The 144,179-nt window shown below is 34.6% G+C and overlaps 2 protein-coding genes across 9 annotated transcripts; one reads left to right on the top strand and one right to left on the bottom strand.

Annotated features, from left to right (window-relative positions):
* Positions 1-9,271: 9,271 nt before the first annotated feature.
* On the top strand, positions 9,272-34,137 carry LOC143226592 (sodium/calcium exchanger 1-like). Its single transcript, XM_076457775.1, has 6 exons — positions 9,272-9,359; positions 9,558-9,706; positions 17,308-17,407; positions 21,896-22,018; positions 24,670-24,828; positions 32,360-34,137. The coding sequence occupies exons 1-6, from the start codon at positions 9,278-9,280 to the stop codon at positions 32,734-32,736; spliced, it is 990 nt and encodes a 329-aa protein (XP_076313890.1). The 5' UTR covers positions 9,272-9,277; the 3' UTR covers positions 32,737-34,137.
* Positions 34,138-63,813: 29,676 nt separating this feature from the next.
* Positions 63,814-141,731, bottom strand: LOC143226591 (uncharacterized). Of its 8 annotated transcripts, none has more exons than XM_076457766.1 (23): positions 140,192-141,730; positions 105,005-105,150; positions 103,700-103,805; positions 99,828-100,031; positions 97,811-97,980; positions 95,577-95,712; positions 92,396-92,635; positions 91,233-91,406; positions 89,038-89,163; positions 87,048-87,806; positions 86,186-86,440; positions 84,954-85,313; positions 83,317-83,565; positions 81,214-81,498; positions 79,536-79,775; positions 78,684-78,926; positions 75,094-75,342; positions 73,506-73,820; positions 72,281-72,640; positions 70,424-70,634; positions 69,216-69,340; positions 68,444-68,655; positions 63,814-66,198 (listed from the first exon to the last, which is right to left on the bottom strand). In XM_076457766.1, exons 1-23 carry the CDS (start codon positions 141,396-141,398, stop codon positions 66,148-66,150), a joined length of 6,423 nt encoding a protein of 2,140 aa, XP_076313881.1. In that variant the 5' UTR covers positions 141,399-141,730; the 3' UTR covers positions 63,814-66,147. The 8 variants fall into 8 exon arrangements, with proteins under 8 accessions (XP_076313881.1, XP_076313883.1, XP_076313882.1 ...); XM_076457768.1 differs by having other exon boundaries at positions 87,054-87,806; XM_076457767.1 differs by having other exon boundaries at positions 91,233-91,403.
* Positions 141,732-144,179: the final 2,448 nt, after the last annotated feature.

The following is a 144,179-nucleotide window of genomic DNA, read 5'->3' as shown; positions in this document are numbered from 1 at the left end:
AAGCAGAAGTGTATTGAACACATGTTTAAAAAGAAAGTCCTAGTTGTATAAAAGACTTGATTCTAGGTCAAAATACTTTCGCAAACCTACTTCCGACGTGTTCAGATACTTGAATCCGCAATTTGTGTCTCTTAAGTGGAAAAAATAGTAATTGTGACATAAATAGAACGGAAAAAATTTTCGGTTATAGCAATAATTTAGGTCATCGTTAAGTTTTAAGATTATTTTATTACATAAATTTACTACTATTAATTCACATCACAGTAGTTCCCTGGAAGATCAGCATTGTAAACCTAAAATTCCAGGTTTGATTTCCCGCAACGTACAAAGTGCAGATAGCCTATTGGGTAGTTTCGCACTAAATAACACCAACTGGCAAGTGTAAAAAAAATAAAAAAATAAACGTACCGCAAAAAAAAAATTATAATTTTCTTTTCAATATAATAGACACAAATACCATTTCATTTTTATTATGATCTAGTGTTTCATTATACACAAATCGATGTAGTGATGTCATTGCAAAAGTGTACAGAAACAAGATTTGGATGAAAACGTAAAACCGTAAGGAAATCATTACATAAGTTATGAAATATTTCCAAAAAACAAACAAAAAATTATCTATAACAGATGTTTTCATTTACTAATTATCCTGTTTCTTACTGGAACAGTAATAAATATATGGATTTACAACGCTAAAAACAGGTGTTCGATTCCCCTCGGTGGACACAGCAGATTGCTCGATGTGATTTTGTTATAAAAAATACAAACAGATCGAATGTCTTCTGCCATAGATGCGTGTTTTAGGATTTTAACAGAAAGCTATACCAGCGGCTATTTGGGCAAAGTTTCCCTTAGTAACGAGTTAATCTTGTCTAACAGAATATTAACCTTCACTCTTAACGCGAACTCACTGTCCAAAAGTGTGAAGTGTGTTTATGTGGCAATGAGACGCGAATAAAGAATTCTTCAAATTTACAGTTCAGACACGCCAGCTAACAGGGGTCACTTGTCAAAAAGCCCGGAATGGGCAGGTGGTTAAGGTACTCGAGTCGTAATTCGATGATCGCGGGTTCGAATCCCATCATACCAAACATGCTCCTCCTTCCAACCGTGGGGGCATTATAATGTGACAGTCAATCTCATTATTCGTTAGTAAAATCGTAGCCCAAGAGTTGGTGGTGGGTGGTGATGACTAGTTGCCTTCCCTCTAGTCTCGCTAATTAGAGACGGCTATCGCAGATAGCCCTCATGTAACTTTGCGCGAAATTCAAAACAAACCAAACCACTTGTCAAAACTGAATGCCATTCGAGCAAAATTTGTGCTACAAATACTAAACACGTTATGCAACTTTGAGACTCTGTAAAATGTATAACAATAAACTGGAGAGACAACAATGACAAAAACAAACAACCCTTATGACGAGTATTGTCAATCGTTCTATTAAATGTTGTTTAGAAATTAATTATCTCTACTCTCAGAACTGTTACGCACGCTTTCCTAGTATCAATACCACACCTGTTAGAGAAATGCGTTGTTAACCAATCAGTGTAGGGTTAAATTCAATGCGTAAAGCTTATCGAAAACCATGAACATTCGAATACCACGAGTGTGATAAGTTTTCCAACATATAACGGGATCTAGAATATTCGCCAGCGCGCGCGTGTCAGTTGGAGATATTCCAAAGTCCTGAAGGCTTTCATTTCTGCTTTGCGACAATCAAGCTTGAAGTAATTCCAAGAACAAGGTCTTTTATTCGTATGAAGTGTTTTTCTATCTTAAATGTTTATGCAGAAAAAAAGTTAAACTATTGAATCAGACATTAACATTTGGAATAAAAACACGACCTTGCCCAAGGGTAGCATATTTAATTGGCAATAACCCGCATAATAGTATTTTTTTCTTACCTGTGGAAGATCCATAAAACCATATTTATAAATTATTTATCAATATTTAAATCCGCAAATCAAAGAGTAAAAGTATTCGAAACATTTTTTTCTTCTTAAAGAGGAATTTAGGATTACCATTTTTTTAAACTAAAATTTACTGAAAATTTTCGAATAGAATTAAAGTAGACAATGAACTGTTTTTAGTCGGTGTTTGTATAGGTTCTACTGGTCTATTCTAATATTTGTGCTTGTTTTGTAATGCGCAAGTTTTGACTAGTTATGGATTAATTTTATTTGTAATCCTTGTTAAGGCATATAAAGAGTGGGTGGTCTAGTGTTTGTATTTGGTTTACCACATGGGTTTTAAAAACAAAAAATATTGGAACAAACAAAGAGTGGTGAAGATTCACACGTACACGATAAGTGTTCTATACCACTGTACGAGACTGAGAACTTTTCTTGTTTGTAACCTTGTCCTGTAATTTGCCCATTTAAAAAACAAACTTATATTTAGAACGTGTATAAGTGAAAACGTATTATTATCTGACAATTTTCTCAACAACTGTGACCCAATGTCAACGAGTCCAGCTTAGAATGTTAATATTTTCGTTTGAATAGACACAGCAGTCAACACACTTTTGTTGCTTTTGTTTTAGTAGACTTTTGATTGGAGGACAAGAGAGGACAATATACTGGTTAGCCTAACTACTGCCTAAGCTACTAACGGATATACTACTTGTTTCTTGCACCAATTGCAGAGGATCTCAGCTTCGTTGTTATGGTAATAAAAAATTGTGATTAAAGAGCGCACATAATTAGTTGTAAATACAGCGTAAGTATGTAGAATAAAATTGGCCTTTACAGATAGCATTTGGGCGGAATTTCCAGTAGTTTGGAGTTCTGGTCTACTGAGGAAAAGGAATTAGGGTTTCGTCTTGCCGCTTTCTCCCGTGTGTAAGTATTCTCTGATCGTTACCACAGTAACCCATCTATGAATGACTTATAATTATCCCTGTACAAGTCGAAGATAATTTCTCGACTTTAACATCAATACCAGCCATCTTGAGAATACATTTTTACTTCAAGTGGGTTTCTCGTCATCATGAAATAGTCAGGCTATTGGATTATAGATTTTACGTCAATGGTCGTTTTGAAAAGCATTCGTCTTCAAGATAGCCCTACAGCATAGTTTCCATTGTAAAGGGGCGGTAGTAGAGTTATCATGCCAAAAGCACACCACTCTTTTATTACTACATTCCATAAGTTTTCTAGTGTAAGAGAGTTACAGTTTCTATGCGTCCGTTTCAACATTTAGATTGCAAAGAAACCCATAGACGCTGTGTGCGACAACTTTATATGGAATAGCACAAGTAACCGTTTCATTTTACAGCTGCTTAAGGTATGCGATGATTAGATAGATATATCGTGTACATTGTTTGTGTACACCTGATTTTGTTGCTTTTTGAGACAGAGACCCATTTATATTCAGCCTGACTCACCTGACACTGTACTTCGTGTTCATGGAATTCTCATCTCTTACAAGACACTGTAATTTGCTTTCTATGACTGGGGTACGACTTGTTGCAAGTCTCTTCCTGAATGTTCCTAGTGATCCACGTTGATTCGTACCTCTTTGGTTTATGTCACCAGGTGCAAAGGATGTCTCCCTTTAGTAAATTTTACATCCTTTATCTGAACACATCATTACGATCTGAGTTTGTAAGTAGTTTATGTAGGAAAGAATTGTTATATACTCTTTCCAAAATCCTTTGTTGCATGACACTACTTTCGCAACGTCAAACAATGTCAGGCCCGGCATGGCCGATGTGGCTTTGCTATAAGAAAACACACACACTAAAACAAGCTAATGTTTAATTACTACAGTTATTATCTTATATGTGGGTTAGGGCTAACTATACTTCAAGTGATTCCAAATATATATTTTATGGTTAACATTCAAGCCACTGTAAGTTATTCCTAGAGTTCAGGTTAGGCCTGAGCTATAGTGATCGTGTGAAAACGACAGGAATGGACAATATATGATTAATATCAGTAACCTGATGGAGGTGTTTTATAGCCTCCATAGCTATATTCCACTGTCATTTCAAATGTCGGAAGAGCAGCAGTTACCATTACACAAAGTTTGTAATCTATTTCAGTATTCTAGAAGCTGGTGTATGATTTTCTCTCCCCCCTTCCTTTATGGAGGACACGTCACATAGACCATACAAATAATGTCTGGCCACAAATGGTCACATTAAATACGGTTCCCTGAGTACTAATATGTCTCAAAGAATATTTTTGGCACATTTTATTGATAAGGGAACGTATACCAAGCTCCTAAAGCGCTTTTCTAGCCCTAAATTATTTTATATGTTCTTTTACTCCATTCCCTCAAGGTGCATGGGCGTGGCATGGCCAGGTGGTTAGGGCGTTCCTCTCGTCATCTAAGGGTAGCAGATGCAAATCCCTGTCACACCAGACATACTATTTGTTGGTAAAAGAGTAGCCAAAAAGTTGGCGGTGGATGGTGGTGAATAGCTACCTTCCCTCTGTTCTTACATTCGTAAATTAGGGACGGCTAGTGCAGATAGCCCTCGTATAGCGTTGCCCAAAATTCAAAACAAACAAAAAGGTGCATGCTGGGTAGTAACGTTATGCGTTCAAGGAGTGTCGGGGCGTTTCATGTGAGCCAGTGTGTATGATGCAGATTTTTAAATTCGTAAGTTTTTATGAGCTTACTAGCTTCTCATAAATGGTTCCTTCTTTTTTCTCAGCGCATTATTTTTATAGGATTAATACCCTTTAACCTAATGTTTACAGAGTTGTCATGATTTAGAAACAAAACGTTTATTCATAGTTAGAGTGTTTGCGTTATTTGGGTTAATTGAACGTGATGAGATTGAAGGTGTGTCTGATTAAGGCTTCTCAATACCAAGGTCGTTTGTGGATGTGAATCATTGTGTTATAATAGTGGCTACATTCTGATATCTATCGAAATGTTAACTCATTCTAAAGGTAAAAACAGACAAATAAAACTGTAACCACTCATACATCGAAAAAGTAACTAAAACAAATTAAAATTGCAAACCCTGTAAATAAAGTAAATCTGCAACCACATATAAATAATAAAAATTCTGTAAAACAAAATAAAATTGTAACCGATCATACATTGTTAGAACTAACTATACTATTGTAAAGACATACAATATTTAAGATGTACTTCTTGTATTACTTTACGTTTTTACTCACAATACTTTCATATTATACTTCGGATAATTTCCTTGTTTGTTTGTTTTGAATTTTGCGCAAATCTACGCGAGGGCTATCTGCGCTAGCAGTCCCTAATTTAGCAGTGAAAGACTAGAGGAAAACAACTAGTCATCACCACCGACCGCCAACGTTTGGGCTACTCTTTTGCGAACGAATAGTTGGATTGGCCGTCACATTATAACGTCCCCACGACTGAAAAGGCAAGCGTGTTTGGTGTGACGGGGATTCGAACCCGCGATACTCGGGTTATGAATCGAGTACCTTAACCATTTGGCCATGCTGGGCCCACTTGGTATAAAACTTGATACATTTTTTGATCAAAGTACCAATGAACTGATTTTGTCTCATGATCATTTTATACACAAATATATATGTACAAACAAATCACAAAGGGAAAGAATTCCTTTACAAACGACAATTACTTTAAGCGCTTTCTAATCACAGGAACAATGACTTTCAGTTTACGATTTTTTCTGTCTCATGAAAAGAAACTGTTGCTTTTGTTATGCACAAAGCTACTTAATTGGCTTTTCGTTCTCAGCACGAGTGTCGAAACTCGAATTTTGGTGTTACAAGTTTTCAGTCTTATCGCTAAGCCAGTATGTGGTGCCTTTTGAAGAAGTAGCACTTGTCTGTTTCTTCTTCTCTCATATACAATAGTTGTTTTATAAATCTTCTAGCTTTATGTTACGAAGGTACACTAATAACTCCTTTATATTTTTATCGATAGAATTTTTGTGGACACGTCAGATCATTACTTTTAAGTTTTCAAGAGCTGGCTGGAGTACTTTTTTTCTTTCTAATTTACTAAGCGAAGTTAACGCTTACGATACATTCACCTGAGGATTTAATATTTGATACATTAACCCGAACAGAACTGGAACCCACACTCTGCACAACTGTATTGATGGTTCAATGCTCACTCCCAAAAGAGCAGAACTAAGGAAAACTGCTGTTCACTTTAGAATGTAGAATATACCAAACTAGTTTATGAAATACCTACTTCGACGCAGGAGAATTATTTTTTCGTAAGCTATTGATAGTGTTGTCATCTAAGCCTACTTGAAAGAGTTTAATGGCTAGCATGTATGGAATGGCTTGAACAAATCTTACACTGCAAAATCAGGGACGGCTAACGCAGATAGCCCGCGTGTAGCTTTGCGCGAAATAAAAAAACAAACAAGCAAGCTTTACACAACACTCGATTCACCTGACGTAATCTACAGGTTATTTCTCTGCTTTATGTTGACGAGTCTTAGCAGATTGGTTTTTAAGATACTAATAGATGGTGTTTTATACTTGAAGGTTGTTTCGTTTCTCCTGTTCAGACAAAGATACGTAATATTTTTACTTGACTGCGAGAAATGAACAGAGAAAAAAATTTAAAGGAATAAAAATTATTTTAGTGGTTAACATATACAGAGAATGTCATACTACACCTTGTTTCTTTGTCGAATTTCGGGAAAATGTACTCGTTCCTGATTTAGAAATGATAGACCAGATGGAATGTAACTAGTCAACACCATTCACTGTCAAACAGCGGGCTACATTTCTTCAGCATAATCGATCAATAAAATGAGGACATGTGACCATTCTAGACCATTAAGAAATTGAACAACAAACTTCTAAAGTGTTTTCGACATATATTAACATACACACTGCCGTATTCACTTCAGTAGCTACATAATTATAGAAAATCCTGTATTTTCTAGTCTAAAGAATGTAAACTAGACACATATTTTAGCAGTCCAGTGTTAAACCCTGGGAGTGAGTGATTATAGAGTACATACTAATGTTTGTAAACTTTAGCATATAAGCCTGCTAGCTAGTTTATTCTGCAGTGTCCCTTGGATAAACATACTAACCATGAGGTCCCAGTTCCGCAATGAACCTTGAATAAGCTTGGTAGCAATGATGTATTACTTCCATAATATCCTTTGGAGAAGCCTGATAACCATGAGGTACTATTCCTACTCACATAATGTCCCTTGGATAACCTTGCTAGTCACAAAATGCTATTCCTACAATGTCCTTTGGATACACTTGCTGGCTAGGAAGTGGTACCATAATGTACGCTGGTTATGTTTTTACCATATATCTCTCTTTCGCTGTTTTTGCAACGATCTTGAAGGTTTATTATGGCGTGTTTTCTTTGTTAAGAGTTAAGAGAAAATTAGAATGTCGAGAAAAACAACATTTCAACAATCACTTTTCTTTGCTTTAGTTCGAAGTAAATCGTAGTTACATTGTACCACAATCGTTATATTTTTAAGACTTTGTGGCCGTTAATGCCGTGTTAATATAAATGAGATAATACCACTAATTGTGCCTTCAAAGACTTCAGTAAAAAACGTTTGAGAAAAAAACAAACTGTACAAAATGCTTGCTGATGACAAGAAGTTGAAAGATCTTAAATCAAGACAAGTTGTCCTATATCTGAAAGATCTTAAGTCACAGCAAGGTGTCCAACATCTGAAAAATCTTAAGTCACAACAAGTTGTTCTATAGCTGAAAGTTCTTAAATCATAAGAAGTTGTTCTATATTTGAAAGTTCTTAAGTCACAACAAGTTGTTCTATATTTGAAAGATCTTAAGTCACAACAAGTTGTTCTATATTTGAAAGATCTTAAGTCACAACAAGTTGTTCTATATTTGAAAGATCTTAAGTCACAACAAGTTGTTCTATATTTGAAAGATCTTAAGTCACAACAAATCGGTGTGATGTCTTCGTAGTATTGAAGTGTAATATGGTAGCATAAAATACAATTGGTCCAGTGTTATTCAGGACGGACATAGCATGTCTCCGCACGTTATGTAAATATTATACTGTACATATGAAGTCAGAGCGTACAAAGGTGTATCGTACAAATCATATTTTATAGAATGTTATTCTCTTGGCGTCTCCAGTAGATCAGCCGTAAGTTACGTATTTACAACCCTAAATTCCAGGATCTATTCTCTTTCGTAGATAGAGTCTAGATAGCCTCCATTCACATAGTGTTTTACTTAACTGTAGACCATTCACATAGTGTTTTACCCTAACTGTAGACCATTCACATAATGTTTTACCCTAACTGTAGACCATTCACATAGTGTTTTACTTAACTGTAGACCATTCACATAGTGTTTTACTTAACTGTAGACCATTCACATAGTGTTTTACTTAACTGTAGACCATTCACATAGTGTTTTACCCTAACTGTAGACCATTCACATAGTGTTTTACCCTAACTGTAGACCATTCACATAGTGTTTTACCCTAACTGTAGACCATTCACATAGTGTTTTACTTAACTGTAGACCATTCACATAGTGTTTTATGAAACTGTAGACCATTCACATAGTGTTTTACCCTAAGTGTAGACCATTCACATAGTGTTTTACCCTAACTGTAGACCATTCACATAGTGTTTTATGTAACTGTAGACCATTCACATAGTGTTTTACTTTACTTTAAATCATTTACAGCATGCATTACTTAACTCTTAAACTACTTACATCATATCTCACTTAAGATTTAATGCATTCACACAATATATTACTGAATAGACAGACTTGAAGAGTGTTAATTAGTGCTTGTTTGTTTTGGAATTTTGCACAAAGCTACTTGAGGACTATCTGCGCTAGCCGTCCCTAATTTAGCAGTGTAAGACTAGAGGGAAGGCAGCTAGTCATCACCACCCACCGCCACATCTTGGGCTACTCTTTTACCAACGAATAGTGGGATTGAAAGTCACATTATAACGCCCCCACGGCTGGGAGGGCGAGCATGTTTGGCGCGACTCGGGCGCGCGACCCTCGGATTACGAGTCGCACGCCTTACGCGCTTGCCAGGCCTGTTACACACAGAAGAATGCCATAATGTTTACGTTTGTTACAAAGAGGGAAACGTAAGACAATAAAACACGAGCACGACGTTTAACTTTTGTTACGCTATTTAAATGGATTTGCAGATAGTAAAATAAAACACATTACAGAATCTCTCTTTTTCTTTGAACTTTATTTTTGACCTGTTTATTATCTATATGTGACTTTATAATGCCAAATTACTATTATACTTTCACTTATTTACTTACTAACGTCTACCTATGTGTCGATTGCTTTCAGAAAGGAAATCATGCTACATATTTATGACAACGAGAGCTATGAACAAGATATTTTGTTCTATGTTGAATTGGGAGACCCGAAATTGGAAGAAGGTAAGACGGTTAGGGACTAGAGTAATTCTGTATTATCAAAATCCTATTCTTAGTAATATCGAGGTTAAAGAATGTTCTTATAATCTTAATAAACTACAGCGACATGTCTGTCGCACTTGCTGTTTTAGTCTGCGAATACATGTGCTCTGTCTGTTTATATTTGGTTTATTGCTCGTCAGATTTCACGTTTCATCTTAGATGTTGAAGAGAACGCCAGGAAGAACGCCGACGAGAGTTCTGGAAACCCAGAGTTGACGGAAGCTGAAAAAATTGCGCTGCTAGGAAAACCTAGGCTGGGAGAAAACTACAAGGCTACCATACGTATTAAAGAGAGTAAGGAATTCAAGGTACGTAAAACAGTTCAATCACCTTGTTCCCAAAGAGGCTACGAAAATGTCAAAGGAAAGAAGGCAGGAAATGGATAATAACTAGGGTTCGTGACTTACTGAACGAGGTAACCGGGGGGGGGGGAATAAAACCACCGTGTAGATAGGTATGTAAAGTGTCTTGTTTCATTATTACGGGGGAATAGCTTTTAGCACAGAGTAAGTAATATGAATTGAGTTGCACAAGGAATTTTAATCGCACGTGTATAACAAGAGAGTTTCACACACACACACACACATTTTGCATATATTTTCTGCTTGAACTATTTTCTTGTTTGTCACATGGGAGTCTCCTGTAATATTTAACTCTTATGTGTCACACTTAGCTTATCTCCTTTTAGCGTTTTATCTACTTAATATTCTTTCTTTCTTTATTCGCTTATCTCTTTGTATTTCACAATGAACACACCCTCTTCCAACAACGTTTCTAATCTTAACTTTAATGTATTTCACCTCCACACTGAGTCGTTTTTAACATTTTTCTTTGATTGGCCTTCTTGTATATATATATGTTACACCGGGATTTTGCTTCTTTGCTTAAAAAAGAATATAAAGAAGTCAAGTGAGTAGAACACTACAACGACTTTAAGAGAAAATTGTAAGTGGTACAAAGAAGTCAAGTGAGTAGAACACTACAACGACTTTACGAGAAAATTGTAAGTGGTACAAAGAAGTCAAGTGAGTAGAACACTACAACGACTTTACGAGAAAATTGTAAGTGGTACAAAGAAGTCAAGTGAGTAGAACACTACAACGACTTTAAGAGAAAATTGTAAGTGGTACAAAGAAGTCAAGTGAGTAGAACACTACAACGACTTTAAGAGAAAATTGTAAGTGGTACAAAGAAGTCAAGTGAGTAGAACACTACAACGACTTTAAGAGAAAATTGTAAGTGGTACAAAGAAGTCAAGTGAGTAGAACACTACAACGACTTTAAGAGAAAATTGTAAGTGGTACAAAGAAGTCAAGTGAGTAGAACACTACAACGACTTTAAGAGAAAATTGTAAGTGGTACAAAGAAGTCAAGTGAGTAGAACACTACAACGACTTTAAGAGAAAATTGTAAGTGGTACAAAGAAGTCAAGTGAGTAGAACACTACAACGACTTTAAGAGAAAATTGTAAGTGGTACAAAGAAGTCAAGTGAGTAGAACACTACAACGACTTTAAGAGAAAATTGTAAGTGGTACAAAGAAGTCAAGTGAGTAGAATATTAAAACGATTTCAAGAACTAAACGCTAGTGGTACAGGTAAGTATAGCAACGAAACTGCTAAACTGAGAGAACCCTGCGTTAAGAACAGATAACTGGTACATCCAATTACGATTAAGTAGCAGCATAGCAAATTTAAATTAGAAATGTGCAAATGAAGATTATTTGTATTAAATCGAATATTGGGTTTACATTCTTTATAAAAAAAGAGAAACGTCGTAAAGAGAGTAAATTGTAAAGACTTTTGAATGAAAAGAAAAATGAACTCAGTAATAGATGTATAAAGACAATATTTGTAATAGTCTGCAGTAAATAAAAACGTACTAAAAACTATACACCTATTTCTAGCGTGACTGCCATAAATCAGTTTTTTTTAGAAGTTTGTTTGTTGAATTTCGCTCAGGGCTTCTGGAATACAATCTGCTGTAGACACTCCTACTTTTGAAGTGACAGACTAGAGTAAAGGCAGCTAGTCAACTCTACTAACTCGTTGGTCAACGAAAACTAGGATCTCTTTGCTTAAAGGGCGAGCATTTTCGGTGATAGAATTCGAACCCATGACCACCATATCGCGGACCGAACTCCATAACTACCCAGCCGTGTGAAGACTTGGCAGTTGGAGTCTTTTATTGGAATAAGATATCCGAGTTAAATGTTATTAACCAATATAAAACATCAAGATAGAAACAAACAAATATTTTACAAGTTTTTAAATAGTTGGTTCACATACCATATACAGTCTATTGTTCTAATCAGTTTCCTCAGTAAACAATACACCCTTCAACTCTTTTGATGGAGCTCTTAATCTCAATGCAGAATCTGCTACATGCGTTTGGGTAGAAATATTTATAGCATCTTATTATACAAAGTAATTACTTGTCACATACTATGTGACGTAGTACAACGTGTTTCGCGACTGGCTTCCAAATAAAGTCAAGCGTTGCTTATTTTGTCAGGCATGACTATCGTGCTGTCATTTGTGTCTGATGTCTTTGTCAAGAGATTATAACTCAGTGTAATTTTCCAAACGTGTTAATGATTTCAGAGAGACTGGATGTTTAATTGAGAAGGTGCCATATCGTAGTACGACTGATGTAGTCAAAACTGAGATACATGTATAAATTTATAAACATTAAAAAAATAATGTGTTTGTAAACGTTGTTTTAACCAGTGAATTTTTATTTTATTTTTTTGTAACACACCGCTTACAAAAAGAGTTACGAAACGTTAAATAATGAAAATGTAAAAGCTAATCAGAAAAATTAAAGTGCGCCCCATAGAAAAATAGTGATGTACTCCTGTAAGATTTTAGTTTCTCTTTATGACGTGCAGATAAGTACAGTATGTTATTTATCAACTTTTGAACATAAGTATTATGAAAGACCAGTTCCCAAGTGGCACAGCGGTATGTCTGCGGACTCACGCAGCTAAAAACCGGGTTTCGATACCCCTGGTGGGCAAAGCACATAAAGCTCATTGTGTTGCTTTGTGCTTAATTCTAAACAAACAAATAAAATACCTTCAACATATCAACAATTTTCTTTCTTTCCTTGGTCTAACATGACTGGGTGTCTAGGATCCCAGACTTGCAATCTGGTAATAATTAGTTATCTTCCTTCTGGTGTTTCACCACTAAATTATGGACAGACTAGTGCATGTATCTTCCAAAATGTCACATTATACTGAACAAAACTAACTATCCTTACTTGTGTGCGTAAGTGGAATGAAAACGTACTGCCAACAGATTACATGTCGACGGTGTTACAAAACACGTAAAAGGATTCATAGCTGTACTCTGAAATGCAACAGATTACATGTCGACGGTGTTACAAAACACGTAAAAGGATTCATAGCTGTACTCTGAAATGCAACAGATTACATGTCGACGGTGTTACAAAACACGTAAAAGGATTCATAGCTGTACTCTGAAATGCAACAGATTACATGTCGACGGTGTTACAAAACACGTAAAAGGATTCATAGCTGTACTCTGAAATGCAACAGATTACATGTCGACGGTGTTACAAAACACGTAAAAGGATTCATAGCTGTACTCTGAAATGCAACAGATTACATGTCGACGGTGTTACAAAACACGTAAAAGGATTCATAGCTGTACTCTGAAATGCAACAGATTACATGTCGACGGTGTTACAAAACACGTAAAGGATTCATAGCTGTACTCTGAAATGCAACAGATTACATGTCGACGGTGTTACAAAACACGTAAAGGATTCATAGCTGTACTCTGAAATGCAACAGATTACATGTCGACGGTGTTACAAAACACGTAAAAGGATTCATAGCTGTACTCTGAAATGCAACAGATTACATGTCGACGGTGTTACAAAACACGTAAAAGGATTCATAGCTGTACTCTGAAATGCAATATTCTCAAGGGAAAAAGCTACGTTTTCATAAACACTGGAATTGCTTGTGAGTTCGCTCTGACTGGGGTACCCACGCCCACCGTATATATATATATGCTCAGTTTTGTTATACATTATAAACATCAGCTATAATTTTCTACTGTGAGTGCAATATAAGAGTAACTGTCAGTTTCTTAACGGGATATGGTAGTGCTGTTGTCAAGCTGCCTCCTTCTGGCCAATAGTACAAAATTACGGAGAATTCTTCCAAATAGGTAAGTCAGATAATGACGTCGTAATATCGATGCCTACGTAACATGACTGTCAGAAGACAGTAGCGAAGTCAAGTTTTTAGATATCCATTGTTCAGCTTTCTAATTACGTATAGAAGGTTTATTTCATTACGATTCTTTAACCTTTGCCACACTCGCACGGGTTGATATATAACACATATTTATCTTCTTTAACCTTTGCCACACTCGCACGGGTTGATATATAACACATATTTATCTTCTTTAACCTTTGCCACACTCACACGGGTTGATATATAACACATATTTATCTTCTTTAACCTTTGCCACACTCGCACGGGTTGATATATAACACATATTTATCTTCTTAAACCTTTACCAAACTTGTACGGGGTGACATATAACCCACGATATTTTTCCAAAATATCTGATTATTTGGTAAGTTTCTCTTTTGCTACCAGTTTCTTTTAAAATTAAATCCTACGTTTATTAGGGACAAAAAATAGCTCAGGTCACAAGCTAGTTTGTCATTTACAATAAGTATTAATATTATTTCCTCCTACATTCGGAAAATGACAATATATTACCCACTTGAGGTGCAGGCAGGCCTACTTCAATTTCAAGTGTAGCCGATGGCTTGGAGGAAAGGTTGAATAAATAAATATAGAGGACGCTGTTATCGCATCCACGAAGAGTGTCATTTTACATTTTTAAAAAGGCATGCTTTATTTGAAAATATATAACATATAACTTACCTTATTTTTCAAACTCAAAATATCTGGTTTGGATTCAAAAAAGAGCAAACGATAAATATTGGACAACATAGTGTCTGTTTAAAGTATTATATTACTGCTATAATTTGTTCAACAGGTGTCACTGTCGTCGGTTTATATTGATTGTGGATGTCCGAAATTTTTTTTGTCGCAAACTTTGTCGGAGTTTAAAACTTTGTTTTCCGTCTTGTACCATTTTGTTTTCTTCTATATCTATTTTTTTTGTAACTCTACTTTATTTTTCATGCACGTGTTCTCTGTCACTTTCTGACAAAAATATTGAACTTCCAAAAGAGATTGCTTCAAAATACAGTAAAAAGGAACGCCTTCTACTTTCAATGAACGTTAACATCACGTTTCCTACATCTCTTCCAGTTTTAAATATTTTAATTCTACGTAGTTTTCTTATTAATTTATTTAATTGAGATGGATCACTAAGATACATAATATGTTACAACGACGGTCTGGCATGGCCAAGTGCGTAAGGCGTGCGACTCGTAATCCGAGGGTCGCGGGTTCGGGCCCGCGTTGCGCCAAACAGGCTTGCCCTCCCAGCCGTGGGGGCGTTATAATGTGACGGTCAATCCTACTATTCGTTGGTAAAAGAGTAGCCCAAGAGTTGGCGGTGGGTGGTGATGACTAGCTGCCTTCTCTCTAGTCTTACACTGCTAAATTAGGGACGGCTAGCACAGATAGCCCTCGAGTAGCTTTGTGCGAAATTCAAAAACAAACAAAGTTACGACGATATAAAACCAATAATGACAGAAAGAGTAAGCAAACACATGAATGAAACAATTATGAATTGGATTGTTCTATTTTTAATTATTTTTAAAAATAAATTTGGAATCAAACAAAATTTTAATAATCTGTTTTGTTACTGTTTCAATAAGTACGACAGTGAAGTTTTAGTTTGGTTAGATATAGGAAGAGGGCATTACCAGGTGGTTAAGGCGCTTGACTCGTAAATAGAGGGTCGCGGGTTCGAATCTCTGTCACACCAAACATGTTCGCCGTTTCAACTGTGGGGACTTTATAATGTGACGGTCAATCCCACTATTCGTTGATAAAATAGTAGCCCAAGAGTTGGCTGTGGTTGGTGATGACTAGCTGCCGTCCCAATAGTCTTACACTGCTAAATTAGGGACGGCTATCGCAGATAGCCCTCGTGTAACTTTGCGAGAAATTAAAAAAAAAAAAAAAACAGGAAGAGAGAAAAATGTTTATTATCATGTTTTCAATGATGGAAAAATACCAATGTAAAAATTATAACAGATATGACATATGGACAAGAACAGTTTTATAAAAACATGTTTCGCCATATTAGCTTTGTCAGAGGATCTCCCCAGTACAACCTAAAACTGGAAATGGGGGAAGGTATTTATTCGCAACGTTTTGCCACATTTACTGGCTGGTCATTCTGGAAGTGTGACTCACTATTGTAGCACGTAGGAAATATTGAATGAATAATTAAAATTATTTTCGTGAATAGTGTATTAAGTTCTACAACAACAATAGGAAAATATTATTTTTGTGGTATGGATAATCACTGTAGAAGACTTTGGTGGAAAAGTCAATTATTTTGTTGTTGTTTTTTCTTCCGATACTAAGCCTTTATATTAAAAAAATAACTATTGAAAGATATTTATAGAAAGAAGAAACAATACGTGGTTTCTATGCAACACAGACTGTAAACTTTAATTATAACGATAGTAAGTTTCTTGGCAGCACTAGAAGCAATACCACTTGTTTATAATTCAAAGTGAAAACTACATTTCGCAATTTAAATCAAATCGCTTCCGCACTCGAGTCTCCACTAACATATCGTCCTTAGGCTTTTATATAAGGTAGTAATACTTTTGTAACAACAACAACCATTTCACAATAATATCTTGACAAAATCGTTAGCGAGATCTGGAAGCTACAGGAGCTAAAGTGTTAGAGATACTTACTATCTTAGGAAGGCTGTTAAATATTTATACTATAAATCATGAGAAACTCATAGAACGCCCTCTACAAATGCTCAAATATTAAAAAATATGGCGATCTTAAAGTAATTCGAATACTTATTCAAGTTAAGATTGGAACAGATTGTATTTCAAAGATATCTATATTTTAACAAGTTTTTTAGAAGACTTATTTCCCTAGGGTAATTAAGTATTGCCACGTACTGGCAAAAGGCAAAGCTTGTTTTTTTGAATTTCGCACAAAGTTACTCGAGGGCTATCTGTGCTAGCCGTCCCTAATTTAGCAGTGTAAGACTAGAGGGAAGGTAGCTAGTCATCACCACCCAACGCCAACTCTTGGGCTACTCTTTTACCACCAAATAGTGGGATTGAGGGTTAGATTACAACGCCCCCACGGTTGGGAAGGCGAGCATATTTGGCGCGATGGCGATGCGAACCCGCGATCCTCAGATTACGAGTCGCACGCCTTAACACGCTTGGCCATGTCGGGCCTAAAGACAAACCATTACGATACATTTGTTGTCGCTACCTGTGTTGAGCTCTCCGAAGAGATTTAACCCAGAACTTTAGCGTTATACGTCCTGAAGTTAACCGCTGTGCCAACGGGAACAGGCACGGTACACACACACAGATAGACACACACATATATATAAATATATATTTGTTTGTGTAAACATAGAAATTTCTAAAAAAAAATAGAAATAAATACTTTTTTCTCTCCAGAGTTTGGTTCGAATTCTAGTCTCTTCTATTTTCACTTTTTCGCCATTTCAATTTATCTACAATGAAATATTTATTATATGGACTTACAGCAGTAAGACTCCATTTCTCTCTCTCACTCATCGGTTCCTGAGCGGAAAGGTTGAGGAATTATAGCAATTAATTGTAAAGAAAAACTAACAAAGAGAACAGAAGAAATATAATTTATGTTGTTTTTGTTTTTTATCATTGTTCTTTATCACTTTATATATATATATGCAATAATTTCTTTTCAGAATACAGTAGACAAACTGTTTCAGAAAGCTAATGTTTCACTGACAATTGGAACCTCTTCTTGGAAAGAACAATTTGTAGAAGCCATTACTGTCAGCGTAGGTAAGAGTCATTTGTCAAAGAATATAGTGTTTAAGAAAAATACTAGGCCTAATACTTAGGTTTTATGATTTGTATAATTGTAATCATTTATCGTTAGTTTATAAAAGGCGTACACACCGCAGACATATTTCCACTATTCTTAGAACTCTGAATTTCGGAAGCTGATGAATCTGGTTAGAATGTGAACGAAAACACAAAACATCCATACACCTTAATCTAAAGGTGCGTTATTATAGTGATAGTAAGTCCCTTTGTGTGGATGATGGGTGTTTGAACATTGTTTATTATTTGCCTCACCCTCTAACCAATAGTTATAAATTAGAGACGGCGACAGATAACGTAAGCATCCTTGCCATAAATACAAATAATTAGCCAACATAGAAAACTGTGGAGATTTTCAGTTAAATCAGCGTTTAGTTGTTTACTCTACACAGACCGTACTTTCACAACCTTCTATTTTTAAGTCCAACAGTTAAACCAGTGGTTTAACCTCTCACAATGTACTGTGTCACTTTACTTGTTAAACTGACCCGGCATGGCCAAGCGTGTTAAGGCGTTCGACTCGTAATTCTAGGGTCGCGGGTTCGAATCCCTGTCGCACCAAACATGCTCGCTTTCCCAGCCGTGGGGGCGTTATAATGTTACGGTCAATCTCACTATTCGTTGGTAAAAGAGTAGCCCAAGAGTTGGTGGTGGGTGGTGATGACTAGCTTCCTTCTCTCTCGTCTTACACTGCTAAATTAGGGACGGCTAGCGCAGATAGCCCTCGAGTAGCTTTGCGCGAAATTCAAAAACATTCTTGTTAAACTTTCTCATGACATGCGTTCTTGCTCATTGCGTACGTTTTATGTTTGCTGGAGCCATTTTATGAAACATTATATGCAAGAAGTCTCACTAAAAATATTAGACAAACAACGTACAAATGGACAAACAGCAATGTTTACGGTGCTGGATGTGGCCTAATGATTAGCAAGCCTGTTCTATTAATTAGAAGTATCATCAAATTTCATTTTATCTAACGAATTAAGCATTAAACACTAAGATATACCCAATAATTCACAGATACGTTCACAAAACCTTAACCAACAAGACACGCCCGAATATTATCGACATGTTTTCATTGTTGTAAATGCGAACTATCACAGACATATTTCTGTAGCTATAGCGTATATGGTGTGGTTGGAATACCATCTTTTTAGACTCTTTTAACTCTTGAAAATCCATAAGGAACTAGCTAGAGAATAAAATTGGTTAAAATATATCCTAGGCCTAACACTTAGGCCTTATGACAAGTGTAATTGTAATAATTTCCCGCCGGCTTATAAAAAGCATACACATCACAGTCACATTTCAGCTGTTGAAGACATCACGTGCTAACCTTTATTACAGCTGAAACAGTAAAAAAATAAATCACTGATTTTGCTCATACAGGATTTCTCTGATTTGAAATGTTAATGTAAAACAAAGCGCATAAAACTACATAAATATGTTATAATATTGTCTATAAATAATTTATGAGCAAAGATGTTTTTTTTCTCCATAACCATGGAGAATATTCACATCATGATAATTAACAAGATGATAAAAATATATAAAAATTTCATAATTGACTTCTGTTTATAATTTCAGAATTTTTCCCATCTTACGGTGATAGCAAAAACAATAGAGGCTGGTGTGGTTTTGGGAATCAGTTGATATAAATCAACACAGATGTTGTTTTTTCACTAAAATGGTTCATTGTCGTTGTGTCTTGCGTTTCTTGTTTTCTTCACAATGCTGGTGTTCGTGGCTGTTTATTTCTTTTCGCGGTAACATTGCCTCATTAAGCACTTCCTTATCAAAAAACGACAGTGAACATATCATTTTTTTTATATGTCAAACGAAATTTCTCTCCTAGATTTTTTCTAACATCATTAATCATTATTATTATAAATTTTCTTCTGTGGTTTATTAAATTCTCGACAGAAGTTCTGATTAATAAGTAAAATATAGGAATAGCAAAATAGGCTTAATACAATTTAGTTTTGTTTGTTTTAGTTAAATAAAAACCTAATAATAAACTGTTTGTGGTGTGCGAATGAAAAATATTGAAATCCAGTTTTTATAAACTGTGAAACGTTATCGCTTTACCGCTGGGAGATCATTTAATTTAAATTTCTAAATACGATTTGATATGAATAATTTAAGAATCCAAAAAAGACTTAATGTATATACAATTTAAGAGCCCCAAAATAATTAGCATACAATTTACAAATCCGAAAAAGATTTAAATATGCACTTTAAGAAGAAAAATACTTGTACATACAATGAACTAACCTTAAAAAAAGGTCTAAATAACTGGAAGTGAAGAACCCAAAAGACTAATATGTACATTATATTATTCCCAGGAAGACTTAATGTATATAGTTAAGAAACCCAAACAAAGGTATCATACGTACAAGTGAAAAATCCAACAAAAGATTTAGTATGTTAAATTTAAGAACCCAAGAAGAACTAATATATAATAAATCCAAAAGAATAGCTAATTTATTTTAAGGATCAAAAAATGTTTAATATATAGAATTAGTAATTAAAAAGGGTTTAATATGTACAAGCAAAGAATCTAAAATAAATTTAGCATACATAAGTAAAGAATACAAAAAATACATGGTATACGTATTTTAAGATTAAAACAGAGACTTAATATATATGATTGAAAAATCTATAAAAGAGATTTAAATGTACAAGTAGTGAATCCAATAAACTGTTTGATGTAAAAAATTGATTAATCTAGATAAAAATATTTAATGTGTAGAAGTGATGAATCCAATGCACAATTTAAGAATTGTTTTTTGTCTATTTGTTTTGAATTTCGAGCAGAGCTGCACGAGCTCTCTATACGCTATCCGTCCCTAATTTAGTAGTGTAAGACTAGAGGAAAGGCAGCTAGTCATCACCACCCCCCGCCAACTATTGGGCTACTCTTTTACCAACATATAGGGGCATTAAGCGTCATATTATAATACCTTCACGGCTGAAAGGGCGAGCATGCTTGGTTTGATAGGGACCTGAACTCGCGCCCCTCAGATTACGAGTCGAGTGTCTTAACCACCTAGCCATGCATTTAAGAACTAAAAAAAGAATTTATATATATATAATTAAAATTATAAAATGTACATGGTATAAGAATCGTAGCCGAATGATATTAGAAAGAAAATCTAATATTCTTAATCGTTCTTATAAAAACAGTGATGTATAACTGCAATTACTTTTTATTTAAAACTAATTTATTTATTAGTTAGTTATTAGTTATCACCATTAGATTCCATCAAGGAACATAGGGCCGCAATCGCTTGCGGATTGTTCAACAGGTATTTAAGTGAGTAGGTTTGTTAGCCCACTGCACCGAGCCGTCCCTAATTTAGTAGTGTAAGACTAGAGGGAAGGCAGCTAGTCATCACCACCCACCGCCAACTCTTGGGCTACTTTTGTACCAACGGATAATGGGATTGATCGTCACATTATAACGCCCCCACGGCTGGGAAGGCGAGCATGTTTGGCGCGACGCGGGCGCGAACCCGCGACCCTCAGATTACGAGTCGCATGCCTTACGCGCCAGGCCTAATTTATTTGTATAATTATTTAACTTTTGACTACAATTATAGGGGCTATATTTAAGTATGTGAATAAGTTTTTATGATTGTAACCAACACCTTGTGATTTACGAAAAATATAGATAAAAACATCATTTCTCCTATAATCCTTCCCACGTCAGGTGTTTGTACTAGTTCTTAATTGATGGATGTAAGTAAGAACAATACTAAATCAAACATTTATTTAAAAGCTTAGACTCACGAACACGAACAAAGATTTGTTTCAAAATTCAAAACATTGACAATAATAAACTTAAATACACAAACGTGTATACAACTTATAGAGCTACGTAGGATACTTACAAATACCTTCTCGACTCATTAACTATAAGCCTCGTTGTTCTTCCAATTAAATTTCATATATACACAGTATAGCGAAAGCGTTATCTTGTGGTAGTATGGATAATAAATAAGATAACAATAAATAAGGTAGCCAGTTATCACCACCCACTACCAACCTAGAATGCAAGTCAACCGCCCTAACCACCTGGCCAAATCCTATTTGTATAGATTTTGCGTAAAATTGTAAGTTAAACAACTGTTTAAAATCTTCAGATTTATTTATTATAACAGAATGTCTACGTTCTTATCAGAGTCTTAAGTTGGCAATGAGTGGTGATGCCTAGCTCCCTTCCCTCTAGTCTTACGCTGCTAAATTAGGGATGGCTATCACGGATAGTCACCTTGTAGTTTTGCACGAAATTCAAAAACAAAGAAACAAGTAAAAAATCGCAACATTTAAAGTTACCGAGCAACATTCTGTGACCATGTTACCATATCAGAAGCTGATTATTGGAGAAAATACAGAATTCTCAATGTTGAAATATGTTTTTAAATTACTTTTTTTTTGGTCCAGGTGATGGTGAAGATGAAGATGAAGGCAACGGTGACGAAGAAAAAATGCCGACTTGTTCCAATTATATTATGCATTTCTTTACACTTTTCTGGAAAATTATTTTTGCCTTTGTTCCACCGACAGGTATGTATCCGTGGGAGAATCAATAATGATGAAAGAATTTAATATAAATGAACTTACGGGTGACGTGGTCCTTCACGGATGTTCCTGAACATCTATATTATATTTTCAGGAGTTTTTCAATCGCCTCTTCCGTTTAAACTCTTATAAAGTTTCAACCTCCATTACTGCCAATGCCATTAAGTCAACCAGAATGTTGGAAAAATAAAAGTTTTAACTTGTCTTTGTTCTTCCAAATCTTAAAGTCTTGTCCTCTTATTTTTAGAATACAATACGAGGAAATTTTTAAAAAAATTTAAACATTACAAAAATTACTTCTTGCCTTCGTTATTTTCGTTTCTCAAGAGAAAATAAGTTAAGAAATTTTAGCCTATCCTCCTTAAGAAAACCATTTATCCATGTAATTCGTTGTCATTTCTTATTAAAGCACGCACGTCTCTTGCTGGATAACCTATCTCCTGGATACACGTTATATAAATTCATGATTAATGAAGCTGCTTTTCTTATGGGTAATTGTAAAGAACGCCCATAAAAACTGCAAGACACAAAATGTGAAACCGCGAATTTGCATGTATCTCCACATGGAACCAACAAATATCCATGCCAAATCTGGTGAAGATCCATCAACTGCAAAACTGTAAATTTGTATGTATTTTCCCATTAACCCAATGAATCTCCAAACTATACTTGGTAAAGATCCACCTAGAGCGGGTTAAGTAGTAACGAATTAACGCCAATAAAAACTGCAAAATGCAAAACGTAAAATTTACATGTACCTAAGCACGAACCTAATGAGCCTCCGTACCGACTTTGGAGAAAATCCATCCACACCCTGCAAATATTTACATGGACAAACAACAGACAGTACAATTATATTTATATAGATAAGTAATTACATGGACACACAACAGACAGTTGTATTATATTTATACAGATAAGTAATTACATGGACACACAACAGACAGTAGTATTATATTTATATAGATAAGTAATTACATTGACACACAACATACAGTAGTATTATATTTATATAGGTAAGTAATTACATGGACACACAACAGTCAGTAGTATTATATTTATACAGATAAGTAATTACATGAACACACAACAGACAGTAGTATTATATTTATATAGATAAGTAATTACATGGACACACAACAGACAGTAGTATTATATTTATATAGATAAGTAATTACATGGACACACAACAGACAGTAGTATTATATTTATATAGATGAGTAATTACATGGACACACAACAGACAGTACAATTATATTTATATAGATAAGTAATTACATGGACACACAACAGACAGTAGTATTATATTTATATAGATAAGTAATTACATGGACACACAACAGACAGTAGTATTATATTTATATAGATAAGTAATTACATGAACACCCAACGGACAGTAGTATTATATTTATATAGATAAGTAATTACATGGACACACAACAGACAGTAGTATTATATTTATATAGATAAGTAATTACATGGACACACAACAGACAGTAGTATTATATTTATATAGATAAGTAATTACATGGACACACAACAGACAGTAGTATTATATTTATATAGATAAGTAATTACATGGACACACAACAGACAGTACAATTATATTTATATAGATAAGTAATTACATGGACACACAACAGACAGTAGTATTATATTTATATAGATAAGTAATTACATGGACACACAACAGACAGTAGTATTATATTTATATAGATAAGTAATTACATGAACAATCCAACGGACAGTAGTATTATATTTATATAGATAAGTAATTACATGGACATACAACAGACAGTAGTATTATATTTATATAGATAAGTAATTACATGGACACACAATAGACAGCAGTATTATATTTATATAGATAAGTAATTACATGGACACACAACAGACAGTAGTATTATATTTATATAGATAAGTAATTACATGGACACACAACAGACAGTAGTATTATATTTATATAGATAAGTAATTACATGGACACACAACAGACAGTAGTATTATATTTATATAGATAAGTAATTACATGGACACACAACAGACAGTAGTATTATATTTATATAGATAAGTAATTACATGGACACCCAACGGACAGTAGTATTATATTTATATAGATAAGTAATTACATGGACACACAATAGACAGTAGTATTATATTTATATAGATAAGTAATTACATGGACACACAACAGACAGTAGTATTATATATATATAGATAAGTAATTACATGGACACACAACAGACAGTAGTATTATATTTATATAGATAAGTAATTACATGAACACCCAACGGACAGTAGTATTATATTTATATAGATAAGTAATTACATGGACACACAATAGACAGTAGTATTATATTTATACAGATAAAATAAGAATTTAATATTTATCTAATACTATTTGCACTTTCAGGAATAAATTGGAAGAACAGGCTAACATAAGATATGTATTTTTGCACAATATAAGATAATATAAAACTAACTAATCACCGAATATAAATAGATAAATAGACATGGTTTAAATACTGTATTTAGATTACACAGGTTTCTGCAGCATTATTAATTTAAACTTTCTAATTTTGTAAACATTATAACACTAAATCCTTATTTTTAAAATATTGTGTATGTTCTGACAGACTACGTGGATGGCTGGCTTTGCTTCGTTTTTTCAATTATTGTGATCGGCTTTCTTACCGCCATCATCGGTGACCTGGCTTCGCACTTCGGATGTACTCTCGGTATTAAGGACTCTGTGACTGCTATTGTTTTCGTTGCTTTGGGTACGAGCGTTCCAGGTAAGAAAATTTGTACTTCATTTTGCCATTAGTGGGCTCTCAGTCGCTTTGTTTATAAGTCTTCTTAACATCAGAAACTTTTATTCTGTGTTACGATTTAATGCGTGTCTTTTTTTTTTCTGTCATATTAACATCGATTACTGACACTGCATTATACGAAATGCAAAACATTAAAGCATGGTTACTCTCTAATTATATATATACATATATATGTTTAGCAGCGCAATACATTGAACTTGGTAATGTTTATCCGCTAAACATCGAATGCCACCATAAAACGAACACAAATAGCCATCTAATCTTCAACCTTACAACTTCAAGAATTCCAACTTATCCTAAACGACAGATTTCAAACAAAGATTATTTAAATTTCAACTCACAACATACGTTGAAAATGATCTAATCAACACAATGATTATAATATTAATAAAAACAACTTTATCATCCTAAGCATTAATTTTTTGCGCGTTAACAAATTTACGTGTTGAAATATTTTCCTCTAGTATCTCAGTGACTCAAGTTCTGTTCTTTCATAGACATTGTTTCACGTCATCAGTTTTCAGCCTTTCTTGTAAATGATGAACAAATCTCAAGAAACAAGTTAATGACGTTGTGGAATGAAATATTTAGAAGTTTATTTTCTGAACCTTAAAGTTTCTTTATTATGAATAATCGATTAGGCCCATAATATTAAACGTAACATCTCTCATTTTTCTTTACCTTATCGGCTCTGGATCAACTCATGAGAGTTTTAAAAATATTACCATCTTCCAAGAAGTAAAAAAAGTGTGCAAGTGTTTTAAAATTCATCTTCAGTCGTTGCTCATCCTCCAACAGAAACGTTAACTATCTTTTATTCTTTAGGCAAACACACAAACTTATATAAAATGTATTTATACGAATAAAATTCCATCCACTCTTATTACTTGTTCTTCGTTCTGAGGGAGCATGTTAAAGCGTGCGAGTCGTAATCTGAGGGTCGCGGGTTGGCATCCCCGTCGCGCCAAACATGCTCGCCCTTTCAGCCGTGGGGGCGTTATAAGTTACGGTCAATCCCACTATTCGTTGGTAAAATAGTAGCCCAAGAGTTGGCGGTGGGTGGTGATTACTAGCTGCCTTCCCTCTAGTCTTACACTGCTAAATTAGGGACGGCTAGCGCAGATAGCTCTCGAGTAGCTTTGTGCGAAATTCAAAAACAAACAAAAACAATCGTTCTGAGGGTTATGTTAAGTTAGGCCAACTCCGTGTGTTTATGTGTGAAGCCACATTAAAGTGGAACATACACGATAAAGTTCCCCTCATCACTTCGAAAATTTTGTATGAGCTTTACCACACATTCACAATAACTTTAAAGTCTTCTCTTGTTACTGTACAAATGTCAGTAAGAGCTGATCGACAGTCTTAAGCATATTTCGTTTTAAAGTCTTCCCTTGTAACTGTAAAAGATTATCAGAGATTAAAAATGTTTTTAGTGTAAAATATATCTGAAGATAAATTCTATAAACGTTAAATTTCTTTACTAGTTAATACAAAAATAAATCTGTAATCGTTTGCCAATTTATTTTTAATAAAGTGGCTGTTGAAGCAATTACTGAATATTTTTGCTCAATGTACATATTCATTAAGCGCCATCTGTTGACTTGGTGTACAATTATATGCTGAAATCAGGGAAACCTTGAGTATGGATTAAGAGTGTGAATTTGTCGAATTGTTTTAGAAGTATGCTATCTCTGGACATTTCACCGTTTTTGTTTTCGGATTTATTCGACTGTATTAACCTTCAAAATAGTGCTATGCTCATGTATCGTGTACCTTGTTCAAATTATAGATCAGAAAATGGTATAACATTCTCATTCCGCTATTAAACAAAGAAGGAACACAACATTTCACTGATTTAACTCAAAGTTTCGAAGTATAAAGAAAAAATAACCATTGTTATTGGTGCATTCTTCTCAGAAAGGTGAATATATATATATATAGTTATATAATTAATTAATAAAGAGAGAAGAAGATTACATTATTAGGAAGAACAGTGTGGATTTTATACATTGTATTCAAACCTTAGATGAAAAATAATTAATTCTAATATTATATATGAAAAAGCAAAAACGTAGCTACAACACAATCATGTCACACCTGGGCACACACCATAAGGTGGGTAGTTATGCAGTGTGTTCTGGTTTCTGATGGAAGTGACACACTAATTACGTTGGGTACACCGTCTATCCAGTTTAATCTCAGTTTCGCAAGTCTCACATTATTAACATAAATAAAAGAACACATGTGGAAGCTCTTGCCAACAATATTCCATATTTTTAACATCTTTCGATCTGTTCAGCCAGATGTGAGAAGGTGGTTGGTCAAAAAAAAAATTTAAAAAATCCAATAAGAAATAATTGGAATACAATACAACAATGGGTGAGATAGTAAAACTATCCTTGAAGCTGACATTCCAGTCGCCACAATAATGTTTGGATATAAACACTACAATGTCAAGACATTACTATATTAAGCCTAACCTAAAATGTTAGTATAGCTTCCATCCTCCACCCATCCATCCATGCTAATGCCAAGACCTTAAGGGCCTACAGGAATTACGTAGTAGCATGTCTTATATAGGGAAAGTCATACATCCACATTAAGCACCCATACAAGATACAGTCCAAATAGGTAATCCCAGTAATTTCCCGTACAAAAATTAAAAATATAATTTAATATGTTTATAATAATTTCGTGTATACTAGTATATTGAAATTTACGTACATATTTCGTATACTTATAACAATAATTTAAACTATTTAATTAAATTTATCTTATCAAATCCGTTAACTATCAGATTATTTATTAATACGTTAGTGTTGGATATTATGAACTGTTCATTGTTACAAACTCTAAAATATCTGTGTGGCTGTGAATGTATGATGTTTTGTATGGTATTATTTAGTACATTACTATGTGATAAAGAATGTCCAAAGATATGTAAAATCGTTTCTTTTATCACAAATTTTGAGATTATAAAAATATTACGTATTTTAATATCTAAATAATGTATTTTGATATTTGATGCAGAGGTGTTTTCGACTTATAGAATTGTAAGATAAATATTACTGATAAAATTATATATAATATATTATTAATTTTAATTAAATCATCAATATATGTATAAGTTACAAAAATAATAAATTTACCAATTTATTTTTATAATAACAAAGATATAAATAAGCAACACTGCTTGAATAATCGGCACCAGTCGGTATACCTACTGTTCGTTTATGAATATGTTTATTAAAATGAATATAGTTGATACATGTACCAAAACTGAACATATTTTTGAAGTTATTAGCAGTAACAGTTTAATTTCCTATAAGTATATCTATAAATTGATCTACCAAACGAATTAATCGTCATTACCAAGTGCTGTCATTGTAAATAAAGTAGTAAAATCATAAGTTCGTATTGGAACTGTTGAGTGTTTTTTATTTAAATTTCCTAATGTATTTAAGATCAATTCTTTGCTTGTAATTATACAGAACTCGTGTTTACTACTTGAGTTTTGTCGTAATTTAAGAAATAACTTATGCAGTAATTTATTTAATAAAACTGCAAGCTGTTCGAGTATAGTTTTTACTGAACTGGAAATAAAACGAAATTTAATAGGAGATTTATGTAGTTTCGGAAAGGATATAGATTCGATAACTCTGAATACTAACTTGCTTTAACATAATTTTTTACAGCTTTCAACAAATTGTTGTGTTGATATGTATCATCTTTAGACCTATGTTGTAATTGAAATGTTTGTGTTGTATCTATTTCATTAGTTACAAGTCGTGCATAAAAATGTTGTTTGATAAAACTAAAATTACAAATGTTTTTACCGATGGGTACGATAATATGTTTTCCTTGTATTTTCTATATTTTATTTTTAGACTGAGAAAATGTAATGTCTATTGAATGTTTTTAAAATCAAGTTATTTAAAGTTAATTATTAAAAAGCTAATTTATTTTTAATTTTATTAATCACATAATATCTCTATTCTAGAAACAGGTTGCATAGAATAATTAAGTGTGAGAATATAATAATCTATATTTTTCTTTATAAAAGTAATTACAGTGATAAACATTTAATATCAACAGAGCTAAAGCAAATGTTGTTATTTTTAAGTATTTGAAATTCCAATAGGACCTCTTGTATATATTTAAAGATATTTTTAAAATAATTAAACTATAGATAATGTTCAGAATTTACAGTGTGGTCTTCAACACACTTCTTTACAGTTCTGTTTCACCCATCAAGATACAAATAACGCGTATATTGTTTGATAACTTCTGCATCATGACAGAACAATACAACTGGTCAGATGTTTCGTAACAAATTTCTAATTTCTTATAAATGAGACACAAACACTAAAGACTTACATAGTCAACTTTTGAACAGCATACAATTAACATCTGATACTCAAGTTGGTGCATACAGCTGTCAGAGGAGCAGATGTAACACTTGTCCTGATATTGATCGTAGAACGTGTGTCAGAGGGCCTAAATCAACGTATTCTGTGAACAGCCATTTCACCTCTAGATCTAAATGTTTAGTTTATTGTGTTATTCGTAACAACTGTGACCAAATCTACAAAGAGGAGACCAGCTAAATGCTCACTGAACATACACGTAAACTCTTACGTAGCATCTTTCTTAAACATCAAGATAAACCAGTAGCTTGGCACTTTAACACAGCTGATCATTCTATTAAGCACTTTAAAGTACTTGCCCTACATCATGCCACCTCTAACACCAATAAAAATCCGCTATCGAAAAAGATAAAATTTTTGAATTGCTTTGTGCTACTGCCCTCTTGCCAGAGGTATCGTCTCTGTACAAAAGTAATTATTCATAATGCGTATAAAACAAAATTTCGCATGCTGCAGTTTAACCTTCAAATAATTTTACAAAATATTGTTAATTAGTAGCTACCAAGTAGCGGGAGGCATACTTACATACTTATATCACATTATAATCCAGTAATACAATAGATAACACTGTTTAGCAAATAAATTTCAATTAGTGAAAAGATATCAGACTTAAATAATTATAAATGTATAAAACAAATAAAACAAAACAATGAAACCATTTATTTTATTTTGAACAAAGTGGCAAGTACATTAACATATTGTGTAAAAAATACCAACCCTCCTTGTGAGGACATTGTCGGTCATGAATGACTGACTTAGGAACTCTCCAAAGGGTGGAAAGTACTCATACATATGTTATTTACCCATGTTTAAGCAAGATTGTCTGGTTATGCTCCACACAATACATTTCCTACACCTAGTTTGTATTCGCAAAACCATGGAGTCAATTACTAAAACATATTATTTCGTAATATGGTTTCACAATTAGTTATTTTTCTTTGTAAACCTTCCAACTCTTCTCAAAAATTGTGCCCCCGCTAGTACAGCGGTAACTCTACGGATTTACAACGCTGAAATCAGGGGTTCGATTCCCCTCGGTGGGCTCAGCAGATGCCCCTATGTGGCTTTGCTATAAAACAAACACTCAAACACTCTTCTCAAAAAACCTAGTTTACAATTTACAAAAGTACCTCAAGCACCTAGTTCTTAAGAATAAAATAACTTAAACACCAGACACAGCCCCTTCCTCAGTGGCACAGCGGTATGTCTGCGAACTCGGTTAGAAATCGGGTTTTGATACGCATGGTGGGCAGAACACAAATAGCCCATTGTGTAGCTTTGTGCTTAATTCCAAACAATCGACCAAACCAGACTTTTGCTTTTGGAAAATTAAAATAAATGGTCACAAACACCTATTTCACCTCTTCCGAGTAATGTCTGCCACATTGATTCACTTAGGCGACACTGTATCAAAAGTTCCATGACACTGGGAAAACCATTTCTAATGGCTTTACAAACACTTTCATTTAAATCTTAACCATTATATCTTCTTTTATCTTCTTTGGTTGATGTTTCTTTTTCTTCTTGCCTCTTCAAATGTGCTTTTTTTCTTCTTCTTTTAAAGCAACCGTTTCGTATTGGTGCCAATAAGCATCATCTCTTTCGCTGCTGTGCTGCAACATGGCTCCTCAAAAAAAAAAAAAATCTTAGCATAGGTGTGCATCGAAGTGCATCTTTAAGTATAGATATAATTGATTTTATAGCCAATTACTGAAGAGAACGTTTCGCTCCACGATTTAAACAACGTGAATATTTAATTGGAACACTGTTCTGAAAGCTATACGTCCATCATTAAGTAACATTTGTTAAAGAATGTTTCCAACAGTTGTTTAAACTTCATAAAATTTGGAAAATTTCACAAATATAATATAACAAAGCACTTAAGCCTAAGATTCTTCTAATTTCCTCTTCACTGGAGACTTTTTCTTTGATTTCACTCCTTGCATATGAGTGGGAAATTAAAGAAATATTGATTGCACAGCACTGTTTTGCCAGTTTCCCAATGCTGCATCTTCAAGTGGTTATTAAATAATTTTTCATAATTTACATGATGTTGTATGAAAAGCTTGAACCAATATGTTATTTAGCATTTTTATATTGACTTGTATAATGTTTATTGTACCAGGAAATATTGATTAATGCACGTATGTCATCATTATTATTTGATCAGTGAAAGTTGTCTCCAAACTATATCGCTTGTTACAAATTATTGCACAAATAACTTGGAAGAAAGGATGGTATACTAACTTCTACATTTATAATATATCTATAATTTAGATAGTAATGAAATAATGCATGAATCTATTATACACTACGTGTCTAAAACTTAATGCGGTGAATACTTAATTGAGTACAGTTCTCTCTATATATTTCTTTAATAAATGTTTATGTTGCAAAGGAAACCGAGAAGGAAAAAAAGATGTTTCCAAGTTCGAATTACTTCCGAAAAGAATATTGTTTCTTAATACAACAGAAATTGTAGCATTAACTACCTATGGTTACATGTATGTTGAAGATTAACATGTTAACAGAGCATTGTTTTTCCCAGCATTAACGATCGTGTTGTTTCTAAACTCACTAGTTAGGCCCACATTATCATACGTTCTGTCTTTACCTTTTACTTCTGTAGCAATACTTAATCTGCTGGAAATTTATTAAAATACATACCACTAAATGATTCACTTCAGTTTTAAAATATGTAAAATTCACAACACTTAGATGCCAAAGAAAATAGATCGATGTATCTTTCTTTTTAAGAAACGTTTGAGCATCCAAATGCACAACATTTATGTGGCAGTCTTACAGCACTTATACCTCCGACAAAATGGCGCACGACTGACACGCCCGTGAATGATAGCAATCTTCCCGGATTGCATTATAAAGTGCCACACTGAGTAAACCTAACAAACGTAGACTATACATTATCATGTATGAATGTTCGTATGGAGAACCATTCTCGTTATGTATTCATAATGAAATTGTTCCATTTTATTCTCTTGAATTATATATAGTATTTTTTATGCACTAAACTAAAATAACGGAATTTTTCTCTCCTTTTTCTCCAGATACTTTTGCTAGCAAAGTGGCAGCTGTCAACGACAAATACGCCGACTCCTCCATTGGAAATGTAACCGGTAGCAACGCTGTTAACGTGTTTCTTGGTATCGGAATCGCCTGGTCGGTAGCAGCAATTTACCATGCCATCAAGGGTACCTCTTTTTTAGTTAACCCTGGCAGTCTGGCATTTTCTGTAACACTCTTTTGTGTTTGTGCTTTTCTGACTGCGCTCACTCTCATGTTGAGGCGCCACAGAGCCGTCGGAGGTGAACTCGGAGGCACTAAGAAGTACAAATTACCGACTACACTGTTCTTCATTGGTCTGTGGCTCTTATACATTCTGATGTCGATTTTGGAGACTTATGGAATCATTGTCGGGTTCTAACAAACGTTTATCGGTTATTCTTTGTACAGGAACAGGAACAGGGAATCAGAAACTTTCGAAATATTTCAGACGAGGTTTCTGTGATGAATTGGAATAATTTTATTATTTAAAATGGAGAAGACAACGTAATTTCTCTTTAGTGTTTTGAAAAAGAATGTTGGAATGCCAAGGGTAATTTTTCGAGGAAAACAAATTGAATGGAATAAGTTGTTTCCTGAAAATGAAAGCCACTGGTCTTTAGTGAATTATTTTCAGAATACGTGAACCTGTGTTGATATTTATTGTGGTGTTGAAGGTTGGTTTCAAACGCTATCTGTCAACCACAGTTAGAAGTGTGGCAAAGATATTTATATTCACGTACGAAAAATGAAACGTTTCTTCAGGTTTAAATTAATTGTAAAACAAACACTAAATGTATGTCTGATTATTTAAACAATTCCGAAGAGAAAGTGGTTATAACAAATTACTTCTTCTCTGAGTTAAAAGACTCCAGGAGGAAGCAGAATACAACAAGGTACTTCATATCTGATGAGTTAAACGACTTCGAAAAAATAGGGCTATAACAAAGTCTTTTTCTCTGACACATTAAACGACTCAGAAGAAAAGAAAGTTATAGCATAGTTCTCATCTCTCATGAGTTAAAAACATTCAAAGAGAAGAGGGTTATAACACAATACTTCATCTTTGATGAGCTAAACAGATCCAAAGAGAAAAGGGTTATAGCAGAATGTTTAATCTGTGATGAGTTAAACAGATCCAAATAGAAGATTGCTATAGCACAATACTTCATCTTTGATGAGGTAAACAGATCCAAAGAGAAAAGGGTTATGACAAAATACTCATCTCTTATGAAGTAAACGATTCATAAATCAAGTAAGCCATTAGACAGTGCTTGAACAATACAAACAACTAACAGGTCAGTTCTGTACAGTCTTTAGCGTTCGTGTGTTGTATGAAATAATAACGTATTCTTTAGTGTCTTATCCATTGAAAACAAACTTTCAAAAGCTGTGTCAGGGTTAACAGTTGTCGTTAATTAACTTCCGCGTCACTATAAAGTGCCAGAAGGTAGGAAGGTTTCTTTCAACACTCTTCTATTGCTTCCAGTAATTGGCACTACTTTTTTCTCCTTTACTTCAATGGCAGTCCTCTGTGTTGGTATAGCGCCAAAATCGATTATGTCTTCTAGGAAATTGAGTGTAGAAGAGGGATATTGGATTACTGTTCTGAAAATCTTTCTAATTCTGTCTTTTGATGTTTGGCAAATGTTAAGAAGCATATCTGTAAAATATGTTGTTGTTTTCTCCTACCACTAAAGATATTTGCTGTTGTTTATTAAAAGAGAGAGAAAGAGCTTACTGAACTTTGAAGCACTTTGCCTTGTAAACTTATATTCTATTATAATGTTGTTTGTGTAATTTCTTCCCGTTGTATATTAACAAAAATATGTCGTGCCTAATATTTGTGTTTTTAACAGAGTTTTAAAATGGTTAGTAATAGAAATATTAAGCCTCATTTACAGTCATGGTACTACATAAAGAAACAAAACCTATACTTAAAATAGCAACGTATGAATATTATATTTGATCCTACATGTATCTAGTTAAGAAGATAAGTCAGAGAAAGGCTGAGATACTTGTTATTCATGAGATTTCAAATATATAGGACGCTGAAAACAAGGCACGTAGCACTTCTTTGTTAGTTTTCACTACTACTCTTATTCAACGTTATGTAAGACCATCCCAATCTGGATAAATCCTAATTATTATAAATCAACATTTTAATGATTTTGTAGAAACATGTAAGTACAGACAAATCTCTGCCGTATTCTTAAAGTAATCTGTTCAGTATTACTTTGGCAGATGTAAAAACCAGTTTGTTGATTAAATCAAAAAAATTCTCCAGTTTAAACTCAGGAAACTGGTTAATATGTTTAGACGAAAAATACACAAGGAAAATAAAGAATGAGAGAGAACACAACTCAAACAGTCATGTTTTTTAACACGTTAGTGTTCAAGTGGATATCCGCTTATAGGACAAACATGAATTGTGCTACATTCTTATTACCAGGGGCGTAGATCCTGGGGGGATACATCCAACTTCATTTTAGGTGTGGGGGGGTATGGTGCATACAATCATCCCCCCTACAGTTTGGTCTGTTGAATTGTTATATTGCATCACAGGCCTTCAAATGGTGTGTTTGTTATTGTGATTCTCGTGTTCTTACCAATCGAATTACACAATTAGGCCTAGATGTAGGCTTTTTCAGTAGCCGAAATGTACATCTTTAATATAGGCGTGCTTCTAAGCTTTTCGATCTAAGCGATAGTTCGTATCAGTCAGTAGGCCTAAGTATACATGCAAGTATCGTAGCAACAAGATTATTCTGTGACTGCATGTTTACAGCTTTCAGGTTCACGTAATCAGAGATTACCAATTTGCAAATTGAACAGTCCACATAAGTGGTTGCAAAAATCATCCCCCATCGGGTGTAAAACATCTACGCCCCTGCTTATTACTGTCATTTTATTTAGGAGTTAATCTTAACTGTCGATGGACAAAACATGGACTTTTGTTCCTTACTTTCTGATTACTTTCATTTCATATAATATTTCACTCTAACGCACGACCGACAAACCAAAGATCTACGTTCCTTACAGTTCTATTATATTTCTTTCACAACTTTAAGTCTTAGCACTTATGGCGGACAAAAAAACAACAACTCACGTTTCGCCAAAACCTGTAACACTTTCTTGTGAAATGTGTTTTAACTTAAAGAAGAGAATGAAACAATTATGTTAAAAACAATAATAATATTATATTAATCAATTTGTTTATCTATCTATGTGTCTCTACATCTGTCCATTCATCCATCTCTCTGTCTGTCTTCCATAGTGTGAGTTTTATTACCAAATAATTCATGGAGAGATTGTATTGTAACACTCTATTAAAAGAAACCTCAATTTCGTGTTCATAGAATGAGTAATACAGAGGTCGCAGAAATAAGACACTGACATCAATAAAACTTACAGTAATGCTTCATGAGCAGAAACTCAGATTGAAAGGATGTATTAGCGGATTTGGTGAATTGAAAGATTATGGAATTTCAAATTTTTTATTTGACTAAGTAAACTCTACTGGTAGAAGAGTATCAAAATGTCACATAATCCTTAAGGATTTGGAGATTTCTTATTCCGAGTTTTCTCAGGTTGCGAATTTTCATTTAATGAGCTTGAACTCTTCTTAGGGTTCGGCAAGGCCAGGTGGTTAAGGCACTAGACTCGTAATCCCAGGGTCAGGGGTTCGAATCCCCGTCACACCAAACATTCTCGACCTTTCAGCTGTGAGGGCGTTATAATGTGACGTTAAATCCCAATATTCGTTGGTAAGAGTAATTCTAAAGTTGGTGATGACCAGCTGCCTTCCCTCTAGTCTTACACTGCTAAATTAGGGACGGCTAGCGCAGATAGTCCTCGTGTAGTTTTGCACGAAATTCAAAAACAAACAAATACTTCTCAGACATTGACTTAAAGTGATTTTCACTGTCCTTACTATTTGTATCTTCATCTTTAATACCATACTTGATATCGTGAACTTACTGCTGTCACGTAACCAAAAACAAGAAATTACGTCTTTTAATATAGCTATAGGTAGAGAGGTATTACCCATAGTATACTCCGCCATATTTTACTGCAAATGCTCACCTTTGTCTTGGGTGAAAAACGTCAAATTTTGTCGTATAATGTTATATTATCTGATGCTTTATGTAACAATTTCGGTGACGTGTGTAAAGGGAGATATAATCGAGAAACTCGTAAAATTTCGTATATTTTGACAAAAGTAAAGTTCCTGTCATTTACCGCATCTTATATTGATATGGATTACTGTCGACTACTTGTTTGAACTCTAATATGATGGTGTTGAATGCAATAGGACATTCTGTAATGTCACGTGCAATGTCTTTGCGGCTGGCTCTATAATGTCTTTTTTTTTGTAACATAACGTAATCGTATACGATTTTCTAGGTTCTCATGATATAATAAAGTTTGGTCAAACTTGAATATGTATCTCTAATTCATAGACACTTCGTGCGATCAAACAGGAATAATCTGAGAAAGAAAATATGATTTTTTTTTAAATGGAATATTTCGTTAGTTCGTCGTAGGTATACGAAACAAACGGTCACCCAGTGATAAAAGTGGCCATAATTGAGAGTTCATAGCAATCGTTCGTCCAATATAGTTTGACTAGTGTTGGTGCTATTTGTTCTAGTAACCTGATCTTTAGTTAACTTTGATTATTTTTGCACTTCACAAAATGAAGCTTGAAAGTCGCCTTTGTTCTTATATAATAATTGTTACAACGAGTCTAACGACTCCTATTGGTTTCTTTGTTACTTTACAACCGCGGCTTCGCTACAAAAAATTAGGGCGAAACTCAGCACTTAACAAAAATTAAAGTTTTATACGGTACCATTGATTACATTTACGATGGTTTTGTCGTTTGCTTGGCGCATAACCACGAACCGGGTTGTCTGTGATGTGTATAAGGTGGAAAATCGAACCTTGGATTTTAGTATTGAAAGCCCATGAACTTCCCGCTTACTCAGCGAGAAGCATTTATGAATAGAGCATATTGCCAAACGTATGGATGTTATAAGAAACGAATGGTTATCTTCATATATAAGATAGTTAACTTATGATATAGTAGTTTTAACACAAATTCTTTGAATACGAATGAATATTGATAGTATGTTATAAATTATCTATCTACCAGCGTTACGAGGAAAATGAGAATCGAAAATATATTTATATATATATATAGTAGACACTCAAAATAATTTAATATGATTGTTTGATGTTTAAAAGTCGATAACTGAGTTCGTTACAGATTTAAATAAATTATTTTTTGTTGTTTCGTATCTGAAAGTTGCCAGTAGAAGAGCAGAAGCAAGAAGTAGTTAAACACTAAGCCACCTGAAACTGATATGTATCTGTTCAAAATAACCAGCAAATAACTGACAATTTCCATTTCTGTCCTCACTAACAAATACAATGTTGTCCATGCGAAATACAGAGTTTATCGATTTCTGAAAATCTTTCAACTTGTTTGCCCTTTCTATATTTATTATTCTGTAGAAAACTTTAAATATTCAAAGCTTTAACTAATCCATTGTTGCATTGTTACGATGCATTGTTTTCTATTCTAAATTATTCAATTTAATACATTTTTCAAGAAAGAAATATCCATTTTACAAAGATTGTTATAAGCTTAAGGTTACATTCTTGGCGAATTTCTTTAATTAATCCATAACTGTTGTACCTCAACATTTCATGTTGTTTTTTTTCGTTATTACTATTCATGTTGTGAATGTCGTAAAATTTTTAGTCCTGTTTTTTCAAATATTTGTTTTCATGCTGGACTTTCTGCTACTAAATAGTATGTCAATAAATGGTCTGTTTTATTCAAAGACTGTGTGTAAGCCATTTTTCCTTTCAGCTTGTCGTAGTCTACCTGTATCTCTGATTAGCATATATCAGTAACGTGAATGTAACGTACTAATTGCAGCATAGCCTAAAAGTATCTGAGTTGAAAGTTATGATTGGTTAATATTTTTTTTCTCCTCTGTTGATGCAAACTGACTATTAATTGTTTTTATAGAGCTTAAGAACACCTCATGACAATATAATAAATTTGTTATAAGGAAATAGTTCATTTCTGTGTATGTCCGATTAGCATTTATCTGTAACATGAAAGAAGAGTACTAATTGCTGGATAGCCTAAAAATATCTGTGTTGACAGTTGTGATTGGTTAATATTTTTCATTCTCTTTTTTGCTGATGCAAAATGATTAATAATTGTTTTTATGGTGTTTATAAAGACCTCATGACAATGTAATTAATTTGTTAGCAGGAAATAGTGATTATGTGTATTTTATTTCTGGTATAACTAATTTTTGACGTGTGTTAATTAGTAATCGAAATCTAGTCTCTGTCTAATATAAACATATGAAATCGAACAAAACGTCCCATGGAAAAATGTGTTGTTAGTTTTTCAGTTTTTATCGTAAATCCTTATTACTTATACATTTGTAATCACATTGTTATTCAACATACAAGTGTCATTTATTTAAATGACGAGAGATTTTTGAAATCTATAAAATATTTGATTTGTTGTTCAATTATTATTTTTTCACTACTTTATAGCTCTTACTAGGACTTGAAATAATATTTATTCTTTAATACGCTATCACTTGCATACTTATGTTACATACGACTAATTTACTTTAGCACAACTAGCCGATTACCCGTGGCGCCAGTGGATTAGATGCGAGTGTGACGTATTCATGACGTCATATCTGCAGCCTGAGAATGGAGAAAAATAAAGTTCTTTGTGACGGGAAACGGAAGTGAAACGGGAGAATTGTGACCTCTATTGCAAATCTACATGCACACAGGATAAAAATTTCACGAAGTTGGAGGTTACACATCGCATAGTAAAAACGTTTTTCTAGTATAATATAAGCAAGAGTTCCATTATAGTACAATACGTTTGACCTTTATAAGAGAGCCTTAACTGAAATAACCATATGACATTTTGTTTGTTTGTTCGCAGAATTTTCGAATAGCTGTTCAGAGTTGTTATCAATTTTGAGTTGACAGGCAAGAGGGAAGACAGTTATTCAACATCATCTACTGTTAAACCGAATAGTGAGGTTTGAAAGTTACTTTTATAGTGCATCCATGACCCCAAAGTGCGGAGAGTGTTTTTGTGGCAGCTGGCAACAAGTCCTCGGATTCACACTACGAACACGTTAACTGCGAAGTCACTCCACTTTGTTCATCGAAAGCTTGGTGTTTTAATAGAATCTCAGCTCTCATCATTATAACTTTCCTTTAGTTAACTTTAGAAAGATCTTTATAAGTACTTTACCAGCAAAGGCGACAGAAGAGCCATAAGTGTCAACAAGCACTTTTAAATCCAACCTGTTCCGCTTTCTGCCAGAAACAAGATGGTTATGCATCTGCTCGTCAACTACCTTTATGGCATTGGATACTGCTTTCAGAAAAATCAGGAAAGATTGTCAAAATATTAAACCATTAGATAATGTTTTATTACAAACTACTATTGCTACAGTAAGAAAAGTATATTTATGAAACAAAGTTTTTTTCCTTAAATCAAAACCTGTAATAAAATAATACTTGTAATCTGCATGTAAGCTCAAAACAAAACTATTAAGATTTCATACAATTCACAAAAAGTGCTGGAATAATAATCACGTTAATACATCATTGGATACTGTTCTCAGGAAGTTCTGGGATGATCATCATGTTACCTACATCATTGGATACTGTTCTCAGGAAGTTCTGGGATGATCACCATGCTACCTACACCATTGGATACTGTTCTCAGGAAGTTTTGGGATGATCACTATGTTACCTACACCATTGGATACTATTCTCAGGAAGTTCTAGGATGGTCACTTTATTACCTACACTATTGGATACAATTCTCAGGATGTTCTGGGATGGTCATTAAATTACCATTACATTGTCTTGTATTCTTAAAATTCCCTGAAGTGATTACCAAAGTACTACTTCTTTAGATGATGTCATATTATTAGATAACTTTTTCATAAAGTTCTAGATTGATCAATACGTCAATATCTCATTAAATACCATATTTACAGAACATTTTAGAATAATCACCAACTAATAACACTTGTCAGTTAATTCGTCAAATATTAGTCGGCACAGTGGTATGTCTTTGGACTTACAATGCTAGAAATTAAGTTTCGATACCCGTGGTGGGCAAAGCAGTGATTGTCCATTGTGTAGCCCTGTTATTAATTTCAAACAAATCTATCACAAGATACTATTTATACCGTGGTTGTACTTTAAGCTGTCCATATTGAAAAGTGGAATTAATCGAGTAATTTTGATAAAGATTAAAATTGTTATTTTGGTCTGGATTGCTTGTTATTTTCGTGTGGATTAACATTGTTATTTTAGTATGTACTAATATTGTTACCTTGGTCTAGATTAACGTAGTTGTTCTGATTTGCATTAACATCTTTATTCTAATCTAGATTAACATTGTTATTTTGGTGTGTTTTGGTATTATTATTATTTCGGTGTTTTTTGGTCTGGACTAACATTGTAATTTTGGTGTGTACAATGTTATATTATATCGTCTGATCTGATAAAAAACAAAACAAAACATGATTTGGTCACATAAAACGAACGACTTTCTTGCGTAAAATCTGTTATATTGCCTTTATTCAATATGAAAATAATAGAATTTTCTTTATTTCTATATTTATACTTAATATTAAAAGAGGAAATAGTATCACTAAAGTAAACGCTTTTCTTGGGAAGAGTACAATGCTGTCATATAGGTTTTTGCCAACGTGTTAGAATTTCTACGTAATTTTAGTAACCTAAAAATGTTAGAGCATCTAATAAAATCAGACAGGAAAGTCCCAACTTTCATTAACAACACTTTTTAATCACTGTTATACAGATCGAAAAACATGCTGGCTGGGTTTAGTTCATTTAGTTGTTTTGTTTCTAGAACAATCTGTTCAATCAAAGAAAGCAAAAGAAAACAAAACCTAATTAAGAGGAAAGAAGCAGATTATGGTCCACACATTTAATATAAAGAAAATATTAAATGTCAAGGCATCAATGTCATTCAGGGTACCATGCAGTAAAAACGTTGAGAAGCGAACAAATATTCTCGAGTGTACTTACAGTAAAGTAGGCTTAAACTTAGTCTTTTAATTGTAAAGTTTTATTTTACGAAATAAGGTAAGTATCTAGAGTTGAAGAGCCCTTGGAAAATGCAGTTACAGAATAAACTTTGGTGCAGTTTCCTCCTTCTAATTTCCACCTCCACAGAAGCAAACCTTTCTTTAGTGACCATTAACATAAACCCTTCAAAGATCTTAATATTATTTTATCAAGATTGGTCCTTTGGTTGATTTCCTGAGAGAACTGGAGTCTAACGTGAACGAAAAAAATTATGATTAAAGAAAAATAGAAAGCAATAAAGAAAAAAATAATATTAAAAAATCTGAACAAATGAGGCCTAGTGTGTTAAGGTGTGCGACTCGTAATCCGAGGGTCGCGGGTTCGCATCCCGGTTGCGCCAAGCATGCCTTTTTCAGCCGTGAGGCCGTTATAATGTGACGATCAATCCAACTACTCGTTGGTAAAAGAGTAGCCCAAGAGTTGGCGGTGGGTGGTGATGACTAGCTACCTTCCCTCTAGTCTTACACTGCTAAATTAGGGACGGCTAGCGCAGATAGCCCTTGAGTAGCTTTGCGCGAAATTCAAAATAAACCAAACAAACTGAAAAAATGAAAACTTTCTTAAAATGATAAAAACTTTACATAAAATCTTAAATCTAATTGTTTTTCTGACATCATGTTTTTTTTTTTAAATTATATTTAAAGCTAAATGTTTTGTCAACATATAATGTTTGAAGAAAGTATCGCCGCAGAAGTAGGCGTCTTGTTATTCATTTAAATAATTTCGAATAAACATATGTGAAAAATAGTTACTTAATTTCCTTTGGTTCAATTGGCAGAAAATTTCTTTCCGAATTTTAGTAACACACTGACGTAAATATTCGAAGATGAAGTCCACTATATATAATTCAAATTGAATTGCCATACGAATCGTGTGTTCGAGAATAATCGATATTACGCTAAATGATATATGAAGACAGATATTAAGAATGATAATTTGTCATCTTAAGCCAATGAAATACTACCAATACTCCTATAAGACTTAATATCTGTTCTCATATGTATCATCTGACGTGATATCGATTTTTAATCAAACACAAGGCTGTATACTTCACGTGATGAAAATACAGTGACGCTCATACTTCCAAATGATCGGAGATAGTTAAGAAGACACTAGTCTCTTTCCTATATATGGATAGTCTATAATGGTTTAATATCAGAATTACGGAAGTTGAGTAAGTTATATGTATATTATTTTCGAAGATCAAATACAACGTTTTCTTATGTTTTAGTCAGTTACTGCATCATTCTATCACTGTAGTACACTCGAGTGAAATCAAAATCAAAGGGTCGAAATAATCATAACATTAAAGACAACAATGGATCTATTGGTTGGTCTTAGTTGTCCCATCCTCTAAGTCAAATTAAAAGTATTAAATAAATAAAGAAATAAAAATTATTATTATTCATGTATATCTATCAAACTTTCTTTTAAACTCACTGAAATATACTGACTCAAGGACATTGGAAGGTAACTAATTCTATAAGCTAACCACCCTATTTGAAAAATAAAATTGTCTTAACTGAAGACGTCTTCTATTTTGCCTAAATCTATATTTGTGTTTCCTAGTTCTATGATACTCGCTGTTAAGTATGAAAAACGTTGATGCACCAACATTAACAATTCATTTTACAATATTAAACACTTCAGTCAGATCCCTCTAACTCCCTTTTTTTCAAGACAAAACAATTCTAAGGATGTTAATCCCTCCTCATATGACAAACCCTTCAACCCAGGTATCATTCTAGTAAAATACTACTTAACCCTTTCCAACAATTCAATGTCCTTACTAAGGTAAAGAACCAAAGACTGAACACAACACTTCAAATGTGGTAACCAGTGGCTTATACAATAAAATTACAACCTCTTTAGATAGATTTGTATTTAATATTTCAGTAGATAAAGGCTAAAATTATATTTACCCTACGACTAGCAACAGCACAGTGTTTGGATGACTTAAGAGACTAATCAACTATTATATCAGGATCATTTTTTTGCATGACAATCTTAAGGTTATTCCTATCCAAGTTATTTTTGCAATTCAAAATATGATAACCCCGTAATACATCTTGCATTCATCATAATTAAAACCCATTTGCTATTTAATTGTCAAACTCAATAAATGATGTGAACCCTTCTGTAAAGCAGCATCATCCGCTTCACGACCACAACATCCAATATCTTGACATCATGAGCACACTTAAGTAATTGATTGACCGTTCCTTCATCTCGTGTCACTCTTCAACCAAACTGGCTAACTTATGATGTTTCTTTACAAGCCTTTTATGTAGCGCTTAGTCGAATGCTTCTTGAAATTCGAGATGCACAAAACTCACACCTTTACTCTCGTCTACATATGCAGCCACATTTTCAAAATCTCTCAAAAGCGAAACTATTCAATAAAATTCTAGACTTTGTTAAATAACTTTGAAAAGTATCTTTTACAAGACTTTCAAAAAATGTCACCACAGTTGATATAAGACTAATAGGCCTATAATTACTGGGACAACTTCTATTACCTCTCTTTAAGATATGAGTGACATTGGCTAATTTCTAATCTGTTGCTACATATTTACTATTCAAGAATTTACAAACCATTGTGGTAAGTGACACACATATCTAGCCTAATTATTGACCTTCTTTAAAACCCTCTTATCCCAAGAAATTTATTATTCTTTAAAACTCCCAAATTTTATTTTAACAAGCTCAGAATTTATGTGACTGTCTAGTTAAACTTTGTTTAACATGTGGAATGCTACTTAAATCTTAATTAATAAAAATTGAATGAAAATAAGAATTTAATAACCTAGGAATTCATAGTCATCAGATACAAGCCTTCCTTTGTTATCTCTCAGTTGCCATATACCCATTCTAACATTTTGTTTATACCTATCTATTTTTAAAAAAAATCTTACTGTTAATTTTTATGCTCTAAAACAAATTGTTTTCGTTCATCCTTTTTGATGTTGGAATCTCCTGATTGACCAACTTTCTTGATTTTCTATACTTTTCTAAATCTTCTATAATACCAGACAATTTCAATACCTTCTAAAGAGAATCTCAAAAACGTCATCTATGAAATTTCGTGTTCCTACAACGATACATACATTGGAGAAATGGAAAGAAAACTAGAGACAAGAATAAAAGAACATAAAGATAATACAAGACTTATGAAAACACAAAATTCAGCCATTACAGAGCATGCCACGTCAACTGGACACAGAATAAACTAGGAGAAAACTAGAATCATCGACACAGACAAATACTGGAAGACAAGAAAAATCAAAGGATCATTTTATATTAACACTACTAAACCTTCACTAAACATAGATTCCAGATTAGAGGTGAGTAACCCGTGACTGCCATTGGTTGAATCTAAAGGAACTTTCTCCTCCAATCAAAAAGAGTGATAATCCAATCAATCATAACACGCTCTCTACAATCCACCAGAGCACTATAAAAGACCGACAACACCTGCACACACATTGACTTGAAGACGAAAGGCGGAAGACTTTCGAAACGTCGTCCTCTACACTTGTGTCTCCACAACAGACAGTTGCCGTCCATTCTACAAAGTTTCATCATGGATACTCTGCCTAAACAATTTATCAAAGAATATTTTGAACCTATTTTAGATGTCAATTATAGCAAAAAAAAATATTTTCAAAATTTATTTTTTCAGAAACTCAAACGTCATCAGTTTTATTGAATAATAAAAATCTCTGCTAAGTTAAAAATTATTTATTTACATCTTACTGCACTAAGAATTTCACATCATATATTTCTATCACGTTTTATTACAGTATTTTGCAATTTTTATCCCTTCCTAAAGATAATCAATGTTGATTGTTTTCCCATGTGGTGCCAAGATACAAATTTTTTTGCTGTCATCAACATTGGAGCAAGCGTCATGAAGCTGCTCACAAGTAAAGCATGGTCTTTGCAGTTTGAGACCAACAACCTGGAGTGATTTCCCTTGTGCCTTACGTCATTTCAAATCTGGGATGATTGGAATCCATGGAATGTAGACATCCTCTCCTATAGCATGATCAGTCATTATTTTAGCCTTAGTCACATGTGGCATCAGTTGATGGGTCCAGATACCTGAGAATTATGATGGATGCATCAATTTTGAGCTCCAAATTGCGTTGTGGTCAGGACTTTTATGAAACGGTACAAGCCAGTAAGGCACTATTTTCATGTTACAAAATGGAGGGAAAGGTGACAAAACTTGAAAGCGTAATATAAATGAATGTGTGGAGTTCCCTCTTTGGACAAACCTTTCACAAGAAGTAGAGAGAAACTCTAAACTAGAATGTTACAATTGACAGTTTAAAGGAGTGTGAAACATATTGTTTGTTTGATCATATATGTGTGATTATGTGATTTTCATTGCACCATGAAGTGTGAAGCATCAAGTAAGATATTAATTCGGAACATCAATAATCAACTGGTTTGAATTTTCAAGATGTGGCCACTATCAGTTGATGCATGGTAGTGGCCTTACTTTGATTGACAGGTTTCAATTTGGCAGTGGTAATTGAGAGCCGACCTTGGTGAATACAATACTGAATTTAAAGAGTCCACTTGGGACTGGAAAACAGGTGGCCATAAATCGAGTTAACGAGTAAGTAGGTCTTGACTGCACATTTGTTCAAATAAAATAAGTCACAAAATTGATAAAGATGACTAACATCACAGTACCTTCTCAGTCAAAATAAAAATATGCACATATATGTGACTTTTGTATATTAATTGTTCTGGTAAGACATGCTCAATCGAGGTGTTGGCCCCACTTTGTGCGAGCGTGTGTTTTTTCCACTGTGTTGTGATTCCATCGTGACCAAGAGTATTTGTCGTTTTTGTTGCATTTTTATAAAACACCCCAACGTAAATATCAAACGAATTACGAGTTGTCTTTCACCTTCTGTGAACAAGAATACTAGAATAAGTGAGGAAGTGACCCCACTAATTAACGAGGTCAGTGACAGTTTTTTAGCACATACGATGCCCAGGAGCTATGACAACGACTGGCCTAGCTGCTGGTCAGTAACGTTGTAAAAAAGTCTCAGGTATCAACAGATTTAAAGCATTTATTAATCAACTTTATGCTTTGTATTACGCATTTTCTTAACAAACCAGAGAATTGAGTGTGTACGAACTTGCTAGAGATTGAACGTTTAATAATTGGCCGAATTTTAGTCGATGGGTGACATATAGTTTTCAGTCAGTTTCAGCTATTTGGGAAAACTATGTAGCAATAGTGCAACATTTAAAACAAGCAAAACATGACTGAACAAAAGACAAAAAAGAGCAATGTCCATATGAAGGCTTACAGCCAAAAATTACAATCACAAACTTTCTATTGTATTTAAGATTGATGTTCGATGCTCTCCAAGAATTATTCGAATTGAATTTGGACTTACAAGAGCACAATATGAAATTTTACAAGGCAGATCAAACGGAGACGTTGTTGTATACATTTTTGAAGAAAGACGAACGATTCATGGCCCAAATATTCACTTCCAGGTTATTTCACTTCACAACAAAGAGTGCAAAATGTATCCTCTGATTAATCCTGAAGTTTTCAAAGAACTTTTAAAAAATGATCGAAAATAGGCTGATTGATAGTGAAGATGGTGACATAGCACAGTGTGCACGAGTGCTTCATAACAACATTAGCCTGAAACGTTGATGCTCACTTAATAGTCGACGTGACTGAGGTAGAAAATTATCAATAAGACTTCAGCTGAATGAAAGAAAAACGATTCGTGGAATTTATCAGTATTTGATGAAAAAGATGGTTCTGGAAAAAACTCCAACATTTGAAACATACTCTGAGTATTATTCTAATTTCTTCCAATCTATGTGAATAAGGGTTTTCGAGGATGAATTTTACTGTAACCACAACCAGAGTGTTATTAGTGACAAAAATACTGTTTCACCACATTTGTCTATTAAGCTTGTTGGACCGTCCCTTTCATGCTTTAACAACAAATAAAAAAAATACTTAGAGTCATGGTTGCTCAGAAAACGACACTAAGCAGTAAACAATAAAGGCAAGGAATAAAGTCTAAATATCGCATCAGATGAGGACGTGATGAAAATTTGTAATTTTTTATAGAAAGACAACTCGTTATGTTTAAATATCTTAGTTTCTTATACATATGAATACTGGCACCTTCAGTTTACAAAAACAACACTGGTAACTACAAATACGGTGGTTCAAGAGAATGGGGGAATTCTGTTTGGTAGCCTCACTAGCGTCTGGAACAGTGTCAAATCATTTATATTCTTTTTAACTAAGCCAGGCAATTAAAGGAGCTTTCTGGTAATGGTATTGACTGCATCATTCATTGGCGCCAAGACGACCCTTTCACACAATCACTTGTGAGTCAAGTCTAAAGAATAATACCCACATGAACACCCTTAGGATCTCTTTGGTATGTGTGCAAAGTTTCAGGTCTCTTGGTTCTTTCCTCTTCGTGCTATGGAAGTCACACACACACACACACACACACACACACACGGGGACAGACTCTTTTATTATTATACACTAGCGGAAGTATTCAACTTTTCTCGAGCTATTAGGTTAATATATTCTAGGTGACTGTTTCAGTGTGTGTGTTATCCATTATTACAGATAATTATAGATGCCACTATATGTCTTGTTATCTACTTATATAAAAGCCAATGTATTTCGCGTCACGTTAAGCTGAATTTCTCGAAAAAGTCGAATTATTCTATCTTGATAAATGCATTTTGGTTTTTATGCCTTCTCCCGTTTTTAGAAATCAAGCGTGATGCGACGCGATGCACATTGGCTTTTGTTATCGTAATGGACAGACAGTTTGTTTGTTTTTGTTTTTTTTAATTTCGCGCAAAGCTACTCGAGGGTTATCTGCGCTAGCTGTTCCTAATTTAGCAGTGTAAGACTAAAGGGAAGGCAGCTAGTTATCATCATCCACCGCCAACTCTTGGGCAACTCTTTTACCAACGTATAGTAGGATTGACCTTCATATTATAACGCCCCCACGGCTGAAAGGGCGGGCATGTTTGGTGCGATTGGGATTCGAACCCGCGACGCTCGGAATACGAGTCGAACGCCTTAACACGCTTGGCCATGCCGGGCCATGGACAGACAGTAATCGAAGTATTCTATCTGGACAAATATATTTTGACTTTTATAAATAACCTATATCATGTGTGTGTTTATATGAACATCATTGCTTCAAAAGGGAAAGAACCTAGAAACCTGATATTTTGTGCCCATAATAAGTGGACTTTCAGGGTGTGAACCTAGATTTCATTACTTATCTATCCACGTGCGCGCACATGTATATTTTTCTAATGAGGCAAGCTAGTGAAAAATCACATAGAAAAGAATTGTTCCTTACATTACAAATGGAAGTAACAGACAGATATGCCCCTTTATTATTATAGAGTAAGTTATAGGCAGTCAAAAGTGACGAGGCAAATACTACAGCCTGAAGTACAACTTCTAGTATATCAGTTATATTAATAGCCTCTAATTTATTTTATGTGGTGTTGTTTAGCAACAAAAGTATATCAAATATTGTTCTCAGTCTAGGTACGATTTAAGGCCCGGCATGGCCAAGCGTGTTAAGGCGTGCGAGTTGTAATCCGAGGGTTGCGGGTTCGCATCCCCGTCGCGCCAAACATGTTCGCCCTTTCAGCCGTGGGGGCGTTATAATGTGACGGTCAATCCCATTATTCGTTGGTAAAAGAATAGCCCAAGAGTTGGCGGTGGGTGGTGATGACTAGCTGCCTTCCCTCTAGTCTTACACTGCTAAATTAGGGACGGCTAGCACAGATAGCCCTCGAGTAGCTTTGTGCGAAATTCCTAAAACAAACAAAGGTACGATTTGTAGATTAAGATTTTAAAAGTGGATGCATGGAGGCCGTGAAAAGGGTTTCCGTGAAACCTTAGAAGTGTAGTGAATGTTTGTATGATTTAAATAAATTAATAAATAAGCTTAAACTAAAATTATGGTCTGAAATAACTTAGCCTAGAGCCAAGTGCACAAAACTTGTCATGAAAGTAAAAATAGCCATCGAATTTTTAACTTAAATCATTTCTGTATTAGGTATCTTCTGTTATATTACTAACGTTTTTAATAAAAACAAACCTCTTTAATTAATAGAGACGGAACTTAAGAAACTAACAAATATTTTTCCAGTTTTCTCGTTTATATATTTCGTTTTATTGTAGTAACAATGCTTTCCAACAATGGCTTTTATGTCATTTATTTAGTGACAAAAACATAACCTAATATTGTCTATGTACCGAAACTGACAATAATATTAGGTTATATTTTTGTTGCTAAGCAACATAATATAAAAGCCGTTGTTGAACTGTATTTTTTATCAAAATTCACTGACTTTTTTATATATTAGACGATGATAATTTAACTGATATACTACAGGGTCAACTATGGGGTGGTAATACTTGCCTAGTCTATAAAAGTAAAAGTGTTTCTGTGTATATGTTACAGCTCCAAAAGGAAAAAAAGTGGACCCTGAGAATTTGTATTTGGGTGTTGTTTACGTGCATATGCGCATGACCATGCAGATGTTTTTATGAAAAAACCATGTAGAAAGTAACGTGACCACCATGGCTTCAAGAGGAAAAATCCACTTATTTCCTATGTGGCTCTTCATTAGTTTGCCTCGTTAAAAGAATGCACATACGCGCACGTACGTGAATAAGATAAGTAGTAATACCCAGGTGCACACACTCAGGGTCCACTTAATTGGGGTGTAAAATTTTAGGTTTCTAGGTTTTTCTCTCTTGGAGCTATGACAGTCACATTTCTTTTCTGTGTGTTTTTATGAATTAGTTACCTGGTACAAATACAAGCGCCACTTTAGATTTAAAGCACATTTTTATAATTATTTTTGTATATGTTTAGAAACAGCTCTGAAAGACTGGACTTCGTTTTATGTAGAAACAATATGTTTTGCTATTTCAAGCAAAATATATAGCAAGTTGGATAATGTTTGATCAACTGGAATTACACCATGTAACACACATTTTGTTCCTGGATAGTATGTGTTATTTTTTAATTGCTTATGTTGCAAAAGTACAGAAAATGGCCATTATTCCCTTAAACTTTGCTTTTGTGACATGGATAATGAAATTTAGAAATTAACTTATTTTCTATGTAAAAACAGGCAAATTTGCACATTTTCATTTACATAAGGTCTGAATAAAACAACATATGAATCAAGATTTACATGTATTTATACTAAAATTATACAAAAATGAACAAAAATGTTTAGAAGTTAGTAGTTTTTTGAGACTTGCGACTGTAATGTAAATCACTTTCACGTATCAGTCTCCAAATATAGTCTCCCATCACGTTTTTGTCATACGCTCTTTCGTAGCGACGTTCAAAGTATATGTTGGTGGAAGCGCTCGCCTTGCTTCTCTGAGTATGCGTCCATATTCTCCTTGAATTTATCAAGACGAGCGTCAAGGATATAAATTTTCAGGGAAATCCTGCAGCCCATTTTGCCGTAGTTCTTCATCAGAGCCCCAACCAGTTTCACATAATTTTGGGCCTTGTGATTGCCCAAGAAGCCCCAAACCACTGTGACAAAGCTGCCCCAAGCTTTTCTTCCCTTCATACTGAGCTTCTTGGGGAATTCTATGCACTCCAGGATCTTCTTTATTTGTGGTCTAACGAAGACACCAGCTTTGATCTTTGCTTCAGACAACTTAGGGAAGGAGTCTCGAAGGTACTTCAAGATTGCAGACTCCTCATCAAGGGCTGTGGCAAATTGTTTCATAAGACCCAATTTTATGTGTAATGGTGGGTATAACACATTCTCAAGGTCCACTAGTGATTCACACTTGACATTGTGCCTACCCACAGAGAACTCGGTCAGTTGTAGCCAGTACTTCCTGTTGTAGTGCGCTGCGATGTCCCATCAGGAATGCTACCATTCTGAAGTCTCCAATAATCTCCCAGCCATATTCATCATACTTCAAGACTTCTAGCAAGGTCTTGACGCGGTTGTATTCCTCGTTGAGGTGCATCGAATGAACCAGGGGAACAAACGGATACTTATTTCCGTTATGAAGCAGCACAGCTTTGAGGCTTCTAAATGAGCTATCAATGAAGAGGCGCCACTCGTTCGGGTTACAGGCAATTCCAATTGCCTCGCACAGATGAGATACATTGTAATAGAATTAGAGCCCATTTTGACGAGTGAGGAAGCTTGAAAAATGTCGGTGACGCTTCCTCTGACTTGCGACTTACACACTTTCATCTAAAAAATTCCACTCCTTGGGTCTGGATGTCAAAAGCTCGGCGTTCGACTTTGTTAGAATAAGATATCTAATCAAGTCATTGAGGTCTCTTCGGTTGGGGTACTATGGGTTTCGCTCACCAGCTGCACCTCTGAAATTGTAATCTGGATCTTCAACGTCTACCTCCTCTTCTGATTTGCTGCTCTCTTCTGAGAATGGCTGCTTTCTCTTTGGCAGAGTGTGTACAGGGAGCTCAGAACAGTGTGGCACTGGCGCGATGGATGATGGAAGGCTCGAATACATGATAGCAGATGCATTCTTGCAAGTCCTTAATGTGGACCATGCAGAAGTAGCAATTGCTTGAGTGATCAGTGGGTTCACACCAAGTTCTTGGAATAACGAACTTCATGGCTCTCTTTTTTCCTCTGTACCATCTTGCAAAAGAGAAAAATAAAATTGTTATTATAAAGAATAAATTTATTTCATCCACAACTAATGTGTAAGAGTTTCTTGCAAAATATTTTATATGTGATATTTTTTCTATATTATTGGAAATTAAAAACATAAATTAAAATATATATAAATTTTAAAATGTCCAAAATTTATAAAATATAAATTTTACTATTCAAGCAGGCAAATATTGTCCGTCTTACCTTCTAGTGTTTTTTTGCAGTGCTCGCAGGTAAAACGAGGTGCTTAGGGTTTGTCTTGATCCCTGACAGGCATGCCGAAATATGTCTTGTAGGCTTCACACATTTTAGCAAACACTGTCATAAGTACTTTTTCGCTCTTGTCTTGATAAGTTGGCCACATACTTAGTAGAATGCGTATGGAGAATGCTTACAGCTTCTTGATGCCATCTCTGATAAAATCAGGTAGATCTGTGGCAGCTTAGGCAGCTAGAACTAAACTGATGTAGTGAGTGGTGAGCCCCTGTATATATATTACTATGGAAAGTTCTTGAAAATTCTTGTAAGTTCTACAACATTCCAGAAAGTATTTAAAAATTCTTTAAAGTTCGAAGAAATTCTCTATTAGCAACTTAGCACTGAATCGACCTGAAATGTTCTGGAAAAGGGGTAAATTTGAAAATTTCATTACCCAGGTCACAAAAGCAAAGTTTGAAGAGAACAACAGGTCTTTTCCATTTACTTTAGGCATAAGCAATTGAAAAATAACACTTTCTGCCCAGGAACAAGAAAAGTAAAAATATTTTGCTACACAGCGTTATAGGTGAAACATAAGCTCCGAGCCTACAACAAAAGGAACAAGTCCCACATACAGGATGGATACCTTTACCAATGGTATAACAAAATACATTCTATATTGTAGTTTATAAAATAATAGCTGTATAAGCATTACCAGTAAAGGTCAACAAAAGGCCTTTAATTGTCATTCATGGAATCAGATATTTTTCAAAGCAACCATTAAAGCTATGAACTATTACAAGTTACAAAAACGAATTGAAATAGAATGAGAGGTCATCAAATGTTATTTATAAAATACTTGGTATCGCAATTATATGTGTTTGCCATTTCCTTTTGGTTTTTTAATCGAACCCTGAATTTTAGAGGTATAAGCTCTTAACCTTATCATTTAGTTATCGGAGGAGCCAGAGATTTTGTGCCCTATCACTGCCATGGGTTGTTATCTATATTATCACATATTAACACATGGGTTGTTATCTGTATTATCACATATTAACACATGAGTTGTTATCTATATTATCACATATTAACACATTGGTTGTTATCTATATTATCACATATTAACACATGGGTTGTTATCTATGTTATCACTACACATAAATGTATAGTTAATGTTTGTTACCAATTAATAAATAATCAGTAGTGAAACGTTAGAAATACTGTTGTGTTATTAATTCTATCCGTAAAATGTGAGTTAAATAAAACTGATAGTAAATACAATTCACGTGCTAAATCAAGTTCACACGCAAACTTGTTGTTCACGAGAATTGATGATATTAATTATAAGTATTATATTGGGTGTTAGGCTTCGTCAATACTTAGTTCTAGAAAGTGTAGTGTGGATGACTAGTTATAACCTATTCTTTTTTTTTACTTTCACTTACAGGATCTTAGAAAACTAGTTTCTGTCTAATTCTTTTGGTTGTTAATACGGTTTCAGGTGAGTTCTGAGAAGGCTGATTTTTGTGAGCGTAATTACTGGGAAGTCAGTATCTACTCAACAGGAGTGTTCCCAATTAAAACGTGAATTAAATTACTGTTTGTCTGTCTTCTAAACAGGCATCTATAATATTTTATGCTGGGATATTATCATTTAGGTGAGGTAGTAAGGATATTTTGTTTGTATTTTTAGAATGCAATATCCTTTTAACACTATTCCAATTTATCAAATGTTCTTTTTTTTCCCCGACATGATGGGCGACATTTCCAAGTTTTGTTTATTTATTGAATTCTAACTTTTTGTCTCTTTATTTTTTCAGTGCATTTTACTTCATATTCACTGACGATGCTGCAAATGATGTTTTTCCCTCCTACTGGATCTTCAAGTAGTTTAGTGCCTACTTACGATCTTTCGAATACTGTTTTGATTTGGTGCTGTTTTCAGAAATAACAATTTACGTATTCAGTTTGCATAGGAACACGATACATGAGATCTCCTTTATATTACTTAATATTGTAATATCTGTTCGGCTGAGGCTTGGCTTGTGTTCAGTAAGATGTCTATCTCTTGAAGGCGAGTTCGAATCCCCGTCACACCAAACATGCCCGCCCTTTCAACCGTGGGGGCGTTATATAATGATGGTCAATCCTTCTATTCATTGGTAAAAGATTAGCCCAAGAGTTGTCGGTTGGTGGTGATGACTAGTTGCCCTTCCAATAGTCTTACACTACTAAATTAGGGACAGCTAGCGCAGATAGCCTTCGCAGATAGCCCTGATGTTAAAAACAAACAAATAAAAGTTCTTGAAGGTTTCTTCTCTTTACTAAACACAGGTTTTGTGTCTATAATAAAACTTGATCATTTTGTCGTAATCTCCAAATGTTAATGAAAACCCTATAGTAATGGATTTAGCAATTCAGCAGCACATCGGATAAATAAGTTATTATCTCACCATGGTAAAGAAAAAAATAATATGGGAATCGAGAACCCAGACAAACGTATTTAAAAAATAACAAAGAGCTAAGTAAAGAGACTTTAAAATCGTTGTCATCTTCTGGCTTTTATTAAAATAAACAACTTAAAACTGACGAAATGTTACTTCTTTATCAAACGATAACGTTCTTTTTTGTGACAGTAAGAAGTTCTAATTTTTAAGTTTATTTTATGGTAATTTCGTAGAAGAAAGTTTCCAAATACATTATCACGCATATTTTAAAAGAGTGCGAATCCACAGCTGTACCTATCTACACATTGATTATTACGAACATTTGTGGAATTTTGACCTTTGCTGTATCCTACATATTACATATTTTAACGTCTTTTAATCCATATTTACAGCTTTTGTAACATGGTAGCTTAAATTTGACACCTGTGAATGATCATTTTGAAGGCTACTCAAATGTTGACATCCTCTCAACATGCTTTGCAATCTAGTTGACCCGCCTTTGTTCGTGTTAGACTTATGAACTCATCATTTGCAATCTAGTTGACCCGCCTTTGTCCGTGTTAGACTTATGAACTCATCATTTGCAATCTAGTTGACCCGCCTTTGTTCGTGTTAGACTTATGAACTCATCATTTTCGAAAATTAAATATTTGTACTTTTAGTCCTAGATAGTTTGAGGGTTGTGGTATTTCAAAAAATAAGGCCGTTTTTTCATGTTCAGTTCTTTAACTATAGAGAAGTTGCAGGTGAAACAACTGCAACATTCACTTACGTAACTGAGTTAGCAACAGAAAAGCCTGACAAGAAACATTCAATGAATTCCCTCAGAAACACTATCCGTTCTAGTACCTAAAGTAAATGGTTCGTATGAACGATTTTTATAGAACAGTTGTTAAAATGAATGTCACCTACATCTTCGTTAAATCGTTTTAGTACATCAAGTATCGCGATTAATAGTGTTTAAGATGAAGAAATACGAAAAGAAAAACACAAGATATAAAATAGATGTGGAGACAGAGAAAGTCGAAGCAAAAAAATTTTAAACATATATATAGGGAAATACCAAGAGTTATTTTCACATTTGACAGAAGAGGAAGTAACTGGGAGTCTATAGCAAACTACAAGTCCATCTGATGTAAACAACTTTCCAGTGAAGAACTGTTAGAAACTAGTGTAAATAAAACAAGGACATGAAGAGAGAAACACACACACACACACATTGAGCTTACAAGAAGTCTGACTGTATTTCACACACACATTGAGCTTACAAAAAGTCTGACTGTATTTCAAACACACATTGAGCTTACAAGAAGTCTGACTGTATTTCACACACACATTGAGCTTACAAGAAGTCTGACTATTTCACACACACATTGAGCTTACAAGAAGTCTGACTGTATTTTAAGTACATTTTAATGCGGTATTTAATTACATTCAGTCATATGATGTTGAATATATTTTAATAAATATCTGAAGTACATTGTTTAGTAAACTACTTTTTATAATGCAATGTATTATTTAGTTATCCTGTCTAATATGGCATTTCATAACGTTGTTAAACTGTTCAAGCACATTGTTTGGCGTCTAACTAGCTTGCTCGAAAGAGCGTTAAGCTTTTAAGGTAACGATCCAGGATTCGAGTCCCTGTTTAGGCGTGTGTAATGTTTTGGCCCCCGCTAGTACAGCGGTATGTCTACGGATTTACAAGGCTAAAATCAGGGGTTTGATTCCCCTCGATGGGCTCAGCAGATAGCCTGATGTGGCTTTGCCATACATTGTTTGAAAAATTATACGAGTACAAAGATACAATGTATGACACATTGTTATATACTCCAACACTTATGATAACGTTTAACACATTTGTACTCAAAAGCGAATAGAAGAACGATATTATTCAAATGTGCACATTTTTTGTTAGGATAACGTTGGGGTAAATGCTGCCAATGTCGTAACACCGAATATTTATACTAGGCTGTAATTTACAATTTACAAATCATATGTAGTTTAACATCTATTGATTGTTATTTTAAAAAATGAGAAACAAGGCTAATTTCAGAACAGTTTTACGAAAGTATTTCCTTGGAAAATAATAATTTACATCGACTCCTGAAAATCTAAAAATTACGGTTAAAATTATAGAACCATAAAACATAATTATAAACATGAGGAATTTGTGTAATATTAGAGAAATACAGGAGTGCAAGGAAACACTGATATATATAAGTCAAAAAAGATATTTAATATAATATTTTATTTTTATTAGACCTTTAAAGAAATGTATCTTTTATGATCAAAATATTAAACTAATAAGCCCAACTACAGTTCGAGAGAAACTAAGTATCTTATTCAAAACGAAATGGTCAGTCGCGCGATAAGGAAGTTATTAGCTTCTAGTGGAGTGAAGTTACTCACATGTTCGTGATTTTTAATGGATGGTCGGAGCCAAAGTAGTGCTCATAAAGGTGGCGGAAGGCACTGATTTTAATTTCTCTCGAGGATTATATGAAGGTTGTGTAGTATGGACGATGAAGTTGCATTCATGAGGATATAAAAACCAAATGTTTCGTTTGTTTCAGCAAATACCCTTTCTATTCGTTCAAATATTCTTTGGGAAGCCTTTTACACTATGTGGTTACTTACAAAAAAAATGTAGAAAAGACACTCTCAATGTATCATAAAATAGGAGACAGTGGTTAGTTGTAAACATCACAATAATAATATTTTATGTGTACAAAACATGATCACAATTTATAAGAACGATATTTTAGGTCCCGTCCTCAGTCTAATGATCACTGATTACATATTATTGTTTGACATTGTAATTTCCAGTGCAAGGGGTTTCTACAAAAGACAGTGAGGTCAATCTTTGATTACATACATTGATATGCTTTTCGTGGAATTTATACCACGCTTAAGGATTTCACTGGTACAGACATCTATTGGAGTTGCATTGGTGGAAGTTTAAATAAAAAGTGTTGAATTAAATTATTGTGATTCTCGTTTATCCTTCTTCATTTATCACGGAAACAGAAGATACAAAAGCTTATAAGTATTCATTAGCTCCTAATCTGTGCTTATTTTATTGTTAACCACAAAGAGATATGTCCAGTTTTATCATATTGTCTTTTTTAGGAGGGGTCTGAGGGTTCTCTTTCACAACCGTTGCTTTCATTATACCATTGAAAACACTGCTTTTGTCTGGTTTGAGGTTTTCCCATATTATTCTTCAAAATATTATGTTCTTGATCCTAAGTCACTTAACAATCACGTTATATGGGTATCCTTCCTCGAAAAGGGCTGTGAAATATGCCTTCATGCCTATCCATGAATATACTGCATGAGATTAGCTGTGAATAAAACCATTCTTGTGCTAAGTATGTCGCCTGTGGCTAAATAGCTCGAATCTGTATAAAGTTTATTTAATGCTCTTTGCTTGTTCATTTTATGACACGAAAATAAATTACTTAAAAAGCTCATTCCTTCTACTTTAATGACCACCATTAAAATCTGTTTCATTTTAATAAGATGTACTTTCACACACTGACTAAAAATATATATAAATATTCTGTTACTGCTTTATCTGTCAAATAATAAGGCTACCTAGACTAGAGAATGTGTGCTTACTTGAATTATTCCCAGTTGTAAGCCTAACAAGAGTTCAGTTGAAACAAAGTTAACAACAAAACTACCAGCGATATATGATAACATTAATTTCGTATTTAGATAAAGAAATATCAAATAAAAAACCTTTGTTTGTTACAAAGAACAAAGAAAAATTTTAAATTTAGCACAAATTTAAACTTCTTAAATAACATTTACAATATACATATACAAGCATAAAAGTAGTCGCTAGTTATCGATTTTTGAACATTATATAGCACTACAGCACGTGACGGTTGATCACTGAGAGCATTCCAGAACATTTTTGTCCTTTATTTGATCTACATATCAAATAAGTCCACGATTGTAGACCGAAATGAGCTCAGTGAATCTTTTAACGACCTTATCTTTGGTCTGTTGAACACCAGAGACTAGCAAACTACAGATAAAATATACTTAAACGAGTGTAAGTATCGTATAAAGAGCTCGAGCTTGGTGTATACTGTTCTAGAAAAGAAGAGTAGTCTACTAGGAATCGCAGACGAAATGGGCTGCAGGATGTGTAAGGCCTAATCAAGTCTCCAGGTTTCTCTCTGTTTAGCGGAGTTTGTTTATAGGCGCAAACTAAAGTTTCTACACCTTCAAAGTAATGAATTCACTGTTTCGATACAGCAGAACGCCTGCTGTGCTCTAAAAGTGTCTGCGTTTGAGAATAAAATATTTTATATTGGTAGTAATTCCTAGACCTCCATGGCACAATCGCCTAGCGCGTTCGGCTATTAACCGAAAGCTTGGTGGTTCGAGCCCACCCGCGGGTGTTTAAGTTTCCCCCCCAGTGGCTCAACGGTATGTCTGCGGACTTACAATGCTAAAGCTGAGTTTCGATACCCGTGGTGGGCAGAGCACAGATAGCCCATTGTGTAGCTTTGTGCTCAATTAAAACAACAACAACAGTAATTCCTATGGGTTCAAAGAGAGATGCAACCACTGGTATCCTCGGCTTTCATGCCTTAAGTTAGAACACTTCTATAAATAAGTAACTGATAAAATTATTTAACCAAAAACTTTTCAATAAACTTTTTATTTTTATCCCATTCGACTAATTTTATATAAAGAATATCCTTACTCAGAAAGAACGTTTCACACGTACTACACCCCGGAGTTCGTCTGTATATTCCAGGAAATCCAGTTTTGATATTTTAAAGTTACGCTTCAAGATTTGTAGAACTAGTTCTAATGTGATTCCTTAAGTACTTTTCGATGTCTGTAGTAACATTTCATTCTTAGTTTTCTTGGTTATAGTCCCAGTTTCAACGCAAAATAAAATGTATTTCTCCAGTATTATGTCAGAAAGGAAACTATGTGTGAATACTTATCTTTTGTCTCAGTAACGGAGCTAAGAGTGAAAACTTATTTTCTATTAGTGTTAACTCAGTAATTGACTTAATTTGGAATACTTATCTTCCACTGTTATCTTATCAGTGATAAAGCAAAATGTAAAAAGCTTATCGACTACTAATATTGTCTCAATAATGGATCTGAGTGTGAATACTTATCGTCCACCTGTATTGTTTTAACAATAAATCTGTGTGTGAAAATATTGTCCTCTAGTATTGTCTCAATAATGGATCTGAGTGTGAATAATTACTGTCCATTCCTATTTTTGCATTAAAGCAAGCAAGTTTCTATTTTATTAGTGGCAAAAATAGATCAGTAAATAAATGTTTTCCGTGATGACGAGAAAACCCAATTGTAGAGAAAAATATATATGTAAAAATGGCTCGTTTGGGTTGAGAAAATATTTTACGAAGAGGAGCGAACAACATTTCGAACTTCTTTGGTCATCGTCAGGTTCACAAAGAAAGAAAGATGTAACTGACTAATAGCTGACCACATGTTTGAAGGCGGTTGTGTAACTTAGTGTAGGAATGTAGAGGGCGTGCTTAGATGTTTGATTGTATTTATTAATATAGGTATAAAGGTGTTCCTTTGTATTGGTTTATTTTGAGCTTGAGTTGTTGTATAAGTAAGGCTTCTTTAATTTTGCGTTTGTTTATGTTTGTTTCTTTATTTAGTATTTGGGTGTCTTTTTTATAATTACGTTGTGTTTATTTGACTTACAATGTTCGAAAACGTGTGAAGGTGACTTTTTGTGTTCTTTGAATCAGGTTTACATTTTTCTACTTGTTTCTCCAATATAGAAGTCGTGGCAGTTATCATATTAAATGTGAAAACTATTAAATGTTAAAAGTTTTTTTTTATTTTTGCTTTTCTTATTTTCGTCTTTCGAAGCTCTACTCAAATAAGTGGTTGAGTCTAACAAAGCAAAATGCATATTTTTTCTTTATGTTCATTGGCCTTAAGATTTTGGCCAGTAGCGTATGTATTTCCTATTTATATTTTAAAATAAATAAATCTGTTGTAGCAAATAAACAAAATATCTAATGTTATTTTTGTTGATGGTACACCGACATCAGAATACATTGGTATGTCTGCGGACTTACACCATTATAAATCGGGTTTCGATTCCCCTTTGTGATTAATAACGGCCGCCAGGAGGTTAGCGCGCTCGACTCGTAATCTGAGGGTCGCGGGTTCGAATACCCGTCAACCAAACTTGGTCACCCCCTTTTAGTCGTGGAAGCGTTATAATGTTACGATCAATCCCACTAATCGTTCGTAAAGGAGTAGCCCAAGAGTTGGCGGTGGGTGGTAATACCTACCTGCCTCCCCTCTAGTCTTACACTGCTAAATTAGGGACGGTTAACGCAGACAGTTCTCATGTAGCCTTGCGCGCAATTCAAACAAACATTCTTTTGCAACCTCACAGTCGTTTACTGCGTTCAAACCTATCTTGTGATGTTAAAAAAACACGTAGGTTCAAGAGATCTATTTAAAACAAAGATGCGAAACTCTGTACTCCGAACGCTTTCGAAAAGTGTACCTTTCTTCTTCTTCAGGGACAAAGAAGATTGTTCGCCTTTCGAAAGTGCTAGGCCTAAATGGTTTGTTTGTTTTTTGGATTTCGCGCAAAGCTACTCAAGGGCTATCTGCGCTAGCCTTCTCTAATTTAGCAGTGTAAGACTAGAGAGAAGACAGCTAGTCATCACCAACCACCGCCAACACTTGAGCTACTCTTTTATCAACAAATAGTAGGATTGACCGCCACATTATAACGCCCCCACGGCTGAAAGGGTGAGCATGTTTGGTGTGATGGGGATTCGAATCCGCGACCCTCAGATTACGAGTTGAGTGCCTTAACCACGTGGCCATGCCGGGCCCTAAACCAAAATGGTTTTTTTATATTTTGTGCTAAACCTACGTTCTGTTCAGTGTTGAATCGGGATAACTTGGAAGCAGTTTTACCAGTTAGAACATTGTTATATAAAACTATGTAGAAACTGGACCCATCAATTAGAATATGGTCAGAGTGAACAATATAGGAAGTGGTACCACTAGTTAAAAGATTCTTATAGTGAACCATCCAGAAATAACCTACATCAATTAAAAGATGGTCAAAGCGAACAATCTAGAAAAATTATTACATTGAGCCATAAAATAAACAGTATCTTCACTTATAGCATAGCTATGATTAATCACCTTATACTAATGAAAACGGTTAGGGCAGAAATTATTAGCAATATGGCTCGAACGTTTCCGAGCACAATTAATTCACTCGTAGCAGTGTACGAAAACAAATTTTTATCAAGTACAAACGATGTTTTTTGCAATCGATCTCGTTTTTAGCGCAAATCTATACAGTAAGCTATCTGCGTTCCAGCAGCGATTGCAACCACATATTTATCTTTGTTTTTATAATTAAGACTTCGCCTTTCTCTTTCTAAATCTGTTATTAATTGGTAGTCATAACGTAATATATAAAACATTCACTAGAAATAACTATAGGAAACTTCCCGTCTTATATATTGAAGAGCCTTTGTTCAATTCACAATTGCGTTGTTATTTCATGTCGTTGTTTTTCTAAAGCACTCGTATTTTTGTCATAACTGAAAAAAAAATTAGGCTTAATAATAGAATAAAACTTACACTCTATACAGCAATTTTCTTTATTCATAATTTCTATGAAATTGGCTTAAAAATAATATTTTAATTCTGTTTCTTTGTAACACGTTAGTATCCAGGAGGGCTTTCGTTTAATGACATAATTAGACAACTACATCGAACCTACTCTTTACATTATTAGTTTTAAAAGAAAAAAAAAAAAAGTCGGCAAAGCAATGAAACTAGGCCTTGATAAGTGTTAAATCATTACACACGTGTGTGGCTGTGTAGAGAGAACATACCTAAAATGTTTAGTACTTGTTTTCACACACAATTTCTTGAAACATATTCATAACATCCAGATAATTGAAATTTTCAGCCCATCCGTAATAAACTTTTGTATTATCCTAAACTTTTAAATATTCAATATTGTGGACTGGATTCTATGAATAAGGAGAGCATAACCCTAGTTCTATTTAAATGTGAATTATGCAACTTGCTTTAAATATGCGTTTTATTGTTGCTGTTTACATAAAACAAATGGTTTGATTTGGTTTGAATTTCGCGCAAAGCTACTCAAGGACTATCTGCGCTAGCCGTCCTTAATTTAGCAGTGTAAGACTAGAGGGATGGCAGCTCTTAATCACTACCAACCACCAACTCTTGGGCTACTCTTTTTACAAACGAATAGTGGGATTTACCGCCACATTATAACGCTCCCACGGCTTAAAGGGCGATCATGTTTGGTGAGATGGGGATTCGAACCCGCAACCCTCAGATTACGAGTCGAGTACCTTAACCACCTGGCCATGCCGAGCCCGTAACATAAATGAAGTTTATTTTTCGAGCATTTTTTTCATTTGAATTATTTTTTAAAATTACCCTACATCGCCATCTGTTGTGGTAAGAGAGTATTATAATTTAAATAATCGTTACCATTATATTGTGATTTCATGTCATATATTAAACTCCATCACTAAAATTTAGACATCAGATTACATTTTTCTGTCTGTTCGTAAGACAAGCGCAGATTTATTCATCCAAACTAAAGACTGTCTTAACGGCCATAGATGGCTTCTCTTCTTATACAATCTATATTCATTTTAAAATATTTTTTGTAAATATATTTATTTCTTTATCCAAACAACTCGTTTTGTTTTCAATACAACCCAATAAATAACAACAACACTTCGTGTTTTTTACTTGTTCCGAAAGTTTTATTTGTATGTTCTTTTTAATTCACTGTTTGTATTATATTTTAACGTCATGAACAGACACCAGACACTAACGCCGTAAGTTAAGTACATTTATTCTCATAACCTGATACTCTGTCCTGTACATACATGCAATTATCAATCATTTGAACTCAACATACTCGTATGGACCAAAGCACAAGAAGGAAGCATCTATATTATATTGTTCCGCGATACAATCATTGTGATCTCCGCTAATAATTGGCAGAAATATCAATACGCATGGTTAACGGAACACAATCAAAACCACCTTCCCTAATTTCTGGTAGAAATATCATTATTATTATTACGTAATCTCTACTGATTTCACACAGAAATGCCAATATTGTTACGTGATAACAATGAATCTAAAATTTCATAATTTTCTGCCACAGAAAGACAACGCAGGGCATCAGAGCTACTTGAAACACAAACCAATCTTCTTACTAAGAAAGTTCTGTTGAAGGTAGTAAAAACTAATTAGATTCAAGCTTTCCAGCACTGCATAATGGTAACTAAAATTTATTAAAAAAAAAAGATAAAAATAAACAAATAATGCACGTCGAACCAGCAGAGACCGTTTAATACTAACAAAAGTTTCATAGAGTCAATATTTATTTTATATATTTCTTACAAACAGATTAGATTAACTCGCATCTGAAAGGCTATCTCGTACAGCTTTTTCTGTAATCAAAATATTCAATACCAAAGTAATTACGTTATTGAAACTAAGCCTAAATTACGTTTCGACTGTAGGGTTATATAGTAGACTTTCAAACTCGCAAAACCAAATCTGGTTGAAGACTACCACCCATGGCTATAACTAAAAATAATACTATAAACACGTAGTTATATTCTATTATTCGAGGTGGATATATTTACGACAAAACTTTATTTCCCTTGTGAAAATGTTACAATGACAACAGAAACTTCTACATCCTTTTAACATGTTTAATTAACAAAACACGGTTAAATTAGGTTTGTCAATAACTGCGATTTCACACACGTTTTCAGAAGTGTTATATTTGTTACAGTACAATAATAATAATAAAAAACACTAATAATATTCATCGCTATAACATTTCGTAGTAAACTACCGAAAACAAAACTCAACCTCGACATCTGGTTGGAATAAAAAAAAAAAAAAAGACATGCGCAGATAGACTGGAAGTCATTCAAAGCACGTGGTTACAAATAAATAAAGCTTATAATATACAACACGTTGAATGTGAACAACTACAAATACATGTTTCGTTCTTTAATACTCGCTACAGTTTTCAAACGTTTGGAGTTAGAATTATGTACATCACTGTGGAGAATGCAACCTGGTTACTTTCTATCGATCATAAGATGAATGAATGGAAGAGCTGAAACCAGACATTCATTATTCATTCTCTCGCTCTTCATTTTTTTTGTTAAGAAGGGGGGGTATTGTCATTACTTCTCCTGAATTGTCAAAATCGGAAGTTCCGATTACTAAACATGGTTTTTCCAAATGAAACAAGTTTTAGAAGTTGCATCGTTCAAAATAATAGATTTTTGTTTACAGATTTTAAAGATTTTTGACAAATGTTCTATGAGTATACAATTAAAAAAAATGTTCTCTTCTTCTGAAATAAGGAACCTTGAAAGAAGCGTGGCATCTTTGTAAGTTACTGGAAAATTCAACGACATGATTACTGCAGCGAATTTAGGTTAAACTTTTGTCCGTAAAGATGCTCTTAGTTTGGGCTTGCTCAATAATGTTCAATTATTATGCTGTTCGATTTTAATAAAAACAAAAGGAAAAGTCCTTACAGTTTCTTATAGCAACAAACTGCTCGTCTAATTGTACAAATTAAAACAACAGCTGTTTGTTTATAGCATCCAGTCGGATTATTAACCGACGAACAAACGTACATATTACCATAATATTATACCAGACCTTTCATCTCCACTCTCTTACGCTTTCAGCACAAAACTGGTTATGAAAATAAACTAAAGTTAGATTACACAAATGATGTACATTGAACTCTTAGAGAATGAAGTGAAACATCCAACACCACATTCATCATAATAATCTATACAGTTAACAAACTAAAGATCTGAATGTTATAAAACACGCGGTTTTGACGTTCCATTTAGTAGTTTTTTTCACAAATTGTGCATTTATAAAAACACTTCTTTTAAATGCTTTATTTAGAAGACATAACGTTCATGGAACTATTTAAGCTGGAAATTTTGTAAGTAAAGTAACCACAGGATTTCATTGGCGAAATAAATCCTCTTTATAAACAGACTAACACTCAAGAATTTCATCGTTTGTACAGGTATTCATACACAATAGAAATATTCTACAAAACCAAATTTTGATGACTTTCAACTGGTTGATCTAACTGGTTGTTATGAAATTCATTAGGGTTGTACTGTGCCGTTCTTCTGTTCTGTATTGTCACCATCGTACGTCTAAATAAAAGTTAAAAACAAAATAAGAGAAATGAACAAAACCACTACTAATAACGAAATACTTTCCGTGAACATAGAAATCGACCTCGCTTATACTCATTGTCAAGTAAGTAAAAATCGAAAGCATCTATCAAGTACTAACATGAACAGTTATTTTAGTACATGTTTATAGCGTAATAAATCTATTAGAAGAGACAAATGCTACATTAGAATTAACTCTATTGTGGCGTAACACTTATTTATAGCGTGAAAATTAAAAGACCAATATTCTAATACTTGGCCTATACTTTGGTAGTCAGGGTAACGCAAAAATAATGCACCATCGTAATTTTTTCAGTCTACCCTTATAGCTGTTCGTAATGTCTACCACGTTATCACAGGAATAATTTAATAATTTTTTTTTTACAAAATTCTCTCGCCAAAAGTAAGAAATTATTAACACATTGGCTGACCCACCGGTGGGTTGTGATAGTATTCCAATAAGACCCACACGAACCACCGGTGAGCCGTACTCTATTTTCTTTTTAAAGGGCCACTTATTGGCTGGGACACAACGGCTACATATAAAATCTTCCTCGAAAAAGTAATTGTAAAATGACTAGTGGAACCCTAGCAGGTATCAGAAAAATAGACTTGGGAGCCAACATGTTAGAGAAACACAACTTTCGTAGTTAAAACTTGGTGGAACTAAGAACTGGCACTGTGTAAGAGACATTTGGCACCACACTATATCAAGTAAGCTACATTCATCAAAATATTAATACGAACGAAATGTTTTTTCAGTTTAAAAACAAAACGAATAAATAGAATAATAATAAACAGCGACATCTTCCGTGGTAAAAAAAAAGTTTCAAATTAATTCTTGAAAAGTAAAATATTCCAATCCTAAAAAGTAGAGACTCTGTAACATTGTTCACAATTCAAACCTTTCATAAATATTTTTAATCTCGTACACACTGGATCAATGAGGCAGATTAACCCTAAACTACTTAGAAGCAACTAAATTACAGTAAAAAAACCGGCGAGGTTGAAAAACTAGTACATTTTCTGCCACAACCTGCAATTTAACAGAGACGAACATCTAGATGTTAATTAATAGAGTTTTTAAGACAAATATTTTGCAAAATAAATAAGTGTACAGACCACTGATGTACTCATCACACTTCTTGTAGAAAACCTCCAGTAAGCTTTTATTTTATTGGTTTATTACAGTAGTTTGCGCAAACTGACACAAAAGCTATCTGCGCATAGCTGGCCCTAGTTTTAAATTCTAGATTTGGCAGGTAATCTCATCTCACGTCCATTTAAAGGACCTAAATACACTTGATTAGGAAAAATAGCATCCATCGTCAGATCTCGTGTGATCTACTAATGGGGTTTGACAATCGTTTTTATAGAGCACTAATTACCCCAATGTGTCGAAAGTGTTTTTGAGACAACGAGACGCGAAAAGTGAATTCTCAAAAGTTAAGCTACGGGCAGTTTATCAACATATAAGTAATAATTAATGGTCGTACTTTACTTTTAAATTTAGACTGTTTATCACTGTTACGTTACTCTTAAAAAATAATATGAAACAACTTTGACAATTACCTCTTTGTGTTAGAAGTTAAAAGCTTTAAAATACTGTAACTTGCGCTTTATCGGAGCTCTCAGCTACTTACTGATGATGCACCCTATTGGCAAAATACTGAACCAATTTCCACTGAAGTAAGAAATCGCAATTCTTTCAGTTACTGGTTTGTGTTGCTTTGAACTTAGCTCAAATCTACAACAGGGGTATCTGAGCTAGCAGCGCATAATTCAGCACTGAAATACTACCCACCGCCAACTCTTGGGTTACAATTTTACCAACGTATAGTGGGACTGATCGTAACATTATAATGCCCCAACGTCTGAAATGACAAACATGTTTCTTCAGTCACTGAATTTCAGTCAACCGCATACAACTTACAGTGATCACATATAGACAATATTTTAATATAATACATTCAGTTGTTACGTACCACGTTGTATCTAGAATACATTAGAGGGAAATTGTATAAAAAGGTGAAATAAAGTAGATGTTAAAAAATTCAAAAAAATATTTCATAACATTTAACACGAAATAACTACTGGTTAAAAATAAAGTTTATTTATTTATAATATTATTTTGATTATGCTGAATTAAAAAGTGTGTTTAAACGAATTGGTTATTGCAGGTTTTTTTGTGGGAAGAAGGTATTTGTCAAAAATAATAACTTGCCTTATAAGTAGGATTGTCATAAGCTGATTCAGAGGGCGCACGCGTAATTGGAGCTTTAGCACTCGACTGTTTCTTCATAAGAATAATCAACAAAACAATAAAGCCCAGACCAGCCACAGCTGCAACAATAGCCACGATTATCAGGGCCACATAGTAGGCCTTCTTGGTATTACTATCATCAGATGTTCCCTGGAGGGCCTCTGCTTCTTTCACTAAATGCAAATAATAAACATACATTAGAACATTCTTTATACAACTTACGATTTCACGTCATTGTCACATTTTACTAGTTTGTAAGTGTTTCAAAAGGAACTGAAATCAAATACAGTGAATCGACCTACTTTTTCGAAGTTTCTAAACTCCATTCAACTGGGCCACAAATATATTTTTGATTAAAAATTACCGAAATTCGTTTATGAGACTATTTTTGAACAGTTTCTATTGAATTGGGCAAGTTTGAAATAAGGAAGTCATATTTTCTATTATTGAAAAATTATACATAACACAACTTAAGTTTTTGCTAGTACAATAAAGCTGTTTATTGATTTGGATGTAATTGAATTTACTGTATTAACTAATGAATTGCATTTCTACTTGTGACGTAATCAACTTGAATATTTTCATGCAGTAGAAAATATGAAAACAAGAGATTGTAGAAAATTAATTTATTGACGTTCAAGTTTAAACAAAGATATATACGTGTATTTATATGTATTTTTATAACAGCAACTAAACACTTGACAGTATGAAAAATATGTTATTATGGTCTTACCGTCTTTTTTTCCATTTTTGACTAAAGTCGGTGGTTTAGGAGCTCCCGCCTTTGTCATGAAGTCAATGACGTCACTTGATACAGTTTTCCCATTGGTCAAATAAAGATCGACCCACAACTTGTACCTAATCGGTAAAAAAAAAAATTGTCAAAATTAATTGTAACTTCTCTGAATTATCTTAACAAAAGAAAAGGAAAACCTTATTTATGTTACATGGATAAAAGTATACATCAGATTATAACATAAACCCATGTTTCCTATTGATTCATGCAATTTTACAGTTCGATCGCCTAGAAAAATACAAGACCCTAATAAATATCGACTTGTAAGGGATTTTTAAAGACTGCCATTTAGTTTGGTTAACAGTCAAAAGTGGCTCTTTTCTCTGTTTCCTCTCTTTTTATATTTTAACACATATAACAAAATTCTTATTATATGAAGCAACTATTTTGGACGAGGTTATTTGTTGAAAATGAATTAAACAGAAACCCTATTTTTTATATATACATATCTTATTTTGATATGCATATTTATGTGAACAAAAAGGTCTAACTGTCGAACTACATCTTCTAAACCTCTGAAGCATAAATATCCAAATTTTAGTGGTAAAACCCTGCAGTTAACATTTAGGCCTAAAACGCGAGTTTTCCGTTGTTAAGTTCGTGTGTTTTTATATTACCAATAACTTCGTTAGGCTTAAGTCAAGGAATAAATTTGTCATTGTTTTTTTCTTTTTATGTTATTATTAAATATTCAGTAACCTTTATATAATTTGTAAATTATGGGACAAAAGTTTGTTTAAACGTATTTCAGTGCTTTGTTATATTTATTTAGAAAACATTAAACAAAGATTCTTATTTATGAATTTGTTTTTGTTGTAGGTATTTCCATCTGAACTTTTTTTTTAGAGTTTTACGCAAAGCTACGCAAGGGCTATCTGCGCTAGCCGTCCCTAATTTTGAGGGAAGACTAGAGGGAAGGCAGCCACTCATCACCACCCAACGCCAACTCTCGAGCTACTCCTTTACCAACGAACAGTGGGATTGATCGAAACATTATAACGCCCCTACGGCTGAAAGGGCGAGCATGTTTGGTGAGATGGGGATTCGAACCCGCGACCCTCAGGTTACGAGTCGAATGCCTTAACCCACCTGGCCATGCCAGGCCACCATCTGAAATATCGGGAACAATGCAGATGAAATCTCACCTTTTTCCAGGTTCTAGGTTCTCAATGGTAATTTTAGTTGTTTTTGGTACTTTGAAAATCTGGGCTTGATCCGAGTTGGTGTCACTATTGTACATCACCCGAGCAACGTGAACGTATTTATTAATAGGGGTTGGAACACCTTGAAGAACAAAATATGTGGAGTACGGCCCGACAATTCCTTGGTCCAGCTTCACTTCGAAGTCATAAATATCTGTTGGGGAAAATAAGTTACATGTGAGAAAACTAAAGCGTTATGCTGTTAGATACACGCGAATACAATTTTCTGGATCCCAGTCTAGTTGTAAATACTTCAAAAAATTGTTAATATATGGCTTTACAAACAGCCTAAAAAGGTTTATTTATAAATAACTAAATTGGACTATAAGCTATTTCTTAGCTGTAACAATAACAACATTTTCATTTGTATTCCAAAGTACTACTTATTCCCATTTTGTGGATTAAAATATATCAAAAGAAAGTTCATATTGTGATAAAAATAACAGTGATATTCTTTATTAATTTTTTTAACAACCACAAGCAGTTCGGGAAACTAACAATATGTCAATCTCGCTAAATCTGTCTCATTTACTAACAACGAGGCCTTTCGTCCAGTATCAGGATTTATTAAAATGGTTGAGATACGAAATACAGCACTAATCGAAGTGCTATTTGTGTTATCGGTTTCGTAAAATAACTGCTATGGTTTGAACTAGAGTACGTAAATAAAAAGTTATCATTTTTATCTAAATCATCTCCAAATAAGAAATAAGGTAATACATCTCTAGTAAGTAACAATAAATAAGGTAATACATCTCTAGTAAGTAGCAATAAATAAGGTAATACATCTCTAGTAAGTAACAATAAATAAGGTAATATATCTCTAGTAAGTACTAATAAATTCCAATCAGTGTAAACTACTGTATGGAAATAAGAAAGTTAATATCAGTTTAGCAAATTTTGAAACAACAAATCGTTTAGGGAGGTAACACGGATGATAAACAAAGTTGATTATATGTTAATCTAATATAACTGAAGTAAGGATGAATTATTTAATCTAATGTAGACCGGGTAAGAACGATCCGGCTCTCACACGTCACATTAGTATCAATTCAGATAATAAGTTGTGAGCAGTTTAAATAGACATTAACTCCACAGTTGCACAGCGGTGTGTCTGCTAAAAACGGGTTTCGGTACCCGTACTGAGAAGAGCAAAGATAGCTCTTTGTGTAGCTTTGCACTTAATTACAAACAACTTGGACACAAAGAGGGTTTTACGTTTTACTTTCCATTTGAGAGTAGTGTAAAAACAATCAAGTGTTCCTACGCTGGTAGATATGGGTGTAACAAGGCTTACCAAACTAGTACATCAAAGAGCTATTGCATAAAAGTGCAAACTCGTAACAAGGAACTGCTAATAATTTAGCGTTACAGGACAGTGTGGAAATGTTACGATCTGACACAATCGTGGGCAATTTTATTAAACTGAGTTCTCATTTAAGTACATAAATAATCTGCGTGTATTTAGGAAGTGTATTTTAAGAGCATTTGCCATTGAGTAAGGAAGTAAAATATCTTTTTGATTAGACTTAGATGATACTTAAAATATTCAAGCTTTATAGAAGCTTTGATGTGCATCACTATTTCTTAAGTCGCGAAAATCTCGAGTTTTAAAACTCGATAAGTGACGAAAATATCAAAATTAAATTATCGGTTGGACAATCGCCAAATTTTTAGAATGTACTAGAAAACTTTTCTTTATTTCGCAAATCACAGAAATCTTGACAGTAATAATTCATAATGTTAAAGCGACCGACTTGTTTTCATTATTCCGTAATTCTATTTTGTGATAACAATCACCTTTGGGTTTTGGTATCGTTTTTATCTCCACCGGTTTGGTTGAGACGAGATGCGTGAGAATGTCCCCTGGAGTCATAAATTCGATGTCTACAATATAAGCGACACCCGGCATTAGGTTTCTGATGGTGTATGACGTCACATCCCGATGAATGATGGGAGTTGTTTTCCAACGGTCTTCACCTTCATTGACCAATTTATACTTCAGTCGAATTCCATCTATAAAACGCTTCTCTTGGGGTTCGAAGTCCCTCCACATAACACGCACTGTGTTGTAGTCGATACCCTCTGATACTAGTCTTGCGTCCAACATGATCATCGGAGGTAAAGTCGTGCTTGTTGTGGTGGAAGTCGTTGTCGTCACTAATCGAGTCAGTAATAAAGTAAGTTTATTACGATTTATAAGATACCGTAATACCTTAATACAATTACATGTAACAAGTGACTCTTGATGTAGCAGTTACAGACAACAGGAATAACTGCTAATACTTTGGCACAAGGCTTAGTTATCATGTACATCTGTGCAAGTAAGGTCACGACTTCAAAAACTATTACTATATAATTTCATGGTTATGAAGTTAATTATTTTTTCACAAAAAAACAACAACAACCCGAAAAATGTACCTGTTCATAAGGCTTAAGTAACAACAATAAAATAATCTGTAGAATACAGAATATGATGTGATATTATGGATTATACTGGTTTTATGAATCAACGTTGCAGATAGGAAATCAAGAAAAACTAAGCGCCAAAACTAGGTTAGGTATAACTAATAAATAAATACAATTAAAACTCGATAAGTGATAACAAGATGAAAATTACAAATAAGGTTGAACAATCGTCAGTTTAATATTTTTATTTACAGAAGGATGACGTTTCGAACTTACCTTTTGTTTAAATAAAAATATATAAAAACCTGGCGGTTGTTCAACCTGTTATTTAATTTAGGTTTAACTAACACTTTTCTTCGTGTTAGATCAAGCAACAACAGATAACACGAGATCTATTAACAAAGCATTTTTTTGGTAAATTTGCTAATTTGCAATGAACGAAATTTTTTAAAATGCTCCGTTTCGTTTTAAGTTTTTCTAGCGCTCTTCTCCGAGTGAAACCGGTTTCGGGTAATGCCATTTTCTCTCGAAAACTCTGAACTAGCCACAAGAACTAAACATTTTGGACAAGCTAACGTTTACTATTTCCAACGGAGAAACTACAACTGCAGCTTACTTGCTGGAAGAACGACCTTGAAAATTTCGCTCTTCGGTCCACTCTGAAGGGCATCGATCTTTATGTGGACTTGAAAGAAGTACATTGTTTCTGGTTCTAAACCACTCATGTAATATTCGATATTCGAAGTATCAAACAAACGGTTAGGACGAGCAAACTTCTGTACTTTCCACTCCGATTCTGGGATGGATGGGTCGGTGGTGAAGTGTAGTTCGGCGTGCCCCACGAGCCCCACAAGGAGGGAAGGGAGGGTGAATCTTACTCTGGTTGTTGTGGCATTCACAGCCATGATATTCACGTTTTGAAGTTCCTTTCCTAGTGGAACACAGATCACGTTATTGAACACTTTATTCAACACTAAAATAACATCAATCACGTTATTGAACACTTATTCAACACTAAAATAACATCAATCACGTTATTGAACACTTTATCCAACGCTAAAATAACATCAATCACGTTATTGAACACTTTATCCAACGCTAAAATAACATCAATCACGTTATTGAACACTTTATCCAACGCTAAAATAACATCAATCACGTTATTGAACACTTTATCCAACGCTAAAATAACATCAATCACCTTTATTTACCCTAAATATTACAAAATCAAATTTAATTTTGTAAAATAATTCGTAAAAGGAACTAATATGTAAAAAAAGAATATATTCGATTTTATAATCACAAATATTATAGAGCGTTACCAGATACCTGACCGACGACTAATACATGTGTAAAAGTTACCAGATACTCGACCAATTAGTAATTCATGTGCAAACATTATCCGCTACATGACCAACAACTAATCCATGTGTAAACATTACGAGATACCTGACCAACTAGTAATCCTTGTTTAAAAGTTACCAGATATCTGACCAACGTTTCTGTTACTTAATTAAGTATTAAGATTACGTAACTGCAAGACGTGATGTCCAACCAAAAAGTTAAAACACCTGTACAAACATTGTAGAATATTTAACCAAATACCAAATCCATATATAGGTATTATTAAATACCTAACCAACTAACAAGCTCGTGTACGTGTGTTATCTGATACCTAACCAAATCCTGTAGTTGTATTAACAGATAAAAGACAAAATAGTAAGGCCATATACAAGTGTGTCCAGGTACCTGATCAACTGGCGAGGCCCTATACAAGCAATATCAGGTACCTGGTACGTGGTTAGTGCCTGTATAAACATTACATATTCAGCTAGTAAATACTTATAACAAAAGTTATCTAATACCTGCTCAGCTAATAAGCACCTTGCAAACGTTATCTGATCTCTCACCGACTACTAAGGACGTGTATAAGTGTAACCAGGCATTTGTACATTGCTTTAGGATAAAGGTAGACACAAATCTGAAGGATAAAGATAACTTATCCTGATATGAACTGAAATTCGGGTCTTGCTTTTGATGAGGAGCAATAGTCCTATCTTCCTTAAAGAATATATTGTATATTTAACTAACACCGATTTGGGTGTCTTTGTCGATCAGCCTGCGATTAGCCCTTACTGAACAGAATGCACGTGACATAATAGATTACACTCAGAGACAACCTTTTGATTTTGTTTTCAGTTTACCTGAGTCCGTGTTGTTACAGACAATATAAGGGCATATTAGAGGGTCGTCAGGAGTAACCAGCACTGGACGGGGACACTGTGGATTGGGCTGCTTGAACTTCTCTGGAATTGGTTGGCAGCCTCCCACACATTCCACTTTGGAGTTTCCCTTGTTATCTTCGCGACACAGGCACTGGCTCCTCACGGAACCTTTCAGCACTTCCCAGTGCTCCCCGAGTCTGTACCGTCTATCGCGGTGATAACAGAAAGCTGGGCCAAGTAAGAAATGTTTTAAGTTTCAGTTTAGATTCGTTTTAGTATGGAGCAGCAGAAGGGCCATGCTGTTTTCATTTAGCTCATGATAAGATCTGTTCGCTATATAGAGCCGTTTTTTTTTGTTTTGTTTTTCTAAAGAGTCTTTTTAAAGGCATTTGGCACACAGGTTCGACCAATCCATTTTGACGACTCAAACTCGAAATTCTAGTCAAAACAGGTTTCAAGGCCTACTTTTTTTTTTGACCAACTTACAAAATGAAGTCAATGAAACTTTTATCTTCTGAAACAAATAATCACTTTGAAAAAAAAAATCGCTTCTACTTGTTTAGACAACGGTCATGTCTTTAACCGTCTTATTATGTGTCTGGTCATACTGATCGAATGCAGCATCAAACAAAATGAAACAGCTTCTGAGTTATTAATATTTTGTTTTAATGCAAAGCTTTTATATATTGAATACAAATTAATATAAAGAATAATATTAATAAACTGAAAGATATATTTAAGCGCAACATAACGTTGTTGAAGCAAGCGTCGGGTAAAATAAATCCCAAATATGACAGGAAGTTTTAATAACTCGTGTCCTGAACACCAGTTGTTTTTCAGAAATGCATGTGACATTTAGAAAACAGATTTTATACTCAGAAGAAATCCTGTGTTTTTAAAAAGTAATTCAACGGTAGATACTAATTTAGCAGTGTAAGACCAGAAGGAAGGCAGCTCGTCATCACCACCAACAGCTAAGTCTTGGGCCAACGAATAGTGGGATTGACCGTAACATTATAACGCCACCACGGCTGAAAAGGCGAGCATGTTTCGTGCGACGGGGATTTGAACCCGCGACCCTCACATTACGAGTCGAGTGCCTTAACCACTTGGACACGCCGGGCCTAGCTGATACGGTCTGGAACGTCTTATAATATGTCATCAAAATGTATTTTGTGTTGAGCAACTTAATGGTTTATAAGTAATGGTTCATGCTTCACAAATGTCAAAGTCAGTTGTACTCACTATGGATTCGGTGCTTTACAAGTGCTTGTGTTTTCACAAAATAACTACTAGGAAATAAAATTAAAGTCACTAAAATCGAATTTAGTGTATGTTAGAAATGCCCTAGATATTTTAGTTGGTGGATAAACTAACTAATCAATCGATTGTTGTTGAATTTATGGTTTGAAAGTTTTTATTTTCAATTATCTTTATTGGAGGATACAACACTACTTGCAATCTAATGGTTGCTGTTAAGCCAATGAGCTGGGGCCTCATGACTGATGGACGCATCAACTGCAATAATTTGAATACTGCTCAACTCGTGTGCTCGCTCCTTGTGTTTGGTCGATTCAATAATTACGTAATATGCTATTTCTTTTCAGAATCTTAGTTGACACTTCATGATCAATGGTTACATGAACTATGCCACAAAAGTTCTCCATTCCAGGCATGGAGTTATTTCATTGGTTTTATTGGGTTGATGAGTCGGTTATTCGTCGGTTCTAAGCGCGAGATTGAAATGGCTGTCAAATTCGTAAAAATGGAGGAAAAATATTATTAAAAAAACAAGTTTTTTAAATTATCCTCATGTAGCATAATGAAGGGAACCCAAGCACACACACACACCATGAAAACAACATCTCAACAATCCAGAACCAACTCGTTAACACGTGCCCAAGCTACCGATTCTTGATTGGCTTCATCAGCTACCTTTGGATACAAGGATAAGATCACCATGGAAAATCATTATTATTTTCTGCGAAGGATTGCTAATACGTTTTCATAACAATTTGATCGCAGCTGAACCTGTGTACCGATGCCATCTGATTGGTGGGTAAACAACTGTTAATAATATAATGATTACCGAACAACATAACCCTTCTTTAAAACGTTTTAGAAAGAGATAATGAAATATTGATAAAGTTTAGGTTTCGTTTAGTTTGTTTTATCAAAGTTTTATTAAACACGAAACAGTAAGGCCCGACTGCTTTAATAAATTTATGTTATATATAAGAATACAATCAAACATAAGTTACAGTTACATCCATTGCCGGTGTCGTGAAGGATTTAGTTCCATATGTTTAGCTCTTGATTATACTCTAGCCACCAGATTACTTTGACTGCTCACCACCAGGGGCTTCCGAATATTATATTATATATTTGCAAATATATAAATTCCAAACTTTAGTGCTAATGGTTTCTTTACGCTTTCTTTTAATTATCGTTATATTAGATCATCATAGCGTTGTTACGTAAAACAGCGTGAAATATGTGGCCGCGAGACAGCTCTCATATTCTAGTAATTAATCTTATTTTGGAACGCACGAGGAACATTAAATTTGAAAACAAAAAACACGTCTCGCTTCAGTAATTCTTGTATTCTTTAGCAGAATGGCTACACAATGGGCCTTCTGTGCTTGTATCCACTGAAACAAGCGTTATAGATAATGTAATGAATTTTAGAGAAAAGAAGTTAATTTTTTTAGCTTCTCGTTAGGGCAGCTTGTGAAAATATTTTGACGCTACAAGATAAAACTGCTTGTATGCTAAAATAACTAACAATTCCACTCTAGTTTTAAAAAGCTAACGACGATATTGCATTAGATAACAGTTCTTTGTTCGTTTGTTTGACTTGCCCTTACGTTTTAGAATGCAATAAAACATTGGACAGCGAACACATTTTGTAACTCCTTATTTGGTCTACTTTAGATCTTTCAAACAAATCACAAGTGAACACGTAGAAATAAGACCTTTAGTTATTACACTCCGGCCAAACCATTCATAACTATTGTAAACTTTTCTGTTTTATCAAGCATTTTAATCTTAAATATACTAAAAATATTAAAGAAAGAAGCCATTATTTGGTGTAGTCATAGTGGTACAACTTACGAACAATAAACCCGTTTATATTTGTTGACCGCCTAAGATCACGTGCTGCTTAACACCCGTTCACTTAGATTGGTTTTTCCGTCAAATATCTCGTTTCTTTATAAACGTGTAGAGTTATGATTATGAGATACGTTTAGGTATTTTTGAATTGTAAAAGGTGTTAGTATCATATTAAGGGAGTTAAAAAAACAAAAAAAAAACAGACGGCGGGTTTTTCAAGTATATATATCTTTCTGATTTAATTGTGATAATTCAAAGCTTTTCTAAAACATGTTTTTTTCTTAGTGATAAAACCTTGAAAGATCAACACATCGCGCAGAGTGGGATTTTAAAATTCATTAATTCCTATTTCACTCCCGCCTTCATTATTATGTAACTTTAACATCTACTGTTCTTAAGTGTTATGCATGTCCTTCAGTAATATACTAGGTTTGTTCACATTGTTGTACCCCTACCTTGACGTTCTTGTTCTTTGCACATCCAGTGCATACAACACTTATCACCAGGGTATTGTCCTTTATATGCCAAAGATGGTGGACAAGGTAAATTTGGAGGAGGAATATCCCCTAATGGGGGACACCTGTTATCGCAAGTAACGTTCCCATTGACGCAGACACAACGCCTACCGCAATCTTTCTTGCCATCAGGAATGGGTTGGAAATTTTTATATCGAACACCGTTTACCATACAGGAACCATCTGAAACAATACGAGTTAAATTCATTATTACAAAATGCAGACGAAGATGATTTGAGATTTTTAATTTAAAAAAATTACTTTGGATTCAAATATTTTGAAATTTGTCACACTAATGGATCATAGATTTCACCTAACTGGTTCCCTGCCTAATTATCCAGAAATTGTGTTGGTATTTTTCCATGCAAAGATCATCAGTTTAATTATCCAGAAGGTGTGTTGTTTTTGTCCTCTAATTCTAACATACTCTACATGGACAATTAGGAAAGTTTCGCAAGTGTGTTGGGATGTTTTTACAGCATGTAGGAAAAGTAGGTTTAAGTATTAGCAACCTGCATATTTTTTTCAACGTGTGAAATATGTAAACACTACATGAAACATATGAGAAAGTCATACATGTAGGTGATTTATAACATAAATCATGTTAAGATTATGGAGTAACGTGGATAGTTCCAATGATATACAAATATTAGATCGATTTTGACCCAAAGTTATTCGATATGAAACTCAAACTTGTTCTAAGGGTTGATTTCAATAACATAAATATCATTTTGGGGCTGAGTTCAACATATTATACAACAATACAGTTTAGAACATTTTAATAATTCTTACCATTTATACATTTTGGAGGTGGACAACAGTTTGGTGGCTTGGGAACAAAATCTGGGTCAATGTCCCATTCCAGACACTCACTAACATGAGGTGCAAAGTGATGAGGACATTCAATAATGGCACAGTTGGCCTGTAAATCAGGGCCACAGTGACAAACCGCTCTACAGTTGTCATAGAATTCTTCTCCAACATGATACGATTTGTCTTTGAATTCGCACATGGGCATGGGAGCACTAAGGGCTGGAAAATTATGCACTTTGTTATTACACTTTAAAACATAAACTGTATACATTATTATGCTCAACATAGTCAGTGATATAAAACCTAAACTGTATACATTATTATGCTCAACATAGTCAGTGATATAAAACCTAAATTGTATACATTATTATGCTTAACATAGTCAGTGATATAAAACCTAAACTGTATACATTATTATGCTCAACATAGTCAGTGATATAAAACCTAAATTGTATACATTATTATGCTCAACATAGTCAGTGATATAAAACCTAAATTGTATACATTATTATGCTTAACATAGTCAGTGATATAAAACCTAAATTGTATACATTATTATGCTTAACATAGTCAGTGATATAAAACCTAAATTGTATATATTATTATGCTTAACATAGTCAGTGATATAAGACCTAAATTATATACATTATTATGCTTAACATAGTCAGTGATATAAATTCAACACTTCATATAATTTGGTGAAGTTTAATCGGTGGTCATCATCAATTAGTGCTGCTACCTACAACGTTCCCGTTGGTTAAAGGTTAATATTCTTTTTATTCGTAAGTCATTAGTATAGAGAAGTTAACTCTGTCTTGTGATACATTTTTAATAGCAAATGAACAATCAGTTTCAAGTACATGTGTAACTGAAAAAATTCTATAAAAAATAAACTAAAGAACCTAATCCCAAGCAAACCCCAAAGAGGTATAGTTTCATTTGAATAAAGCTTCACGAGGCCTATCTGCGGTAGTCGTCCCTAATTCAACAGTGAAAGGTAAGAGAGAAGGCAGCTAGATACCACCTACCGCTATCTCTTGAGCTACTATTTATCATCACATTATAACGCCTTCACGGCTGAAATATGTAGTAAACTCTGTTGTACTTAAATAGGTAGTAAGCTATGGTGTCGCTCATCTATATTTAATTAGGTAGTAAGCTATGGTGTCGCTCATCTATATTTAAATAGGTAATAAACAATGCTGTTGATCACATCTAGTTAAACAGGTAAAAACAAGTAAAATATCATATTATTTTTATCTGTAGCTAACGAGATATAAAAGTATGTTTTGGGCTTTTTTTTACAGTAACTTAAATATTTTGTCGGTTGAATATTTCGAATATGAAACAACTCTGATAAACAGATAAACTCAGAAGTCACAAAGGAGATTACAATGTAACACCCAACAGGTGGCAGCACTGTAGTAAATGGCTACCGAAAAGGGGACAAAAAGTGAATTTTGAAATTAGTAGTTGGACATAGTGGAACAAAGATTCAGTGTGGTACAGAGATTCAGTCCTCATTTAGATAGGTGTAGCAAGTACATCGGATTACCATAATAAATTGGTATATTCTGAATTCGGGTGACTAACATGTATGGGAGGAAATTAGTCTGTCATGTTTGTAACCTTGGGGATTAGGTTTTCCTTTACTTACTATTTACAGCGTTATTACAGACAATGTAGGGGCACAAGCAAGGGTCATCTGGTGTGATCATAACGGGTTGTGGGCAGTCTGGACTAGGCTGATGAGCATCAACTGGGATTGGTGGGCACCCTCCTTCACATTTGACCATTGTGACGCCTTTGAAATTCAAAACGCATGTACACACTCTCCGTTTACAACCCGATTCTAGTTCCCACGTGTCACCCAGCTGGTGATGCACTCCATCTTCTGATAAACACATAGCATGTGGTGGCGGAGTAGGTAAAGCAGGGGCTTCTGAAACAAAAAATAACATTATTAAAAAAAAAACAATTGACTGACGAGAATATTTATTCACTTTTTAATGGTTTGGTTTGATTTGAATTTCGCGCAAAGCTTGTTTGTTTGTTTTTTTGAATTTCGCACAAAGCTACTCGAGGGCTATCTGTGCTAGCCGTCCCTAATTTAATAGTATAAGACTAGAGGAAAGGCAGCTAGTCATCACCACCAACCGCCAGCTCTTGAGCTACTCTTTTACCATCGAATAATGGGATTGATCGTCACATTCTAACGCCCCACGGCTGAAAGGGCGAGCATGTTTTGTATAATGGGGATTCGAACCTGCGGCCCTCGGATTACGAGTCGAGTGCCTTAACCACCTGGCCATGCTGGGCCGCACTTTTTAATGGAATATTAATGAAATATTTTAATTATATAACATAACAATGTTTAGGGGTAACAAGAAAACTATTGATCCATGTCGGCTGTCCCATTCTCCAAGGAAAAAATATTAAATATATAAATTAAAGCTAGCCCTTGTCATTTATATATCTATCAAGCTTTCTTTTAAACCTACTACAAGTTACTGTCTCCACAACATCTGAAGGTAACCTATTAGACAAAAATTATACTTATTGTGAAAGTTAAGAACATTATTCATTATGAGAATCCTTTGTGTTCGATTTTTCAGCTGGAGAGAAGTCGCCGTTTTTGAGTCTGAGACAGACAGTTGATGAGGTACTTTGTAAAAGGCTCGTCTCTAAACTGGTAAATTAAAAATACATCATATCATATTAATATTGATATGTAATGTAACCCAATGTGTGTGAATGTCCCTAGAAATCTCCCTGGAATTATGTAGTGAGTAATGTGTAATTAAGACATGGCTAATAAGCCAGGTACAGTCAAGAACGTAAAAGTAAGACATGGCCAATAAGCCAGGTACAGTCAAGAACGTACAAGTAAGACATGGCTATTAAGCCAGGTACAGTCAAGAACGTACAAGTAAGACATGGCTATTAAGCCAGGTACAGTCAAGAACTTACAAGTAAGACATGGCTATTAAGCCAGGTACAGTCAAGAACTTACAAGTAAGACATGGCTATTAAGCCAGGTACAGTCAAGAACGTACAAGTAAGACATGGCTATTAAGCCAGGTACAGTCAAGAACGTACAAGTAAGACATGGCTATTAAGCCAGGTACAGTCAAGAACGTACAAGTAAGACATGGCTATTAAGCCAGGTACAGTCAAGAACGTACAAGTAAGACATGGCTATTAAGCCAGGTACAGTCAAGAACGTACAAGTAAAACATGGCTATTAAGCCAGGTACAGTCAAGAACGTACAAGTAAGACATGGCTATTAAGCCAGGTACAGTCAAGAACGTACAAGTAAAACATGGCTATTAAGCCAGGTACAGTCAAGAACGTACAAGTAAAACATGGCTATTAAGCCAGGTACAGTCAAGAACGTACAAGTAAAACATGGCTATTAAGCCAGGTACAGTCAAGAACGTACAAGTAAAACATGGCTATTAAGCCAGGTACAGTCAAGAACGTACAAGTAAAACATGGCTATTAAGCCAGGTACAGTCAAGAACGTAAAAGTAAGACATGGCCAATAAGCCAGGGTACAGTCAAGAACGTAAAAGTAAGACATGGCTAATAAGCCAAGTACAGTCAAGAACGTACAAGTAAGACATGGCTAATAAGCCAAGTACAGTCAAGAACGTAGATCAGTATTTTGATCAATATAAGGTTCAAACCAACTAGGAAATTGATAATAAATCTTTATATGCATTTACATGTGAATAATTTTGTTTCCTTTTTCCTTACCAGTCATTTTATTCAGTTCGTCGATCTGGTCTCCGCAATAGGGAATGGTACAACATGGATCATCTGGCGCTGGTCCCCACTTGCAATCTTCATATCCTACAGTATCTATGTAAATTTCACATCTATCTTGACAGTAAATACGACCTTCTTCTCTGCACACACACTTCAACTCACAGCCGTCGTAAAACACCTGCCCGAGGTCGTAGTTCTTGTTGTGATGGAAACATCCCTGGAAAACTCCCTGCACCTCTGTAGTAAGAGAGAATAGTTTTCATAGTTACACGATAAAGTTCAGTGATGTTTTCATTGCATACTACTTTTCAGTACTATATAATTTCTTATTGTATATTAAAAATGGATATTACTACGCGCGCGCGCGCGTACGCAGACACATTTCTTTTTCTACAAAACTTTATATGATCCTTGTTCTTTATTTGTTTTCGGTTATTAGCGCATCGCATTCTTTAAGTTTAAACCGTTTGGTTTGTTTACTGGATTTCGCGCAAAGCTACATGGGTGCTATTTGCACTACTTTACCCGTTCCTAATTTTGAGTCGAAAGATTAGAACAGCACCCACAGCCAACGCTTGCACTGCTCTTGTCTCACCGAATAGTGGGGTTTGACCACTACCCTCCAAAGGAACCCACGGCGAGCGGTTTATTTCTTGTGGTAACATGACTCGAACCTTGGACCCTAAAATCTGCAATCAGCACGGAAAGATTACGTATATGTTACAGATCAAAGCTTGCGACTGCAGTTGCCTCCAAATTTTTCTTTTATTCCTAAAACTAACACCTGACGCTTACGAAACTTTATTTATGCTATTGCAGTTGGATCTTTCAATTTTGATGTTGTAATACCAGAACAGATAAACTGGTCTTGTTCAGTATGATTATAAGTTAAACATTCACAAAGTTCTTAAATAACCGAGTTACAAAAACACTCGCATTGCACAGATTGTTTATAAAAGTCCAAAAATCATTGAAGCCGGAACAAGGTTCTTAAATCTTCCAGAAGAGTGCGCATTAACATAAAAGTTGTTAGACCTTCTTCAAGCCAAATAATTTTAATATTATGATGATGAAAATGTTTGTGATTTTTCAAATAAAAGCCAGCATTTTTTTAATTATTTTCTACTCCTTTGGAAGACAAACAGAAATAAATGTAGACGTGATAATATGGATAATGTAGCATAGAACTACAAGATATCGTGTCGTAGTTATTGTATTTCTTTGACCTTTAATTCTAGGTGTACTTTAATGTATATTTTTTTTACTTGAGTTCAGTCTACGATAATTATTTTAGAGAAGAATGATATATCTCTAGTTGTGGTTTGATCGTATAATTGAAGTTCGTCTAGTGTTTTGGTTGATCACACATACGCTCAACTTTATTTTTTTGATTGGTTGTACCTACACTAACTTCTAGTTTCGGCTGATTGCAGTTACATCTGTAGTTTTGGTTTCATTTACATCTTTAATTTTTGGTCTTAGTTACAAGCACCGATAGTTTAGATTCGCTGTACTTATGCCTTTAATTGTGGTGGTAATTACTAGTACATCTATTTTAGATCTGTTCTCCGTTTATAGTTTTGGTTGGTTGTAATTAGTCTCATTTCTAATTTGGTCATACTTACGTGGAGGGAACGTCTTCACACTCACAGTGTTGCTGAACAGAGCTCCTGCTGGAACAGTGTCTACCAGGCCTCCCTTAGGTTGTTTCATCACCTTCATATAGTACTGAGAATTCGGTTCCAAGTCACGAATGTTAACATCATAAACTCCTGGTTCGACCAGAAGAAGATCTCTCAGGAAGAACTTCTGTTTCATCCACTTGTTGTCACTTTGATCTTGTCTGGATTCAGTGGTATGTGCATACCATACTTGGATCACCGTATCAGAGTGCTCTGTGTTCGTGTTGTCTGGAGTGATGGCAACACGGAGTCGGACAACACTCGCGTTCAAGGCCTCAGCAGATTCGATCTTCACCAACAGACCTATCGACCAAAGAATCCTACGCCATTAACAAAACCAAAGCCAAACAATTAGGTGTAATTTTCAAAGGCCTCTTAATCGATGTTCTTTCTTATATTCTGTGCACCAAAAGCTTTATTACTAAAGTTTACATTTTTGTTTTTCATAAATTTCCTTAAACGTTTTCAGAATTGATACGGTAAACAGACTATGTTGGTTAAAATCATAGGGCATATTAAAACCAAAACAAATGACCCAAACTATTTAAAACAACCGAATGGGCATTTAATGGAAAATTTAAAAAGCATTCCAAATTGAACGTACGTTAGTGTTATTTGTCAGACTTTAGTTGCGTGAAAAAGAGATTTCATTTTAGGGATGAAAGTTCCACGAAATTAATATCAGATATCAGTTTATTCTTCACAGTTCTATTTTTGTTTGATTGTAAAACAGTTCTTTCAGTAATAATCCTGGAATTATCGACTTGGTCGACATGGGTCCCATTACAATTACCCCCTCTTTTCTAACCTAATAAGACACCAAACTGCTCTGCTTTGTTGGTTACAGGGCTCTAATAACAACACGATGACACACGAGAACGTAAACAAGAATATCATGAATTATGGCTGAACTCACTTACTTACTGCTGGAATTCTCATATAAAACACGAGTAATTTTACTAAATGTTTTTACAGCAGGTGTTGTAAGCAGCAAAAAACATGAAATTACTCATTACGATACGGTATGTTGACTCCTATTGATAGTAAACGACATAAAAATAATTTGGTAAGTTGAGGCTTACGAATAACGTATTTTATTTAAAAAATAAAAACACCTATTTATTTTTGAACTTAAGTCAGCAGAATCTGACTCCATCACAAACTGGCACTCTTACCAGTAAGATCAGGAAGATTTTGAGATGGGCCTTCGGGATCGCAGACCATGATACGACAACAGGAGTCGCTAGGATCGGGTAATTCCCTGCAGTTGGGGCCACTAGTCACCACCAGGGAACAGCGAGGTACACATACAATTCGGCCTCCTCCTTCGCAAGTACACGAACCTTCACAACCATCCATAAACCTTTCTCCAGTTTTGTATGTCTCGTTCTTGAATTTGCAACCATCCTGTCTCACTGGGACCTTAAGACCTAAAAACAGACAATCGTATTAGAGGATCAAAACCGAAACGCTGTGCATATTTTGTTATTACCTAATCGTTTATCTTCTTTTCGGGCCAGAGAGAAATTGTTTCACATAATACCACAGTAAACAATCTAACACCAACGATAAAGTTATTTTTTTTTGTGAAGATTTTGAACGTTACTTAATAAATACTTAATTTTTCCTATATTGCGTTTTGATTTTTTTTGTAAGATTGTAAATTGTGAAAAAAAGAGTGAAATAAAAATTTATTACATCTTCCAATGTACTGGTATTAGTAGCTTATATTTATGACAAAGCTCTGCAGTAACCTACCACCACCAACCAAAAACCAATGCACTGACTAACTACCATTCTTATAACACACTTACAGGTTAAAGTACAGGGAATATTTATGACACTACCACAAGGCCAACCCACATTCCAGTTTGTGGAAGTAATTATATACACTAGCTAAAGAAATTAGAATTATCATCATAATACACATACATATATAATTTGTTTTCGAATAACCTCACCCATACATCTGAGGTAACACACTGAATCATCATACTACATAAAAAGAGAGAAAATAAAAATCATAAGTTAATATACGTGTGCCTTTAAAGCTTCCGGAATTCGATGAAGTATTTGCTATATTGTCTTCTTCTATGGTCGTTTCCTCTGTTACATCCACACCATTAATATTTTCCACACTATCTGACTTATCAGTGACGTCATTGTCATCAGAAATCGTCAGTTGTGTTGCCACTTCCTGGTTATTCCCTGGTTGGACACTTGGAGATCCATCCAGCTTCACTCCTTTGTTGTCGTCATTCTCGTCGGTCGAATTCTTCATCTTCATTTCCATTGTTTGGTTTCTTGTAGTCTTTTCTTCATCCAAGAGATCGTTATCCTTTGCTTCATCAGCTCCAAACAGTACATTCGTCACATGACTGTTCTTTTCAGTTGGTTCTTTATCCACCTCCATCATAGTCTCTGTGGCGATTCCTTGCTGCCCTCTATCCATCCAGTCAGGTTTGGTCGATAGCTTTTCCTTCTGGATTTTTTTCATAACTCGATATTTATTTTCAAAGCCCATAGGGGGAGACACTACTGTAGTAACATTCTCGTCAGATGATTCACAAGCGACGATCTCGCAACAGTTATCTTGAGGATCCGATATAATTTCACAGAGGGGATCCTCAATTTGTTTTTGATCAAAGTGAAAAGAGCATCGGTCTTGACATCGCACCTCTGTAGTGTCTTCACATATACATCTGTGTTCACAACCATCATTGAACTCCTCTCCAACTTTATAGGTGACGTTTTTAAACACACAAACTTGTAAAAGCTCTCGTTCTTCTGCTGTGGCTATAAAATAAAATTAAAAAGATATATACACAATTTGAATGTTAAGAGACGTATTAATCAGCAAAGGTTTCAATGAGAGACAAACTTTTAAACACGTGATTTTAATGAATCGTACATTTATGATATAAAATCACTTTAAATATAAAAGCAGTTTATTTGCATCATTTTATAGTCCTAATTTAGAGATCACTTACAAATATCGATCAAAATTAAGTTTACATACATAAATGGTTTCAATATAAATAATGATTTCCATAAAAGGCTATTAAGAATATGCTATTTTTACAGGGAAAAAATCAATATTTCTCTCAACAGGCGTGATATATTTGAAAGTAAAAGTATGTATAACGTCTAACCACTACCCTTCACACACACGCAAACGTACGATACAATGATATGATATTAATACTTTATTATTTAGTTCATTTATTCCCTACAGTCCAGAGATGTTATGGTTCTCTTTCGCTTTGTGAAATGCTTTATTATTTAGTTTATTTATTCCATACAGTCCAGAGATGTTATGGTTCTCTTTCGCTTTGTAAAATGCTTTGTTATTTAGTTTATTTATTCCATACAGTCTAGAGATGTTATGGTTCTCTTTCGCTTTGTGAAATGCTTTGTTATTTAGTTTATTTATTCCCTACAGTCCAGAGATGTTATGGTTCTCTTTTGCTTTGTGAAATGCTTTGTTATTTAGTTTATTTATTCCCTTCAGTCCAGAGATGTTATGGTTCTCTTTCACTTTGTGAAATGCTTTATTATTTAGTTTATTTATTCCCTACAGTCCAGAGATGTTATGGTTCTCTTTCGCTTTGTGAAATGCTCTGTTATTTAGTTTATTTATTCCATACAGTCCAGAGATGTTATAGTTCTCTTTCGCTTTGTGAAATGCTTTATTACTTAGTTTATTTATTCCATACAGTCCAGAGATGTTATGGTTCTCTTTCGCTTTGTGAAATGCTTTATTACTTAGTTTATTTATTCCATACAGTCCAGAGATGTTATGGTTCTCTTTCGCTTTGTGAAATGCTTTGTTATTTAGTTTATTTATTCCCTTCAGTCCAGAGATGTTATGGTTCTCTTTCGCTTTGTAAAATGCTTTGTTATTTAGTTTATTTATTCTATACAGTCCAGAGATGTTATGGTTCTCCTATGCTCTGTGAAATGATAATAAATAATTATATGTTTCTTTGAAAGAGAAACACTGTATAGCAATAACCCTAAATCGTACCGGGTGCACAGCCTCTACTGATATCATTGGGGTCTCCCTCGAATCCCTGTCGACAGACACAAGATGGTGCAGGACCTTCTAAAACACACTCTGCGTTTGGTCCACAATACACTTGTTCACAGATATCTGAAGGAACAAAAATCATACTGAGTAAAAGATATATAGATCACCTCGTGAGATTAGAATGGGAGTAATTCGATGAAATAGTAAAATAAAATATGGAAAGGATTCTTGGGTTTCAAGAATTGCCATGTAAGTACGAAAAACGCCTTTCTCAAACAATATACATGTTCCTAAACACGATTATCTTAGAATTGTTTTCATTATTTGAAAATGTACATACACAAAATCATGTGATTTATGCCACTACTTGTATTTCATTTATTACATAAACCGTGTTTATAGATATATGCCTGATGTAATAACACATGATTAAGTTCAGAGCTTATAAGGTGCGTGCAGTAAAACAAACATTGGTGGATTTATTTTCAAAATACATTATAATAGTGTCGATTTTGTTGCGCATCCATTTCTTGACATTATTTAGTATACCATACTTCAAGACTAAAATACAGGTTATAAAGTGTTCCTATATGTGACCTTGACATTGCTCTGAAGGGGATCTATAGCGTTGAGAGAGTTCACATTTTTTTTCCTAAGAGCAAAAACAACTAAAAATTTTCTCTTCAGAACGACCTGGGCTGGAACCAGCCATCAGAGTTACATTACTTTAACGAAGTCCTGACTATCATTCGTTGATAGTAGTTCAACTGTTTCAAACTAACATCAAATGTAAGTGAACTATACGACTGAAGTTAACACATGTAACGTTTCATATTAATTCATACTGAAAATAGTAGAAAACGAAACTAAAATTGCAATAACCCATTTCGAACTACCATATATAACGTGCTAAGTATTCTCACAATTTTTAGATGTATTAATGCACAGGAACTACTTTTAATTTCACAAAATAAAGCCAAACAAATAGTTCTTGCGACTTTTGTTTTCTTCTGGTATGGTAAGTGCTTGTGAAAATACTCAGTGGGTTAACCTTAGAATGAATTGTGCTGTTCAACTCGTGATACATATCAAACAGCATTGTTAACAAATAGAAGTGTGACTGATGGAACAAAACAGTGTTATTATTCTGTATTAGTATTTAGTTTCGTTAACAGCATTGATTAAAAAATTTGAAATATATATGTTTTGATGTTGTTGACTGTTATAACTAGTATTTGTCATACTGTTGAATATTGCTTTGTAATTTTAGCTTAGTATATGGATTTAGAAATAATATACATCTCCTAAGCTGCTCAAATATGGCGAGCAAATATCCTTAGAACGATGATCGAAAACACTGTTGGCGACCAATTCTAACTATTATAGGTTCCAGTTTTGTTGCTTAATTACGTATATTATTACGTAATTGCTATACCGAATTAGCCTTATTATTCTATAGGCTAGTTTTAATCTTATGTACCGTTATCATACATTGCTATTTATTTCCATACATTATTTCTAATGTACATTCTAATGTACACATTATACACTATTACATTTTGTCATACTTTTTACTTCTGCAATATATTTTGATCTAAATAAAATGGAAGCAAAACATGTAAAGTTTCTCAAAAGTAATTTTAAAGTGAATAGTCTGCGACAAGAAGCGTTAATACCGAACAGCGTAATAAACAGGTATAACAAAATATGGTCAGTAATTACCCGTTTCTTATCTAGTCACAAGTTGAAACCAGTCATATTTGATTATGCTTTTGGTTTGAATCTCGGGCAAATCTACACGAGGGTTATCTGCGCTAACCGTTCCTAATTTAGCAGTGTAAGATCAGAGGGAAGGTAGCTAGTTATTACCACCCACCCCCAACTCTTAGGCTACTCTTTAAACCAAAGAATATTGGGATCGACCGTTACATAATAACGTCCCCACGACTGAAAGGGCGAGGATGTTTGGTGCGACGGGGATTCGAACTCGCGACCCTCAGATTACGAGCCAAGTGCCCTAACCACCTAGCCATGCCATGCCTATTTGATTATGACAACATCATAGATATGTATTCACTTCTGGTAATGTATTTGTTGACAAATACGGAAGTAATATTACAGCCAACAAAATATTCAACTTTGCTGTTCAGACACAGTATACTTAAAGAATGTCGTGCTCTTTTGGAACTTACTTCTACCCAGGAAGGGTTCCACACAAACAGCGCCACCACAGGAACTAGGACAACATTTAAAGGTGTTTGGACACTCATAGTCGTGATCACAGTCGCGTGCACACGAGTCGTGGTCAACGCTCTGATCTTCCACAATTTCTGGACAAGCTCCGTGTTTATCAGCATAGGAAGCTGCTGTCAAATGAAGGTATACACACTAAGTAACTATAAACATTAAAAACGGTGTTTGGCAGCCGCTAACGATATTATAAATTGAATTTGAAGTTACAAGTAAGGCACGTTTTGTCGACTCTTGTTTAGTATATTTTTAGGCTTACTGTTCAGCTATTTACATTTTCAATGAACACCCACCATCCCTCTTTGTCTTACATTATTCTTAAACAACTGTTATCATTACTAAAACGCAAAGGAAGTTTTGGGAGATTTTTTTTTTAATCAGTGAAAAAGCAAAAACTATAGTTCATAAATTCACACGAAATATAATCGATTTTTATTTAGAATTTTCGCACAAGGCTACTACATAAGGTCCATTTACTTGTAGCCGTCCCTAACTTTGGACGAGTAAACTAGATACAAGGAAACTATTTAAAAACAGCCGTGTCAATGGGACGTGAACAAGGAAACCTTCATGTTCAAAGTCCGGACACACAAGTCTTCAGGTTACGCAGGGTCCAAAAGCTTATTGAAATTTAGATGTTTCATAACTTTATATAATTTTTGTTAGAAGAACAAGCACTTACTTTAAGATTCACCGAACTATTATGTTATACTATATATCATGTATACGGCACTGGCCATAGATTAATTGTCAAGTATAACTTTCGGTACAGAATGCTACGTTTTACCGCTACCTACACAAATGAAGTGCGATAAATTAGGCTTAGTTCATACTATTTTATTTATTTGGTGGTTTTTACTATTCATATTTGTTGCAAACTTTCATTGACTTGGTGTACGAAAGTAAGTTCGAAAATTACCAAAGCAACGCGTATTGTTTTAAACCTTTAAAGTCCATAGATGGCGCTACATAACTATATACGTACGTTATTAGCGAGGGTATTTCTCACAAGCAATTATATTATTTTATTATACAATATTTTTCCAAGCGTTAAGTTTCAGAAACTGTATTTATAAAATCGTGACATTTCTTAATTAAAACATACTCAACGAACCGTCCTCTGCTTTACTGTCTGCACAGCGAACAGTGACGCAACAGGGATCGCCGACCACAGGTTTTTCGAAGCACTTCGGATCATTTATCGCCGATCCTGGTCGCATGTAGGGAAGAGTGCATCTGTCCTTACAGTCTCCTTCGTTGTTTCCTTTACAGATACAGCGGAGGTCACAGCCTTCAAGAAACTCGTCTCCAACTTTGAGCGTTTGGTTATTCCTGATGCAACCATCTAGAAGTAAATGTGAACGAAATAATTTCTGGATGAATTAGACAAAGCAATGCGTAACATTATAATGACAATAACTGTGATACTTTGGAAACAGTGCGTGTTTTACTTACGAAATGTGTTATATACATCTCTAAGTGAAAAAAATTAGTTGCCCAAGTTAACTGTCATGTGTTTAATAAAAATTCCTGAGCATCTGATTTGGACTTTTTTTTTCGCACTCTGAGTCCAGAAGCTTTTGGCTCTGCTAAACGTATAGTTTCTAGCCTGAAGGGCTAATTTGTACACAGCTCTGATGTTTGGATAGCTTCAATGGAAGTATGGTTTGTTAACTTTGGACAACACCAGATTATTTTTTTCGTATACAACATACACTGAATGGGGCTTGTTTGTTTCATCTAGTTTAATCAACGAGTTTTAGGCTTACCCTTAAATAATTATATTCATAAAATTTCATATTTGATTATGGCAACAGAGTAAATTTTCAACCACTCCTGGTAGTGTATTTGCTAATATCAGTATGGAATTAATATACTCTTCAAAAAAAGAAACGCAAAAGGGATATTTTTGTTATTTTAGAAAGAAATATATGTAATAACGTTACAAGCTCAGAGTATGTGATATTACACGTGTTAAGGGACTGATTGTCAGACCAAAATGACAATAAAAGTTCTGCACTTTGAAAACGGAGGAAAACATCGGATTTTTCGCCAAAACGCATTCGTGTCCAATAACTTTCTTTAAGAGATCTGCATGTTCTGCAAGTGCAACATGTGCAAAATCCCTATAAAAGTGACGGGTTCTCGGTTTCCATAGCTCAGTGTTAAGCCACCGACACGCAATACAGTTACGCCAAGACTGACTGAAGCACAACGCAACAACGCCATTGGTCGCTTGGAAGCAGGTGAATCTCGATCAGATGTTGCCAGAGCTGTGAATGTCCACCCAAGCACCATCACAAGGCTATGGAATCGTCACAAACAACATGGATCAACTCATGACCGTCCACGATCTGGCAGACCTCGTGTGACCACGCCCGCACAAGATCGCAACATCCAGTTACGTCACCTTCGGGATAGGACCACCACTACGACGTCTACTGCCTCAACCATACCAGGGTTGCGTAGGATTTCCGATAAGACCGTACGCAACCGTCGACGAGATTCTTAGGCCCTATGTGCAACCCATCATGGTGAACGTCAACGACGTTTTTCAATATGACAACGCCCGACCTCACCACTGTCTTCTTGAGACACCACAACATCAACGTCCTTCCCTGGCCCTCCAGATCACCAGATTTAAACCCCATCGAACATCTTTGGGACGAGTTGGACCGACGTCTGCGACGGCGACAACCTCAACCGCAGACTCTACCTTAACTTGCAGCAGCTTTGCAGGCTGAATGGACAGCCATTCCATAGGATGTGATTCGTCATCTCATCGCTTTCATGGGTAGGAGATGCCAAGCAGTTATTGATGCTCACTGGGGGCATACTCGTTATTGACGTTGAGTGAAGTTAAACTTCAACTAGTGAGTGTGGACTTCGCCTTTGCAGACTTTGGATGTTCAGCAGTGAATGTGCAAAGTTTCACACATGTCATACAGAACTACCCGGAATAAACATGTTAACAATATGTCTCAAATTTTGCCTTTTGCGTTTCTGTTTTTGAAGAGTATATTATTTGACAAAAAGAATACATAAACGCTACGTACAGTTTGTGTACGTTGAAGAAAGAAGGCAGTCGCTCGTGTATTTAGTTTAAAGTCTTTACAGAGAGCAACTAGAAGTCACAAAGAGGCGTTGAGGTTAAAGCAGTGAATATCACTTAGAGCATCACAATTGTTATGAAAAGCGAATGATGCACTCAGACAAAGCATCATTTGTTGATGAGAAAAGCGAATGATGCACTCAGACAAAGCATCATTTGTTGTTGAGAAAAGCGAATGATGCACTCAGACAAAGCATCATTTGTTGTTGAGAAAAGCGAATGATGCACTCAGACAAAGCATCATTTGTTGTTGAGAAAAGCGAATGATGCACTCAGACAAAGCATCATTTGTTGTTGAGAAAAGCGAATGATGCACTCAGACAAAGCATCATTGTTGTTGAGAAAAGCGAATGATGCACTCAGACAAAGCATCATTGTTGTTGAGAAAAGCGAATGATGCACTCAGACAAAGCATCATTGTTGTTGAGAAAAGCGAATGATGCACTCAGACAAAGCATCATTGTTGTTGAGAAAAGCGAATGATGCACTCAGACAAAGCATCATTGTTGTTGAGAAAAGCGAATGATGCACTCAGACAAAGCATCATTGTTGTTGAGAAAAGCGAATGATGCACTCAGACAAAGCATCATTGTTGTTGAGAAAAGCGAATGATGCACTCAGACAAAGCATCATTGTTGTTGAGAAAAGCGAATGATGCACTCAGACAAAGCATCATTGTTGTAATGAAGAGTGAATGAAGCACCCAAACAGAGAATCATTGTTGTAATGAAGAGTGAATGAAGAGCTAAAATACAAAAACAAGTGGATATTCCGCAATTCAAATGAATAGTTTATTTAAACCTTACCGGAAAAAAAATCAAAATCGGCGACTTGTTTAAAAGTTCGTCTGTTATAAGTAAAGTTACTATCTATTACGAAGTATAATTTCATTTTGAAGTTAACATTCATTATGTATGAAGAAATTCCATAAACAACGACATTATACACATATTACGATAGCATCTCCCTCTCACGACTTCTGTAGTTTGGAGATTAAAAGTTGTCATTCTAGTTTTATATCACTATATTCTATATTTTCAAATTATTTTAACTTAGTTACCTAAATTATAGCTTAGCTCAATGTATTTTTTTTCAAAACAAAAGAAAAAAAAACTACAAAGTTTATAGATGGCGTAATATATCAGTCATCCTTCTACTACTAGGTTAGGCCTACCTTCTGTGAAAATAGTAACGACCTCGGAAGAAGTACCCAACCTTTTAGTTTCTACGTCATCCCACACGGATACTCGTACCTGGTATGCTGTATGTGGATTTAACTGAGTAATTTTCATCAGTGGAATATTACCAGCCTAAAGTATTAGAATAAAAAAAGAAAAATGTTAGTCCCACACATCTAATTCTTAACTTCTTAGATTACAAGTGGGGTAACACTGAAGGCCACCTACATTCAATTATTTCTCAACAGGTCAGAGTACAGCAGTTTTCTAGGAAAAAAAACAGGCGTTCATATTCTGATTTACGGGTGAACGTTCTCTAAGCACGTAATTTTTAAAGTTTTAAATTTGTTTTAAAATATTATTTAATATTATTTTATGAAACATGTAAGTAACGCATGACAAAATCAAAAGGCATAAAATTCTTAAGAGTGAAACGGCCAATTTATCTTTGATCAGGGTCTCGGGCAATTAGCGTAATCTCGTGGTGCAATATTTTATTCTGAAAAAAAAAGGAAAAATTAGTTAAAAAGAAACTATTTTTACACGTTACGTATTCTAACATGATATATTGAACACGGCCAGCCTACATTTGCATAGATTTAGAAATTAGAAGTCTACAATATTTCAAAAACGCATCAAGCTTTTGCGAGTACAGTATAGTGCAAGTTGCCATGGTTATAATCAGTAACGTAACTGTTCCTAAGTTACCCAGGGTCGGTGAACTATTCTACATCTCTCTCAGTGGGTTTGTTTGTTTGTTTGGGAATTTCGCACAAAGCTACTCGAGGGCTATCTGTGCTAGCCGTCCCTAATTTAGCAGTGTAAGACTAGAGGGAAGGCAGCTAGTCATCACCACCCACCGCCAACTCTTGGGCTACTCTTTTACCAACGAATAGTGGGATTGACAGTCACATTATACACCCCCACGGCTGGGACTCTCAGTGGGAAGAAACAGATTGCAAGATTTGAAAATGGCTTCAACATAATTTCGGAGCCAACTCATTTCGCTAACTAAAATTGCATTCGCTTTTCCATCAAAGGGCACGTATCTGTACATCATCAGCACGTGGAGAAATAGAACGAATTTTATCTATTTGAAAAATTAGCTACGAAACATTATTAATACACGTCACATTATCTAGTTTATTAGTCAGGCTTTAATCGCCAAATGAAAGGTTAGACGGACACTCCTATACGTGCTGGAGAAACTATTGGGTGTGTCGAGTTTACAGAACAATCAGATAGACGCAGTGTCACTGCCAAAGTTTTAGGTCAAGACAAACCTATTGGGTGGAAGCCTAGACTTTCTACTTAGGCGTTTCCGGCTTATGTCGTACCTTCGATATGTTGAAATAGCAAATGTTTTTCAGTTGATGTTTCACTTTACACAGTATGGTCAATGTCCTTATATTGCGGGTGTTTATCTTTTCTAAATGAGAGTCTAGCGTAAATTAGGAGCTTAATCGAGAAACAATATACAAATAATCCAATCAGCTTTCAGTTAGGGTTTTATTTTGTAACTAAATCCGTAAGGCGATTATTGACGAATATTACTGAATCACTCATAGTTAGATTTAAAAAAAAAATCTACAAAACTATACTGTAGAAGGAAACTCTAGTTCTTTAGTAAACGATTAGGTCCATAATACTGGACGGTAGAACAAAAGTACCTTAAACTAGTCAATGTTGCCTGAACAACTATCGAACCGAAAAGGGTAAAGTAAAACTTGTTTGTTTGTTTTTTATTTCGCACAAAGCTACTCGAGGGTTATCTACGCTAGCCGTCCCTAATTTAGTAGTGTAAGACCAGAGGGAGGGGAGCTAGTCATCACCACCCACTGCCAACTCATGGGCTACTCTTTTACCAACGAATAGTGGAATTGACTGTCACATAATAATGTCCACACGGCTGAAAAGGCGAGCATGTTTGGCGCGACGAGAATTCGAACCACGACCCTCAGATGACGAGTCGAACGCCTTAACCCATCTGGTCATGCCAGGCCAATATTTTGATGACATTTGGTATATTCCTCGACACGATAATTCATTTGTGATATAACTTTGGATTTTATTAATTGTTTTGACACATAAATGGTTTTTTGTGGTGACTGTACATAAAGTTATGATTTAAAACTTTTTTTTATTATTGTTGTTTCTTTCAAATGACCATTACAAGTCTCGAAAATGCATTTTACTTTGTTTTTTTTTCATGTTTTATTTTCATCGCTACCTGAATTTGGTTCCAGTTTTCGGATGCGTCTCCAGTTTCTTTCATTTTTCTGTATTCCACCACGTATCCAGATAGGTAATTAGGTAGTTTGAAGTCATCCCACGCAATAGTTAGTGAGCTAGGACTTCGCTGAGTCACCAGAAGTTTGGGAGCGTTTGGAACAGGTGTATCTAGCGGAATGACATGTGTTGTCAAAGTGATTCATCGCATAGAAAATATTAAAAACAAAAACAGTGTTCTAAGAACGACGTTAAACTAAAAGAAGTCATAGTAATGAAAATCGCCATGTTCTAAAACAATGAACTCGATGAAGATTTGAGATTCCTGAGAAATAACAATAATACAACAATGTGCAACTATAGTATGTGTGTGTTTCTTATAGCAAAGCTACATAAAGCTATCTGCTGTGTCTACCGACGGGAATCGAGCCCCTGATTTTAGCGTCATAAATTCGTAGACTTTTAGTTGTCCCATAGGGGACTAAAACTATAGTATTTAATTAAGGATTGGTCTAAATAAACTTCATACACATGAAGGTGCTGATTAAAAATCATAAATACCGTTAACGACATATAGAGGGCACGCTGGCATTTTCAACTTGAACGTTACCTTTATAATGCGAGGGCTAAACGGGTACTTTAAAAGCTCTATATTTCAGGTATGCTCGTCCTTAGTTTTTAACTATTGACCAGTAGAGAAAGAAGTAATCAGCAGTGACTACTGCCGCAGGTGATTTGTATCGAATAATAGATTATGAAGTTTGTTCAGCGGCATTGTGTCGCGAGACTTGAACCTTTGGTCCAAGGCTGTTTGTTTGTTTGCTCTTTTTAAATTTCGCGCAAAGCTACACGAGGGCTATCTGCGCTAGTCGTCCCTAACTTAGCAGTGTAAGACTAGAGGGAAGGCAGCTAGTCATCACCACCAACCGCCAGCTCTTGGGCTACTCTTTTACCAACGAATAATGGGATTGACCGACACTTTATAATGCCCCCCCCAGCTGAAAGAGCGAGCATGTTTGGTGCGACGGGGATTCAATCTCGCGACCCTTGGAATACGAGTCGAACGCATTGAGCCACCTGGCCATGCCGGGCCATCCGAGGCCGTAACACTAACTACAAGGCCACAAGTTTGGGTCTGATTAACGAGAAAGCTAAACAGCTATAAATAACCTAAAGAGTTACAAAAGAAAATATCAACATATTGAAACATATTTTAGAATAAACAAATGTTTGCGTGTATAAAGAATTTATACTTCCATCGTTATGGTTAACTTTTTGTTAATATTATCTCTTCAGATTTCGATTTGACAACCTGAAATACAAGTTCTGAAATGAATTGGAAGAGCCGAAAGCTTTTTTATTTATTAAATTTCTTTAAACGTTTCACTCCCGAAACAACCGAGTTAAGTAGAATGAATATAGCTGAAACGTACCTCTTTCACACGCTAGAACAAATTAACGCAATCTTTAGATAAGTTTTATGGTGAAAAAACACTTCAGCATAAAGTCATTACAGAACCATAATCATTTATTACATTCGATTAACAACGATAAAAGAAAAGAACTACGTGGACTTCAGTGATACGTGTCTGATATACATATTCCTTGCTACCTTATATATATACAGGGTGTTCGGAAAGTCACTGTGTACTTATATATTTATTAACAGACATGTTTCAATATAGAATACAGGAGGTAAATGTGAATGACAATTATAAACGATGATGAAAGATGACCCCCGTTGGCATCAATACAGGCCTGGATCCTTCTTAATTTGTTTCTAAACACCGCTTCAGTTGCTGGCTTGAAATAGACTGAATAAAATATGATTACAAAACTGCACAGTGGCTTTCCGAACACCCTTTATATATACGTACAAACATATGAACTTACAATGATGTTAACAGCAATAATCTAAACCTATTGAACATCAGAATAGTTAAACTGTCAACCGTGTAAGTGTTTTCACACATACCTGATTTTTTTTTATATATTTCTCAAAGTTTATACATCATTACCTTTACATCGATATTTTACGCAGCAAACATCGTCTTCATCTGGAATTTCCTGACACGAGGGGTCGCTGATGGAACCCGGACGAAAATGACAACGTTCGCGACATTCCGATTTACCATTTTCCATGCACGTGCATGTTTGCTCACAACCCATATGAAAAGTTTCTCCAAGGCCGTAAGATGTCGCTTCATCTGTGACACAACCGTCTATATAGATACATATGGATGAAATAAAACAGAATCTTATAACACACAACCTGTATTTTGGCTTACTGACATTTAACAGTTCAATTCCCTCATATAGAAGTTACGAATACATGACAAAATTTAAAATATCGACTTTTGCTGTTTGGGAGAACTTGTTACATGGTGTCCTTGAAATGGGTTACATTTTCTAGATGAAGATATTTAAGCAGAGTTTTCGGCAACATCAAAGCGTAACAATGTAAAGAAACGTCGACGTTAAATAGTTACATTACTGATATAATTGTTTTCGTTTCTAGTTTGTTTTTGGTTTTTGGAAAAGTTAAAATAATTATTTGTACGGAATTCCTGTAGTCCGATAGTTTTCATGCAATATCAAATATTCAGAGAAGTTAATTTATTATCATTGTTGTTGTGTGGAAGAAGATTACATCTTTGGTACTTTAAGTACGGGAAGAATCTCGATTTAGTGATGTACGTGTCTGACGTGAAATATGGTTGAACAAAACGTGTATAAACAGTACTTTGAAAAACAATGTTGTGAAAGAACAGCGTTTAATAGCTTGCAACAACGACACCTTAGAAAGGGTCGAAACGCATGCTTGCGTTATGTACGTGTTAGGTAAATAATTTTCGCCTAGTTCCCCCCCCCCCTCTTCCCCTGACACGAACAAACCAGACTGTCCACTTCTTCAGAAACAAGTTCCAGCTCATTTAGAGTTGGTTAACACGGTCTTTTCTTCCTGATTCAGAAAGAAGTTGGTGAAAAATATGCACGACTAAGGACGAAAGAATTTACGAAGTTCTGTCGGTTTTTCCCTCTAGTGTCGAGCAAAGCTGTGAACTTTTAAAAATACGCAATTTCTCTTACTGCTTCCGCAAAACTTGTTTAACCGTTTACCAGTAGTACTTTTGTCAGTTAAAAAAAAAAAGAAAAGAAAGATGATACATTTATTTATTTATTTTCCCAAATGGGTCGTTGTTATTGGCCTAGCTCCATTGGAGAAGATTTTGGCCAATGTTTCGTGCTATTACATCACATCGTCATCGGATCAATTAAATACATTTTAGCTACACATCACTTTGTTTAAACATTCTACAAAGCAATAAACAGGTTGCCTATTTCTTCTGTAGATTTCACACACATATATATTCAAGTTGTTTTAGGCATTCTTTTCAGGTATGTTTTAAACGATACGAACTCTTCTTACAACTTCTTAAGAGCATGATCGGAGGGTCGCGGGTTCGAATTCACGTCACACCAAACATGCCGTCCCTTTCAGCCGTGTGGGCGTTATAATGTTACCATCAATCCGTTGGTAAAATGAGTAGCCTAAGAGTTGGCGGTAGGTGGTGGTGACTTGTTGCCTTCCCTCTCGACTTACACTGCTAAATTACAGACGGCTTACACAAATAGCCCTCGTGTAGCTTCGCGCGAAATTCGAAAAACAAACAAACTTGAGGGCTTGAAGTTTACTTAGCTTGTTTATATTATATTTGTCGTTCCTACGTTAAAACAAACTTAAAGAATAGAAAAACATTTATTTTCTTTTATTAATCTCACAGTACATGTTTTCCAGAAGGTCTGTTGTTCTTAACATAATTACTATTGTTTTATAATATAATTAATTCGTTTTCTCATATATTTTTTTATATTTCATATCTAACTTCTTTATTTTTATTCAAAGTTTCTGTTTTTTTTTTTTAATAATCAGTAGCATGTGCTCGTGAGAAAGAACTACTTAGCAAACTCAGGATAATGGAGGCCTAATCAAAGAAGGCTTAACAGCTCATTTCGACTGTGTGTACATTTATCACTTCTTAACTGTCTTTCCTTTCACAACCTTAGTTTACTTCTTGAAAGTTTAAAATAATATAAAAGCAAGTAACTACATTCCAAACATTTATTTATAAAGGGAGTCTAGGGATTTCGGTATATTTCTTCACTGACCTCACTGTCATTTGACTAAAATGTAGAGGAAGTTTATACATTTTATATGAAAGTTTATTCTTTCTTTTTTCCTTTAATTTAGTTTACTGGAAACTCGAAAAAACGAGTGGTATTTCTTTGATCAGTAACGTTATTCTGCAAAATAAATGTGGCAGCTTTTCTTGTCCGTAATTCTTATTTTCAATACATTTTTCATATTTGAATAGAAATATGAATTATATAAACAAAAAATAAAATTAATTTCTTATACTAAATACAAAAACTGAATGTTCCTTTTGAATAGAAAGTAACTGATAAATAATCTTTTTAACATGCAGATTAAAAGTGTTCGTATTTAATTTTCGATTTAATTTTTATTTTGTGAAATATTCTTATAGATGGCGGTGTTATGATTACCGCAAATAACACGCACTTATTTACTACACGAGGGCTATCTGCGCTGGCCGTCCCTAATTTAGCAGTGTAAGACTAGAGAAAAGGCAACTAGTCATTACCACCCACCGCCAACTCTTGTGCTACTCTTTTACCAACGAATAGTGGGATTGACAGTCACATTATATCGCCCCAACGGCTGAAAGATCGAACATGTTTGGGGCGACTGCGATTCGAACCCGCGACCCTCTGATTACGAGTAGAACGTCAGAATTATATACGAATGGCATACTACTCCAGATTGCCCCATCGGCAAAATTTTTAGGTCTGACCTATGATTCAAAACTTACTTGGATCAATCACGTGAACGAAATTAAAAATAAAGTCTGGCGAAGAACTAACTATGCTAGGAGTCTAACTGGTAAAAACAGTGGAGCATCTACAGATAACATACTAAAAATCTATAAAACATATATTAGACTTGTAATAGATTATGCAGCTCCAGCATGGGTAACTGTAAGCAATAAAATAATTAAAACCAAACTACAAACAATCCAAAACACACTCCTTACAACTGCATACAGAGTTCCAAGAACAACATCATCTCAGTTCATTCACAAATACTCAAACATACCAACCATACCAGATAGACTCCTACATAGTACAATAATGTACTTTAATAAGAATTGGATGACAAACGAATTACTATGCGAACTAGACAGGTACCTCATACATGATGAAGCTAGTCCTAATTATCTCTCCCCAGTTAACTTATATTTTAAATATAAAAATAAATAATATATATATTAAATAATAAAAATAATAATAATATATATATTAAATAATAAAAATAATAATAATATATATATTAAATAATAAAAATAAAAATAATATATATATTAAATAATAAAAATAATAATTATATATATATTAAGCAATAAAAAAAAAACACCATCAAACTTGACATTCTGCTGATAGAATAAAATAATCACTATATATAAGCCACAATACATGGACATTGCCCTGAAAAGAATCAAAATAATATTCAGTTCTACAATTATAAATACCAATCCGGCAAGAACATAAGTACGGAGAGGAGGAAGAGGTCATAGAGAACCTGACCCTTCAGGGTATGAACTTTTCTTACCCAAACACCGACAGAGATTCGAGTAGAACGCCTTAACTCACCTGGCCCTGTCGGGCCTTTTACCATTCATATAATACAATAAACGATATGTTTTTTTTTATTTTTAATTCATAAGAAATTAATAAAATTATTCGGAAAGAAATATTTAATGTAATGTAATGTAATATATATGAACACAATGAATTGTTTTGCACTCGTTACCTTTAGTTTTGATTATCACCACTTCTTGTTCGCCATTTTCATCAACTTTCACAAAATATTCCGTGTTAGGCTTCAAATCCTGGATTTTAGCCATGGAATTTTGCGTCTGAGAAATAAAGTACTTGCTATAATAATCTTAGCAAACTTATTAACTGTGGGAAAAAAAGGTATAGAATTAATTAATATTTATTATAGATATGACAAGTATTCTTCTCTTGTTGAGTGCCAGTTTTCATTGACATCACATATTTGTCACAGCAAAATTTTAAAAATTTAAGATAGATCAAGGATATGCCAACTAATAGAAGTTAATACTCCATTGTGTTTTTAGTAAAACGAAACGGAACTTTTTTATTAATATAAAAAAGTATCGGTGTCACAAGTTTAGTTTTCAATTTTTAATATCACAAAGTATTAATTTGGTAATATTGGATCAACTGATAACAAGTTGCACCTTAAATACCAAAACGAAATTCAAATGTATCTTCTGTGGAAACAAAGTCAGTTCTGATTCTGAAATTTTTAATTTTTTTTTTAGCCGCGGCATAATGGCTCATAGAACAACTCCGAATTTTTCAAATACAAACTTTTAGTTCATGGCTTCGTCATCACTTGACCGATTTGAAAGCTAATTACACTTTTGAATTCAGGAAGTCAAACTTTTTCGATTGGTTATTTGATCACGCCCAAGATTTCATTGATTAATTTACTGCAATTTTGCCTAAAAGAATTGTAATTCAACAGTAAATCGGTAGAGGTCCTAATGAGTTATAAAATCGAATCGGGTAAATGCGTGTCCCGCACTTGATATTGCTGGCACACAAAAATATAACTAATAAAAATGAAAAGGTCTCATGGATAAATTTACTCTAAAGCATTTCAAGCATCGCGGCTAGTGAGGGTTTCCTGTTGTTTACTTTCGAAACAACTATTATTCAAAATAAAGCATCACAATAAATACGAAAAAGTTGTAATCATTGCCCATACATTTATTGTTTGTTGACGACAAGGAACACAACGTTTAAGTAACAGACAAATATGGTTAATACGTTTCCAACAATATTCATATAGATTTAAAAAAAACCTGAAAGAAGTTCACAGTAGAGTCCTTAAAAGTTTCCAATTATGTTTAGATATTAACGTCACCTTAATTATTAACAAGTTGGATTGCCTTAAAGAAAGGTGAAAGTAAAGACATTCCAGCTAGGAAGTTACGCATTTACTTAATACATGCTTAATGCTCACTTCACATTTTTATTTAAACCTGGGTGCGAGTAAATTAATTAAGTTTTCACTTTGTTTTACCTCTGTATTCATCCATCCTTCTGTGGGATTACTTTTCACAGGCTTGTACATAACGGAAGCTTGAGGAATTTCTTCGGTTTTCATTGGCTTCCATTGTATTGTGACGGAATTGTGCGTCACTTCCGCTCGTTGAATAAACAATCTCCCTTCAGGAAAAGACAAAACGATTGATTGTTATATATTCTTCGTATATTGTATAAATTCGAGTTGAATTATCATTACATATAACAAAAATGGCGACAGATATGAACAATACAATGAAATTTATGTAGAAAAAAACATTAACTCCGAGGGTTCTGCACTACAATATCATTGTAGAACAGTTCGTTGCATGTATTACAACATGTACTGTCGTAACTGAGTATATAACCCGTCATGTATTATAACATGTACTGTCGTAACTGAGTATATAACCCGTCATGTATTATAACATGTACTGTCGTAACTGAGTATATAACCCGTCATGTATTATAACATGTACTGTAGTAACTGAGTATATAACCCGTTTTAAACTCATACGACTCCATTACTATAATACAAATAGTAAAAAATAATCCTCTACCAACTAGAAAAGGAAACTCTCCTATTTTACATCAATATCATGTTTGAGTTTCAATTTAAATATCAGTAAAAAATATCCTTCTAACGGTGTATACTTTATATAATCGAGTGTTTTTAATAAGAGAAAAAAATAATTTATTGTACATCATTTTGCATGTGTATGTGTTTTCACATACTTCCGGTACATAACCTAGAACACATGAACAACAGTAGGGAGGGTTAAAAAAATCGATTAACCATAAATTTTTGATAATTTTTAAAAAGGTTACTGCTTATATATATGAGGGTAATGGTGCATACATGGTATATCTGGGTTTTCAGAAAGCATTTGACAAGATGTACATAAAAGACATGTAAAATTAGTTTCTATAGGTGTGAGAGATAAGATATCAAGACGCCGGGTACTTCTGGTTGTGGAGAGGATGCTAGTGTCTTACAAAAAGATTTGAATTTTTTGGTGAGTTGAGCAAACAAACGGCAAGTGGAGTTTAATTATAATAAATGCAAGATAATTCATACGAGATATTAAAATTTGAATCATTAATATAATTTTTTATTGGAATAACCTTAATAGTATCGTGCAAAAAAAGGATGTGTAGTGGGATATCTGTGTAGTGACTGGTCAATTTCTAAAGCAGTGTGCTGTTACTAGTGGTAAAGCAAATACTTTTTGGTTGTACCGACAGAACTACTGAATACACGTAAAGAAATTATAATTTCATTGTATAGGTCACTGGTTAGGCCACATTTGGAGCATTGTGTTCAGTCTTGGACTCATTACCTTAAGAAGGACATTAAATTGTTGAAAAGGGCTTAAAGAAGCGTTACTAGAATGGTGCCTGTCATACGAGAAAAGGGTGGAATATTTTGAAATTGTTTGCTCTTGAAAAAATAAATAACATGCCTGCATATATTTGTTAAGTAAAGCCTGTGTCATGTGAGACTACGTTTAAAGAATTAGGAATGCAAGTGTTTGATTAGCTTTATATTTCACTCGGCATAGACAGGTGGTTGGGGGTTTCGAATCCCCATCTCATGCCCGTTTTTTCAGCCGAAGAAATATTATAATGTACGATCAATCCCATAATTCACTGGTAAAAGAGTAGCACAAAAAATGGATTTGGATGGTGTTAGCTAGCTTCTTTCCTTCTAGTCTAACACTGCTAAAGTATGGACGGCTAGCACAGATAGACCTCGTGTAGCTTTCGTGAAATTCAAAACACACCAAAGAAGCCTTAAATTTTGCATGTTTTCCTTCTTTTCTGGGGTAGTATGTTTGTGTCAAGATAATTTAAGTAAGTAGATCGAGCTTCTATTTATGTCCACCCTTCTTTTATTTTTTGGCTATTATTAAGCAATAAGTCGAAGTACCAATCTGTATTGAATGTCCCTATTGGTAAGCAGACGTGTTATTTAACTTTTCTTTAAATAACTGCGTGAATTCTGAGTGGTTATATATTTAGTATACGTTTTGTACACACACCAAGTAAACGTGTAATGGCACAAGTGTTCTTATACCTGGCTCTGGAAGGACATCTTGATCAAGTTACTTAAGAAAAAAGAATACTGAGACGTACGTGTAGAAGGATGTAGAAGACAAAAATTCAGTCACGTGGACAAGCCAGACCAAAAGCTATGGTACAACGATGGCCTGTTTCTATGTCCATCTTGAGAAAGAACAGGTTTCTCGTCACGAGATTCTAGGAACAAGTTTACACGTGGTACTGGTAGGAGTAGAGGGGTGAGGGTAGGGGTGACATGTTCATCTTCCATGCGCATTTATAGAATCTTTAGCGAAGTATTTTATTTCTCCATCTTCCGAAAATGCTGGAGTTACTGAAATGTTTGTTGTTGTTTTGGTAGGGTTACTGAGTTACATCTCTGATCCATTAAATGAAATACAGGGACTTTCTTCACCACTCGTTCTAAACACCACACTGCTGACAACCATGTACGTTTGTTAACTATATTTAGGCTCGTTGTTTTATGTCATGCCATAAAATGTGAAACTCTGGTCAACTAGCGATTTTACACCAACTCTACACAAATCTCGTATTCCAGGCATATTTTACTCTGATAAATCGTAACCGCAAAGTGATCTAACATGTCAAGCATTCCCTTGTATATTACTAGAAGGACTGACCACAAAAATTTGTTTCAAACGAACCTATAAAGATGGTTACCTGAACACAGTCACACCCAGTCCAAACCGAGACACTAGATGGGAGAAAGCTAGTCAACTACATCCACCGTAAACTCCCGTAACAGCAAATATAGGAATATGTTCGTCAGTTTTTGAGTGCAGTACGCTAACCACTAGACCACAATAGACCCGTTGGAAACAAATTTGACATAGTTTCACAGAAAGTATTCATATCGAAGAACGCAGAGCAGTGTGGTAACTGAGGGTTCTGGGTTAGAATCCCCGTCACAAACATGCTCGCCCTTTCAGCCGTTGGGGCGATATAATGTGCGGTCAGTTCCACTATTCGTTGGTAAAAGAGCAGCCCAAGAGCTGGTGATGGGTGGTGATGACTAGTTGCCTTCCCTCTAGTCGTACACTGCTAAATTGGGACGGCTAGCGCAGATAGCCCTCGTGTAGCTTTGCGCGAAATTCAAACTAAACCAATACTAACATGATGCTAACTATTTGAAAAATGTTGGCGGATAGCACTGGAGTTCATATTTAAAACAGGCATCTTTGGGAAGAACCCTTCATGGAATACATTCACATGGAATTGAATTGGTTGCACAAATTTTATCAAGCGCGTGACGTAATAACGTAATCACGTTCATTATTACTGGGTAAAATATTTGATGACTCACAGTAAGCTATGCACTACCATGTTGGAACACTTTATTTATTATCAAGTTGGCTTACTTATTGAATAAAACTAAACTAGTTCGTAAGGAAACAGGAGAACACTGCAGCAAGTGGTAATAATCGTATTTGATGGCCTAGATAAAATTGCTACACAGTAGGAAACAGAAGAAATGAATTTTTTGATTCAGAAAAACTGGTTTTCAAACCAGTTTCTTTTTTTTTCTCTCGTTATCAAAGCTCAGTTTATTATTTGTAAACAGTGAGGAAGCATCCCAATTTCGAGTTTATGAACATTTAGCTGGGGTTTCCGCATTACTCTATAGTTTTGCGTTTGTTTTATGCACGAGCGCTCCAAGTGCATCAACTTCCATCTAGAGGTTTTTGATAGTAAAGCTACCAGAACCGGATTTAAAAAAAAAAAATTCAAATGAATAAGTAAGAAACACGTGAGTTTTTGTAGACTCCACACACTACTTACGATCGTGAACGTTTTCAAATGGATCTAGCTACACGTTACTAAGTTTCTAATTATGTGGAAGACAAGCTCGGGAAGGCTTCTCTCACTTCGAAACTATTATCTCTTGATAGGTTTCCTTACCTGTGGTCCGGCATGGTCAGGTGGTTAGGATGCTTGACGTAATGACGTACAAAGAACGTGTATAAGGGATACTTAAATCATTAAAAATCAAATATAGAGACCTCAGTATTATCACGAGAAGTCTTGAAACGTTTTGTTTATACTTCATCCATGAGGGAGGATTTAAAAAAAAAAAAAAGGATGCTTGACTCACAATCAGAGGGTCGCGAGTTCGAATTCACATCCCATACACTCTCGGCTCTTTGTATCTCAGAAAGGCTGGTATGGGTATTAACATTTTTATTGATAAGCAGAGAACAAAGAACAACGTTTTTACCTTCTTAGGTTATCTTCAGGTTAATAAACCTGATATATTTTATTTCAACTGCGTTTCTTGTCATCAAGAAATACCCGCTCTTTGAGCCGTTGGAGACTTGTAATGTGACGGTCAACCCTACTATTCCTTGGTAAAAGAGTAGCTCAATAGTGATGACTAGCCAGCCGCCTTTCCAACTAAATTAGGGACGGCTCGTGTAGATAACGCTCGTGTAGCTTCGCGTGACATTTAAAACAAACCGATCTTTTCTTGTGCAAGGCAACTAAATGCTATAGATTTTATTTATTTACTCTAAGAATTACAGGTCACTCACCAAGCAACCAGGTCCGCTGACGTGGGAAGTATGTGGATAACTCATACTTTAGTCATTAAGAGCCCAGAATTTTTCTAACTATAAAACACCATCACCATGCTCTGTTCATTAAAATTTGCCCATTAATCTTTGAAACATTAGGGTCATTACAATGTAATTAGGTAACAACTTACTGCCATCGCTGCTGGCTAAACAGAGTTACATTAGAGCTTCAGTGACTGTACAATTAACACGCAAGTGCAAAAAATAAAATAAATTAACCCGTTGTTGTTAGGCTTACAGTGTAACAAGGTGTGGAGGTTGTTATGAGATAAACCATCAGTCTGTTTATTTCTTGGGAAACCAGCAGCATCAAAACTTTTCACTGGTTTTTATAAAGACAAGTACTGATGAAGGATATACTTTGTGGATTTGCAAATTTTCAAAGTTTTTGCTGTTCGGCATGAAAAGATGGAAGAGTTGCTGTCAGACACCCAAGACCTACAGTTATTTAAGGATAATTATTACAAAACGCTAAGTAGTTTATCAGAAACTTTAAAATTAACCTACTTATCTTTCTGTATAACATAGAGTAATAACCTAACACCAATCGTGTGCTTAATAATGTTATTTTAATTGAGGAGGGAAGAACTTACTGATATAACTCAGAACGTTTATAAACGACTAAAATAAAACGTTGCTGTTGTGAAATTTTAATAATGACATATTTAAGTATCTTTGGTTATAGGGTATGGTTAGGTTTGGTTTGAATTTTGCGCAAAGCTACACGAGGGCTATTTGTGCTAGCCGTCCCTAATTTAGCAATGTAAGACTAGAGGGAAGGCAGCTAGTCATCATCACCCACCGCCAACTCTTGGGCTACTCTTTTACCATTGAATAGTGGTATTGACCGCACATTATAACGCCCCCACGGCTGAAAGGGCGAGCATGTTTGGTGTGATGGGGATTCGAATCCGCGATCCTCGGATTACTGGTTACAAGGATACTTAAGTTTATTTTTTTTCGCGTTCAGGAAACCTGTACCTTTCTTATTTTTTTCCCGAGTGTTTGAGAGTACGTTTGTGGCTAACAAGTTGTATGCGTTCTGTGTATTTTATATGATAACTGCACAGTTTTCAAATTTGGACAATGTATTACTTCGGAAAGTATGGGGGGGAAATTAACGTCTTCCGTTATTACTACGGTTACAACAGAACAGCTTCAAAGTTCGGGTGCGGAGGGTCTTCAAAATACGTTGAGAGGGATGAAGGAGACTATGGTTGTACATAATCGTACTTGACTTGAGCTTTCTTTATATATGCGTGCTTATTGGTAGAAATATGATTCTTTTGTTTGCTTTTATTTTTGTGACTCACGACCATGGACAGTGGGGTAGGGCGACCTAATGAAAATGTGGATGTATCGTACGAGATCTTGTGTTTATTTATTGTTGGATACGGTTTAGTGATCAAAGGTTTATCTCTTGGAGGAAGACTGGATGGTTGTCTAAGAAACAGAGAACTCTGCTGGTCTAATTTACAAACAAACGCATAAGATATTTTAAGTTTAACTCTTTATTGTTTAGGAATTTGTTTTTATCTTAATGTTGGACATAAGAAAAGGGCAAGGCTTTTCGCGCGCGTGAGGTCCGGAACGTGTAATGGTAACGCATGGTTGTAAACTGCAACAAAACGCGGATACGAGGAAGGTCATCAGACAGTGAAGCCCATTGCTAGGAGACCACGTCAGGTGCTGTGCTGTAACCTGAACTGGTTCGAGATTGCCGGAAGCTATAATGTCTCATCCTTTATGGTAACACCTGGAAATTGCAACCAGGTCTAGTGATATAGCCTTGGGTGTTACAGAAGTAAAGATTTGGCCGGGTGTAAAAACTTACAGACACGTTACCTACAGTCGTAGTCCTACCTGGCACGTGCCACGTACGACGTGCATCCTGAAGACCACATCATTTCTAAAAGTTAAATAAAATATTATCATTCAAGAAAGAAACCGAACAACGCAACGCCCAACTAACCCATTTCGAAGTAAATAAACGTAGTTAATTTAGGCCGTAATAACCTTGTTGCAACGAGTAACGAACATACGTGATGACGAGAAACACACTTGAAGTACAAATGTACTCTCAAGACGGCTGATATGGGTATTAAAACTTTATTTTAAAGTACAGAACAACGTTTTGATCTTCTTAAGTCATCTTAAGGTTAACCTAAAGTTCGGTTTTAAAATTTTAAATTAAAATAAAATACACATATCAGCCGTCTTGAGAGTACATGAACAAACATTATTCAGTTAAGATATTACAAAGGAAGTGGGAAGTTGCAAGTATATTAAGGGCACAATACTTCGCAGCTATGGAAAGATAACATATTTGTAGTTTACATGTTCAATGTCAGTTATCCATCTCAGTAACATCTGTAAATATCACTCAACTTGTATTTTATCGTTTGGGATAACGGTTCTCAAAATATTTCTTCTGCTAACCACTCTGTCGAGGAAAAACAAACAAATAAACAGCAGACCACCTACCGGTCCTACACCACCATTTTCGTCTGCCGCTGCAAAAACAAGCTAGATAAACTACTTCTAAAGAGATTTGCACTTGGAATCACCTTGTGAGCCATCAGTGACTCTAGGACCACACTTTGAGGGCAATTGGACTAATATGATGATAGATAAGAAATGTGAAACTTCATCTTACTTCATGATAGTTCAGTTTCGTGAATTTAAACAATCTAAACGTATATAAAAAAACTGTATTCAAGCGAAGTGCGTCGTTCTTGGTTCTATCAATAAGCTAAAACACGTCATTTTGTAAAAATGCAACTTTTCATTACAGGCAAATAAAATAGTGGTGTATCATATTATATATTACACAATTCCGTTTGATATAACAAGGGTATCCATTTTCAAACCCACACGATTGTTGTGCCCTCTAGTGAGTATTAATGCAGGTGCTGCTCGCCAAGTTTAATAATGTCTGCCTGACGATATCCCAAGCTTGAGGACAAGCAATTAATTGTTTTGACTATTTAAAGTAATGTTTTATACAAACAAGCAACTGTAAAAGTCAGCGTTGCAATAGAATTTATACAATTCAAGAAAAAATAAGTCACTTCCAACTTTAACGGATCAAACGAGATTTTTTTTATTTTAACTGTGTATCTAAGAAGTTTACGTCTTAACTTCAAATACCTTATTTTTGAAATTTTTTGGCGGTTAAGTATTTTGTTTACTGTTCAACCAAACAATATTTTCCAACGCTATTTCAAGAACCAAAGAAAACAGCAGACTGTGTATACAATTCATATGTATGTGTATATAAATTAAATATATCAATAACATTCTCCTGTGTATACGAACAATAAAAGAGTGTAATACCACACTTTTCTATTTTTCACCTCCTTTATTAATTTATTCAACCGGTTTCGTAACTTCATAGGTCAATCTTCAGGATATAATTTTGCTGAAAATATATATGCTGAATAGTGACCTTTGAAGTTATGGAACCGGTTGAATAAATTAATAAAGGAGAAGACAGAATAGAATAGTCTGACTAACAGTAGAAACATCAAAGAAGCGTTGTTAATATAATCAATCCCCCAATAAACAAATTCCCAGACTCACACACGTATATCATTTATCGCTAATTCCACACGCATTCCTAAACTTATGAATATATTTTCCATAAGCTTTTCCATATTTCTTTTCATATTTATTAATCTTTGCAATATTTTTGTTTAACCATACATAAATAGTCTGTAAAGTTCATGCGGATTGATATGTTTACATGAATAAGTAATTACTGTCAATTCTATAATTCAAATAATCTGTTAAATTTTCAAATATTCTTTCCTGGGCTACTTGATAATGATCGAAACGTTGTGCCTAAAAATTAATCTTACTGCGAAAGTTGTAAGTTATACTGACATTTTGTTTAATTTGTTCGAAACATTTTAGGAGCATTAGTTTTATAAATAATTATTTAAATAAAAACACATTAACGATTCTCTGCATCCCGACTACGATCCACTCAGGATACGTCTTGCGGCCTGACCCACAACTTGGACACCATAATGCTACATAAAATTTTCACTGAACAGAAACAAAAATACAAGAAGTCTTTGTTTGTTTGTTTTGGAATTTCGCACAAAACTACTCGAGGGCTATCTGTGCTAGCCGTCCCTAATTTAGCAGTGTAAGACTAGAGGGAAGGCAGCTAGTCATCACCACCCACCGCCAACTCTTGGGCTACTCTTTAACCAACGAAAAGTGGGATTGACCGTACCATTATAACGCCCCAACGGCTGGGAGGGCGAGCATGTTTGGCGCGACTCGGGGGCGAACCCGCGACCCTCAGATTACGAAGCGCACGCCTTAACGTGCTAGGCCATGCCAGGCCCTACAAGAAGTCGAGTTTATGTGTTTGATCTGTTAAAGAAATCTCCACCTAGCTTCCAACAATGAAGTTTATAAATTATTTAAGACTGTTCTCAAAATATTGCGAATTTAACCCTTAATTTGAAATTGTAAAATTGTTAAAGTATTAGAGCTATGGTATCTATAGTTTAATAACTCGCTTTAAAAAACTCCGCAGACTTTAACTTAAGGGTTAAGTGAGAATCTCGTATTACAGAATAAAAAATTTAATGCAAGTTATACATATATATATATTTTTGCAAAATATTAATATGAAATTCTTTAATTACATGGTATTTGTCCACCAGTGTTACTTCTAGGTATATCAGTTTTTTATAACTTACCTCAGTATATTTTACAGAGATTTTATTGAACAATATAGACCTATTTAAGTAAAAAATGAAGGAGAGACATTTTTTACCACCGTATTTTCATAATACATGCAAGATGAGGGTTAGAAAAGTAAACAGATCGGTATTTGCACAATTTGTCTTTATTAGTTATCATGTTCACGTAACTAATGCTTATGTACGAAGAATTGTAACACTGTATTTACTGATTAGAAAAATATTTATGATGAACAGTTCAAGATGTAAATAACTCTTCGACTTTCCATATACGACCAGAGCCGTATAAATAGTTCCGTGTATGACAAGTCCGAAAGAATAGAATGTGTTTGTTTTCTACTGAGTTTTCAGGTGGTTAGGACGCTCAACTCGTAATGTGAAGGTCGGAAGTTCGAATACCCATCACACCAAACATTCTCACCCTTTCAGCTGTGGGGGTCGTTATAATGCGACATGTAAATCCCACTATTCGTTGGTGATGACTAGCTGCCTTCTTTCTAGTTTTACATTGCTAAATTAGGGACAGCTAGCACAGAATAGCCCTCGTGTAGCTTTGTGCGAAATTCAAAAACAAACAAACCCATCCATCTTGTTCACGAAAAGTTTCTCTTGATAACTATAAATATTACATTTATCCTTTTGAATACTGAAATTCCCTTCATCTAGGCTCAACCATGACAAGCGTTTACGATGGTTTACAGTACTCCAGTTTCCAGTTACTTAAAGAACGCTTCTTTTATTGAAAACTCCGTCACAACGTTTATTAATCGTTGTACGTGCGTGATACGTTGTGGATTTCTTCCTTCTCAAAGATTCTTTTGTTAGAGACTATATTTTTGGTTAATATATCCCGAAACCTTAAAAGAAAAGGTTTTGAATCATACGGTACACATCAGGTTATATCACGGAACTAGTGTAATAACAAAAAAACCTTGTCTTAAATCTGTTTTCAAGTCCAGATGAAACCAGTTGTGCCTTGATTATATGGGTTGTCAAACTGACCTGATTTCGCATTTTCTAGAACACTGAAAATCAACTACAAGTTATTTTCGCAAATAACTACACACACACACACATACACATACATACTATGAGGAGAAGTTCTGAATATTTTGACGTGTTCATTTCTTCTGTTAACGTTTGAAAACGATTTGTGTGTGGGGGGGGGGGAGGAAAAACATGAACAAACATCGTATCTAGTTTTGCTTAACAATACGCGCGTTCACTTCATAAGTTTAATGCTCGCAAAATCTGTAAAATTACGTAATATTTCTTGTTGTTAAAATCGTATAGGGTACAAATATGAAATAAAATAGAGAGAGAACTCTCAACTGGAATCCTGAGAAGTGAACAAAAGAAGCACAATAGTATATCATGGGTAAGCTTGAGAAACGGCGATTAGATTCATGTGAGAGCTTGTTTTATAATAACCTAATACAATAGAGACTGCACTTAATACACGCTCGTCATTTTAGAACTCATTCTGAATTAGGTATTGAAATTCTGATGTATTTAGAGATAAAACTTATTATACGCTTCTCATTTGTTATTGTTGTTAAATAAAGAACTGGAATAACATTTGATAAAAAGGAGATGTAGGAGAGATAATACATATATATATTTAAATTTAGACGTCCCTTTGTGTCGCGCAAGAAATGCCCAGTTCCTCAGTAAATTTCTTAAAATAGGATAATATTCTGGAGAATTTGAAAAACTAGATATTACGAGTTAAAAATAAGCCTTACTTCACTGCCTCATGACGTGTTTTCGAATGCGAACCTAACAACACCCGTATAATTATTCTTGAACGGTGGCCAAACTAGAACTACATCTACTCTCATTAGAAAAGTTTGCAGCTTTGTTGATCAAACTCACTTCTTGGTTTGGATGAGTTTCGAACGTTTGTGCAAAATTACACGTGCGCCATCTGTGCAGATGTTTATTTAGTTTTTAGCTTATAGGTAAAAGAAAATGAAGTTAGTCGACAGCACTAACCGCCTACTTTTAAACTACTCCAGTTTGGCTGAATAGTGGAATTTGACTGCCACTCTTATAACGCACCCACTGTCCAAAGTCGTGAATCGTAGCTTTACAGCAACGGGATGCAAGCCATAAATCCTCGAATTCATAATCGAGGTGCGGTAGCGACTAACTAGCCCACACCCAGAAATACTTTGCTAGGAGCGGCCGGATATGACGTACTTCGTTATCTTCGTTACTCATGTATTATCCTGGACTGTTAGTAAACGTGACTACTGCTCTAAACCAGAATTTATGTAAAACGATACAACTGTCATTTAAAGTGACCTAAATTGGTCATGTATTGAATTAAACAGGTTTATTATTTTTTATTTTTCTTCTTATTTCTCGGCACAAAACTTAGTTATAACAACCCACCATTTAAGAAGTATTCGTAAAAGGTAATCCCTGTGACGTAAACAACACCAGTCTTACAAAAAAGGGTCCATACTTACAATGAATCAGCTTTGGAGTTGACTTAGACAAACCAAATATCCTGTTAAAATCGTCTACTGCCTACATCAATTTTGGTGATTAAGTTTAATGATGTATATTCGCAAAAACATATTTTAGCGACAACAGAAACAATATTCATTTTAAAATATTTTTTTTAAAAGAAAAATAAACAAAACTTACTTTCTTTTAATACAAAAAAAATTCGATTTAGCCGATTAGTTAAATACGATTCAACATTAAATGTCAATATGTTTAGAACATTTTTCAAACTGAAAGACGAATCTGTGGCTGTTCATAAATACATTTTCTGAATAAATTTCTGAATCATGAAGCATGAACTTCAGGGGAAAATATTTCATTATAATGAATTTGATAAAATAATAGTAAGATCATTATCTGGCAATATTAAAAAGAAATTCAACTTTTAAGGCAAATTTAAATTATTAATACAATAACATCACTGTAATTTAATTAAACTAGCCATATAAAATTAATTTGGAAAGTTACACTGCGCTACGTTCATCGCATATTCGTAAATATTTTATTGAAAAACAAATCCCGTACACGAAATGTACAGAAACCTCGTTCACCACTAGGGCAGCGGGAAGTTTTTGTATTTAAGCTAAAACCAGGAGTTCGATTTCCCTCGGTAGGCACTGCAGATAGCCGGATATGGCTTTGCTGTAAAAAACACACACACACACAAACCCTGAATGTTAAACCTCGAATTAAATTTGAGATTAAATCCCATTAAGCGCGCACAGTGAATTCTGTTACTTTGATAGAAATGTGACTACAACAAATTTATAAATTGAACTGATAAGAATTTCAGAAATAATACTTTCATTTACCGTTAAATACGGCGCGAGATGAACAGTTTTCGAAAACAAGAAAAGAAACATTGCCGACCACAATCTAGACAATGACTCTAATAAATACAAATAGTATAAAAAGATATTTTTCAAAATACAAAATCAGTCTAAATTATGCTAGATTTGGATAATAATATGGAAATAATACAGTTAATTGAATTGTTTATATTGTAAAGTGTCTCGTTTGATGGTTTAGCATAAAGCTCACCATTGGTGTCGAAACTAGGTTTTAAGCATCTTAAGCCTTAAGACCTGCTAATGAGCCATTTTTGAGCTTATTGTAAAATGTTTGTTTGTTTTGAATTAAGCACAAAGCTACACAATGGGCTATCTGTGCTCTGCCCACCACGGGTATCGAAACCCGGTTTTTAGCGTTGTAAGTCCGCAGACATACCGCTGAGCCACTGGAGAAGTATTATAAAATGATTATAATACTTTTGTAATCTGACTAAAGGTTAATTTCGGACGTAATAGTTTCTCAAATTAAACGTGACTCAGCAAACAAGATATGAATACAGAAAACACTTAAATATTTTCAGAACTTAAACAAATAATAAATCACGAGTATTTAGATCATGAGAAAATTAGATAACGCCCAATAAGACAAAAGAGTAAACAATACATATTTCATAGTTTTCATATCTGGCGAATCTTGGGACGAGTAGTTCCATACAGTTGAAAATATTCAAACAGTGTAAACTGTACTTACAATGCACAAGTGTAGAAATTATGATAACAAACTTGCGTATTTATGTTTTCAGAGGCAGGCACCCGTAACCTTTGTTACTACGGTGCTACAGATGTTAAGACTAAGAGAGCATGGATTGTCAAGGTTGCGAGACAACAATTTAACTGGAGTTTCATAGCATTTAAACGTATATTTTAACAAATTAATTAACATAATTCTGGACACACTTCACGTTGCCTAAAGTTGTTTTGCACATACCGTTCAGAAAACTTGTCCATCGTCTCAACTCAAGTTCATCACGAAACGACGAATCTATGAGGACATTCAACTCTGGTGGTAAAAGTTTACATTATAAATGTCATCACTATTCTGAATGCTTTACACCACGGTGAATTTAAGAAATCGCAACGCGTGATCCACGCACGAGAGAGCCCAGTTGCAGAAGGAATAAAAATAAATTCGTTGGGAAATAAGAACTAGAAGCTGTCAAATATGAAACAAGATTCTGAACAACGAGCGTCCGGAGAGGAACAAAGAGTGGGTTCCGCTCTGATGATTTTCCGATGTGTCAACTTCTGTTTTACTTTCTTCTTCGACTTATATTGCTCCCCCAAGCAGCTGTCAAACTTGAGCGTTAATTATGTGCAATTAGAAAAGGTTGTGGTCACGTGAGAAACTCTGAACAATTCATCATTCTTGGTTATAATGGGGTTATTTAAAGAGGAATGTGCAATTAAAAAGGTTTTTACGATGTACACCTTAAAAGGATCAGTCACAGACAAACCGTCCGTCGTCAAATTTTTGATTATTTCTAACGTCCGCCATATTCTCGGTTTTGATTTTATTAAAAAATAAATAAATTTAGTCTTTATAAAACTTATCTTTTTGCCATACACGAAACAAGTTGGAATTATTTTAATTAACGTAATTAATTGAATAACAAAACCCAATGTTCTTCATAAATGTTGGTTTATCCTCTTTCTTAGCTTCTCGGGTTTTACTCTTCAGTTAATTAATAGAAAATACTAAAATTTTCAATAAAGTAATTATCCTAGGCGTGTCTAAAAGCTCTGGAAAAATAAATACATATGGGAATAAAATACAATTTAAAATATGCACATAGTTAAAACTGTCTTTAGATGGTAGTGTTGAATATGCAGAAGACGGGTAATTTATGTGCATGTACGTTATATGTATGTGTGTCTCTCTATATAAATATTATATATACTTGGTTAAATTATAGTTCACCAGTATATTATGAGCTAAATTGCTTGTCCATTTATTGATGATTTATTTGAATTTTTATGTATGGTATGTTTTTTTTTCCTAGAATTACAGTCGATTTTTTTTATAAAGTCGCACTACAAAAGACCCTTGACGTCCTACGATACTGCTTGAGCCAGAACCTTTCATAATGAATGACCAGAGTATTCCCGTCTTTTATCTTGGGAGTGTAGGTCATAACACTAAAGAAATTTCAGTGAAATATATCTTTAAACATTTAATACATGCAGATGCTGGCAATGTACAAACCTCTCAAATGGTCAACGTTTCGCTCTTGTTACAATTTGTAGACATCAGCACACACGCACAGTTTCAGTTCAGTTTTATTTCGATCATATGAAATTACTTTGATGTATTGATGTGATTTTTACCTAGATGATAGTTTTAATTTCCGTACCAGCTTTCTGTTATAAGTAACCTATCTAGAAGAATATACAAAAACAATGAAGAAAGAAAACTTCAATGCTATCGATGGAACTTATATATCTTTAACTGTTACTCAATATCAACACTTACTGACCTAGTTTCGGGTGCTGCGGGTAATCACTTCGGAGTGAGGAGGGGGATGTGTCATGATAACTTCAAAGTTAAATCCTGTAAACGACCTAAACTCTCAGTAGGGTTATTATTGAAAACACCATGTTCCCCAGAGACAGCTGGCGCCACTCCTTTTGTTGCGTTTTCAAAGCAGAAGTGTATTGAACACATGTTTAAAAAGAAAGTCCTAGTTGTATAAAAGACTTGATTCTAGGTCAAAATACTTTCGCAAAACCTACTTCCGACGTGTTCAGATACTTGAATCCGCAATTTGTGTCTCTTAAGTGGAAAAAATAGTAATTGTGACATAAATAGAACGGAAAAAATTTTCGGTTATAGCAATAATTTAGGTCATCGTTAAGTTTTAAGATTATTTTATTACATAAATTTACTACTATTAATTCACATCACAGTAGTTCCCTGGAAGATCAGCATTGTAAACCTAAAATTCCAGGTTTGATTTCCCGCAACGTACAAAGTGCAGATAGCCTATTGGGTAGTTTCGCACTAAATAACACCAACTGGCAAGTGTAAAAAAAATAAAAAAATAAACGTACCGCAAAAAAAAAATTATAATTTTCTTTTCAATATAATAGACACAAATACCATTTCATTTTTATTATGATCTAGTGTTTCATTATACACAAATCGATGTAGTGATGTCATTGCAAAAGTGTACAGAAACAAGATTTGGATGAAAACGTAAAACCGTAAGGAAATCATTACATAAGTTATGAAATATTTCCAAAAAACAAACAAAAAATTATCTATAACAGATGTTTTCATTTACTAATTATCCTGTTTCTTACTGGAACAGTAATAAATATATGGATTTACAACGCTAAAACAGGTGTTCGATTCCCTCGGTGGACACAGCAGATTGCTCGATGTGATTTTGTTATAAAAAATACAAACAGATCGAATGTCTTCTGCCATAGATGCGTGTTTTAGGATTTTAACAGAAAGCTATACCAGCGGCTATTTGGGCAAAGTTTCCCTTAGTAACGAGTTAATCTTGTCTAACAGAATATTAACCTTCACTCTTAACGCGAACTCACTGTCCAAAAGTGTGAAGTGTGTTTATGTGGCAATGAGACGCGAATAAAGAATTCTTCAAATTTACAGTTCAGACACGCCAGCTAACAGGGGTCACTTGTCAAAAAGCCCGGAATGGGCAGGTGGTTAAGGTACTCGAGTCGTAATTCGATGATCGCGGGTTCGAATCCCATCATACCAAACATGCTCCTCCTTCCAACCGTGGGGGCATTATAATGTGACAGTCAATCTCATTATTCGTTAGTAAAATCGTAGCCCAAGAGTTGGTGGTGGGTGGTGATGACTAGTTGCCTTCCCTCTAGTCTCGCTAAATTAGAGACGGCTATCGCAGATAGCCCTCATGTAGCTTTGCGCGAAATTCAAAACAAACCAAACCACTTGTCAAAACTGAATGCCATTCGAGCAAAATTTGTGCTACAAATACTAAACACGTTATGCAACTTTGAGACTCTGTAAAATGTATAACAATAAACTGGAGAGACAACAATGACAAAAACAAACAACCCTTATGACGAGTATTGTCAATCGTTCTATTAAATGTTGTTTAGAAATTAATTATCTCTACTCTCAGAACTGTTACGCACGCTTTCCTAGTATCAATACCACACCTGTTAGAGAAATGCGTTGTTAACCAATCAGTGTAGGGTTAAATTCAATGCGTAAAGCTTATCGAAAACCATGAACATTCGAATACCACGAGTGTGATAAGTTTTCCAACATATAACGGGATCTAGAATATTCGCCAGCGCGCGCGTGTCAGTTGGAGATATTCCAAAGTCCTGAAGGCTTTCATTTCTGCTTTGCGACAATCAAGCTTGAAGTAATTCCAAGAACAAGGTCTTTTATTCGTATGAAGTGTTTTTCTATCTTAAATGTTTATGCAGAAAAAAAGTTAAACTATTGAATCAGACATTAACATTTGGAATAAAAACACGACCTTGCCCAAGGGTAGCATATTTAATTGGCAATAACCCGCATAATAGTATTTTTTCTTACCTGTGGAAGATCCATAAAACCATATTTATAAATTATTTATCAATATTTAAATCCGCAAATCAAAGAGTAAAAGTATTCGAAACATTTTTTTCTTCTTAAAGAGGAATTTAGGATTACCATTTTTTAAACTAAAATTTACTGAAAATTTTCGAATAGAATTAAAGTAGACAATGAACTGTTTTTAGTCGGTGTTTGTATAGGTTCTACTGGTCTATTCTAATATTTGTGCTTGTTTTGTAATGCGCAAGTTTTGACTAGTTATGGATTAATTTTATTTGTAATCCTTGTTAAGGCATATAAAGAGTGGGTGGTCTAGTGTTTGTATTTGGTTTACCACATGGGTTTTAAAAACAAAAAATATTGGAACAAACAAAGAGTGGTGAAGATTCACACGTACACGATAAGTGTTCTATACCACTGTACGAGACTGAGAACTTTTCTTGTTTGTAACCTTGTCCTGTAATTTGCCCATTTAAAAAACAAACTTATATTTAGAACGTGTATAAGTGAAAACGTATTATTATCTGACAATTTTCTCAACAACTGTGACCCAATGTCAACGAGTCCAGCTTAGAATGTTAATATTTTCGTTTGAATAGACACAGCAGTCAACACACTTTTGTTGCTTTTGTTTTAGTAGACTTTTGATTGGAGGACAAGAGAGGACAATATACTGGTTAGCCTAACTACTGCCTAAGCTACTAACGGATATACTACTTGTTTCTTGCACCAATTGCAGAGGATCTCAGCTTCGTTGTTATGGTAATAAAAAATTGTGATTAAAGAGCGCACATAATTAGTTGTAAATACAGCGTAAGTATGTAGAATAAAATTGGCCTTTACAGATAGCATTTGGGCGGAATTTCCAGTAGTTTGGAGTTCTGGTCTACTGAGGAAAAGGAATTAGGGTTTCGTCTTGCCGCTTTCTCCCGTGTGTAAGTATTCTCTGATCGTTACCACAGTAACCCATCTATGAATGACTTATAATTATCCCTGTACAAGTCGAAGATAATTTCTCAAACTTATCTGACACTTAGTTACAGCAGCAGATAGGTTTTCGTTCTGTGGGCCACCTACTTTCCGTTCACCGGTCAAGGACACATGCATCCTGGCGTTATCTGTGGCTAGACGAGCGTCTAGTTAAACATGGCTGCTTTATGGCGGGAAAAATTATTTTAATATATTCATTCCTGCAGCGTTCTGGTTTACAACATGTTTTTTCCTCCACATAATAATATAGTCAGTTATAATTTTGTGGATTTAAAATATTTAAGAATTAATCAAAACGTTATTTACGCCATGGTCATCAGATATGCTCAAAATAAAACGAAAGGAAAAAAAATTCAATTCAACTTTTGTCAATGTAGATCTTTTGTAATAATGACCAAATTATTTCCTATCAAATGCACACATAAATCTACACCATCTACAACGTTAACAGAAAAATTAATTTACTTCTGTTTATTACGAAGCACTTGTTAAGTACGTCATCATCAAGTTTATTTAACTACTTAAATTATTCTATGCACAAAAGCAGTCAAGCTAGAATAAAGAGTTAATCATATGGAGATGCGGTATGAAAGAGAACTAATAAAACAAAGGAAAACTCTGTAAAGATGTACAAATGGTTAAGTCAAACAACAACAAAGAACTGGATGAAGTAGGCACCATTTTAAGATTCATGTTGCTGAAAAAAGGAGGACCGATTATCCCCAAATTCGTCCTTGTATAAAAGGACCCGGCATGGAGAGATGGTTAAGAGATCCCAGCCCAGGCAACTCTTTTGCCAGACCCTGAATCGTGCCGTTTGATTTGATCTGGATTTGAATGAATTATATTCATATTCACATCTGCCCAACTTCTTCCTTTCGGGACAAGTCCCGGCCTTTCTTTCCACTGCTGCCTTTGCCTCCACCCAAAACAGCATTTAGAGAGACATCCTCCACCCAAAAAGTCAAGAATAATAACGATAATTAATTTATTAAAATAATAAAAAAATAATCATAAAAAAAACACCACTTAATCTTAATAACAATCCACGAAAGGGGACGAAGAGGAACTACAAAGTTCCTGAACACCCCAGTTGGAGAGAGAACTCTTCTGATTTCTCTCTCTCTAAACTGAACCCCTGCCACGGTAGTTTAGTTTAGTTTAGTTTAGTTAGATGGTTAAGGCACTCGAGTCGTAATCCGAGGGTCGCGGGTTCGAACCCCATCAAAACAAACATGCTCGCCCTTTCAGCCGTGGGGGCGTTATAATGTCACGGTTAAAAAGTAAAAGAGTAGCCCAAAAGTTGGTGGTGGGTGGTGATGACTAACTGCCTTTTCTTCTAGTCTTAAACTGCTAAATTAGAGAGCGCAAATTACCCTCGTGTAGCTTTGCGCGAAATTCAAAACAAGACAAACCTTGTATCAAAAAATTAAAAAAATATATTATATTAAAGAAACAAAAGATTCCGATAATTGTGTGTATGTGATAAAAGGCAACTAGTTTTGGTAAAGTTTTTATTCATGTATTAAAATTTTTAACAAAGACTACTATAATATTGTTGGAAAAAACCTTTGTAAGCTAAATTCAGGCCTCTTAAGTTTCCTTTATATTATTTTATCTATCTTACATTTTTATACAATGGAAACCACTAAGGAAAAAACCGTTGTTCCACCACATAGGGTTACTGGTAAGCTTGACAGAACTTATAACACTAAAACGCGGGATTTGATCCTTGCAAAAAAAGACACCCGTTTTGCATTTTGTAGTTTCGGACTTAGAAAGAAAGAATTACAGTGTGTGTAAATAAAATAAAAAAAGAACAAATAAATGACATTTCCGTGGGAATTAATCTTCTAAACGTCATCCACGTGCAATTCAACCACTGACGAAAGTGTTAGTTTCAGTGGAGTTTTACCGTTTCTGTTCCGAATGAAGTTAATCGTTCATTTCCACGTAGAGTGAAACGACGAATGTTTACTGTGTTTGATGTTACATCTAAATATTCCTCATTTTTGTTAGTTTTCTTAAATGAAAAGTTGGTTTCCTGAATTTTACTTAAAGCTACTCGAGGACTATACCTTCACTAACAGTTCCTCATTCTGAAGTTATAAATAAGAGAGAAAGCAGCTAATCAACATAACCTCACCACCAACTCGTGTGTTGCCCTAAACGGGACGTGAAACATGGACCTTTGAGTGTATAGTCCAGCATCCTAACTACTGATCTAAGCTCGATCGTCTTAATGAAAAAATCTGGTATATTTTTCCCGTATAAAATTCCGTAAAAGTAAGCTACATGAATAATGATTAAATTCAGGTAAAATTGTCTTGAACTAGCCTCGTAAATCAACTGATAAGTATCTGTCATATATATGATGATACATTCGTTTCACGAAACTCCACTGCTGTTTCAATACTGTAAAATCCACGAACAATACAGATGACTGTGAGTCTTGTTTTATTGAAATATGACAAATTAAATAGTTTTAAAACTTCATAATGTATATATGTATCTATCAATGAAATGTCTACCATAGGGCAATAGGAGCGGAACACTGTATTATATGCGAAAATTATATTTTCTAATGCTACTGGCTTCTGATCAAAGTGGTTTAATTTATTAGCTTGTTTCTTTTTAAATCACTAGTTTAATATAACACGATTCTGTTAACTTCAACATGTAGACGTAGCGATTGAAATAAAGAGAATTCACTCATGACAGTTCCAGAGATTGTTTTTTTTTAAGATGGAGGTTGTTTGGCAACACCCATTTACAGGTTACGTTCTTGAACGTACTACAGCTGGATGTAAGTTGATTGCGTGGCATGTTACCTGCTAGTAACTGTGCTTGTGTGGGTGAACTGGCGCCTGCAGTAACATTAGTTTTAACTGTATTCATGTACAAACTAATATTTCCGTTTCCTTATCAGGTTATGCCATCAATTCTCTGATTTCTTCACATAAAGTTAAGAAAATAGAGAACTGATACTGAAGCATAGTTTTCACATCAGGTTAAAAAATATACAAATAACTGAATAACTGAAACCTGAGCCACTTTTAAGAATAAATACAACGCATTCAAAACTGCTGCACAATGAACTATTTACGTTCTGTACACTGCAGGGATCAAGCCCCGAACTACAGCGTTATAAATCCTCTAGGTTACCGTTGAGTTATGGACGAAATAACCAGTCCAGCCATCGAATATATGAAAAACACAAGTAACATCGGAAGAAAAATGAGTCTAGTGGCAGTTCGGTACAAGTAAGAGAAAACACACTCAAACACACACATAAATCAGTTCGGTACAAGTAAGAGAAAACACACTCAAACACACACATAAATCAGTTCGGTACAAGTAAGAGAAAACACACTCAAACACACACATAAATCAGTTCGGTACAAGTAAGAGAAAACACACTCAAACACACACATAAATCAGTTCGGTACAAGTAAGAGAAAACACACTCAAACACACACATAAATCAGTTCGGTACAAGTAAGAGAAAACACACTCAAACACACACATAAATCAGTTCGGTACAAGTAAGAGAAAACACACTCAAACACACACATAAATCAGTTCGGTACAAGTAAGAGAAAACACACTCAAACACACACATAAATCAGTTCGGTACAAGTAAGAGAAAACACACTCAAACACACACATAAATCAGTTCGGTACAAGTAAGAGAAAACACACTCAAACACACACATAAATCAGTTCGGTACAAGTAAGAGAAAACACACTCAAACACACACATAAATCAGTTCGGTACAAGTAAGAGAAAACACACTCAAACACACACATAAATCAGTTCGGTACAAGCAAGAGAAAACACACTCAAACACACACATAAATCAGTTCGGTACAAGCAAGAGAAAACACACTCAAACACACACATAAATCAGTTCGGTACAAGTAAGAGAAAACACACTCAAACACACACATAAATCCTGTTTGTTGATAGAAAAATATAAATTTATCCCACTGAAATTTGTTGATGTTAAATGGAGGGAAAATAGACTTCACAGACACTAAAAGAGCAGAAATGGTATATCAATAAAACCTCACCATAATAAAAAGGAAATATGTTAAACGGATATTTATTATACCATAATTCATCATAATGTATACATGGATAATTATTTCTACTTAGAACGATATATAAAACATAAGATAAAAAACATTAATATCATGTCAGCATAAAACACAAAATATTAAGGAATTTTAAAAAACGAACTAGTTTTAACAGATCAACCTTTTTATTTTCAAGACGTAGAATAAGCTAGGCCTATAAAAACTAGTCGTTTTTTATATTTTATTAATTTTCCAAAAGGGGTCGAATTCGCTTGGATGGGTCATCTGTTTCAAACACTCGTACCACTATATATTATCGTGTTATGTGTCAGTCAGTCAGAAGACAATGAAATGACGTCACACAAGAAACGCCTGACGTTGCAATTCGTACTGTATTGACATCAGTGAAACGTGTGCATGCCATGAATCACGAGAAGAATTATGCACTCTGTAGACTACGACATCGCGTCATATATTAACTTGAAAAGCAAGAAATAACAATACTTGCTAATCATAATTTTGGATTTATTTGCTTTTGAAACAGAACACTTGATGGGACGTTGTGCAAGCATATCTAGTTATCTAATCTTATTGGGCATTATTATGGTGACGTGTTACTATTGCCTTCCACAAACTTATGCAAACTACTTTTTCAAGCATCTATGAAACAAACATTTCCTTTTCAGTGGGCGTTAAACAACATTTTCACAACCTTATTTTCACTCCTGTTATTGATGACTCAGGATAAAATATCCCAACCATCGAGCAGGTCGTTTGAACGGTGTCCGATATGTACAGGTGAACTAAAAGAAGCGTAAAGGTCAACGCCCTTTTTCTCATCTCCACAGTTGCGTGGTTAGGAAGTTACAGTAAAAAGGCTACGTCACCAGTCAAGAAAGTGAACGTTTGATTTTGGTTTTTGCCGTATTCGTAGTGTTAAAGAAGGCAGTTTCGTGTTCGTCGCGATGAACGATACAAAGTTCTTGCGTCACGATGTTCACGATCTCCACACAAACCATCAGACCAACCAACCATACATCCAGATGCCACGTTGTGGGTTGGAAACGTGGGTTGTTTCACTATGCTCGTGAAACTTGCACTTTGATGTCGTGCTTTTTTATAAAATTATTACTTTTTAGTGTTTTTTTTTTCGTTCATACACAGGAAATGAATACATTTTACATTCTTCATTCACTCTATTAGTACAGAAGTATTTTCACTTCTGGAAACCCAAATGGGTTTACGAAAGATAAGACTATGTGTTTATTCTGTTGTTTTTAAAGCGCAAAGATAAACAGTAAACTTCTTGTGCTTTGTCCACCAATGTGAATCAAACCCCGGAACACGAAAGATACGAGTAATACATCATTGTATTATAATCAATACCTGAAAGAAATACACTCTCAGAATCGTATCAACAGGTCAAAATAGATTCAGTTTTCGATCAGAGTTAACAAAACCCATTTTTTTCTTTGTTGTGTCACAGTGTATATAATCAACTAGACAAAGAACTGAGCTACAGAGTCATGAAAGAAACCTAGATCAAACCTTGTAAATAGATTGTTTAAATGCATTATGAACCATTAGAGCTGACAAGAACCAAAAAAACGTAACCGTAACAAGTCCTGATTATAATGAAATTCGTCAACTGTGATCAAATGTTTCTCGATAACAATAAAGATTGACAGGACTTAAGTTATACATTTCTACTTGTAAATCGGTGCTGGTTACGACAGTGATCAGTACTTCGGGGGTGGGGTAGATTTGTAGTTGCAATGTTTAATTTTTAATCATAAAATAATTCAACCAGGTGGGTTATTGAAGAACTCTGCTTGTTCGTTCACCAAACGAATTCTCGTTTAAATAAAGAGCGAACATTAAAAAAAGTATTCGTATATTTCAATAAGTACTTCTCCTGCTGGTTGGAGTTTCTCAGAATATTGATGGCCCGGCATGGCCAAGCGTGTTAAGGTGTGCGACTCGTATTCCGAGGGTCGCGGGTTCGCATCCCTGTTGCGCCAAACATGCTCGCCCTTTCAGCCGTGGGAGCGTTATAATGTGACGGTCAATCTCACTATTCGTTGGTAAAAGAGTAGCCCAAGAGTTGGCGGTGGGTGGTGATGACTAGCTGCCTTCCCTCTAGTCTTACACTGCTAAATTAGGGACGGCTAGCACAGATAGCCCTCGAGTAGCTTTGTGCGAAATTCAAAAACAAACAAACAAACAGAATATTGACTGCTAAAAACCCCGCTAGAGGGTTTTACACACTTAAGTCAAGTTTGCTACCGAGTGAAAAAAAGAAGTTTAGGAATATCGGAGTTATTTTGACCTTTGTCTCAAACTTTTATCGAGTATGTTTCGAAATAACTTGAAGCTTTTCACTTATTAAATGCTAACGAAACCATCAGTACAGCATTGTCAGTACATACATCATCCACTAAATGAACAGATGGGAATTTACAAATTCATTTTGTGAAACAAAATACAATAATCGTATACCAATATAGAATTATACACAAACTTTCTTCTACGTTAAAATATTTTTATTTGCGAACTTTCGATTTTCCTACCAGAGCCAAAAACATTGTACTGAGTGATAAAAATTCGTTAAAGTATGGAAAAGTATTTCCAAATATGTATCCAAGCCAGCCAATGAACTTTTATAGCTCTGTACAATGTTTCCCGAGGAAGGTTCTTGTGAAAGTCTTTTAATATAGAGAAAATCCCGTATATAATGGTATGTATTAATTTATCCATGTTAGGAGTCTTAAATAAGAAGCAGAATACCAATCTTCGTCCTATAAAAAGGATTGCAGTTTGGTATATGCTATAAGACTTTTCACGATGAATTGAATAATAAATTAGCAGGTAGTCATTGAAGAAACAATAACGTCACAAGGGTTATTTAGTTTGGTTTTAAAAACCGTTTTTATTGCAAAAATAATACACAAATGTCCTGGTAAAAATATAATATAATCCACTCAATAACATTGATATCAATACCATTAAAAGAAAAACACATTCGTTTCACAGGCGAAACTGATCTAGTATATGCATACGTAGCGAGAGGGGCAGACACAGATAAATGTATCGAGGTTTGAGATAAAGTTCACATCAAAACACGAGTATTGATGCCGAGATCCATAGGTTCTCTACGACAAATGGCAATGCCAAGATCCAAAGGTTCTCTACGACAAATTGCTGTTGTCAAAACTTAAAACTTCTCTCTAATGGATGTTGCAAAGGCTTACGATGTTTTATATTAATTATTTCTAGCAAAACGTAGGTATAGAGGCGAAATTAGATTTTAATCGAACTACTCTCGTGAGTTGGTCGTGGTGTGCATATTGTTAATATTGTATTTACTTAAGTTAGAGAAACGTGGTTGCACATTGTTAACAGCGTATATTTACTGTGCATACTATTGATATTGTGTACACATCTAGAAAAGATTGCTAAGCAGCATCAGGTAGTATAATGTTATCCCTTGAACAAAAAGTATATTTTAAACAAGAAGACAAAATTCGAAATTAATTGCATTAGAACAACACTTAAACTATTGAAGTCCATGTTATACACAGTACTGTGCAAAAGTCTGAGGTCAAAATTAAAACTTAGTTTACAGGCTACTTTCAAAGAGCAATGGAAGGTAAATCACAAATGAAACAAAGTTTTATTAGTTTTCATATTTAGTACAACAGAAACTCAGTGGAAGTGATGGGACTTCAGTTTATATTATGTGCCCTCTTTTTGCTTTAATAACGGTAAACAAACTTTTAGGCATTTTTGCAACATATTTAATTAAAGTATTCTTTGGGATTTTATTCGATATGTCTCTAATACATCCCCATATAGTATCTTTAGAAGAAGCTTTTGATTTGTCAAGTTTTCCATCTATCATATCGTAGATCAGCTCAACAGGGTTGTGGTCAGGGCTCTGTGGGGTCCATTGCATCATTTGAATGACTCCAGCAGCTTCTTTCTCAGACAAGTAATACCTACATAGGTATACGAGTGTTTGGGGTCATTATCTTCTTGGTGGTAGAATCCTTTACCAATAATAAGCAAACCACTGGACATACCATGAGGGACCGATATCTGATGGTACTTGCTCTGGTCAATTATTTAATCTATTTTGCAAATATCTCCTGTTGCTTCAACAGAAAAAAAAAAATCACCCAAACCATCATGTTGTCTCCCTTATGCTTCATGATGGGTGCTATGCGTTGAAGTAAGTAAGTATATTTCACCTTTCTTCCACCGGACGCATAACCTACATTTTTGAACCAAATACTTCAAACTTGGACTCATCTGTTCATAAAATCTTTTTCCAATCATGAACAATCCAGTTTTGGTACCTTTTAGCACATTTCAGTCTCTTGACAATATTTGGAGGTTGAAGTAAATGTTTTCAAACTGCTACATAACCAAATATTCCATTCTGGTTAAGTCTCCTTGATACTGTAGATCTGGACACTTGTCTGCCATTTGGTACATGGTTGTTTGTATCATGGTTGAGATCAGTGGCAGTCTTCCTTCTGTACCGAAGGCTACATAAAGAAAGATACTTAACATAAGTATCATTAAGTTTAGGTGTTCTGTCTCTTTTTTATTCTTATTTTCACATGTACCTGTTTCGGTCTCACGGCCTATGGTGTACGTAAAACTTAATATATAGTGTTAAACACTGTTTTTATCAAAGTTTGTTTTGTAAAATGTATTAAGCTGCTTCATCCTAGCATAAATCGACACCATATGCTAGGTCTTTGCTGGCTTGTTACTATATAGTTATGACACTCCATGGGAAACCATGACAGGTATTTCAGACCCTAAATTTAATCAGTATGTTCATTCAAGCAGGACCATCATGACATTCTCTTGGTACAAGTATATGGGAATTCAAGGAATAATAAGTATTCTCACCCTGGCTCATTCAACTGTCAATATGAATCAGTGAGGCATTACCACAGTATTGAAATTCACATTCTATAAAAACATGGAAGAATTAGTCCTATAAAATGGAAAGAATGACAACATATTCTTTTGTCATAACACTTTTACACAATTCCGTATAACTGAACCATCCAGAAATGGAATAACAACATGTCCTGAACCGGTTTCAAATCGCATGCCTGACTGACACTGCAAAACACCTCTAATTCAAACAAATGTTCCTAATCACTAAAAACATGAAATAAAGAAACGTTGTTATGGCTAAGTATAAATAAATCAATTTTATAGAATACTATCGCTTACAAAGAGCTCACGGGTAGAATATAAACAAGTTATTTAGGAACAGGAGATGTCAACAAATATTAACTTGCGTAATTCTGTTGAAGATATGAGCAGAGCTTGTGGCTTTCCTCAACCCCGTTACACATCAAGACACGTACAATCTCGTCAATGAGACGCGAAGCTCCACAGTAAACGCGTACATTTTTAACAATAGGACAAGTAAGCTCCAAAAACGTAACAGTCACGAATACGTAAAACATTGATTACGGATGCGTATTTGTAATTTACAAACGATGATACAGTTGTAGTTTATATATATATTCCAAAGTTTGTCACGAAAGTTTAGCACTGATGTCTATACTTATTGCTGTTGGCAGAAATGTTAGTTCCAATACACGGCTGCGACATTTCTATTTAGGGACAGAACATCTATTTTAGTATTTAACATTTTAATCTATATATTACTCGTTCTAATACTTAATAAACATTAAAATTATTCACAAGTTACTAACTGTGATGAAAGTTGTAGAATCTCGTTGACGATAAACTTCGATAAAAATGAAAAAGTTGAAGTTATGAGTGAGAAAAAAAAAGACATTAAGGCACTGTGGCTTAACAATAGAACAGATCTATCGTTTGGAACCGAATCCGGCCGCCTCTCATAATCTATATCCAAGCAGAAGATCCATATTCATAGTACTGCACGATATGCTTGCTGATAAACTGCGTCTCATAAAATACGTGGCAACATCTTGCGAGAGCGACCAGAAAAACGCGGGAGTGTCTAATGTTCTTAATGAACGTTTTGCTCATAGTTCATCATTATCAGAGGTTACATTCCTTCTTAAATATGATCGTTCAAGTGCGATAGGCACCGACCTGTTGTGTAGTGTTAAAGTTGCCTTGGTCGTTGTACCAGTGACGTGTTACATATCAAAAGTAAGAAGAGTATGTATGTTTTACGACACAAATACATTTCTTACGGGATTGTATCGGACGACAAAATGAAACCTATCGAAATATTATTGTGTAATTCATGGCAGTTTATTTTGTCTGTTACTTTGTTATTAGATTCCAAAAAAAAAAAAAGTCTTCGAATTACGTTCCTCTCCCTGAGAAATAGAAAATAAGAGCGAGCTCAAGATGATTAACAATTAAAAACACTGTTGCATTTAGAATTGTCTTGGTAAGTGTTGATAAACTACTAAAGAAAGAAGTATTGGTTATGAAGGGGTTTACTACTTCACGACCTCCACAATACATGCGATGTCCTATCGAATCCCCGTCACACCAAACATGTTCGCCCTTTCAGTCGTGGGGGCATTATAATGTGCGTTCAATCCCACTATTCGTTGATAAGAGTAGTCCTAGAGTTGGCGGTGGGTGGTGATGACTAGCTGCCTTCCCTCTACTCTTACACTAATAAATTAGGGACGGCTAGCGCAGATAGCCCTTGAGTAGCTTGGCGCGAAGTTCAAAACAAACAATCCTATCTTTACAAGGGCAATCTCCTCCTCACGACCTCAACGACCATGTGATGTCCTATCTTTAGAACTATCCGTTTCCTCACGACTTCAAATATTATGTGATGTATTTATTGGCTTTATGAGGATATCTGTCTCTACCTGAGCTCGGGATTCCTGTGATGTCCTGTCTTTACGAGAGTATGTCTTTACATGACTTCAATAATCATGTGATGTCCTGTCTTTCTGAAAATGTCTCCTCATGACTTCAATAAAATGATATCCTGTCCTTATGAAAATGTCCGTCTCTTCACGACCTCTATGTTCATGTGATTCTTGTATTTACGAAATAGCTATTTGTCTCTTCACGGTCTCAATGATCATTTGATGGCCTGTCATTATAATAATGTTTTTGTTGTATGGGCTGGTTTCTTCTACAGTAAGTGTCTGTGACTTATTGGCGATAAATTTCAACAATAAACAAACAGCACACTTGTTTTAAAATAATATGCTAAAAACAAGCCATGTGTATATTAAATGTTCGTTACACTATTGATACCACAGTTGTATCCAGAACTTCAAATAATTATCTGTTTTCGTCAAAGTCCACTAGTCTCTAGTTCACTTAGTTTAGAATACAATTTTACAAAACAGATTATTTCACTCTATTATCACAATACTATCTGTGATAATTTCACTTTGAAAATCGCCACTAAATGCTTTCTATGACTAAGCTCACATCACATAATCTATCGTCCTACATTTTTAATACGTATTTATGGCCCAGAAGAGGTTTAAAACGTTACATACACTACGAGATATTATGATACAATAACGTGCAATTAAAGCAAAGAAAAATTTGGAAAGTACCAGTAACATGACGCAATAATGTAACAATCGCAGCTTCAGAACAATTGAACTACACAACGTATTTATTCGTAAAGGATTACGTAAACAAATCTACGATAATCTTCTAAAAATAATTAAATTTAACACTCGTGGTATATATAAAGTGAATTAGTCTACTGCCTCGCGAACAAGCGCTGAAAAACTAAGAACTCGAAGATAAAATTGTAATGTTCAATTGTCTGTACTTATAAAGAAGAAACGTTATGTAAATTCAGAAAATAATTTACACCATTTGGTCTAAGCAACTTTTCTTTCATCTTGTCGTGAATACTTTGACACTAGGGTACAATGTGAAAACTGGTTGATCTTATTAAAATGCTGCTCAGGTGAGTAATCAAGTTCCTTCCAGTTAGACAGCGTCAATGGCCGCATGTCCTGCCTATGTTACATCCTCTAATACCTATAACAAATAGTTGAGTGGAATTAATGTATTCTGAGTGAACAAAGATGTCAGTCTACAACTGTGGATATACATCTTGCTGTAGTGATAAAGTACAGTGGTTGATGTCCAATATCATGCGGTAAAATTAATTAGTTACCCTTCAACCGAAGTGAAGTAGGGTAAAGTATTATTTTTTAATTTTATCTTATAATAATACAAAGCACAGATAGCCCTCGAGTAGCTTTGTGCGAAATTCAAAACAAACAAACAATATAATAATACAATCTTATAATATTTATGCAAACGAAGTAACTAGAAACTCCAGGTAACGTAGTTTGGCTACGTTTACGGAAAGAATACATTAAATAAAACTACAGTGAATAAATATTGCGCACACAAGTATAGTCTATTCTCTAATAAATTAAACATTTACTAATATTATATACTGCAATGAAGAAAAGCGAACGGATCGAATCCCTGTTGAGAAAGAAATGTAAATGTTATTGACACTCTCATAACGAGTGATGTGATCGGATTGGTTGGCGACGAAACTAAGGCAGCCTTGAAACTACTATTTCTGCCTTTATATCATATAAAATATCCCGAATAGCTTCCGATTCGGAGAAATCTGGCAGAAAATAAGAGGTAGCCCTAAATTAGAGTGAAATAACTAAACAGATTAACAACGTGGAATCATTTTATAGCCTAATTGCTAATGTTCCAAGCTGTAGATTAGCAAGTCCTAGGTTCGAGCTCGTCATTTGATGCTAAACACACTTCGCATTTTGAACTGTGGTAGCGTTATAAAACGTTCAAGCCCACTATTCTGTCGAGAGTAGGCGGTGGGTGCTACTCGTTATTCACCTTTCCTCTGGTTAGCAACTTTAAATTAGGGACAGCTATGCATCAATCTTGGGGTCTCTGACCTGCCTTTGTTTCAACGTGTTTCTTAGATTGAAAACGAGATAATTTAATATCGTTTCGAGCTATTATAACGCTAACGTCTGCTTGAATTGTAATGATTAGATCGTTAGAACACAGTTGACAAGACGAATTTATTATTTTCCACGCTCTTATTACAATACAACTACAAAAAGGGATAAAAATTATTAGAACAATGATGAATATAGACGTAGGTAGAAGACCACATGTATTCTCAGTCAGATCCGTGTGCAAGTATCTCGAAAACAATTGCACCAATGCAAGTGAAAATTTTACACAAAATTATCATAGTTTTGGATGAATAACTCTGATCAGATTAGCAACGATTTTAATGGACACATTAAGGTTGAGCCTTTTGATTTCATTACAAAAAAACGATGCTGAACTTTTATCATTCTGAATCCAAGAAAGATTTTCTAAGTTTTCCAAAGTGAACTTTTACCTTATTTCACATAAACGCATGCGCAATCTCCAAAAGGAGAGATGAAGGGGGAAAGATAGGGTATGTAATCTCTCTGATTATTATTGTTTTTATCATTGTTATTTGTTTGCGATAGACTACAGTGTTAAACGTCACAAAAACTTGGCGTGCACTTTGAACAACGAAACAATCTGCTGCGAGGGAAACTGTCGTGCACATTGAACAATGAAACGAACTGTCGTCTTCAATTCCAATGAAGCAGGGTAAGTTTCAATAAACGTCATCGCCCTATATCAAACACGTTCATAAACAGTGACCGAATTCCATTGAAATCCACTAAGATGAGAGTTATTCTTCAAACACCGCTACTATTGTTTATTTGTTGTACATCTTCAGACAGTTTTGGGTGAAACAGGACTGTTTTTCCGTCTATTATCATTCGTTAGACACATATTCAGACAACTTTCAGTGAGACGGGTGTTTTTCTTTAATCTACCACATATGTAGTTTCGGGATCAAAGAACAAAATTTTGAAATATTTTTCATTCTCTTCGTTTTATGTAAAAGAATTGTGTTATAACATGCCTCACTGCGTTAAGCCCTGAGGTCATCTTTGCTCAACGTTACGAGCTCGTAACAATACATTTTTTTAAAATTAAAATATAATACGTGACCTTTGACCCGTCTTTGTAAAGTTCTGTGGTAAATAGTAGCTAAAGGGTAAGCGTTAACCTATTCATTAGAAAGTGTACGGACAGTAGCCAACCATGTAAGACAGGCTTAGACTCTATGGCTCATTGACATTTTCAAGGTCAGTTCAATTACCGCATTCACAGCACGTGAGAGGTTCGTTAAAGAACGTTCGTGCCCCTTATTTGAAGAGACGCGGAACGGTCCAATCCGAACTGTTGTTACACGCCCTTTAGTCCCAAGGCAAAGAGGGTTGAAACGGATGTTCCACAACGTGAAGGGACCATTTATTTATTTTATCCAAAGCTCATCTATCAGGTCCGTTTTGTAAATACATGTATGATCTCCAACTTTTTGTTGATATAATCATTCACTTGCTAGACTACATTCCAGAGAGAGAAAAAAAAACAAAAAACTTACCAAAATATTATGATATATTGATACATACGTTAAAGTTATACCATTTTAATTTAAATCTAAACTGATACAAAGCGTTCGCAACTTTTAGGTAGTGATATAAAGAAATTATACAAAGGAAACTATGCTATGACACTGTTACTGTTTTCCGACACAACCAACATTCCAAAACGAGCCTCTCAAATACACTATCTCGTTGAGCATGCGTAATAAGTGAAATAAAAACGATTAACAGGTTTTGCAAAGAATTGATTTGCAAGTTATAGGTAAATATGATATAAACTTTAATTGTATTAAAAGTAAAATGTCTTTGAGAATCAGTATATTAAAAGATAATATTTTAAAGTATTTTAATTATCCATTAATTTAAAACTTTTACTCGACATTTCTTTAAAACAATTAGAGTATTATCTAATATTTCAGTAAAGGTTTTTTTGCATGCGAATAAGCAAGAGGTGTAATGTGTACAATCGCACCTATATATTTCTATAAATCACAAAATCATTAATCGTCTGCGTCATCACGGTTCATCAAATAACCTCATACCATCAAAATGTACTATTTACAATGAACATGTTAAGCAGCGTTTCCGGGAGAATTTGCTCCTAGTATAATTTTGTCACTCATTTTTTTCTTTTCTTAAAAAACAAACTTAGTGCATAAATACATATAGCAGTATAATTTTGTCTTAGTACAAAAGCTACGTAACAGGGACGTAGGAATATGTTTATACTAACTGAGCTAGTTTTGTTTGTCTTTTTCAAATACCATGTACCACGACGCTGAATAATCGAAATTTTGTGGGAAATAAACAGGAATTTCGTAGTTTAAACTTAATTTTATATACGTCACGTCTGTTAAACATTATATTACTTCGTATCCATCTCATAAGAACTCTATAGGTAATTGGTCCATTAAAAAAAAAATAATTCCAAAATTAAACAAAGCAGCACATTAAAATTATAGCACTAGTTTCTCTCTCTCTTCTCCCTTCCCCCATAACACGTTCAATATTTTATATAGTGCATTTTTATGTTACAACCCTTCGTTACACTCAGGTTTAAATTCGTTGTATTTATTCATCAAAATAATTACTATTTTATTTTACTCTGATAGTAGATTGGATACACACTAAAGATTACAGTAAGTCTAGGCCTAACGTACGGATACAAAACATTTTCACCAGAACAGTCGCCGCTTTATTAAGCCTAACTTTAAGCTACTTAAGGTAGTCAAGTCTTCTTATTTACTCTTGGTACAACAAAGACGAGCACTTTGGGTATTAAGCACTATGATCTAAGAATAAAACAAACATAGTTGTTAGTTAATCCCTACGCTACTTGTAAAGCCAATCTCGCCAAACAAGTTGTTTTAAACATACTTTACTACCAAGTGTTCTTGAACGAAGCCATTTCACTAACCTCGGATTTCGTTTTAATGAACCTTTTAATCAATTAAATTACTTAATAGGATGTACTGTCTGGAACCCTACCGGTTGTGATAGGCATAAAAATAAATTGAGTGTTTATTGGTTGTTGTTTCCTACTGTTGTTATTTATTTGAAGGTTTGGTAAGATAAAAGAAAAATCACTGCAAGAGACGAGTATTAGTATTAGTAAGACATTAAACAACTGTATGTTACAAAAGGGTCGAATATAAGCTTCTGTTTGTAATTAAGCACAAAGCAACACAATGGGCAATCTGTTCTCTACCAACCACGAGTATCGAAGTCCTGATTCTAGTATTCTGAGTCCGCAGACATATTTTTGCACAACTGTAAGGTGGACGGGGAAGGCTATTCGGTCGAGAGTAACCGTGTAAACTACGTGTATTTCTGACCGGTTGTCTTTTCTCTCTCTCTCTCTGGTCAGTGGTTTCTGAACATGTCATTTTCTCCCCAGTGTGTCGCATAGAATATCCTCAAGTTGAAAATACAAATAGGGCTAAAACCAGAAGTTTAAAAGTGTTTACACTTAAAACAGCATTCAGGAAAAGTTGTAATGGAATATATTTATATTATTCAGATTTTATTAAACCAGATATCTTACATTTTTATTAGTCATTTTTTTTTCTAAATGCATTGTTTAAGAAATACTGAATTCCTTGAAAACTATTTGAGATGTGTTTGAGCATTATTAACATTCTTGTGGTTGCTACCAACATTCTGTCACCATATTTTTGTTAGTTTCACTGATGTGGAGAAAAAACAACAAACAACTGAATAACAGTGCTTTGTAACCGACTGCTTAATTTAAGGCTCCAGGGGTGATCGGCTATCTTAAGTGTCACACATTTATTTAAACTTGTTCTCATGCCCAACAATTTTTACCACATTCGAATGCTTATTATTACTTCACAAAATTACTAAACTTTACCTTGACAAACACTTGTACTTGCATCGCAGTGAAGTCCAAATTCCAAATCGCAAGGTTCTTCGGAAGAACAGCTTTGTCCAGCTTGACGAGCACACGTTTTCCTACAAGGGCAATCCTTAAGGGCGACTACCCGCCCGCCAGCACAGTTTCTACCATCAAATGTTTTATTCGTGTTTAGTTCATCACACTTACAAGAGTCTGTACGATTCTCAGGCAAGGAATCTCCGACGTCTAGCTGCTTCTCTTGTCGCCCTGATTGGAATGTACCATAGAATTTTTGCTCATTGAATGACGAGTCACCAAAACCTTCCTTCTCGACTGACGACTTGTTGTCTTCAGAGAATTGTGCTGTTGACAGTTGATCTATATCCACTTGATTTTCTTTACGAAATATTGTCTCGATTACTGGCTGTTGAACGTCACTAGAAATACTAACAGTACCGTTTATACTTTCCTGTTGATTTACATTTTCTACAGAATAATTACCGACCTCAGTGTTCAAAGATTCGGACTTCATCTCTGCAGGTGTTACGGTATCTATTTCTGACTGTGTTGTCATCTCATTTGATAGAGAGAAAATCACTGGGTCTGTTGGCTGTGAATTTACACTAGACGTTTCGACAGCATTCGACGATGTTTCATCACGGTCTACAAAAGAAGAAGTTGTCATTGTTTTTGTTGTCATGGGCAATTCCTGTTTGTCATCTCCCATTGTTCTTATAACTCCCGAGGCTGTTGTCGTTTCTGGAGTACTTTCAGCTACGAGCTCTTCGTTTCCTTCTGTTGTTTTCATTTCTTCCAAAATTGTATGCGACGACTTATTAGTTAACGACGTATTTTCAATTGGTTGCTCACCTTTTATCGTTTTCACTTCTTCCAAAATAGGTGCGGATGTTGTAGTAGTGTCGAATTTATTTTCAGTTACAACACGTGTCGTGGATAAGAAATCTTGAATCAGTTCCTTTTCGGTAACATTTCCACCGCCATCGGTTAAAACGGAAACTGCGCTTAAAGTCGCGTTGACTTCAGAGTTTATTTCATTGTCTTCTGCCAAAATTAAAGAATAGTTTTGTGTTGTTGTTTCAATTTCGACTGGAGATAAAGACGTTTGTTGAAACGTTAGATCTTCAGTTGTCCCTTTAACGTAACAACAGTTCCACTGTATCATAATAAGAACAGTACCGACAAACAATAAATGCTTTCCCATTGTCTTTCTTTTTTTTTAAGAAACAAACAAAATATTCGCTTTTCGATTAAAGTTTCAAATGTTATTGAAAGAAATTAGACTTAATACGAGCGCTAAAACTTTATCAAAAGCACATCACACTGGTGTACTTACACAACACAATTAGACGAAAGACCATCACAACATGCAGGTCTGCTGTAACGTTAAAACTGAACTAAACACGTCCTACCTGTCCTAGGGACCTGATTGAAATGGTGTATTTGAGAAGCAGGGACGGAGGTGCACGTGCATACCAGTTATCCACGGAGGCCAGCCGGTGCAGGTACAAACTCAAGACGGAAGGGGGGGGGACCAGCTTATGAGAACACCGAGCTTAGAAAGACGACGAGAACGCTAAGCTGAAGTATGCTGCCTCAGGCATTGTGCTGCGTGCTCTCGTCCTACAGCCGAAAAAGCCAAATCTCGTGGGGCCCACAGCCTTTCTGCTCAACAGGTTTCATAACCCACTTTTTGGGCCATCACAGGTCAATCTTTCTTCAGTTGGAGCACATAATTCTAACAAATTCATCCAATAATTAAAGAAAGAAAATTATCACTTGAAATTCTGGAACTGATAGTACATTCTTTGCTTTATAATAATTATTTAAAGGAACTGTTCACCATTTCATTGTCTGACATGAATATCTATTGTCAGAATTTGCGTGCAAAACACAACATAAATTAAAAGGTTGATTAACTGAAGTTTGGTATTGTGTTTCTAAATGAAAGGTTCGAGTTTAACTGATTTTTATTAGCAGCAGTGAAAGCCTTTGACTCATATAATACCAACCACTTACACCTGTTTCCAAAACTACTGAATACATTACGTAAAAACTTTCCACTATACAAGAATCTTGTTGATAAAATAGCATATTATGTTGTAAATAAGTCACAATGGCTCTACTAATTAGATAGTGAGTCAAAACCACATTTTGTAAAATGGCGTTCTCTGGCTTAAAACAATAAAGTCAGTAACCACGTTTTGATAACTGTTTATTGTTTGAAATAAATATTTGTTAAAATTATAGCTTGGAAGTAAAATTACAACTGATAATCCATTATAATTGATCTGTGGTTATAGTAAATTGTTTTTTCGGTCATAGCCAGTGAGTGAAAACCTATGCTGTTAAAATGCCAATTTGTTATTACGTATTTGAGAAATATTAAACAAAGTTAGTCCCAGTAAAAACAAATTCAGATTTTAAAATTCCTTGGTGTTTTATTAATGTTATTGTGAGTCATTTTGATTTCATTATTTGTAAGTTCACGAATATATAGGCTATTTTTTTTCTTTCCTATGGACTAGTTTAATAAGACACTTCAGACTTGATGTGTTTAGTAATACACTAATTCCAGCACTTCTCTACTCTTGAGTTAGCCCTTAAATACACGTCATTTGTTTGCACCTGTGCACCATTAAAACACAAATAATTCTAACCTATTTTGCCTTTTTTATTTCAGACGTATTTTATTTCGGATTTAACAATTTCTGAAAGAAAAAACAACAAAATAAAGTGTCTTTAACAACTTCTCAGCAACGGAGAATAAGCAGTGTTAAAACAGGATATTACAGCATCATTTATTTCAAACAATAAAGTACACAGAGGTTTTAACACACTAATTATGGTCAATGAAAAACCTAATATTTAAACAGATATAACTAACAATAAACAAGCGTTTCGTTTACCAGATATACCTTCTCACCTTCTCTTGAATGTCTCGAGTCTTTTCACAAGTGACACACCACGAAAATAATAGAAAGAAAAACAACAACAAATATTTACAAAGTCTCTCGGCACCACGGTTTCATTCGTTATTAATTATAAAGATAGACGATGTTTAGCGTCATAAGTCATGAGAGTTTTCATTTAATATGTTCCTCTAAACGTTTAATCACAAAATAATGATTTCATGACTTTTAACAATTATATTACACTTTACCCCCGAGGAATTAGTAGCAAAATCATGTGAGTAAAATATTTAACATTTCTTTACTGAAATTTATTAAAGCAAGAGCATAAGTTAGTGATTCGTCGATTTCTTTGAAGGCATGTGCTTAATTAAGTTTATCCAATGAATGTTTATAGCGCACCACTCCTACAAACATAGAAAGCCCGAAATTCTTTGATTTAACCAGTGCTGTTCTGACTATTTTCGTTAGTGTTAATTTTTGACGAATGTTAACACTACATTACAGAAATGCAACGCCACTATCACATATTTATGTTTGTTTTCTAATTTCGCACAAAGCTACTCGAGGGCTATCTGTGCTAGCAGTCCCTAATTTAGCAGTGTAAGACTACAGGGAAGGCAGCTAGTCATCACCACCCACCGCCGACTCTTGGGCTACTCTTTTAAAATGAAGTTAGAGCAAACTATTTACAGAATGGCGTTGCAAAAATATTCAATTCGTACGAAAACGTATTAGACACTATCTTTTCATTCTTTTAACTCGTTTTCCAGGATGTCTAATTTTAACCATAAACTTTTATATTTGAATAAGTGCTATTTTAGTTAGTTGTTGTAATAAGCCTTGTGTAATATATCGAGGCTTATTGCTCTTTTCTATGTGTATGACGAGGCAATTAAAGCAACATAATAATAATAATAATTAAAAAGACTTTTAGAAACTCATGCCAAAAGTCGAAGTCGAGTCGGCCATATTTGTTTCCTCGGTAAGCGTTAGCTTTGAACAGAATGCATTAGCATCGATTATGATAAACTGAAAAAAAAAAGAATTAGAGTGCCATACGATAAATATAA

Source organism: Tachypleus tridentatus, chromosome 9 (assembly GCF_004210375.1).
Source record: "Tachypleus tridentatus isolate NWPU-2018 chromosome 9, ASM421037v1, whole genome shotgun sequence".
NCBI lineage: Eukaryota > Metazoa > Arthropoda > Merostomata > Xiphosura > Limulidae > Tachypleus > Tachypleus tridentatus.
This window is presented reverse-complemented; position numbering and strand designations above follow the sequence as displayed.

Coding starts and splice junctions, on each gene's coding strand:
- LOC143226592 (XM_076457775.1), top strand. CDS start 9,278: ATGCTACATATTTATGACAACGAGAGCTATGAACAAGATATTTTGTTC. Junction 17,408..21,895: donor AGCCATTACTGTCAGCGTAG/GTAAGAGTCATT, acceptor TTTTTGGTCCAG/GTGATGGTGAAGATGAAGAT. Junction 22,019..24,669: donor TGCCTTTGTTCCACCGACAG/GTATGTATCCGT, acceptor ATGTTCTGACAG/ACTACGTGGATGGCTGGCTT.
- LOC143226591 (XM_076457766.1), bottom strand. CDS start 141,398: ATGGGAAAGCATTTATTGTTTGTCGGTACTGTTCTTATTATGATACAG. Junction 97,981..99,827: donor CGTAAAATATCGATGTAAAG/GTAATGATGTAT, acceptor TCATTCCGCTAG/ATACACCTGTTCCAAACGCT. Junction 79,776..81,213: donor CTGTAATAACGCTGTAAATA/GTAAGTAAAGGA, acceptor ATAATTTTCCAG/CCCTTAGTGCTCCCATGCCC.